Below are 141,732 nucleotides of genomic sequence, written 5' to 3' on the forward strand. Positions count from 1 at the left end.
TTCTTAATGGAAATAACACTTATAATAATATTATATATATAATAATAATAATAATAATAATAATAATAATAATAATTACTAACAGCCTACTGAGTGTTTGGACCTGCGCTTACTTTTGATATAGTTTTTATTCCAGTCCACAAAACCAACTTGATTGTTACAGATCAATCAATTATCTTAAACACTCATTGTGATTATAAGAGCACTGAAACAGTGACGTTGAGTATGAGAATATGTTTTTCATAACATATGAAACACATGGGAGGATAAGACAATTTCTTTAGCTTAATAGATCTTTATTTGACTTTATATCTTCTGCATTCTCATCCAAAAGGCATGAAGATAGAAAAGGGGAAAGGAAAATGGGCCATGATTATAAATATACAAAGAGAGGCAAAGTCTTTACAATCAGTAACATTACAGAGAGGCTAAAGCCATATGAACATGGGGCACAGCACTTTGGATAACTAAATTCATTAACTTTCACCAAAAGCTGCATTAGACAAAGGCTACATGGTAGTTAACACTCAACTTCATGCAACTGCCCAACATTCAAGCTTTGTCTATAACTTTTAGTTCATACAGGCGGATTGATGTGCATATCTTCCCTCTTCGTTTGGCAATGCTGAGTATGCAAAACTCAGCCCAGAGTGTTTCCAAAAGCAGAGGTAACTGCAAAATATACACTGTGTAAACCATGTCTATACAGTCACCACAGTTCAATACAAGACGAGTACCATGCCACGGGTCAAACTAATCTGACTGGTCCATTAAAAAGAGAAGCACAGTAGTACAGTCAAGTACAAGATGACAGATTAGGCCACATCGGTCAGAACTGAAACCGGTCGACTTCAGCTACTTCAAGTATCAAATCACATTCCAAACCCCATCTAAAAACCGACAGCTTTATATACCCACATTCATAAATAATAATACAAATCATCGAGAGATTGGCACAAGCTCATAATGAGTATTTACTGAACGTGCAGGCAAACAAGAGTCTCTAAGTGCACACAAGTCATGATGCTAGAGCGATGGAATAATAACATAAAATAAAATATAAACATTGGCTTTGAAATCAAATAAATAAGGCATAAAACAACTAATACAAGGAAAATACAGTTCTTAAGGAAACAAGACGCTAAAGCAAACTAAAATGTCCAACATCCAACAATCAGCAGAAACAAAAGCCACAATCTTTTAATCATGAGATCAGCAAAGGCACACACACAAACTTGTGCATGCACACACAAACCATGTACCAGCCAATACAAGCACATGCTCAGGCACACACAATTAGTATGGGATCTGGTTTTGGTAATACTGGAGCATGTCATAGGTTTTACTCCTGTAAGACAAAATAAAGACACGTGTTAGAAATGTTTTTGTAGGGACAAATCTACACAAGAAGATGGTTTGAGGTTTCATTCTGACCTGTTGCTGAGGAAGCAGTTCTGAATGACTTTGATGATGAAGGAAGCTGCATCTTTCTCGCTCAAACCAGGATTAAATCGTTGCCTAGGTGTAATGGAAAGACATCATGAAGTACCTGCCATTCAACCTGCTTATGATCATTGAGTTGAGCACAAACACACAGACACATTCTGACATCTTACTCACTTGAGCAGTTTGATGGTCTGTCCTCTGAAACAGGGGAGCCCAGTGTCCAGCATGAGTGTAACTAAAGAAACCACTCCGTCCATGTAGGGCCTGATTTAAAAACAAACAAAAAAAGACAACTCATCTTTATATCACATGTTGGCCATCTTTAGGTGTAGAAAACATTTGCTTTAGGATTTCTGCACTCTCACCTGACAGCCAGGTATCCCCTCACACACATCTCCATGAACCATTTGAAGGGAGTCGCCTCCATCTTCCCGCCCATGATCATCACCATCTCATCAGTTAGCTTGATGTCCGGCTCCCAGCCGAGGTTCCCACCAGGAGAACTTTCAAACATGAACCCGAAGTCTGGAAACACACATATTTTAAGATATGAACTTATCTTGTGAAAGGGTTGAAAAAAACTTTAGAAGGAATGCTGGTGGTTGCAAGGGTTATTAATAACAACATGGTCTCAAAAATGGACTGAAATGCTTTTATATCTTGTTTTTTTCCATGATCGTTGATCCAAAACATTAATAAAACTATCTGTCTGTCTTCAAACTTATAAGAGAATGCAGATGAAATTGATGAGTTAAAAAATGTATCAAGAAACTTTTTAAGCCTCGGGTCTAGTGCAGCTCTTAATTACATTTTTTAAATAACTTTAACACCCGATACACACCGATGTGGATGAGGTGGCCCTGGCTGTCCAGCATGATGTTGCCGTTGTGTCGGTCTTTAATCTGCAGCAAGAAGAGCAGCAAGCTGTAGGCAGCCATGCTGCGGATGAAGTTGTACCGCGCCTGAAAAGAGAAGTGTTAGAACAAGTTTCAGATTAAACTACAAGTGATTACAATACTTAAGCACTGAGAAGATTTATTCACATTTACAGCTGTAAATGAATCAGTGTTGCTTGTATTTTGCGTTTACCTTCTGGAAAGCTAGTGTGGATTCATCTCCGTACTGGTTTCTGAAATAGTCGTACATGCCAAAGTCTGTCTGTCGGCCCAGCTGGTCACGAGACTTGCAGTCTGGGATGCACTCGATCACTCCACACTTTTAGTGCAACATCAGAAACGAGGAGATTGACAAGTGTTTTGATTACAGGATAAGTTCATCATACAGTTTAGAACATCGTGGTGGAAATATAAGTTTTATTTTTTGCACGTACTCCAGGAGCTGTGGCTACCACCCTGTAAGGAAACACGTAGAGATCCAGACCCACAAGCTGGAAGATGTTCTTAAACAGGCTGATGATCTGAAGAGCCAGCATGTCCTGTGAACACAAAGAAAAGGCGAGGGAGTTTAGGTATATATATATATATTATATTACATAAGATATTATTGAATGAATTGGTTAAGCAGTCTAGTTAGGGAAAGGTGAGGAGTTTTGAACATAGACCTGTCGACAGTCATCTCCCACTTTGAAGATGGCCGCCTGCCAGCAGATTCTCTTTGCCTCCTCTTCACTTTTCTCTTCATCTACAGAATCTGAGCGACACTGCATACCTGAGAAGATATGAAAGACACACGGTTTGCCTGTGCATATATTTGAGTAGAAAAATATCTATGTTAGGTTTATTTAACGTGCGCTGTACCTTCTTTTTCCAGCTCACTGACTCCACACCTCCTGACTTTAAACTTGGCCAGGTAAGGAGCCTTGGCAGCGCTGCAAAAGACATCGTTTGATGTGGTAAAATGTCACATTTCTTTATAGTATGTTTGATTACTGTTACAAGCATTACAAAAGATTGTTTTTAGGCCCACCTCTGCATGGGGGTCCCAGACTTGTAGTCTATATCCAGAACTATGGCCTCTGGGTTACTGGGCAGATAACAGCCGGGTTGGACTTTGATCTGTGACATGGTTTCCAGGCAGGCCCTCTTCCTCTCCTCCCCTTTGGGAAAAGGTCTGATAAAGACAAACATTAATCAGCTTGAGCTCAGAGTTTCCACATTTTCAAGAATCAGTGTGTGTTTGTAAATATTTTTATTGTGTTTTTTTTTCTTATTCTAGCTGTTATTGTATTGCTGCAAAGCGACCTCGGTCCCTTCTATATTAAAGAATATATAAATTGTGAAGCATGCATGGGTATCTCACTGAATGACTTCAGACCACAGGTGACAGTCGGGCTCTGCTGTTATTCACAGAGGGGAGTCACTGGGGTAACAGAGAGTCAAACCAGGGGATGGAGAAGTTTCCCCCCTGGACAGTTGTAATTATCATTGTAATGAGGGCTGAGGGGATCTTTGCCTGCCTCCTGTGGACTAACAGAACACTCTTGATAAGAGGCAGCATTAATGGGACCTGTCAGAAAGATGCTCCTCAGCTTCAGAGCGTTTACACTGAGAGACAAGTGATCTGTGGAGGAATACACAACACAGGACAGCATCTTCCAGAACAACAACATGAAACGAACAACAAAAGGGATTTGGAGAGTAGCTCACAAAACATGGAACAAAACATGGAAGCTTAGGGGAAAATTAGTTTACATTTCAAAAGCAGCTGACAGATAACCTAGAGGGTTCTGTTTCACAGTAATGTTAAAGTTTGGGTCAACTTTGAGGCCTCCGGCAAAGATAAGTTCAAAACTATTACTCATGGTGAGAGGTGTGTGTGGGGAGTGAGGGGTTGAAAATATTTTCTGCCAAAGGGGGGACCCAACAAAAAAAATGTTTGGGAACCACTGACTTGAAAAACAGTAGCAAATATAAATCAATTGTATTCAATCAATCAATGGTAATGTTGGGAAAGGTGCAGCAGGAATGTAAAAAATGTTTAAAAAAAAGACCCTCCTGTTATCAAAAGAGTCAGATGAAATGGCAGTGCTCATACTTGATTATGGCTGACACGTTGATGATCTTGTTGAAGAATTCAAACTCCCTCTGATAGAAATCTTTGGCCGGGCCGGACAGAGAGCCAGTGATCTCCTCCACCATCTGCTCCAGCAGCTCACCTATGTCAGCTGCACCGAGAGAAGAACACAGTATTATGCACTTCAGTGCCAAAGTCTTGTGGAGTGAATGAGTCCAAAAGAGAGGGTGAAAAATTAATCTCACGGTCTTTCTGATTTCCTTCCTCGTCCAGGAATATGTTGGTCTTCATGTTCCAGATAAACTGGTGAGCCAGAAGCTGAGACTTCTGAGCAGCCCACAGGATGTACTCCCTCACATAACCCATCTATACCGAGATCAACACAACACATCATTTAACCATCTGACGACCTGTGGGCTTTCAACGCACTGACTGACTCATAAAACCTGATATTTACCTTATCGTAACGAAGGGCTTGGACAATTTGTGGAATGTAAAACAAAATGGCATCCTGAAAACAATGGAAAAAATATTAGAATTAATATATTATGGTGAAATCATATACAGCGGTTTCTCACAAATAAAGAGGGCAGTCCCTGACTCATCAGTGATGAGGTCCATCAGCGCCCTATTTCAGCGAGCAGACTCAACAAATTGTGAGAATCTCAATCTCCAGTTTGATTGAGCCTGAGCGGCGAAATTCTGAGTTTCTGGTTCTAGAGCCGACGATTTGAGTTTGTTCAATCCACTCTGAGAAGGTTCAGTCAAAGTTCAAGAAGAAAAGCTTCTTTCGACGAGATAAGGTTGACAGACTCAGTTACCATAGTAACTGACTCAGAGCTAAAGTTGCCTCTCTGTCTGGATTGGGCTTGAGTTATCCCTCATTCTCGGGTTTGAGTTACAACTCAGGCTTAACAAATTCATACTTTTCATTAATCCACCTTTAGGAAAAATCCATTAGGCACATTAGAGTGAATTATATCATTTAACAAACTCAGATGTGACGGTGTCTAATACTGTATGCTACTTAACAGCTCATCATGTACATTGTGCTGTATGTGAGAACTTACAGGAGGAAAGGACCTGAGCACTTTGACTCCGTACTGAGCTGTGAGGGGGTGAGGAGGGTACAGGGAGGAGAAGTAGGATAGTCCAGTTGGGGGATCCGCTGGGGCCCAGCACAGGATGTGACTCAGCTCCGGAGAGTCAGCATCGATTGTGTGCCATGTTACCAGGAACTGAGGAGACGCAAAGAGAGAGAGAGAGAGAGAGAGAGAGAGAGAGAAGAGAACGACATATTTGTAACATCATGTAAGAAAGTCAACATCAGAACTGGGTTATGATCTTTTCTGAGTGCAACATGCAACACAAGATTAATGATTCCATATCCAAACGTGACAGAAATCTGATGCAGGGTTCTGACCCCGAGCCTGCTAGTGTGCTAACTAGCCCCCAGAGGATGGTGTGTTTATTAATCGTTAATGTGACAGGAATAAACAACTATGAAATCTCAAGGAGGATCATTTGCTAAATTATGAAGCTTCATGGGAAGGCCATGCTCTGCCTCCCCTGCTTCTTCTTCAGACAGATAGGAGGCTCATTAAGAGTTCAGTCAGGTGGAACTAAACAGAGAGGAGTGGAGGAGGCTGGAGGGAAAGAGATGACTTCAATAACACACCAACAAGTGATGAAACATACAGCCTCATGACAGCACAGCACTGAGAGACAAACAGTTTGTTTCTGTTTATCTCGTGTCCTGACAAAACAAACCACTTAAAAGTTTTAATGAGAACATCTTGCACACTTAGAATCAAAGAAAGTCAAAAGAGATTCATGACCCCACACATTATCTGGCCCATGTGGATGACTGTATTTATATATATGTTGGCATGAAGATTGTAATAGCCGTATATAAAGGTAAGTCAACTGCAAAATGAAGTCCTGAAAAAGTTCCAACAGGTGTTATATTACATATAAAAACATAGAAGGCAGAAAAAATGCAAAGAAAAGAAAAGATTAAAGAGTCCAGTGGGAAGACAGTGAAGCAGCTTAGGAAGTAGCTAAACTATCGGCTATGGAGTTTAAGACACATGGAATTAAAGGGGTCTTTTTGGGTTGCATTACGGAAGGTCCTATATCATGTCAAGCTGCTTTGACGTCCACTCAAAACCAAACGAGTGATCCTAAACTTACTTACCTAAAGTTTGTCCCTCTCCCCCTGATTTTATAATAATCTACAATCAATACATAAGAATAAAACCCCCACAAATGACTCCAAAATAACAGCGGTCTGTTTGTGTTGGCAGAGGGACGGCCTCACCTTCACTGCTTCTGGAACATCACATACAGAAGCCGGGTCCATTCTCACAAGGCGGGTCACCTCAGACACAATAGCCTCTGTGTTTTTAAATCTGAAAAAGAAATACAAAAGTGGATATGTAATGCCCAATGAATGACTTTATCTGTTCAGAGTAACTGTTATTGTCTCGACATGAACTTGCATATATGTTCTTAAAGATAATTTTATGTCCTTAAAGCCCACATGCCATTTTCTTTTTTTTTTTGGGGGGGGGGGGGGGGGGGATTATGACTTGTGTTTCAGCAAAGAAAAAAAAGCCATTATTTGTGTATAGAAGATTTGCGCTGTAAATTGTAATGTGAGAAAGATTAAAGGGTATTCATAGCTTTCACGTGACGTCACACTCTTATAGAACCGCGCACCTGGAGGGCAAGAAAGGCTCTCTACCACTGTACGCTACTGAGAAGTTACTGGTCTCAGTTGCCCCCTACGTGTTTTTTTTTATCTGTTTAATTTTTATTTTTTTCAAATTAAATACAGGTGTTGTTTAATATGATACACTAACCGACAAGGAGACGAGCCCGAGTTTTGCTTCTACAAAATTTAATCCGAGAAAAAAAAACAGAAAGGAGGACGTTTGTGGATTAATGCTGACCCTCCGCGTCCCCTGTGAGCTGGGACATCGGACTTCTCCTCATCCTGACATTAATTATAGTGTTGACTAATTCCAAATGCCCTAATTAGCACTCACCGATGCTTGAATGATGAGGAATGTCTTGCCCTTCACTTTTCAAACAGCAGCATTATCGACCCAGACCGATCAATAACACATAAAGCTGCCAGTATGTTTGTAGACTTTTCATCCTACAGCGATGTAAGGAGAGGGATTCTCCTCTAAATATCAGCAAGATCACTGAAGTTACGTTCTGGTGTTACGGTTAAAAGAGTGACCATGTTAACTGATGACTTTCAGACAAGCGCGACTGAAAGTGTTTTAGCAAATGCCTCTTTGTTCAGTTTTTGTATTATCATAATGTCAAAATTACTTATGAGATATGTTTTTATGAAAGCCAAACAAATAGGCTTTCGTTAGGACACGTAACGTGCGACAACCAGACTCACTCGGCTGACAGTCACCAGTTAACATGGTAACTCTTTTAACCGTAACACCGGCACGGACTTTGCCGTTTCTAGCGATATAAATAGTGTTCGGTGTACTGTTATAGTATCGCAAGTGCCCCAAACTCAAAGTTTATCTTATTATCTTAGTTTTGCTATGGTTTCCAGGTGATGTAAACATGTGACATTTAAAAATTCACTTACCTGATTTTTTTTGGGACACTATCATAGGTTTTTTTTTTTAAATGTCACATTGTTTCAGGAAAACTGTCACACTTTCAGCAGAAAATGATGAATACTGGGGTGTAGTACTTTATGTCTCTCTGTGTACCTGGCAGGCAGCTGCAGAGCAAGGTAAGGTGCGATGCTCCAGGCCAGGTTGACATTGTCCTTCCACTGTTTTTCTGTGAGACTGATGTATTTGGACCTCCAATTAGCTATACTGGTCTCCACTGATTGTTCAGTAGAAATGACGAGCTCTTGAGCGGACAGCGGGTTGTACCAGATGGTCAGACGTTCAATCTCACTGGCCTGGTGAGATGAAGGGAATAGAACTCATCAGAACAGAACAACATGTGGAAATAAAAAAAAAAAAGATGTGAGGTTCATTTTTCATATTTATTAATGTTCATGTTTTTACCAGTAAAGCCAGTAATAGAGTTCGGCGTTTCATGTAGTACTTGTGCAGCTGAGAGCCTCTGTTGCTTTTTTTAGAGAGTCCTGAAACAGAAACAACAGATCACTGCTACATATGACAGGAAAATACTGAAGATCCATTACATCTATGAATAAGGAGCAGAGTAAAGCTATAATTAAGTGTAAGCATTGAGAACATTTTACCTGATTTCTTGGATATGGTGGACATCCCAGAGGACAGAGGGTATGTGTTAATCCATCCCTGAGCCACCTGCTGCCTTTGGCCCACTGCCGCATCGAGACTGCTCCGACTATCTGTCACTGCCATTACAGACAGGCTGTTCACAGACATGTCCTGAGGATCTACACAAAAACACACCTGTAATCTGTCCTATTGATAAATACAATTCAAATGTAAACTCCTAAAACAGATCGTTAGAGAATATTTGTGAACTACTCCTAGTTGGTTGCCAGAGTCTTTCACGCAAACACAAAAGCTAGGTGGTATAACTGCTACACTTTCCTCAGGTAGGTCATGTTGAAACGTGTAAACACAATCTTGCAAACTTTACATTATTTAGCAACGGTTAATGCATTATTATATTCTAGATTAAAAACTTTCTTCGGTATTGGGATTATTACAGATGTCTTAGTGTATGCCATAAAATAAAGAAAACCATCTAAAGATCTAGAGGATGGAAACTCTGCTATAGGACACTTAGAAATAGAAAAAAACAATATTTCTAATTGATACAAAAAGTGTGAGGTGCCAGGCTGTGTGGTATTGCTACTTGTCATCATTACTGATACTTTACTACACAGCTCTCTCAGTCCTGTACCTGGAGGAACCAGCTGGCTTGCAGCCAGATACTTCTTGTCCGACTGCAGGCTGGCATAAAACTTGATCATGATGCTGATGTCTTCTCTGAGCCTCTTATCTGTCTGAGTGGGAAATTTGGGAGCAACACTACACAAAAAAGAGATGGCAAACGAGTGAGTTGACAGATAGAAAATTATAAAATCATACCCAAGTCGAGTTTTAATATTAGCAATGGAAGCAGATTAGAAATGTTGTACCTGAAGTAGTCAAAGGCTGTGGAATAGATCTTCTCTCGAAGCACATTTCTGATGGTGGCATTTGTCACAACATCAGCATGCAGAAGAGTGAGACCCAGAGTCAGCAGCCTGAAATAAAGAGTAGTGATTAAAAAAACAGTGTTATCAGGTTTGGGTTTCATTAGTTCTCACAGCTGATTATCATAGCATATAGTGTTCAGTGATGATACGGGATGAAGTACCTGAATCTTGGTCCAATAGCAGCAACATGTCGGTTGAGACTGCTTTTGGGTCCTCCGACACTCAGAGACAGAGATCTTTGCAAAATGGTGGCAAAAATCTCCACCTGGTCAGCGCTGCTGTACTTGGCTATCTCAAACCTCTGCACCAGAAACTGAGGGGGGGGGGGGGGGGGGGGGGGGGGGCAGAAAAGAGGTGTAAGTAATTTCAACCCTTAAGGAAGTTTAGAGTTAAAAGACAGCTTGAGTTACAAAAGTAAAGAAAATCACATTCTTTTAATATTTAGCTGATATAATAATTTATAACAACTTAATACTCAGTATAAGTGGGCAAAAGAGAAGACAAAAAATTGGTATTTGTCACTGACTGACCTCTATCCAGAGAAAGTGAGGGATGACGTCAGGAGCACAAGGTGCACATTGACTCTCCTCTGAGACAGCCAGAGGTCCGGCCTCAACCTTAGTCTCTGAAAACAAACCCATCTTCTTCTCTACTGTCATCTGCCAAGCTCCTGCCATCTCACGCATAAACTAGGCAGATGGAAAAAGAACATGAGAGTTAATTTATTACTATTTAAAAGAAATGCGCATTGATTTACATAATTCACATGATATTAAGAAAAGTGATAGATAAACACACAGGCACTTCCACCCCGTTGTGTGCAGCCAGGAGCCACTCCCAGCAGGCGATCGCAGTTTCCATTCCGTGTTCTGTAAACATCTTCAGAGGAGACCAACACAGATGGTGGAGGAGCAGAGGATCACAGTCTGAACGAAGAAAAAATAGAAAATGATCAGAACTAAACTTTTACATGATTGGCCATCATTTCTGTATCCAAATGAAATGAGGAATCCTGCTCACTTTTGGTAGTAATTAGCAGGGCAGCCATCTTGAACATGGACTGGGTGAAGGCCTCCGGGTTTTTCTTGTCCAGAGCGCTGGTCATCTGAAGGATTATCAGTTTGTTGAGGTCTGACTGGCTGTGAGTTGCCTCTGAGAACTGGATCATGCCTGCCACCTGAGCAGCACATAAACAGACAGGTATGAATTACTCTTCTCGATGCAGAAAGTCTGGCGAGCTCCATCACTGTCAGGAAATGTCTTCACCTCTCCGGTGTAGCGGTTACGCAGGTTGAGTGACGCCATGAAGTTGGAGTAGTCCTTCTTCACACATTCTGGTCTCTCTGTCAACTGGGTGGTCTGATGAAAAACAGAGTGTAGGGGCAACTTAGGGCCACACAGTCGCTGGCTGGGAAGGTTACATAGCTGTTCTGTAACAGTTCTGGTTATACTTAAGGCCTCATGCCTGAGCACCTGTCTCACTGTATAAAGTGTTCAGACCAACCTGAGGGTAAGCAGCCTATGGTTGGCCACATGGTGGAGGACAGCCCCAGCATAACCCGTTAGCCAAATGGGCAACCAGCCAACAAACCCACCAATCCATTGCAGGTAAGTAACCAGGTAACCAGCAAATCCGCAAACCAGCCAAGCAACCAGGTAGGTAGTTCGGTGCAGTTTAATAAAGACAAAATACAACAAATGAAGCAAATGAAAAGACAGATAAAGCAGAATGCAAGCCAAGGAACACACAAGAATATGTAGAGCAAGCAAAAAAATATCACAAAGACTATTAAGCAAGCACATATAGACGTACAGAACTGTTAACAACTTAACAGCTACACCCAGACGCTCAGAGTTTATAAAGCTACAGAATACACACAGAATTAAGCACAACAAATAGTCATGACTATCAGTGTTAACAAAATTGCAAAAGCTTTAAAAAAATAAATCTAATGGCCATATTTAAAAACTGAAAAACTCTTTATTGTTCGACACAATTTTAATAAGCACAAATCAAAAGGCCTCAGCGACCAGTAGTGTAAAATTGATTTTGGATGAAAAGTTTGAGGACAGTCACTGATGTTACAAAGCGCTGTTTCTTCTTCTTTATCCTTAAAAAGTGACAGGGCATCACCTCCATTATTCAGGATCCTCAAAGCCTCTGAAGAGTTTAGAGCTACCCTTTAAATAAATCTTTGTTATACTGTGAAAATGACACTGAAGCCTTTTGTTGTGTCAACTACATATTCATACCAACAATAAAATATTCTTAGGGACATGAACTGAAAATCTGCCAAAAGGTTCGGTGTGCAAACTCCGAGGGATATCAACATGTTTGTTGGACTCACGCCTAGTGTAGTACTCTGTCTGTTGTAGCCTGCAAAGTGCAGTATGCTCTCTGTAGCCATGGCCAGGCCTGTGTGCTGAGACAGTCCTGACACCCAGTTCTGATGCTTGTTTAAGTATTCCTGAACAAGAAAGAAGAGAGAAGAGAGGAAATATGAGTCAGTAATGGTACACCAATTATAAATATACTCTGAAGCCAAATGATCAAATGGTAAGTTGTTATTTATGAGTAATTTTAGTCAAAGAATTGTTTCTTAACTCTATAAACACAACCAGACTGTAATATACTTTTTACAACTTACTTTATTGATAGCTGTATTGTCTCTTTAAATTAAAAAGGAAGCAGTCAATATTTGAAAAACTAACTTTAATGCTTTATCTGAGTTTGTGTTGTTTGTGTGTCTGCAGCTCCGTATTTCTGTTAATCTATCTGATGCTGAAGAAGAGTTTCCTGCTCCCAGGAAACAATAAGATAAAGAGTTGTACCTGTAGGTGGGACTTTGTGACTGAAGGGGCCCATTTCATTGCCTCTTTCAGGATCTCACCACAGCGAGCAGCAAAGTCCTTCACTATGCTCTACAAGAGGATGAAGAAACAGTTTGATTACTTATGTGATACCATTTATCAAATACAAAAGGGCTTGTAAACGATCAATTTAAATCAAAATTAAAACACAAACTGCTGGGACAAAGTAGACCTCCTCTTACATATCCCTCTGATACAATTTAAGTTTAGTTTGTTAAACAAATGGTGTGATAAAAACCTCCCATTAACTTCCATCACACAGGATTCATTACTTAATGAACAGAATAAACAATCCTAAAAGGACAACTGAACAAGAAATAGCTTCTTGATGTCTTTCAAACCAGTGTTATGCTGCTCTCTAGTGGTCAAAAGTGTAACACAATCCAACTCACCTCTCGGGCCTCATATGTGTCAGGTACTGTGATCCTGTACGGGGTGTCTGGAATATCATAGTAAGGCTGATCCTTATGGATGTCCTAAATATAAAGGAACAACATCTGTTGAAACTGAAGCTCACAGTCACACCCATGTTATAACCGGTTAGCCTTTTGTAACAACCCAAACAAGTAAAAATAATTGAACTTAGCTTTAATTCCACACCTAACACTTTTTTTATTTGATGTTGAATTTAAGCTGCCGTATTTCATTTCACACCTCTTGATGTTATTTATAGGGATATAAACCGTTAACCTGGTGCTGTGCTCTTCACACCAGCTCTCGTACTTACAGCACTTAGTGAGAGTGAGAGTGTCTGCAAGATGTCTAACATTGTCTTCAACACACGGCCGCTCCAAAGCAGATGGGGAAATCTGTTAAAAGGTAAAAACCCATGAGGAAAATAAATATATATATATATCTATATGATAATTATGTAAAAACCTGTAGGCAGGCAAGGCTCTTAAACCATTACTACTCACGTCTCAGCCAAACCAGAAAGGTATTTATCCGCCACTCTGCGGATCCTCTTGTGTGTGTGGTTAAAGTTGATCAGTAAGAACTGGGCATGTCGCTCCAGTTCTTCCTCATGCTCTTTGGTCTTGGGCTGAAAAACATGAGAAACATGCTGTCACTGTCAGTGATGAATGACATATACTGCCATCAATACATTCAGGCCTCTGTAATTGTGTATCATTTCCATAGAAACCAAAGTACCTACCTTTTCTGCCATCATCTGGAGGAAGACATCAAACACCTTATCACCAACACATATGATGCACTGCATCATGCCTGCAAAGATAAGAACAGGAATTTGACAAAAGTAAATACATAGCAGGGGGGAAATACTGAATGCAACAATGAAATAAATAAATTCCTTACCGGACTTGTCTTTCTGGATGGCTTTGTCTTCAAAGTACCTAAACATGACCTGGAATCTGTCAGGATCATTGGATCGTAGCATCCTGAAAGTGTGCAACATCAGAGAGAGATTACAAATCCTCATAGTCTGACATCACATTATGTAAGAAGTATCCAGACTCATCAGTGAAATGGAGCTGACCTCATGTATTCTAGTCTGTAGACTGAGAGCAGGTATGTGGACATGGCGAAGTCAAGCTTGTTAATGAGGGCAGATCCTTCAGGAGTAGGGTCCAGGAGGTTGCTGATGGTTAGCCGGAGCTCACTCAACTCAGCCTGGAGGACACGTAGGGACAGTTTAAAAGTAAATTTAAAAACATTTTTGTTTTATCATATAATGTAACCACCTCACTTCAAGAAATAAAATCCATATGAGCTCTGTACCGGTGTGACCGTATCATTTTTCAAAGCTGAGTTGTACTGTAGCTCAGAGCGCAGAGGTTCTCCGCTGGGGAAGGTGAGTAGAGGAGACGTGGTGGCGATCTCACAAACTCCTTCATACCACTCCTCTGGCCAAAGCCCTGAATGGACAAAATATATATTCAGATATTCAGATAGCCACAGGACTACGAATGATACCTGTTGGGATGCTAAAATCTCTAATTTGGATCAAGTTTGAAGACCTTTGAAAAAAACTGTTGTCATGTTTGTGGTTAAACTTGATACTGATAAAAGCTAACCCAACCATCTATCATGTTTAATTATTACAAAAATACAATGTATTCCTCATTGGGTAGGAATTGAATCTTCCTAATCAGTTAAAAGTACATTCACCACCTTCTAACAGCAACTTAATGACACTTCTCTCTTTTGATAGCTTAAGGAAACATGGCTGAGAAAATGGGACGCATGCCCTTCAAATGAAGTTAGAGGTCATTCTGATGTTTTAACATTTTTCTTTTTTGGAAAGTTATTGGCTATTTATTATTTTCTTTTTTTTTTTACAAAACCTACATTTAAATATCAGCTCCAACGTTTACTATGACTGAATGACTGAAAACCTTTATTGCCACTAGGGGGGTTTGCCTTGCACAGTGAGCAAACACAATACAAACAGACATATACAGGACAGCACATAAAAACAAAACCATTCAACAATTTAACAAATTAAAACACATCATTGGTATACATGCAATTTACTGACATCAGTTTTTAGTTTGCTCACCTGATCCTTCCACAGCAAAACCCATGACCACAGAGTACAACCAGAAATCCCTGAACAGCTTCTGGAGACGCGGTTTGGCCTCCTTGATTGGTGGAAGCCTTCTGGTCAACTGGGAGTTACAAAAATGGACAAATAAAGTGGATTAAAGACAGAGATAATGCAAATTATCACATTCTATTTAAAAGGGATCTCAAAGGAGATTGAGACATTTTGGAGAGATATTTTTATGCTGAAAGTTTAAATGTTATCTGAGTTGTTCCGACACACAATACAATAAATACATGATAAAAACAACCAGCTGCAGAATATCTCTCAGACCTGTTTAAGTTCATGAAATCTGAGTCTTCTTAACAAACAAGTTGAATTGTGAGGAGTTAAAAGGTTTTAGTCAGGCACAGCACCTTTTGCTCTGTTTGATCTGGTCTATTTGTTCAGGAAGAGCCCACATCAAAGTTCACTTTTGCATTCAATTCTTTGCTCTTCTGTCCTATAAACAGCAGCAGCACAGCACTTCCCACCAGCACACAGTTCAGGTAAGACATTTTACTGACAGGGACTGCCATAAAGGACATTTATATCCAAAACTTTTCTATGTTTAGACAGTGAAGACATGGATTTATGACATGGATTTATTGGAATGTAATTTTTTCTAATCTACTTTAGTATCGATCTGATTTTTAATTATATACTAATATGAATTTGCTCTGCCTAAGCCTTCAGTATGTGGGTCATCGCTGTCATCTCTTTGGCCTGTCTGCTGGTCAGTCCGTCTCTAGCCGGGATCAAAGACCTCGAGTCTCACTTCACTGACCCTCAGCCGGACCCCAGAGGCTTTGAAGGGGGGGCCGTGGATATAGAGGCCATCCCGTTGGAGTTCCACAAAGAAAACACGGTCACTAAAGATCTGGTTTTTGACGGTTTTGATGATGACGATTATCTTGATTTCGATAAGATCCTGGCTGCTGGCAATGATGACTACATGTGAGTGTTAAAGTTTGTTCTCCTTCTGTTGGATTATATGAAAAATAAAAGATTGTGAGAAGAAGCTGAGGTGTAAAGTCAGAAAAGATAAATGACTTGTTTATAGTTGGTCTAACAGAGGTTACTCTCATCATAAACTTAGAGTTTCCCTAATAGCTAGAAATACTTAAATGTAAAAAAAAACTGTATTTAAGCACTGATCTTAAAATGTGCAAAAATAAACAGTTATTTTTTATTTAGCAAATCACCAAAAAAAATGTTAATTTCTCCTTTAACTTGCTGGATAATGAGTTTATGATTTTTTTCCAGTGAGGGGGATGAGATAGATGACATCCCCACACCAGCTCCAGACATCGACATTTTTGCCGAACCCTCCGACCCAAAGATTCGTCGGGCCAGACTCTTAAGGCTGTTCCATGGTCGTTCTCGCCTCCAGCGTCTCAATGTCGTTAACGCCCATTTTGGTTTCAACCTCTATCGAAGTCTTCGCAACGACGTCAACCAGACTGATAACATCCTGCTGGCACCTGCTGGGATCTCTATCGCCATGGGGATGATGTCTTTAGGAGCCGCATCAGGAACCCACGATCAGATCTACCAAGCTCTGGGATTCGCTGAGTTTGTCAATGCGAGCCATCACTATGACAACACCACAGTGCACAAGCTGTTCAGGAAGACAATACACAGGCTCTTCAGGAGGAATTTTGGCTACACACTGCGCTCTGTGAATGATGTCTACGTTAAGAAGAATGTCACAGTGAAGGATACTTTCCGTGCAGAGACAAAAAAGTTTTATTACGCAGAGCCGCAGTCAGTGGACTTCAGGGACCCTGCTTTCCTGAACAAAGCCAACCGTCGCATCCTGAAGCTCACCAAAGGGTTAATCAAGGAACCACTGAAGAGTGTAGACCCTAATATGGTGCTGATGCTGCTCAACTACCTGTACTTCAAAGGTAAGTGAAAACACTGACCGCCACCTACTGTCAAATCATTCAAAGATAGCAATCAAAAAGTGAACATACAACTCCTATCTGAGTCTGAACCTTATTTGTTTGTATTTTCAGGAACATGGGAACAAAAGTTCCCCAAAGAAATGACTCACTATCGCAACTTCAGAGTTAATGAAAAGACAACTGTCCGTGTGCCAATGATGACCAATAAGGGGAACTATCTAACTGCGGCGGACCATGAACTGGAGTGTGACATCCTACAGGTGGGCGGCCAACACTGATTTAAAACTTAACCTGCAGAGCGCCACACTTTTTAACATACCCTGGTAAACCTAGCGATAGAATATTAAGCTGAGTTGAATAACAATAATGTTTTGTATTTTCAGCTCCCATACACAGGAAACATCAGCATGCTCATCGCTTTGCCAAGGAAGATGGCTGACATGAGGAACTTGGAACAGGAGATCTCTCCCACTGTTGTCAACAAATGGCTTAAAAATATGACAAACAGGTGCAGACAGTCTTATAACAATATAGTACAGTGAATATTTAAAAAAAAAAAATGCAAATATGCAAATCTGGTATAAATGACAAACAAGAAACAAAACTTTCCTCTGGCTCTCTTTAGGACTCGAGAGGTGGTGATGCCTCGGTTTAAACTGGAGCAGAACTATGACTTGATTCCGAATTTGAAAGAGATGGGCCTCACTGACCTGTTCGAAGAGACCGGAGATTTCTCTGGAATGACCTCTGAAAAAGTTGCCATGAATTATGTGAGTAATGTTAAATAAATTATAATTTCACTTAGAGAGCTTTAGTGACAAAACCTAAATATTCAGTCACCTGGACACTTGACCACCTGTAAACAATCATCCTTACAAAAATAATAAGCCTTCTGATCTCTCCTGCAGCTGAAGCACCAGGGAACCATCACTGTGAATGAGGAGGGCACAGAGGCTGCAGCTCTGACCCAGATGGGCTTCATGCCCCTCTCCTCCCAGATGCACTTCACTGTGGACCACCCCTTCCTCTTCCTGATCTACGAGCACCGCACAGACTGCCTTGTGTTCATGGGCCGGGTTGCCGATCCTTCACAGAGCTAAACTTTACTAAAAAACCCCTTCTGAACAGCAAAATTATCCTTAACAATCTAATAGTTAGTAGATGTCAATAATGGCCAAAATATTCTGCTAATCAGCTGCAGTGATTGTTTTGATAAAAGCCGGGTACTTCTAGAAGTACAATATGTACGTGTAACATCAAGTAATGAGTCTGTAGGTTTTTGTAGTGTCTTATTCAACATCAAAAATTCTTAGAGAGACAGGAAATATGTGGAGCGAGAGTGGGGGATGACATGAACCAAACAGCGTCATGACCGGGAGTCGAACCTGCGACCAGTGCAACGAGGACTGTTGCCTCTGTACACGAGACGCCTGCTCTACCAAATGAGAAAAAAAACAACGCTCCACTTTGAGCCCTCTAACAACATTCAACAGGAAACCGGTGACACAGATTTTTGTACTGCAGCTAACAATAATTAACTAACAGTATTTGTTGTTAGAGTTCAACACTAACAACTGAGGCACTGGAAATCTCATGTAGATCATTTAACAGTGCTCTAAGTAGGAACTATTACTATACTAAAGATAACACAAATTCTTATTTTAAATGATTGGCAATGTTCTCTGTCTGAGCAGCAGTTTGTGCAGACGTCACATACTCACCACAGCAATCACTGGGATGAGGACTCCAAGATTTCCAGCACTGCTTGATGACTACAGGAGATAAGAAGCCATTACTAATTAAGCCACGCTGTTAAGAATTTCCTGTTTTGTTTAAATGTTGATGCATTAAAGCACATACCTTCAGCGCGGGTCCCTTGTCCGAGGCCCTTTCACTTGCTCGCTTTCCTTCCAGGCCAAGCTGTACAAACAGTTCTAAGAGGTTTACCATCAGTTCGTCCACCAGTTGCTCCCCCTGCAGGTTTGCTGCGATGTTAGCCAGAGCGTTTATCACTGCCAGGGAGCAGTGTCTGGGGGAAACAGTACAGAAAGAGAAAAAGTTAAACACATTTATACCCAATGAAGATAAACGTTTACATGACCCGCAAGATATTTTTTTTACTGTAGATATCAACAGAACACGTTAATCAAATACAAACCAGGTGAACATATATATATATATGTAGTACAAGAATAGTCTACAACTATCAACCACTTAGTAGCAGTGAGAAAAAAGCAACATAAATCAATGCTACATTTCCTGCTTCCACATGACACCCTGGTTCACTGGGTGATTTTGTGCTGCGGGTAAAAGCAGATGCTGACCTGTAGCCATGATCTCTGTAGTCTTTGGTGGCTGAATAGACCACTGAACTGGCCTTCACACTGATCTGCTGGAACAGGTTCCACACCTCTTGATAGATGTATTGCTATCGGACAGCAAACAGTTAGACAAAAATAAAGACAGTCAAACAGAGTTGCGAAGGCATCAAAGACTTACTCATTATAACATTTATAATTTTCTTATTAACATGAATAACATGCACATCTAAAAGATCTCTATGAGAACTGAGGATTTTGTAAGTGATTTGTATCTTCTATAGAAAGTCTGATCCTTTTTCAGTCCTTTGCTAATTGTAACCTTTTGCTTTCTGGGTGTACTGGCTGTCAAAAAACACCCCATTACACTCCAGTGGGTTGTAAACTAGGCTGCTGAAAACCTATTCTTAATGCACTCTGCACTGAGCCAGTGAACACCAGCCAGCAGGTTTCCAATAATTACAGCGTGTCAATCCTTCTGGGTAAGAAAAACAACATAACATTGCAGCTGTTTAAACAACTGTAAAAAAAAAGAAAGTCTTATTTAATACCACACACATCAAAATGTTTCATTACACCAATGGTTAACACTTTTAGATGTTTGCCTGATGATTCTGCGTTCCTATAATAAATACCCATTTACTCGTAAATGTACAATCAGTCAAAACGCTCTTAAAATGTGAACTCACATTTCCTGTAATGACCATGCAGCCAAGCTGGTCGATGATGAGAACGTCCAGCTGTGAAGTTGGCTGGCAGAACTTTTGTTGAAGGATTTGTAGGATGTGCTCCATCACTTTAGGAGTGTCTCTCAGGGCCACCGCGATGTGGCCCAGGGCTCGAATTGTGTGATCTGGGATCAGATGTGCATCTCTGCAAGAGAGACACATTTTAAGAGAAGCTGTTTATCAGTGTCCAGATCTTGAAAATGTTCAAGTTGGACACAAGGCACATCTATTTCATAGTTCAACAATCAATGCTGCTCACTTGTCATTCTCCTGTGAGATGTAGAGACGGTTGGACAGACTGGCAAGAAAGGCTTCCACTATCACATGATCCATGGTCAGACCAGCTTTAAGACATCTGAGGGATGAGAAACACACAGAGATGAACAACTAAAGTTTGTTTAAGCACATTGAAGATGTTCTTTCGTAAACACATGCTGTGACAGATGTTTGAACCTGACCTGCAAATGTTGTCGATGGAAATGTCTCTGAGCTGCTCATACATGGACGGCTGATCTCTCCTGTTTGGCAAGACACTGAAGGTGGACTGAGAGTGCTCATTGGTAACATTTATCCTTATATCTCCTGTGGCTGCAAGCAAAAAGAAAAGAGGGCAAATTAAATAAAAACACAGAGCTTAAAATATATTATATTTGTGAACAAAGGTTTGAATTAAGCAGGAACATAACATAAACAATGTTATCTTCTATAATGTAACAACCTTTGAGCTTACTGCTCTGACTACTACTGCAGTGAGCAGCACAGTAAAATCAGTAACCTCAACTGAATTTCCAATAGCCTGTATGCTCATCCATAAAAACACTGGAAGGATCAATAGAGAATGACAGCCTGTTGATGACAATGACGCACTTAATGATGCGTCTCTGTCAAAGTGTTTTCACCATAACACTGTTGTCCTATTTCCTTTAGCACGCATCGTGATGTACTTGAGATGAGGAGTTTTCTGCTAGATGCATATGATTTTGTTGTTTTTGATTCCATGGTAGACTCAATTTTAATTGATTTTATATAAAATATTCCAAAACTCTAGCTGTCTGCACATTAAATAAGAACAAATGTTTTTTTTCTGAAGTAATCTGAAGAACAACATACTGGACTTACTTGAGCCAGAGTAAAGTAATAAAAATAGTATTAGTATTCTACATTGAATACTATGCTGGAAGCTACTCAGCTTTACTAATACAGGACGTCAGAATATCAGAATGTTTTAAATGCTTTAAACAAGAAACATGAAAACACTTGTTACTGTCATCACATGAATGTGTGTGCATTGTAGTTTGGTTGTGTGATTTATAACTATGTGTAACTTATTATCATGCGTCTCATCTTGTTTGTAATCAGTCCTTGTGTCACTGTTTGAAATGGGACTTACAAAAGAGCGGCATATTAAATCAGACTTTACGATAATGTCTCTGGTACAATACATCAAATAGTGACAATGACTTCTAATATTGTGGATGGCAACAAAATCATAAATAATTATCTGTACCCGTGTTATACTGGCTGTGATACTTGTAGAGTTTTATAAGAACAGGGGAAGGAACCACCAGGAAATCCCTGAGAGAGGTTGTGGCTGAGTGAGCCACTACTGGAAACCTCTCACACAGACGCCCCAGGCCCTGAAAGAGGGGAGAATTCATTAATATCCAATGAATTACCAGGAAATACATTAGTTAATATTAGATTTATTTTGTCTAAATAAAGTGATCTAGTCTCTTTTTACTTTGTAGTTAAATACCTGTAGGCAGCAGATGAGCAGGGGCATGTGAGCAATGATGACTTTACTTGAGGTTTTCGACTGCAACTTCTCGGACAGTTTGGTGCACAGATTCTCTGCTCCTAATAAAAATACAGCAGAAGAGGAAAGTGATGCAACTAGAACAAAATAACACGTTCAAACCGCAGTATGATAATAGCATCTAAACACAGCTCACGCTCTGCTGCAATTGATTACCTTGCTCATCTTTGACGGCCCACACCATGAGGTCCACGCAGGCAGCGTTGGCTTGGCAACGGAGCTTGAGGGGGCTCTGTTCCCCCTGCAACCCCCCCGTATCATGAAGTACCCGCTGCAGCTCTGATTGACTGCTGCTAAACTGTTCCAGTACGAAGTCGTGAACCTCCCGCACAAATCCCTGCTGTAAGGCTGAGAAACATACAGTGATTTAAATTTGTATCATTATATTGGACTATATGTATACAACGATGTGTGGCTTTAATGCAAAAATAAAAAAGACACTTGAGATGCTTTACCTTTCATGTAGAAAAGTGTGTCACGCAGCATTTTGAACACGCACACATAGAGAGGGTCACTGAAGGTTTTGTAATAGAGGTTGATTCCAGGATTAGACTTGAAAGAGAAGAAAAGAAAGACGATAATTTCACTAATATTGGCATATATTAAACTTTAGATTTGCATTTTTTTTTTTTTTGTCACAGATGGTGGTCATATGGTTACCTCGATAACCTCCGTCATTGTGGCGTCCAGGGTTTTCAAAAAGGAGTCTGAAACAAACCTCTTCACCTGTTGAACCACACATAGCCTTTGGTAAAGGTGCAACATACAGTATGGGAGTAAAAAGAGCCAGAATGCAGTTCGATGCTTGGTGTTTTTCTGTACCATGTTAAGGAGCTGTCGTAGCAATTCAAGTGGCACCTCAACCTCATTTCCTCCTACTCCCAAGAACAGAGGAGACAATGAGAAACTGGAGCTGACTGTCGAGAAGTAGTAGTCAGGGTCCACTGTGCTGCTGTCTGGTTGGTAGGCACCTGAAATGTTAATGACAAGAAGAAACAACAAACATTTAAAGCATAGGACAAAATGTCAGTCAGGGTGCTGTGTGTGTGCCAAACGACAGCTGGGATCAGATCCAGGCCCCCCCGCCCCGCCATGACCCTGAACTGGACAAGTGGTGTAGATAATGAATGGATGGATGGATGGATGGATGGATCCTTTTTGATTCTGATACCAAAAACTGATGTAACAGTTTAAGATGTTCTAGGTAGTTGAAATGCTGTTTTTTTTTTTCATTCAAATAAATGACTCACCAAGAGAGGAAAACAGACTAACAATAAACAAATGTATAAATATGAGAAGGAGCACCAGAGTTGTCTTATGCAAGGTATGATCACTGTACAGCAAAAACCTCAAGCAAACAACAAGGCATAACGTTTATTGGACCCGTCTAAAGCGAGAATTCTGACAAATATAAACGGTAAGATATGAGTTACATGGTATATTATGTAATTTGACTGTACTGTTTGTCATTGTATAAAGAAAATTAAAACTTTTCGTCAATAAAACAGAATAATTGCAAACTTTTTGGCAGGAAAACTGTGCCATAATAAAGCTTAAGCGTAAAAAAGACCAGAAGCCATCCACTGTCAATAACTATTAATTTAGGACACAAAGAGCAGGTAAATGCTGCCCGAGGACGTTGATGTTAAATGAAGCTGATTGTTGAAAATGATATGCTTCAATGAGTTGACTGTTAACATTGGCAAATACCAATTATATTAAAGAAAATTGTGTTTTTAAAGTTTTACCTTCAAAGTAATGTTGGCCAGGGGCTGTAGGAGAACAGGGTGAGTGACCTCCTGGATCTGAAAACACCTACGACACGTACAAGTACAAAATATTTCTTTAAGCACTGGGAAAAACATAGAAAGAAGGCAAATTACAAATACACATTCTCCCTGGCTTTTTGTGAAATTAAATCACAAAGAGATTTCAGTCTGCAGACATTTTTAATTGTCCTAAATACACAACCATGCCACCATTTCTAAAAGTTGTATAAAACCTTGTACAGACCGGTACAGAAGCATCCAGGTTGGTGCCTGTGGATCTACGCAGACTGTCACTTTGGCACACTGTGAGCAGTGAGGATGGCAGAATGGAGCGAAAGTCATTGAAGGACCTGCGTCTCACTCCCTCTGTTTCCTCTGTGACGCAGCGAGCTGGGGGAGAATCTTTGGGGAATAACTTGGACAGCAGGGCTTCTTCTGTGTTGCTGTAGCGGCCAAATGCTCGAGTCATGCCCAGCAGAGTGGGCACAATATACCTGCACAGGTAAACTAGAGGCAAGAAAGAATCTGTGAAGCTTTTCGAAAAGTATTAATTTTTTAGTGTTTGCTTGTGTACCTTTGTCATGGTTATCAGGCGTTTGGCACATGTCCTGCAATGCCTGCAAGACCTCCATTAAAGTGTTCAAGATCTGGAGGGGGGAATCAGTGGAAACAATATCTTAGCTATTAAGTTCACTGCGCCCTTATAAAAGATTGATATATCATCACTCCTTTTTAATCTGACCTCTTCTCGTGAGTCTGGGTCCCTCTGAGCAACATCTGCCAGAAGAGTTACTAGACAATAGCTGAAGTTTTCTGCAACTGGGAGAAGATCTGAACAGAAAGAAAACACAAATGCTTACAGTTCAATGTCACTCTAAGTTTGTAGCAAGAAAAAAAAAGTGTAACAGTAAAAATGGCAATCAAACATTGAAAACTGTACAAGAAAACTTTACTCAGAATGAAATTCATAGTCTTTTTGTAATGTCATATCGGGCTTATACATTTGGCTGGCTTATGTTTTTCCTTCCGAGGGGAAACCAACATCTCATGGCATCTTATGGATGTTATCAATTCTTTCTCAAAATGTCAATATTCATATGAATTTGTATTGAAAACCAATAAGAACGGCCACTCACATTATTCAATTCAGTGATTTGAGGGAGTAAACAAAGGCCTCTGTAAAACAAAATGCCACTCTATAAGAGGATTGTTCTTACCCTTTCCTTTCTTGCCTGAGCTCTCTTCGATCCATTGGACCCGTGGTAGCCCTCTCAATAGGCTCAACAAGTAGGAAACAATTGTGTCTTTGTGCTGCCAGGGAAAAGCAAAGCATTACACCACAAACAAGTGCACATGCTGGCACAGAAAACCACTTTTGATTCCATTAAAATAACTTGTAAATCCAACAACAAAATGGTTTTCTATTCATTCTGACGCAGAATAAAATCTAGCTCAATGATAATAAGTCTGACATTTCTTTAATTGTAGGTGTGAAGCTATCATCTCCACATAATTAGATGACCGGGGAGCTTTTCACACGGTGTCTCAAAGTGATGAGGTTAGAGGCTTACATGGTCAGCTGCATGTCTAATCAGCAGCTTAATCAGATTATGAGAATAAGCGTATCATGGTGATATAGCCCTTTGAGAGGCTGGGACTGGGAGCAAAAGCTGACAAATAGTAACATAATAACGCTAATATTGTTTTTATGTAGAGCGCACTAATGTAATAATAATACCCTATTGTGCAGTGTTCCAGTCTAAAATCCACAACATAATCCTGCCTAAAGATTCAAACTTTGTTTCCTCAAAGAGATGGTGAAATGTGACCACCGTGTTGAAAAATCTGAACAGCTCAACTTTTTACTGACCACCACCCACCTGTAGGCCAGATTCCACCAGAAATACAGCCAGTGCAATAACAGCATCTCTGCGACGCACATCCAGAGTAAACACACCTCGGACTTCCACTGGACACATACATTGTAGCTTCTGGACCTGAAAGACCCAAAATCAGCAGTCTGTAGTTACAACTTTAAAAAACACACAACCATTTAATTGCATGTTCCATATTGAGTTTTGATCTTAGCTGGATAACTTCGGGGGAAAATTAAGACATTTTACAACTGGTTATGCACACACACATGACATCTATGCGTGTGCACACATATGCATACGTCTGTGCTCATACACTTTTTATGACTTGTATGTTTTATTAGTTTAGTTTAGATGTTTATAGCCATTTGCACAGGTACAGGACAGTACAGGTACATTGGAATTCTTGTGCGTTTCTCCCTGAGTCAGCTTCTACAAAAAAGTTAAAATTATATATAAAATAGAATAGCATTGTAAGAAAAAAAGAAAGAGTACAAAAAAGTAAAAATCAATAAGTTGTATTAACAGCTAAGCAAAGATATAATACAAAAAAAATAAAAATAACAAGGGGAACACTGTACAATGAAATGAAAATATAAATATGTTTTCTTATTGCACTTATTATCTCTCATAATTATTAATATTAATATTAATATTATAGCTTAACAGTGTCAATACAGGGAAATACAGTCAGCTCCAAATTAACACACACTGATCATGTTAGTAATTTACAGAGGCCTATATGCTTTAAAAAGTATCAATGACAATGTTTTGAAGTTTGTCCTGGTATGCTTTTTATTTGGCTGCTCCAGGTAAATATATATATTTGCCAAACGCAGCTCTTTCCAAACTGACTTATCTACAGATTGGCAAAAAAAAAATGTAATTTAAAAACTTGCAACAGATAAGTGACTGTCTTTTCTTCCTGAATAAAGCACACAGTGAACCCTGCAAACCTGTTCGACTGCAGTGCTGATCAAGCCTGACTACTCTGCCTGTGATGCAGTAAACAGGCACCACACAAGGAGCGATGACACTTTTTCCAGCATTTCCGTCTCTTCTTCTTCTTTAAAAAAAAAATACTCTATACAACATCCAGCAACCGTAATTCACAAATACAAACGTGAAAACACCCCTCAAATATTACCCTTACTGTCAACGTCACTAATCAAAATAAGCCACCGTCTGTGCGGAAGCGGAGCTACACCCTGAACTAAACTGTTGCTGAGCGATTCAAACGAAGCTTATTAATATAAAATTATCTGCCGGAGTCAAACTTCCTCACCTTTTCGACCGTAGCGGGACGGTGTGCAGCAAGAGAGCGGGCCAGTGACAGGACTGTGTTGAAGTAAAACCCTCTGGTACCACCTCCCATAACAGACATGTTTACCCCCCCTACATCAAACAAGCGAAATTCAGCGAGGACGGAGAAGATACAGGCAAACGGCGGCAGCTGGGCTGAGCCGCAGTACGGCAACGCGTAAGGGACAATCCCATCACCTATGGATTGTAGTTATGTTAGTGGAATTTGTTTGACGACACAAGTACTGTTTAAACAATAGTGATTGATTAAAAAAAAAAAAAAAAGGGACCCTCTTCCATCTAATTTCACTTTAAAGTGTTTTCCTCAAAAGTGTTTCATTGCAATGCGCATTTGTTGCGCAGGATTAGCTGTTGGGACATAACGCGGTGACGTCACCAAACGTGTCACGTTGTGTTGCCAATTTTTAGCTGCTAAAGGGAACGTCTTCATCGCCGACGGTCAAAGGTTTGTCCCCTTAAATCGACCAAATATCTGGTCTTTAAAGCTTAACATTAGACCCTCTTTTAAAAAGGAGGCATTTCAGTTTACTAGCGCTTTTCTTAGTTTACTTGAGGGGTTTTGTGGTTTTATTAAACTCTCAGTCTTCGTTTATTAGTGTCAGCTAGCCAACACCCCTTAGCTTACCTTTAAACATTGTGACGCTGTAATGTTGTTTAAATTACTTTCCGACATTATCATTACGAAGTTGTTTCAGTAGGTCAGTCATATGAAACAATTTGACAAAGTTTCACCATCGTTCAGTCTCGTTTGGATGTCTGAAAGTTGTTTTCTACTGTAATCTTTGCTGCATTTCTCTGTTATGTTTCCATCTGTCGTGTCAGCTGATCCTCGAAATGATTCATTATAGAGTTGTTGTTTTTTTTCTAGATGTTTATGTATCTATTGATTGTGTTCCCGTTTAAAAAGTGTCGTAACTCCCATAGTCCCTCCCTTCAGACCATTACACAAACTAATCTGATTGTGAAAGTCAGAAATGGATGCTCTCCTAACATGTGTAAAGCTTTTGAAAGTCCTGTGATTTCTTTGTGTCTAAAAACTGTGTGCACCCCACAGATGGCCTACCCTAAATCCCACAACCCATTTGCGGATGATGACGATGAGGAAGATTTTAAACCCAAAAGTAGGGGTTTCAATGATGATTTCAGCGACAGCGGGTTGAGTGAAGCAGAGAGGAAGCAGCGCTACCTCCAGCAGGAAGTGATGCGAACAGCTCAGTCTGCTGTGGACAGCAGTCATCGTTCTCTTGGTCTCATTTATGAGTCAGAGAAGATGGGCGTAGAAACTGGAGAGGTATGTTGACATGTTCAGCATTATCCTGGCTGGCACACAATTCATTTCCTCGCCTCTAAGAAAATGACAACCAAACCAAAATTTTGTGGTTTCTCATATTCTCCTCTCATTCTCTCTCTCGCTCTCTCTCCTTCTGTCTGTGTGTGTAGGAGCTGATGCGACAGGGTGAGGTCCTGAAAAGGACGGACAAGATGTTGGACAACATGGATCAGGACCTGAAGATCAGCCAGAAGCATATTACCAGCATCAAGAGTGTGTGGGGTGGCCTTGTCAATTACTTCAAGGGCAAGCCAGAGGAAAAGCCGACTCCTGAGGAGCCAAAGGCTTACCAGGGGAATGATAGGTAAGATTGACTCCTTTCACAGATTTGTTGATGGTTTATTTTTATTTAAGGGTATAAGCTTTCAATTGATTGCTAAAATGAAATTCAAATTATTATCTTTTAAATAGCTTTTGCTATTTGTCTGTAGTGGTTACAGTTTATTCAGGCCTCCCAGAAAGTGATGGCATCAAAGGCGTTATGTTTTCTAGTGGTGCGTCTGTCGGTCTGTCTACTCAACTGTTGTAAATGAGATTCCTCTGGAATGCCTGGAGGACATGTCCTCAAATATATTTCAGACTTGGACTTCTAGATGAGATGATTACTTTTTCGTAGTCAAGGGCCGGGTCACTTTTTAATCCTCAACCAAATAATTAATTTGATTTGTTGGTTGTTATACAATGATGAAGTTATGAGTTTTTATTTTTTACCAGAACGATCAGTCAACTTAAGCAAAATGTTGTTTTTCTGACCAGGAGTCCCTTACAATTCTTGTAAGAGTGATAGGTAAGAAATGTCTTCAGGAATTATCTTCAGATTTGGCTTAAACCTCCAATTAGGCTCAATATGAAGTGATGGGTTTCAACAGGCAGACGCGGACTCAACTGCATGTCTCTTTTTTTTCTCTCTCTCTCCCTCGTCCACCTGTTTGTAAACTGAGCACGCTTCATAATAACATAAAGCGTGCATGTGTTGTATTAAGACGTTATGTACAAGAGGTAATCGTGCTTAGGCACGGATAGTCCTGTGTAGTGGGACCGCGGGCCGTGCCGGCCAGCGTGGGAATGGCACAGCGGGGGGGGGGGGGGGGGCAATCGTGCTTGGGTACAGCACGGTACGGATGACCAGTGTGACTGCGCCCTTAATGACTTCAGACCCGTCGCCCTGACCTATGTGGTGATGAAGTCACAGACCCTCTCCTGGACCCCCTGCAGTTCGCCTCCAGAGCCAACATGTTTGTGGATGATGCTGTCAACCTGGCCCTCCACCTCATCCTCAAGCATCTGAACTCAGCAGGAACCTACGCCAGGACCCTGTTTGTGGATTTCAGCTCTGCTTTCAATACAATAGTCCCGACTCTGCTCCAGGACAAGCTCTCCCAGCTGAGTCCACCTGCAGGTGGATCACAGACTTCCTGTCTGACAGGAAACAGCAGGTGAAGCTGGGGAAGAATGTCTCGGACAGCAGGACTGTCAGCACTGGCTCCCCTCTCCTCTGCTCCTCTCCCTGTACACCAACAGCTGTACCTCCAGTCATCAGTCTGTCAAGAGACAACACCACACTCATTGGTGGTGAACTGTTCTATATGTGTTACATTAACGCCCACTGGACTTTAAAAATGTATCTTCCTTACATGCACTCTGTGAGTTGTTACACACATTAAGATTTTTTCTCATAGTCCACTGCACAGCTCCTACATTGCACCTTTTTGTACATTTTGTCTTTTATTTTTAAATTCTATTTTATATATTGTAATAGCTTCTTATACTGTACTATTTAAGTTGTTGCTAGTTCTGCTTTATTTCCTTGTTAATTGTTTAGCACCAATACACCAAGTCAAATTCCTTGTATGTGTAAATGTACTTGGCAATAAACCCCGATTCTGATTCTGATCCCGTGCAAGTGAACACAGAGCCGAGAACAACAAAACCAGGAGTTTGACTGAAATGATGTTTAAAATGTAGCATATTATACCTTTTTTTTTTAAATGTGTGCTTTTGCTGTGTACAGCTTCTTGTCATGAACTCTCCTTCACTCAATTGTTGAACAATGCGTATATGACTTTCTCAGACTACAGAGTGCCTTGTCCAGCAGCAGAGAACAGGAAGATAAGTACCAAGCCAGCCATCCAAACCTGAGGCATTTGAATACTGATGGTAAGATTTGCAGAAGAAACGAACCTCTTCATAACCAAAAGTAATACTGGTTCATTATTCATTACTTTGTGGTTCATTATTCTTTACCTTGTTCCAGGATTTGGGGCTTCTGCATCGATAGATGACAGCTCATCGCGGCAGAATGGATACCCTCAAAATAGACACCTACGGGAAGCACACCAGACCCTCGACAATAACTTAGGTAAAAAAGCTTTACATATGAATCCTCTTGTATTTATAAGGAGAGGAAGTTAATGTTTGGTTATTTTCAAATGAAAAGTGTTGTAATTGTTGGTAAGAAAAAAAAACATTTATCAACCTATAGCCTTGGTTTAAAAAAAAGAAAATATTCATGTTTTTATTTAAATGTATTAGTGTCCTGTATATTCTGACTGAGGTTTAAAATCTTAAGAGAAATTAAAGACCCCCATCAATGATTGTCTTCTGTTCAACAATTGAACACAATCCTTTGTAAATCCTGCAGATGAGATGTGCAGTGGCTTGAGCAGACTGAAGAACCTTGGAATTGGCCTCCAGTCGGAGATTGAAGCTCAGGACGACTCCATTGATGCTCTGCTGAATAAAGTGGACAAGATGGATGTCAAGATTAGCAACACGAACCAACAGATTAAGAACCTCAAATAAAAGCTAGCACTTGGGACTCATTTTACAGTAACTGAACGCTTCAACAGGTCCTTCCCACTTTGCTCTACGTCCTGGCCTTTCTTGAATAAACTTTGTATAAACACGTACCGGTAACTGTCACAGATAAGAAAGTGAACATATTCTGAAACTAATCCTTTTCTTCCAAGATGACTGACACTTTTCATTTCATATCTTTTGAATTTTTTTCCATAAATTCAAGTTTATTTAGAAACTCCTCCAGCCACTTCACTGATATGTTACTTGTGTTTAGAAGGGATGACTCTACACCATGTGTGTAGGGATGTAAGGGATGATTCTGTCACGCTCAAATTAGTGTTTATTTTCCACATCTTGCCTCACTGAACCTCGGTCTGAATGTAGTTAATCACCAAAGATTAACAAGTTAGTTCATCATTCAGGCTAAATAGAGAAATGGCTTTTTAGTCAAGAAATTATAATTAAGTGGATTTATAAGAACACAGAAAATGTCTTAAATTACAATGTTTGGTGTGTATGATTCATGTCAGTGCTAACTGGAACGACTTGACCTGCCTCCACATTATGTACAAACACCTTGTATGTCCAGCTCAGTTCACTTTTTGCCTTACATATTTATATATTCGTGAGCGCTAGAATAGCTTTTAGTCCCGTGCCATGATTCCTTCTCCACTGTTCCATCTCCTCATGAGATGCTTTACTTTGTTTGAAATATTGATTTCTTTGTTTGAAGTACGTTGTGCTGTTTCAGTGCTTTCTATAGTGTTATATCGCTTGTTAATATAGAGAAACGTATGGGATGCTGCAGATTGAAATCAAGTGAATTATTGTACAACACAAAAATGTGAAGAAGCTAGATGTTAACATAAAGTTAATCTGAAGAATATCCCTTTTATTATTTACAATATATCTCCACTAGGATACATGTGTACATGAACCACTTTTAAGACTTTTCAATTCAATTATAGGTTAATCCAATGAAACTGTTAAAAATAGACAAAATGTGGATCATAATGTTTCTGATTTTGCCATTTATCATGCATTCTTATCAAAACCACATACCCAATAAAAGCATCTGTAAGGGTAGTTTAAGTTGTTTGGAAAAATTCTTTGTAGAAGAGAAGCAGGAAGTCTAAAGCACCACAAGGTGACGCCACATCTCAAGGATGGAACACGCATGAGCTCCTGCTGATAATCCTGAATTGGTTTGTGCATATTTACGTGGTTATTTTAATATTTCTATGTTGTAGCAACAAGGTGACACTATAAGATAAAGGCACCAATACATATTACAATTGAAAAACTAGCATGTTTGTCACAACGCTGTTTCCTCGCAGGATTAAATCTGACAAAGATCAGCAGATTTAAGTCGAGCCTCGGCAGAGAGGCACACATTTGAATGCATTTACAATCAAAAGCGTTCAATTGAATTGTCTTGTAATGATACGTGATCCTGAGAAACAAGACATCCCTTTTTGTTTTCAATATGATCATGTGTGTGTGTGTGTCTTTACTGTACGGACTGTGTTGTATTTATACCAGCTGTGTTGCTGTGCAGGTCATGTCCACATGTGGAGTTGTCCATTCATTATCATTCCTAGGTGTTGGACCAGCTGCTCCAGCAGAGGCCCTCATTAGGTAGACTTGCTAATTACAGTACACGCGTCTTAAAACACACACACATCTTACAACACTGGGGGGACACAGAGGGTGGAAATTGGGGTACCAACCAACAAGGGCCTTGTTGGTTGGTACTTTTCTTTATTCTATGATCCAGCCCAGTTAAGTGAAGAAATAACAAACAGGAATACTACTGGTATCAATTTTAGGTATAAGTGAATGCATTAATGAACTGGTAATTTAAAGGTCTTGGTTGTGTTTAAGTTGTTTGTGGGTGGGCACAGACTGTAACGGTGGTAAAAGTGTATGATCTGCTATAGGTCTGAGTTTTGACTCAAATATCTTTGTGTAAAACAATCTGGGGTTGGTGCAGAAGCCCCCTCAGGTGGAGGTAGCTCTACACACCCCTGACACCTCCTATAAACGGAAGTCACCCCTGGGTTCTCTCCTTTAACACCATCCGTGAGGGCCAGGAGGGCTTTGAACAGCTGTCTTGTCAAAAGCAAACAGTGGCCATGCTGTGACAAAGGCCGCCAGTGCTGGAATGCCCCCCTTTTCAGCGGGCATAATCCCAGAACACACTGCTGTCAGAGCCCATCAGGCACTGGGCCAGAGATGGGTCTTCCTGCCCTTTGGAAAGCGGGTTAGCAGCAGAGTCCGAGCAGCCAGGGGGGTAAAGCCTGCTTCAGAGGGGATGGACTGTCAGGCTGACAGCACTCTATTGCCACTGTTGTAGTAAGAGAAAATAAAGAGTTGTGCTGACGGAGGGGAGTTTGGTAGGGAGAGGGGGGAGTGCAGGGAATGGGTGGCTGGAGAGATTAATGGAGGAGGTAAAGATCAAGTGCCGCAGAGATGAAACACAAAAGAAGACAGGAGAATCTTTCCCAAAGGACTATAATCGATGATTTGCCAAATATTTGTTCCTCCTGTTTTCCACAAAGGTCATTTCCATTTTTCCTTAATTTCCTCCCAAGCAGTGATCAGTGTTTGTACTGTGCAGTAAAAAATGTAATTGCAGATGTTCTTCTCGGATGCAGTTTGTTGTCCATGTTCTCGGGCTCTGTGTTTAGCCCATCCACACATCTTCTCTGGCAGTTACAGTTACATAACAAAAGCAGACCCCAAATTGTTGAAGAATGTTACGCCGAAGCACGATTATAGACATTAGTTGTCATTTTTCTTGTCGTCATCTCGTTTACACCGCAGGGAAAACATGCAAAGAATGTAACAGAGGTATGTTGATGGGTACATGTTTGCATTGAGTTATGTATATTCAGCAGTGCTCCCCTGCTTAACTGTGAGGTTCTGCGTGTAAACACTGGTCAGAATGAAGGATGTACTTATCAGGGCTGAGCTCATAGTAGTTATCACAGAGGGGAGAGGTGAGAAATGCTAATGATGGACTGTGTAACACAAACATTTCAATGTTGTGCAAAGATATTCCACATTGGAAAATATGACGAGAGGGATTCAATTACAGTGTAGTTTTTTTATTTTCAATAATGGACAGTGTACAGAGTATGCTGTGCTGCACTAATAAAATCATTACCAGTTTTATAATAAATAAACACAAACACAGACACAGAGAAGGGAAAGAAAGAGAAGGACACGGCTTTCCTGAGAGAAAAGCCTTTCACTGGTACCACGTGTCCTCCTCTGACAGATCGAGAGATGAGGGAAGCTGAACTGAGCCAACTGTTCTCTTTTGAAGTTAAGCAGGTAATGCTGTGGCCAAGCTGTAGTTTCTTTTAAAGACAACACCACAGGACAAGAAGGAAAAGGAGTGAAGATGAAGGAGCCTTGGGGAGTGCTGGGAGGAGATTCTGCTAATAAAATGGGAGGAACGCGGCTGTACATGATAGTTATATTGGATAATAAACTCCCTTGTGAAGGTAATAGGTTTTCTGAGGAGGGCGGGGAGTGAAAACAAGAGTTATTAAGCAATTCTGCCTTGGACACAGAGGACAGAGAGAACCAGTGAGATTCTCTTAAATGGCTCTTTTTCCGCTCCAACAACCTTAGGTTTAAACAAATGGGGCTGATTTCAGATCTGAGTCACTTTAAAGATGACTTTAAAGATCAATAGTTGACATCAGAAGGCGGAAGCTTGATGGGAGACAAAGACACAAATCTCAGGACCTGAGAATTAATACCTGATATCCAACTTGACTTGCTGGTATAAATGTATTTTGTTGAAAGATAAAAAGGACTTAACTCTAAAACACAAAAATATGAACTCAAGGATTGTAGCGATGGACACATTTGGATGAACCAGTTTTCAGAGTCTCCAACCTGCAGGTCATTAAAGACCATTAGGACTGGAGCTTAAACTGGGTGCAGCAACTGCTGTTTGGTGTTTATACTGTTGTATACAAATAACTGTAGTCATATAGTCACATATACATAACACATAAACAATCAAAAGTAGAAAATGTATAAAGCAAAATCATATATTTATATATTTATACATTATGCATAAACAAATGCCATTATATTGATGGAGGTAGATAGCAAAGATTCAGAGGTATAAAAAAAGAAGGCATATATAGATGCTGCTGTGCTTTGGAGGAGAATAAGAACATAATGTGGCTGTAAAATGCAAGAACTTTTGTGTGCTTAGTAAAAGTGTATACAGTACAGAGAATGAGGTGAAAAGAAAAAGTGGCAGGATGCTGCTGATCTCCTTGAGTTACCCATCCAGTAATCTGGATCGGAGCGGTCTGGCTTGGCTGGCATGGTTCTCCACAGTAAGCAGGAGGTGTTGAGGGAAATCTTGTCCCTGCATACACATGTCTGGGGTTAGCGTGTTGACTCACACAAAGAGCACAGAGTAGGGAGGGCACCGGCAGCCCTCAGAAGATGACTCTCGCACCCAGGAGCCATGACACCCTGGGACTGAGGCTGCTGACCAGAACGTTCTGCAAAAAAAAAAAAAAAAAAGCATTTGTCATTATATCCCTGAGTTACAATATAGGAAACGTATTTGTGTGTAATCACAGTCTACTTTGTGGGAAACTTCTATATGATTATAGTATTTCCCATTTGTGCTCATGAGATACAATTTGATGTATAGAAACCATAAGACGGTGCGGGTGATGATTTTGGTCCAACATCCTTCACATTGATGCGTCCTTGTTGTCATAGCAGGAATACGGGGCAAGTTAAAAGGTCACTCCTTTCTTGGAAGGTAATATTTTTCAGGAATATGGTGGTGGCATTGGTGATGGTGTTAGTGTTATTGTCTTTGTTGGTGATGGTGTTTTTGGTTTGTGTTGCTGTTATGGAGTCGGTGAGGACGTGTGCTCCTGTTACTGATGTTGTTGGTGTTTGTTAGGTGATGGTGATGGTGTTGATGATTGTGATGTTGATTGTGATGGCAGTAGTGATTGGTGTTGGCCTTGCTGTGGTATTGTGCTTGTGTTTTCATTGTATGTATGGAAAGTTATTTTACTTCTGTCACAAACAGCTTGCACTTGATCTTGAAGACATACATTCCATTAGCCTAGCTAAGCCTGACATTTAATTTAGTATTTAGTTTAAGTGCCGACCTCAAGGTCTTTTCACTCCGTAGTTGATGGCACGGTAAAATGTTCTTTCTCTGACTCTTCTTTGCTACTGATGTCTACGCTTTGTTAAAAGATGTTCAGGCCCACTAACCTAAACTCAAAAACTCTCAGGAGTGTAATGAACAAAACTCTTCCGTTACGTATTTCAGTGTTTTTGTTTACCTGGTGCTCTCTAGGCCGTCGCCTCCACAGCGGTCTGACTTTGACATGGCATCACTCTGACACTCTGCACAGACCAGTCTCTCTCTCACCAGCTGAGCACTCCACAGTTTGAGTTTACACGCTGCACTGGCCTGTTTTACACGCAGGTACACACAGTAACTGTACGCACAGAGGGAGGAGAAGGAGAGAAAGAAGAGGTGTCAAAAATAATAGGCAAAATTTCACTGATTTATGATACCCAATTTTGGCAACAAAAATAATTTAGAGGGGTCAAAAGAGTTGAATCACACTTATCGTATATCAAAACCTCCATAAATATATGCTACTACAGCATCAGCAAACCACACAGTCTAATGTTACATGTCCAAAATACGCCAGGTGTCAACTCTTCCCTTGAAGTTGTTCCACAGCAAAAAGCCAAGCCAATGTTGCCAATTTTTCACCAACAAAGCAAGCTGTACTTGATCACAACTACCAGACAAATGAAACATTCTGATTCGAGATTAGCTCCATTTGAAGGTGATCCAGCAGTGTCACGGTCACCTGCCGTATCCTAGTATCAACACAGCTCAGTCTGTTCACTGGTAACAATAATACGTTCTTGTTTTTTTGCTCACTGTGTTCTCTGGCAGGATCTTTGAACTTCTGCACTATCTATTTTGTCTCTGATTCAGTCAGCTGTGACAAAACACCATCCCCAGTGGGATGGTATGTCCAAGAAAACATGAAGACATAGTTTTTCTTACAGACACTTTAAGTAATCTGCTAAATCATTGTAAAATGTGACTCATTCAGATAATGTCACATCGACAATCTGAGATCATCATACTGTGTTATTTGAACCCCTCTTTCCTTGGCCATCTTCCATAAAAAAAAAAAACAGGCACCAGATGTCTCTGCAAATTATTCAAACATATCCCTCACATTTATGAGTAATGTTCTTCCAAGTCCCTGATGCTTTGTATTTCAGTCAAAACAAGGGTATCTGATGTGCATTTTAATCAGTGTGAAGAGCTGTGGGCTGCCAGGAAGCCAGCCATGATTTTATCCCCTCGTTACTTGTTTTTCCAGATCTGAGAACATCTGCAAACGGCTCAGATCAAATATGACATCTGAGCAGGTAGAGTGTTCCTCTTACATGGATTATGGTCGTCTTATCAGTGAAGGTCAGCTCATGATGCTGATATTCTATGACAACATTCATGTTACACAGTCAAAGCAATTTCAAGGCGCTGTAGCTTTGGCAACCTTGGCCACGGTCTGTACTCTGTAATCTTTTGGAGCACAAAGTTGATCTTAAATTGACCTTTGAAACTAAGACAAAACCAAGGGAAAAAACATATATGAACCTGGGATAATAAATCCCAGATATATATGTAAAGTTGAAAAGAAGCTTCAGAGCTTGAAACATGAAAGAAAAGATGATGCTGGCAAAAAAAACACACGATATGATATGAGTTATTATTTCTGTATTAGGATAGACGGCCCAGAATCATGGCTGCTTTTGAAAAACACATTTTCCTTTTTTAGGAAAGTTACACTGGTACTTTTTTTGTAGAGGCAGAACTTAAAGTCACTCCACGCGCCACGCATTTCAGCTCTAATTACGCCCCTCTGCATCGACTGCACATGAAAGCCAGTCGACAGACAAAAACAAAGTGGCCACGCTAGGTCAGTTGTGAGCAGTCTTGCATGTTTGTTTGTGGTCTGATAATTAAGGCCTTACCTGGCCTTCTCCTCCTTCATCAGCATGTGTGGTCGCCTCCACGGGTCCTTGAAGTTCCTCTTGAAAGAATCAGGCAGGATCTTTGCCACCTCTGCAGGTCAGGTGGGGTTAAAATGGAGGAAATTAAATGACAACAATCATGTCTAAAAACATGTTTTTATATTTAGTATTTTTTCTTTATACTTTTGGAAATTTTCTTTAAATTACAGAACAGTAAAGGGATAATGAAATGCCACATTTGTTTTCCTTGGAAAAGTGTTTATCTGTGTCCTGGTGGTGTTTAATTTCTAGAAGAAGTGTTTCAACAGTCAAGAGCAGAACGGAGACGTTTGAAACACTGCAGCTGGAGATAAGGCTTCAGACCAGATGTGTGCAAATGTGTTACTTACAGTACAAGTGTGAACAAGTTGTACTCTGGGGACTACTGAAATACCAAATTAATATGTAACAGAGGCCAGGGTGAGAGTACGTGCTTGCATTCATGCATGCATTTCGGGGTCAGTTAAAAGGTCATGTTCTCACCTTTCGCGGTGCTGCATATGGCGTTGTTTCCGAAGCATCCTCGGCGCTGTTTGAGGTCGGGACATGGCGTGCCTCCGTTTCTCGGAGGAACAGACACCAGGCGACTCCTCTCCGTGCTGCCGACACCACATGGTGATGTGCATGGAGACCAGGGACCCCAGGAGCCCACCACACAGTCAATGGCTGCTGGGGAAGCGGGAAAACAGAGAGATCAGTCGAAGGGTTTTGTATCAGAAAGAGAAACGTGTCCAAGTCCAAAGAAAAAAAATGGCTATTCCTTTTTATCAATTCTGCAATTTGAAGTGACCATATTTGGCTAACAGGGCACAAATGCATCATCATAATATGTAAATGGACTTGAGCTTGTTTAGCACTTTTAGCGACTACTCAAAGCGCTTTTTACACCGCAGGTCACACTTACAGATTCATACCACATTGACATACTGATGGCAGATGCTCTCGGGTAAACTGTCCATCAGTATTAATCAATCCATTCATACACATTCACACATCGCTGACGCAGCAGAAGGGGAATAGAACCCTCATCCTTGCAGTTGAGAGACCATCAACTCTACCACAGCCGCTCAGTTGCTCCTTGTCTCTATCCTGGTTGACAGGCAGCCAAAAAGAAGCCACACCCTATTGCACATTCTGCTTTATTATCGATTTCCTCTAAATGTGTCCATAATTCGAATGAACACCATATTACTTGAAGAAAACTTAAAACTAGCAAGTGAGAGCATACAGTTATTGGAAAAATGTTAACTGCAGGTAATAAATCAAGAGAGAGGTTGTGTCGCGTTCCATCTAGTTTCTGAAAGTTGTCCTTTTCCGAACCAGTCGAGTCGTCCCCTGCTGGCCACGAGAAGCACTGCAGTATTAAAATCATTGGCATATCATTCCATTTTTGAAAAAAAAACGGGCGATGTCCACTTCAATTACACAGTCTGTGGTTTAAGCTCCCCCAGATGTGCAAAAACACATGCTCTCCTGAATTGATCTATACCCCTGAGATGGTTTAAACTTTGAAACATTCTTTTAATCTTTGCTGTCATGCCTTACTGCATGGCTGAAAGTGTGAGCTGCAGCACACGCCCAGATTTGCATAATTTGGTACGGGTTATTTATACTCAGGTAGGTTGGTAGCAAACAAGTTACCGGGTCATTACCATCAACTAATATCAGATCCCCCAGACCCAGAACCCCAGACTCAGGAAGTCTGCAACCCAGGTCATATGTGTGCAGCCACTTAAATAAGAAGCTAATTATGCATCCTGTTTGCACACACACACACACACACACACACACACACACACACACACACACATGCACCACATAAACAAAATAGCAGTAGCAATCAGGCTTCCTGTTCAGTAGGCTGATTTAGCCAATTACATCAGGCTAAGAGGAAGCTGTATTCGTACGATGTCTGCTCTGATCAAAGCTGAGAGTCTCCAGCGGTAATCAGGCCTCGTCAAACACAGACTTTTAATAGCGGCAGACATTTAACAGCTTGGTCAAGAGGGGAAGTGCCAACTGCATAAACAAATGAGGCGAGAGAGGTCTTCTCAACTTTCACCGAGATATTGATAAATGGAAACATTTACATCAGAATACTAAATTCAAGAAATCTGATGTTGCAGTGAAGCTTCTGCTTTTGGTGATGTACACAATAAAAGTTGAATACAATGAGAGCAGGTGCACACAGCGTGAAGCTATTAGATGTTCTCGGGGAAATTACAGGGAGCGAGAGGATAAATATACCATAACTGGATCTAATCCGCCCTCGCCGTCTAATCTACCTAATTCTGTCTTTATAATGCACGCTCACCCTGCAGTACAATGGTGCAACTGAGTAAGTGTGTGTGTGTGTGTGTGTGTGTGTGAACAGTAGAAAGAGAGAGAGAGAGAGCTTTCAAGGTGCCGCCTGTTCAGTTCATTCCCATGGTCTTGTTGGGGTTTCAGAGGGTGAGGGGGGGGCTGCAGTCTCAGTGACAGAGGCGATCCACAAAGCCACTGTGGAATCTCTGCATTCCTGCACATTAGTGCTGCCCACCTGACACTCGCCTTTCCCAGATCACACACACACACACACACACACACACACACATCGAAAACAATTTCTGTCAGATTAAAACCCACCCACTTGGGCTTGTTCCACCTTCAGTCATCACCCTAAAACACACAGACACACACATTACACCGTGTACTCCTGTAGAGTGACATGCACTTTGTAAAGAGAATACAGAGGGGTGTAATCGAATCAGACACATATCAGCTTCCTTCTCTAGCCTCCTCCACCTCATGTCCTCGCCTTTCCTTCCTCTTACGTTCTCATGAGCAGCTCTTTTTCTGATGTTTTTCTTCCTTATGGTGTAAAAAAAAAAAAAAAAAAAAAAAAAAAAAAAAGCCGACCAAACAGACCAGTTTAGGTCTTTACTTCTGTGAAACTGATAGGGTCAGCGAGTTCCCGCACATGAGGGGGAAACGGGGTGATTACCCCTCCGAGCAACCAGGACTGAGGGCCTGTCTGGAAGTCTCAGCCCGTTGCCCCTTAGCCACCAGGGGTCAGAAGGCAATTACCAAACTGTGGTGGTCCCCCCGCTCTGTTTCTGGTACCAGCAGTGCGACAGTTCTACCACCCACATGATAACCCTGCAGACAGCCTCAGTCTCTGCGTCCCCTGTCAGCATTGTTGACGGGAGAGTTGGAAAGCCGACCTCCGCCGCCACCTCTGACCTTTAACCCCAATACAGGAAACAAATGGCACTTGTTGTCAGCATGTTCAGCCATTGGGTTCACCATCATGTGATACTTTTACTTTTACTTTTACTTTTTGTGTTTTACCTGCAACTGACTTTAGATCTGTATTTTCTAATGCAGAATTATGTCAATCTGAAGGCCCTAAAACAGGGACAGATCCAGACTTTTTCACCGGGGTGGCCCAGCTGGGGCACTGTCTTTTAGCGGAAGTTTGTGTTCATACACGACACACACACGTAGGGCTCGGCAATTAATCAAGTCTCAATTTCGATTGCGATTTTGGCCTAACACGATCAGGAAAACAGAAGAATAGCATTTAATAACCCTTTCTATGTCCACTAATTATATCTACTTTAACTACTGGCATTAAAGTATCTTACAGATGTTACATTCCTGTGTATTTATTTTTAACGTTAAAAAAAGTATCACATAAGAGTGGCAACATGTAAGTCTTCTTAGCTTACTCTTTTAAGGACTGAAAAAGAAGATGAATGTCTAAAGTTACAGTTAAGTGTATACGAGCTAAGCTAAAGGTGCCCAAACGGATGATTTTAACAATCAAATTTCATGGATCACCAAGGACGCCCTCTGGATCCACTCCTTCCCTGAAACCTTATTTCTAATTTAGCCTCTGACTATAACTTAAAGATTGTACATAAACAAGCCTTTCTGGCAAAATGACAGTTTTAGTCATTTTTGTACTTTAATTTTCCATCAAATTACCATTTTCTGCGTCGGTCGAGGCTAGGATAAAACAAAAGTAAAGTCAACTGTGTGCCAAGAGTTTACTAACAAAATCTGATAACAGCCAGTGGTTTCTTTGTTTGCTGACTGTTAAACACATTAAAACCAGTTGTTTTTGGGCTTTAAAGCAAGATATCTGTAGAGATTGTTCCTGCGTTTGAAACATTTAAATACGCAGCCAGAGTTCGAAAAAGAGAGTTGACAGGGGTCAGAGTTCGTTTGGATCGAGTCATACTGCATTGCCGTTGATTTTCTCGATAGTTGGCAAAGCTTCAGACAAACAAAACTAACTGAACCGAACTCTGAATGCATCCAGCCTCAGCACTTTTATCTCCAGGCTTGTCAGCCAATCTCCTGTCACACTGGCTACAGTGAGATAAAAGTGTACTATCCAGCCTTTCAGAATGGCATTCTTTTGCCCTTTCTTACACTTTCCCTGATTTCTGCTTCCATTTTAGGTTTCTGCAACAAAAGAGTTATCAGACCTGCCCGCCCAATTTTCTTTATCTTCTTCTTCCTTTATCACTTTGTCCCCAATTCTCTCTTGTTCTTTCTCCCCCATCTGTCTCTTCTCTTTTTTGGTCCTCTCTTTACCCTCCCACCCCCTCGATCCACCCCCCACCTCCTCTTTAATGGGACCCAGATGTCCAGCTGCTCTGATGACCATTGCACCCCAAAAACCTCCCCAGCCAACCTCCCACCCATGTAGAGAGCTGGGCCCTGGTCCCATCAGACAAGCCTTATACTGTTCAGACACACAGGGGAGACCCATAAGGCTGTTAATAGAGGTGAGGGACACAAGGGGCTGAGCCCTAATAACAGGTTAACACATGAATGTTTCCTGTAGACACCTTGAAAAGAGGAGCCAAACAAACCAACTCATTAAAAGGGTTCATTATTTTCTGTTCAAACTGCAGGAAGTGCTTGTATTGCATGACCTGCCAACACTATAGCATGAGGGAAACATAAGAAATATCCATTCTGCTACTCTTTAACCAGAGGTGCTGCTTGTCAACAGGCAAGGCGGGAAACTGCTTGGGGCCCAGACCAGTAGGGGGGGCCTGAGGGCTGACAAACTTTAAACCAAAGCAGCCTCCCAAAATGTGCAAATTATTATTATAATTATAATTATTATGACAGTAGGAGACCTCCCTAAGGGGGCCCAATCTGACAACACTCACTCTCATTGCCCTGCTAAACGTTGCATGCATTATTGCTGTGAAAACAAAAGTTTGTCAATGAAGGTCAATAAATAAATGAAGGAGAATTATTCGTTTACAGGAGAGAAAAAAGAAACAGAAAAAAAGGGAAGAGGAGTAAGTGTCGGGACACTGCCAGAAAAAGTGGTGATGAATGCTGGTTGGAGGCCCCAGACTTTAGAATTGCCACTGTCTTTATCTCACTGCACTTAAAATCAATGACACTACCAAAAATGTACAAAAAATAGTTTTCTTTACAGTGAAAAGTTCACCTGTTTACCTTCAAAGACATCATTCAAAGACAAAGTGAACTTTTCCTCAGATTAGTTTAAAAAGCTGAATGCGGAAAAGTCAGAGACAATATGGACATTGTGAAAGCAGTCACCTCTATACTGCCTCAGGTTCAAGACAAGAACAAACTTGAACAACAAGGAAAAATTCAAGGTTCAAAAACAAAAATTCAAGGTTTGTTTTTAATCTAAAGAACAGACTGTTGACTGTAAATATGTCTGAGAAACTGATTCTTAGTGTCCACTTTTCCTCCTTTTGTGGAAGAAAAGAAGATGACTTCTATCCTTAACTAGACGACTGCCTTGAGCCTTAAAGAAAAGTCATTTATATTACTACCTAAAGGCTTAAGAGGATAATATAAATGACTTATCTAATAGTGAGTTGTACTCAACACTTAACGCTTAAAGTTTACAGCTATTATTAGTGATTCAATCATACTAATATGTACAGCAGTTCTTTGAACTAAATTATAATACAAGCATGATATATAATAACCAAAATGAAAGATGAAGCCAATGCAATGTTGAAAAAAGTGCTGTTCCTTGAGTTTCCACTCAAGGCTGGCCAGTCCTGTACACACCCATTCTAAAAAGCCGACAGCAGAAATAAACATGTTTACTGCCTTGCACAAAAAAATAATTTGGTCTGAATATTTTAGGTGTTTATGCACAGACTGTATGAGGGGTAGCAGGGGTGAATTTTTTTGTAATACATCCATTTTGTTTCTATGAAGAATTTATGCATAATTATGGGCATGACTCTCACAGCTGCAGTGCTAGAAGGTTTACGGCTGGCCTTAACCCTCCTCTTTGCCAGTTATTAGGTTGACCAAAAGTTGGTTGAGATGCCATTTTCAAATTGGTGACCGCCATCGATGGGCTTTAGAAACCAAGTGGTGACATCACTGAGACAACGTCCATATTTTAACAGTTACTGTGTAAAACACAAAATGTGTCCATGTTCACAGAATAATGTTCATCACACCAAAACATGCTGTTTGCTTAGACACCAACGCTTATGCTAATCAGGTACATTTAAAAATGTTAATGGATTTTAGCATGTTGTATAGCATGCAACTTTTGCTGTGTACAACAGGAGAAGATACTTAGAGGCTGAACTGATGGTAGACATAAAGGAAACTAAAGAACAGTTACTTTGTTATTAACACTTTTGCTATCTGGCCATAAAGAGTCCAGATGATGGATATCAAATTTGCAACCAGGATTATGTATTGCAGTACGTGTGTACCAGGAGAAACTGTAAGGACAGACTGCGGCAGCTGGGATGTTTCAGCTTCAACATTGTAAAAACATTCATTACTCATTGATGCTAAAGGGAGAACATGTTTAAAGCAATGAAGAAGAGGAGGGGAGTAAACGTAGTTGGGAAAAAGCAAACATGATGGCATGCCAGCACACCATGCCAATAGGAAAAGGAAGAGAAACAGAAGGAGGGGAGGGAGAGATAAGTGATGAGCAAACCTCTGGTGGATCAGAGGCTACAACACGTCCTCCTGCTGTAGTGAGAACTACCAGCTGTACAGGAGGAGAGGAGAAGAGCTGCCCCTGCTCTTCCTCCTTACAGAGTTACAGTAGATCTGACATTGAAATTATGTAACTTTCCATGTGTACTCCTTCAACTGGAGACAACACCCCATATGGATTTCTAATCCTGTTCATTTAGCATCAGTCTTTTCTGAGGTTTCATTCACAATTATTAGAGTCCAATAAAATTCCATAAAAGGGACAGGTAGATTATCGAGTCAGACATCTGTTATTAGAAAGGCAACAACTGAGGCTACAGCGAATTCTGCTACATCTTCCCTGCCGCTCTCATGATGCATTTCTCCTTTTAAATTTCCAAATATGCCCCGTGTTCCAAATCCCATTCTGTTTTTTCACAAGCATAATACAGCTGCTATTAAAAGTATGTACACTGCATGCATGTGTTTTATATCAAGACAACCCTCTTCATTACACCTGTTGCAGTATGTGCAAACAGGTGTAACATAGTGTTGAAAAAGACTATTGTTGTGGGTGTAAAATTGCCACAAATTCAAAAATCATGCTGACTTGCCTTCATAATGTATCAATATATATTAAGCCATACTGTTTTTTGTGTTGACACATAGTTAATATGTGTCAGCCGACGTTTTTTTTTTTTTTTAGTGACTGACCCCAATGGATCAATGGACATTTTTAAAAGTGAAAGATATCTGTAAAAGTTTCAGTCTAAAGTTTCATTAATGTATTTTCTTTAAGTTATCACTCTAGAAAAAGGTTTTCTCAGAATAACCTAAAGATAAAAGCCAGACCAAATCATGGAGAAGGATAAATGATGTTAACTTGCTGTAAATCCACCATCTCAAGAGCCAGCTTAAACTAACCTATGGATCTTAAACTTAGCATGACTGTTTAACTCCATTACTAATACCTAGCATCCAGTTCATTAAGAACCCATTCTGAAGGTTTTTCTGCTTAATTCTCTTGTTTCCAGAACGTATTCCATGTTGCTCTGACAAAAGGCCTATGATCGTACTTGCATAAGTAATGGTAAATGATAAATGGACTTGAGCTTGTTTAGCCCTTTTCCAGTCTTTTGATTACTCAAAGCTCTTTTACACCGCAGGTCACACTTACCCATTTACACACTGATAGCAGAGGCTGCTATCTAAAGTGTCCATCAGTATTAACTAATCCCGTTCATGCACATGGTTATGCTGCCGATGGAGCAGCAAGAGTAACTTGGGGATAAGTGTTTTGCCCAAGGACACATCGGACATGTGGGAGCAGGAGCTGGTGATCAAACCCCTGACCTTCCGGTCGAGAGACGACCGACTCTACCACTGAGCCGTCGCCGCACCAAAAGGAAGGACATCTTTAGTTTAGAGCAAAAAAAGACATTTACATTTTTAAACGATACATTGTGTAAGTGGAACTGTTTCCAGGAATGCAGAATACATGACTTAAAGTTGTTTTACAGTAGACTGTCTGTGAATTATTCCTCCAGTGGTTAACTTATTTTAATCCCTAACAGCACTGAATAGAGACACATAAATATCAAGTGTACATAAAACTCCTCCACACTGTTAAAAAAAACTACACAAGTCCCTGCCAAAACCTTCATTTAAGAAACATCTCTGCAGTAAATCTTATCTCACTCTTCAGCCCTTTGAGTGTTTGTGTGTGAGCGGTGCAAACAGTCTGACTCCTTCTCTGTGTCTCCTCTGATGTCACCCACTTCAGGCTCTTCGCTCGGCTACAGCTGACACACGACTAAATTACAGACTGTGACAGACAGTACACAGACAGACGCCGCCATGCGTTGCAGAGCTGCAGGATCAGGATCAGATAAAGTCAGAGTGTGATGTGGGGGAGAAAAACATCAGGGGGCTTTGATGGGGCTGAGCTGAACTACAGCCGGTGTGCTGTTTTTACAGGAGAGATGATCAGGTTGCACAGGGAGGAAGTCAAGGTGTGTTTCCCAGCATCCCTCAGTGTTCAATCAGCCGTACAGTTTTGTAGAGGTCATGGACGAGTTAATATTATCTTCTAGTTCATCTTAAGTCAGAATATAACTGAAAACAAACCATCTTAAAAGTTAATCTTACAATTAACACCCAGTTTGTCAAATTATTTTAAGTCCCTTTTTCAAACATACTTTATAAGTAAGCCCTTTAATACTTCTATTTTTAACATTATAAAAAAGATTTTGCCTGATTTAATATTTGTTATATTCTAATTTTGGCTGAAACTCTATTGATATCCTTATCTATTATAACTTGATGATTTAATGACCTGCACCCTGTAATTTGTTGTCTTTAATGGGCACTTTGTTACTTGTTTTTGAAAATACATAAATTAAATAAGGTTAGAATCATTGTAAATCCTAGATCATAATCTTGTCCAATAAAATCCAGCAAACATGTCGGTCATTTACACAGTCCTCGCAGATACAAAAGATTTCACCCAACACATGCATCATAAAACTCTTCCAGGACAGATCTTTTGTTTTCCTGTGACACACCACGATCAACCTGTCCGAGCAGCATATGAGGTCCACGGGGAGAGGAAAAAACTATCCTCTGACACGTGAATGAAGTGATGCACATGCAGCCGTGAGCCGACCTCTGAGGGTGCACAGCTGCTGCTGAACACAACAGTGATGACTCAACGCTGACCTGAGGAGCGTCCCTGAGCTTCTTTCTGTGAAGCTTCATCCTGGCAGATCTATGAGATGGATCAAGTAGATGCCTGGACTCGACTCAGCTGTCTGCTTGATGTTAAAAGCTGGCTTTATACCTGCCTCACACACATTGACAACCGATTCTACAATATTGCCAACTATGTGAAGTTGGATTTGTTGTAGGATTAAGATGCCACTATCCACACATCTTGTTGTTTATTCTTTTTTCAATGCACAAAGTATCTAATGTTATCTTAGTGAAGACAGTCTGAAAGTAATCCTGAAGTCAAAAGCAAAAACAAAACTTTTTCTTGCATAAAAAGTTCTAGATTTAAGGTGTGACTTTTCTGCTGCTGTTAGTTAATATATATCTTTTGTATGTTGTTTGGGGGGCTCTGGGCCTTTATTAGATAGCGCAGATAGAGAGATAGGAAAGTACAACATACTGATTGTCTTTACCACTTTACCGAAACACAACAGATTTTTAAATACAACTTGGTACCGTAATGAATATAAACTCAAATGAGTATGAGTCTTCAAATCAGCTGATTTAACTTTGCCCAGCATAAGTACACTAGCATGTTGTTGTTTTTCCAGCACGCTGCAGTGAGACTTTAAAGTTAACAGTGTGGTCTCATAAAATGTGTAACTGCTTCTAAGTTTTTGTTTAACACTGTAAAGTGATTGACTTCAGTCTGAAGGGAGCAGACAGTTCTCATTAGAGCACAGACACAACACTCATATGCTCACTATGTATACACTAGATGTGCCTAAATAGAGGGAACAGAGGAGCATTTAAAGTGCCCTTTGACCTCTAGAAGTGACTGTTAGTGAGCACTTTAGACAAGGGTCACAGTCTAAGTGTATCTACACACTGATAATTACTCTCTGTGAACTTGAGATGTTTCAACATACTGTAAGGTCCCTGAGTGTTTCCACAACTCTTCTGTACTCTGACCATCTTCGGCAGTCTGTTCCCATGGTGTCCAGTCCCTCATTTGTCCATATATAGCAGCAAAGAGGTAACCAGCGCTCACATTTTCTTTGAACAATTACCCTTCATCTCATGATTCACAGCACATATTATCTTTATATGTTGAGTAGAAAACTGCAACCCAAAAGTATTCTCCTTCACGATACACCATCTCCACATAATAGCCCATGAAATGTCAAAAAGTTGCACAAATGATTGTCTATAAAAAGCTCAATACAATTTCTGAGTTTCTTTATTTGCATCTTCAAACTGCTTCTTTCTTCAGTCTAAAACACAAATATACATATACTGTTATAAATGGGGAAATAAATGGAAATCCTTACATTTAAGAAGCTTGAACCCATTAAACATTGGACATTTCTGATTGAAAAATCACTGAATCAATTAATCGATTATCGAATAGTTGACAATTCATGATTTCAACCCATCAATGTTGCAGATGCTGCCTTGCTGATGCTGATTTGTGACTTTACGATAACTCAATAGTACTCTCCTTAAGGACTTCTAAACCAAGATCTGAAACTTCCAATGCCAAGGGTCAACACAACAAGCTTAAAAAGACACAAAACCTGCCATTGGTAAAAACAGCCCTGTACTAATGATCACCCCTGGATGGTCACTTTAAACAAACAGCCTTAATGGGCGCACTGGAGACAGCTACGTGTAGTATGTCTCACTGTCTCCATGTCACCTAAATGCCAGCCATCACCGGTTCAGACTGAGTTTCAGACTGGACAACAACAACATCCTCACGGCAGAGGTGAAAATCTAAAGTTACTTTGAGCATTGATGCGCAAAACGTTTCAACATTGTCTTTGACCAGGATAATTTATGCAACTCACCGGATATTTGGCACACACTCTGGTAGTCCTCGCAACAGTCTCTGGTTTTCTGACAGTAGGTATCACAGTAGCATACCGTTTTCCTCCTGGTGTACTCAAAACATTCATTGTTCCGGCCGGTGCAGCAGTTTGGGCTCTCTCTCTCCCTGCAGCCCGCTTCAGCCTGAGGGAAAATCTCCCCGCAGAAAAACGCAAAATATCCACAAACGACGAACCCGAGACGCGCTGAGCTCCATCCGCGCGCTCCCATGACGGAAACTTTTTCTGGGTCCACTTGTTCCGCTCACTCCGCTGATGTATGCTCTACTTTGGATTCCTGCTTAAAACCTTACTTATGTCGAAATACACAGATAAAATAATTCGGCATTAAAAAAAATCCAGATTGGAGGTATCTTCGGCATTGATGCCTAGACGAACAACTGATGCGTAAAAGTGGAGCCTAAGTGCGCACCAGCTCCCTTCTATCCGCCTGCTGGACACCGCCCCTCAGAGCTACTGCTGGTTATTAAGAAAGACGTGCAGTCTCTCTCTCTCTCTCTCTCTCTCTCTCTCTCTCTCTCTCTCTCTCTCTCTCTCTCTCTCTCTTTCTCGATAAATGTTTGTAGAAAACGTCTTGTTTTTCTGTCAAAGGAAATCGAACCACCTCTGCTTCACGGATTAAAAACACGAATTGTATTTTGGGAGACACTGCCAAAATTGAGTCCTTTTTAGTGACTTACTTGGATGGAAACAAAAAATTGTTTTCAGACATCCAAAAATAAGAAACACATGCTGTAAGTGACATGCTATCTGTTCTCAGTGTAGGTCATTTAAGACTTCAATCAAAAGATCTAATTCAGCACCAAGGACAGCGTCGCACCTACCTTAGACTCAAAATTAATTCATTGATTAAGTTTAAGTTAGCCTGGAAATAAGATCACATGAAAAGCTTCCTCAGAAAGGTTCTTTTCAAGCTTCAGCAACAAATGGATCCCCACTCATCCAATGGGGCTAAGAGGATCCACCCTTGTTAGAGAAAGCTGGAGAACAATAACATTACTTCCCCTCCACTGCTTCTGAGTGAATGGAGGCTCTCTGAGAAACTGAACATTGGGGGATATCGTGTTAGAGAGCATCAGGCAGAAAAAGATAACTGCCTTCACTTTAATTTGTTGTGAAAGCATGTATATCCTTCTGTCAAAAAAGCAACATTTAAGGTCAGTGGGAGAGTAATGGATTCAAAGTATCGTCTCCTAAATATACAGCTTAATGTTGTAAACTAAAATTGAAGGTGGTAAACGTGTATTTGTTGTATTGATCGATTCGAAATAGTCTCCAAGCTCACTGAAGAAAGCTGAATGTTTGTCTAGTAACTTAAACAGCTACTCGACAAAGGGATGGCCACCCTGCTGATTGATGGGTTCTGAGATTGCTAAATGTATGATATAGAAAATTGTGTTAGATTGAAAAAGGAGAGGTGCAAAAATAAAGACTTTATTTGTAGAAAAAAAACATTTATGTGGTAAATAAGAGGGGGGGGGGGGGGGGGGGGAAATAAGTTGGAACCATAAAGCCACTACTGAGCTTCTCTAAAAAATATCATTCATCTCTTCTGTTCAAAGACGACCTCAAAGTCGGAGCGGTGTGTCTATAATGTCTGAGAGGATGATGAGAGATTTTTGGGGCAATTTCGGACCAGTCCTCCATCCAGAAGCAGAGCAGGAGGAGGAGGAGGAGGAGGAGGCGGAGGGAGTGATGATGTTAGGATGAAGGGAGGGTGGTAGGTTCTTTGACCCTTCTCATAAAGCTCTATTGTACAGATATGAGGAGAGAGGAGGCCTCTCTCATCACTGCTGTGCGTGTGCCAGAGTAGTAAAGGTAGAGTATGCTCACTGATGTGTCTCAGGCTCTGGCTACAGCTCCCCCTTCTGTTTAAAGATGGGGCTTTTTGGAATGACATATATTTTAGTCATAATATGAGGTTTTTAGTTCACTACTTAACTACTTTCCCTTGTTACACTGGTACTGAATAACCTATATGAATCAGTGCTGCATGCTATACTCTGAATTATAAATCACTCTGGGGGAAAAGGGAGAGAAAACTCTTTAAGGCACTTTGGCTTTTCATTCTTTGAAACAAACATTTGACTTTTTACTCCACTTCATTAACCTCCAAGCTTCAGTTACCAGTTACTTTGCAGACATGTTCAAAACAGTCCTCCAGCTTTAACACAGATACGTTCATTCTCTGAATTCTGATGATATATTGTTTTTTTCTCAATTAAAGTTGACTTTTACTGAAGCACATATATTTACTCTGTGTAAATTGTATATTTACACTCAAGTAAGAAGTCTGACCACTTCCTCAGACTCAATATTTCAGGAGGATTTTCCACCAGTTCATCATTGATGCCAAAATATCCCCTACATGTTGTCCTCACGCCACTCTTCAGCACAGAGCTGTGAATTCCTTCTCACAACAAACACTGGGGCACCGGGGATATGAAGTTTGTTTCTGTGTGTGTGTGTGTGTGTGTGTGTGTGTGTGTGTGTGTAAGAAAGAGAAAGAGAGACAGAGAGAGAGAGAGAGAGAGAGAGAGAGAGAGAGAGAGAGAGAGAGATGGTTTGTTGAATCACTGGACATGAGCATCAGCCAAAAGTGAAACAATGAGTTCCCTGTTCGATTCCTCCCCTCCTTGCCCCCCATGGTTTGTCCCAACGTGATCTGTTGTGACCGAACAGGCAGAACAAAAGCCCAATGAGAGAGGGCCGATATGAAAAATAAAAACATACAGCCTGAATGCATTCAAGTTTTCAGATGCTTGATTTAATTAGTTATTTTTAGATTCCCCCATCACAAAGGACTTTTTGACATTTAGCACAGACAAAAGGAGGGGACAATGATTATTGCACAAGCAGTATCGTACTGAACTGCATCACACACACACCTACACACGGCCTCAGAATACACCGATTTAATATAACAATACAATGTAATTTTGCCTATGTGGCACACCATGAATCTGTTTAGCCAACAAAAAATTCAAATAGAACATGATTACATTAAAAAATAATCCATTTGAAACTCATTACAGATAATTACTGTTTTTAAGCAGAACACTTCTTGTCATCTTTTTTCATGAACACAATATGCCTACACCACATACATCTCATTTCCTGTGAGTTCATTTTACAGTTTAATAGATTGATAGTAGATGAGGATCTTTCTAGTAGCATTTACCAACAAACACAGAAGTAAAAGGCACATGAGTGAGATTAAAACAAACCTGAATGAAACATGATAGCACCGAACAGAACAGAATGTGAATTTCATTTCACCAGATTGTGATCTCACTGTTTCTGACGGGTGACCCCCAAATCAGTGTTTACCTGCACCCAGAGGTGTTCTTATTCTGATATCCTGTTGGCTTTCAATGTGGCCTTACATCTATAGTACATGAGTAAGTCAGTAAGTAAGTAAGATAAAGTTTCAACAGTTATGGATCTAAAACAATACTGTATTAGTCCCCCCCCCCCCCCCTTACAATCAACAGGTTTTTAGTAAACAGTCACATGTTGGTCTTATCAGAGTAATGTTAGTTACAGCAGAATATGTTAGCAATTCCTTTTTTTTTATATATTTTTTTTCCCACGGCATCAGAGGGTTACAGTGTCACGTCTAGGTATCTGCATCAGTTTTAAGACATTGATATCGATACAGAAACATCTTTCTTCAGTAAGTTATTCAGTGAATGATTTCCTGGAAAAAAAAACATAAATGTGCATTCTCTGCCAATTTTCATCTTTACCTTCCAATTCAATATCTTTCATCCCCTGATATATATTTTTGTCATCCTTTCGCTTGATCCCCACCCAGAGGTTAGGAAGCGTTGGTTTAGGAAGTGAAGGGAAGAATAACAAAAACTGAAAACAACCTCAAATAATAAAAGGTAATAAAAAATAATAATCCAGGAGTAGGAAGCTTTTTTTTTTTTTTTAGGATGAGCTGAAGAAACATGGTGCATTTTCTGAATGGACAAAACGGGGCTCTGAGGTTACTTTGCATGTTTGTCATATAGACTCACAGTGAAATACAACAATAAAATATCTTTCTCTCTTTAAAATACTTTGACACCCAGTCCCAGGTAAAGGAAAAACTTGACTCAATGGCACAAGTTAACAGCAAACGGTCTCTGAAATATTGAGATATTCAACATTCAACTTTCAATAAATACATTTATAAAGTTTGTCATAATTTAAGTCATTATATTTGCTCTTTTCAACGTCTATAATCTTCGTGGTTTCACTCTGAAGACACTTTCATAGTACAACAGGTTTGGCATTTGGCACAGGAATATAATATATATCATACTTTACAATAAAACTATGATGCTGGCAAATAACTAAATAAGAATCTATATAGTATAAAAATAATTGACATTGTATAAATGTCAAATCATTCTGGTAAAGGCCTAGTTATGGATGTTACTGCAGTTTATGTGACTGTAAACTGTTAACAGCTGCAGTCTGGCTCTTCTGGATTTAAAACCACATGAGGCACAAGAAGAGACAGAGAGCAACAAAAAAAACATGAAAACCCAGTATGACACCTACAACCTCGCTGTAAACATCAGAAAAACAGCTTTTAATGATTGGAAATATTACTCTTCACTGAGGGAAGATGTTTGACAAAGCAGGCTTATGAAGAAAGTGAATCAAATAACTTCAAAAAGGCAGAAATTCCTGCAGTAATGTTGCTTAAGCAGTCATCAAACATGGCGTTTAGCTTAGTTTTAAAGTTTTGCTTTACATCTATAGAATCTGATTATGTATTTCTAGGATAAAGGATCTGTTTCCTCAATTATTTGGCTCACTTTATAATCCCACTTTGAGAAGTAAACACTTCTTGGTCTTGACTTGTGGCGTGTTGCTGTGCAGCAAAGCTCTGCATTAACTCCAGCCAACCAGACGTGGGCGACACTGAGCCGTTTGTTCAGGCTTCCTTGTTTCTCTGCAGCCCCCTGCCCCAGTAGCTCAGTCCGTCTTCCAGACCGTGTTCAGGACCTTCACCACCTCCTCATAGATGATGAAGACTATGGCCACGTCTAGACACACCCGGCCCAGCCGAGGAACTGTTCCTTTATAGAAACTACAAAGAGAAACAAAAAAAAGAGAGAGAGATGCTACATGTATATCCAGAAACAATGAGGTAAAAAATAAAAAAAGTATTGGTGCGTATGTAGATCCATAAATAAATCATATTTTAACAATCCTGCAGAATCGTTTAAAATCATTATAAATATAGAATTTTAATTAAACTGTGTTTGAGATTTATTTACACAATTTGATATGCCTGTCTAACACATTGTTTCTTGTTGCTGTTAACAAATGTACTGACAACAGAATTTAAGGCTTGCTGTTTAAAAGCATGATGATAATATGATAAATTACTCAAAAACAGAAAACTATACAAACAAAGCGAGACTAAAGACAGTCAACCTTAAAGAGTCTGGAGGTATACTCACGCTGCCACCCCCTCATTCCTCAAGATCTTTACAGCACAGTCCAATGTGCTTTTATATTTATGTGCTTCCAGGCCCTTAGGAAAGAAAAGAAATGCATTATTATTTCTCATCCTCGTCAGTGGGAACAATTTGAATAGTTAGATAAACCAATAAAAACCTGTGCTTTATAACTTGCACTTATTCTATACCTGCATACGTGTCTTGATGACATCTAGAGGGGTGTTTCCGAAGACACTGGCAGCTCCAGCTATGGCCCCAAAGGCTCCAGTCAACAAGGGGTTCATAGCTTTATTAGGGTTATCACCTAGTGAGAGGACACAACAGAGCAGGAAGTGAATGATGGGATGCAAATTGAGTCATGGTATTGAAACTCTGCAGCTGTTTTGCACATTTTTTTAACCTTAGACAATACGTGTTTCTTCATTATAAACTCCTCATCTTCACAGCACAGTGTGTCCTGATCCACATTGATATCAAATATTTAGAAAATGATATAAATAAAGAACCATTCACATATATATCTTAACTTGTTTTCAGAAGTGTTAGTCCCTTCTCTCACAGTAAAAACAGTACGCTGACCTTTGTACCAGTTCTTCAGAGAGGTCATCACATAGAATCGTATAGCCTGGTTGGATCCTTGTTTAAGGACGGTGGCAGTGAGACCCTGATATGTCCCTCTAATTCCTGGGGAGGCAAGATAGGCAAGAACATTTATTATTTAAATCAAAAATGCTTTCAGCTGCACTACCCTCTGTGCCCAGCAGATGTCAGGTGAGCTACATGTTGGTATTTACCTTGTTCCCTGACGATCTCTCGGACTCCATGATAGAAGCCTTTGTATTTGGGGTTGGCTGATGTCTGGTCATGAATAAATTTAACCTTGGGAGATAAAACAGGAACACCCAAAACAGATAGTTTTGTTTTACTTTACAAGTGGGTGAATAGTGAACCAATGTTTAGTCTGACTCTTTCAAACACACTTTGTGTCACTGTGTTCAGTGAATGTGCATGGACACAATGCGAGGCAATTGTACTGAAAATATGATAAATAAGCTTCATGCTGCATAATTCAACATAAAGTGTCTTGAATATGTTTCAGTGATAACAGTCATAGCTTAAAATGTTTGAAGTCTACAAAAAACCCAATATACTGTCTTAAGTATTAAAACTGTATTAGATCATTAGAAAGTACAAAGACAGATATTTCATGTTAATTCATGCTAGCTGTGCATATAGTGTGTTTGACACTGAAAGTCAAACCTATGACATGAAATCTGACCACAGATCAGTGGGTTTCATACCTTCACAGTTTCCATTGGACAGACCACGAAAACAGCCTCCATCACCCCAGCTCCGAGTCCACACAGCAGACCTTTGGTGCTGTCCAGTCGACCTGACTCATCCTTCGCATGATTACTGAGGAACTCAAACACCCCAAACCTGAGAGCCGGAACAGAGAAAGTAGTTTAAGTTAAAGTTCAGGGTAATAAAAAACTTTACAGTTCTTTTCTGTATTTCTACGAGTGAATAACCTTTTTTTTATTGAACCTTTGTAATTTTGCAGTAAATCTCAATAACACAAGTTCTCATGACTTGTTGTTCAGTTATAATGTAACTGTAACAACAACACCTTACACATGACTCAATAAATGAATTTAAATTTGTAAGTACTTGGGTTGTTATTGGTATTGCCATCTGAGATCCTCTTTTAAATGTTTGTGTTGACTTCAATTTCTGAAGTTGAACAGAATGTGTGTGAAAATGCATGCTATAAAAATACATGGTAACACTTACACAAAGTGAAAAAACACAGTGCCACATTTAAAACCATTAAACACACTTAAATGTAACGTATGCATACTGAAAAACAGAATAATAACAGACACAACAGATTAAAAAAAAAAAAAAGAAGGTATCAGGTTCTTAATGTTGAGTATAACATTGTTTATAATCACTATATAAAGTACTATGTGCAGTATGAAGGTGTCTTTAAATTTGTTTTAGTGATTTAAATATTCAACAGGGACAAACATTTTTTTTTATAAATCCTAAAGTAGTCGACTAAAAAAAGAAAAAATATGACAATACCTCAGTCAGAGTAAATGAGACCACCTGTATTAAAAGATACATTTTGTACCGCCTAAACACTGATAAAGGAACTGTATGGATATACAAGAGGAACCAGCTTTGGATATATAAGGATGCAGATTGACCTTACGAAAGAATGCACTAAAGAAACGGGTACAGACCGGAATGAACTAACTCCTAAACCTGACTCCTTCTGTTTTGATTTAATAATGCAAAAATGTGACTCTTTGACCTTGCCTGTTTTGTTTTTGTTTTGTTTTTCAGCATGCATTCCTGTACTGTTTTTGTTTCTCATGTGTAAGTCTGTGCTTTTTTTCCTTCTTTTTTTTTGTGCTGTATAACACGTAAGAATTCAATAAAAACTGAGTTAAAAAAAATAAAATAAAAGATACATTTTTACACTACAGCATAAGCAAAAAGGCCACAGACATAAAGATGATTATGTTGCTCTTCATCAGTTCGAGAAGACAGACTTTTCCACTCCATGAAACACTGATAACAAACATAGAAACAGATGCACTTGGGACAAATCAAATCCTTCTCAGAGGTTTCAGTGCAGACAAACTGCCCAAAATGCAGAAAGTCATTCAGGAGTTTTTCTTTTTTTATTATCTTGCCTCAGTCCTCATTAGAGATGCACCAATAAAGTGTGGTGTCTCAGTAACCAACGGGTGACCAGCAACAGCTGCCATGGAAGCAAGCCGAGAGCGCGAGAGAGAGCGAGAGAGAGAGATATGAGGAAGGGGAGGAGAATGACGTGTGGTTTATGTATCTCCTCAATCAGAAAATGTTGTGCCAGCGAGTCGGTTACAAGAAAGGTTATTTATAGATTGAAATTGCATTGTGGCGAAGGTAGGACGCTGCCCGCTACATTTAACAGAAGAGGGGCGGGGGAGGACACACACTTGGTCTTGATAAATGCTCTGTTTCTCCTCTCACTCGTTTCGCCGCCTGCTTTAACCGTTTACCTGACGTAGGTAAACACCTTCTCTTTCACTCGGCTCATGCTGTTTTTAGTTTTCCTCTCCATCTGCCTTTCTATCTCAGGATTTTGCTCGGCTCATTAACCTTCCACATCTGTTTGCTTTGAATCAAAGGCTCCACACAGTTAACTGACTCCCTCAATAAAGCAGAAACAAACACAATATAAATATGAATCCATTCGACTCTCTCTAATGCACACCACTTGCTGGCTACAAGCAGCTTTCAAGCTTTGGATGAAATGAAAACGTGTTCTTCCCCACAGCTTTCTGAGACCGAGCTCTTAATAAGTAACCTTGTGAAACAAATGCTATTCATTAAAAGCTGCTGGAGAGAAATACACGGCTGTCACTCCTACTCCTGAGCCAATTTAATCCAAAATCTCCCCTCCTCATATAACGAGTGGAGTAAACTTCACACTCAGAATGTGACACATCGTCTTTTGGCCGACATCCACACTCAGAGATGAGTCACTCCGGACAGTAGAGAGCTGCCCAATCTTCATTAGTGGCTCTTTCAACAAGGTCAGGTGAGCTGATGAAATGGAAAGGAGGAGAATAGGAGAAGAAGGAGAAATTAGACAAGAAAAGCAGAAAAAAAGAGTTATATATATGGAGGAAGGGTTAAGGAGAGAAAAAAGGTCAACGGCTCTCTTCTCTGTCCTTCTCGTCCCCTCACTGACAACCCTCCAGAATGATGGTGCACAGGCAATCAGCTAATGGGATGGGGGAGGACGAGGGTAAGGGAGGGAGAAGATGCGATAGGAAGGGAGTAATAAAGGAGGGGCGGGGAGATAGAGAAAAGATCGAACAAAATGACTCAAAGGAAGAGGTGGTCATTGGATATGTGCCAAGATAGTTTCCATTAATCAGATCGAACTGAGTGGAATGTTTGATTTTTTTCATCCATTTGTTCATTTCTGTTATTTCAGGACAACAACTGTTTTAATTGGAATGCCTATCCAAATAAAGCTTCAAGTTTTAAAGATCAAATATAATACAAAATACACTTTACCATGTTTTATAACACTAGTCTCTGTCCCTAGTCTGTCTACAAACCCCCCAGCTATGAGAATAGTCCATCCTCTCTGTATTTTGCCTGTTCCACAAAGACATTTTCCCTTTGTGACATCACAAAGGGCAGCAACCCCCCTGGGTGACACTCCCACAGCTAGGTGTTTGTTCTGCCCTCTGAGTCTGCCTTCTTACTGTAAACAACAGGACATGGTGCAAGAAAGCCCGAGCCACCCAAGCCCTTCCAGAGAGGGGCGTGGTCAGACACAGCTCATTTGCTTTAAGAGCTATTGACACAGAAGCAGCAATGTCACATTTATTACAGTTTTTGTCTAGAGGAAGTGAGAGGTTTTATTTTGAGTTTCAATGGAATAACAATGTTGGAATTGAGCATCTTGGACTTAAGTCAAACTTTTGTTTTGATGGAGAGATTAAAGTGCCAAAAAATCATCATCTAAATTCCAGGAATCAGTAGCAGTACCAGAACCACGATGGCTCAATTTGAACAGTACAATGTACAGTATTGTACAATGTGAAGAGGGAACCTCTGTACTCCTCTGTGCCATATTTCCACAGAGAAAACTCTCCTCAGAGCAGAAACAAAACCCTTGAAACTCACTCTGACACATTCACACATTATACATAAACATACACACATCCATTGACAGGGTACCAACACAAGTCTTCCTCTCTGCTCCCCTATTGAGACCCTGCCTAAGTTTGAGTGGCATCTTTGCTCCGCCTGGCTGCTCCTGTCTCTCCATCGTACGGACAGGCTCTCCCTCCAGCATAACACACACACCCAGACACACACACCCTGACACCCTGGCACACAAACACACGAATACACAGACACACATTCACAAAAAAAAGCAATGTGCAAGGAGGAGTGAACGACTGAATCAGATAACAAAAAACGGGGATGAAAGCGTCTTGGTTTTGTGCAATACGTCGGCGTATGTGAGTGTGTGCACACATGCACTGCATTGTGTGTGTGTGTGTGTGTGTGTGTGTGTGTAAATGTCATTGCTGAAAAAGAATAATGTAATTATACTGAAGGCTAGTGTGGCATTTATGCCTCGCCTCGTGGGTAATGGGCTACAATAATTGGAGAATGTGAGTAAGTGGTTCCAGGTAAAACATCACACTGGCTTAGCTAAATGTGCTCATTTATTTCCAGCTTTAACTGCAAAATGATACACTGTACCTTTAAGACGTTTACTAAGTAGATTATTTTAAGATCAGATTTCAAATGATGATAAGAATTTAACTGTAATACAAAGACTTTAAAATTGAGAACTGTGTGTCTGCTCTGCTGCTGCTGTTTATTGTAAAGGTTTAAAATGTAATAGCTTTCATAGAATTTATTGGCGCTAAAAGAAATTATACAGAAATGTGCTCATAATTTGCATAAATTATGCAGTCAGTCTTAATTTACTGATGAGACGAATAAGAGTTTAAAAGTTAGAATTCCATCAGACTCTAAATACATTTGATTTTCTATCTTCAAAAAGTAAGAATTTGATGTAAAAGATACCATTCGTACTTAAGTAAATATGTTGTGCTTATTAGTCTTTTTAAACTATTCAGCATTGTTCATTATTTAACTTACCTGACTGCAGATTTAGGTATTGATCCATACAGCAGAGAGCTGAGTCCTCGGTACAGTCCTTTGACCCCATGACCCTGTACCGTCTGTTTCACACAGTCAGCTGCAGGAAGACACACACATGTTATTTTTTTGTTTATACAAGTTAGTATTTGATAGTTTGATTACAAGATGTTTTTTTCTGTGTCTGGTGATCTGGTTTCTGTCTGTTTTCTGTGAAGTATGGTCCACCAGCATTTTAGGGAGCTTTTTCTGTAAACGGGGGGAAAAAAAGGGCCATGGAAATGGCAAAACGTATAGGCAGGGGGCGCAGGGTGCCTAGAGGTATGTTCGGACGCCCAATGTACGGAGGCTACAGTCGTCCAAGCGGGCAGCCTGGGTTTGAATCTGACCTGTGGCTCCTTTGCCCCACTCTCTCTCTCCTTGATTTCCGCCTCTATCCACTGTCCTATCTTTGTAATAAAGGCACAAAAAGCCCAAAAATAAATAATAAAATAAAACTAATAAAAATGTATAGGCAGTAATCTGCTAAATCACAATTTAGCTAGAATTTACATTCGCACACAAGTGCTCCATACATTACCCTCTTTGTTGTGGTATCCCATATTTGCTTCTTTGGTTTCTAGTTGACTCGGAAAAAAAATAGGCAACACAGAAAAGGAATTCTTACCCAGAAGTTTGTTACTATGCAGACTTCACGGTAAAATAGGCAGGTATACTCCATATAACTGTGTATACCCTGCACTACACTCATGCGTGCCATTGTGGCTCATTGCCACAATGGCTGATAGGTCATGAGATTGCACTCTTTGATTTTTCTTTGCCACTTATCCTTCTGGATATCTCACCCAGAGGAGTAGCATGTGTTCTTTTTTTTGTAATAAAATACCAGAAACACCTGTCCATCACTTCTGATTCATAAACATCACAAAAAGTGAAAAGTGGCAGATTGAACCAGATGCCGCTTTCCTTAAAATTGGTTGTTTTTCTGTTCTGTAAACTTGCATGTTTCTCTTGGAAAACTACTCTCCATGATCTGCTGTTTCTTCAAACACACATCTGAGCGGAAAGAGCAACAGCTGTCTGCAGTCCTCATTAGCATGGTTTCCCATCCTCAGAGCTCCAGTAAGTGTGTGTGTGTGTGTGTGTGTGTGTGTGTGTGTGTGTGTGTGTGTGTGTGTGTGTACACACTGGTTTTTCATGGATGATGAGTGTGCATGTGTGCACTGGTCTGTTTTAAGTCATATAAACAAGCACGGTGACAGCCTGCCAGAATCTCTAATGTACCTCGGGAACTGATGGGTAATTAGATAATGAGCTCCTGAGAGAGGAAGACGTCTGCATGAGGAACAGAGTTTAGTGACGGACGGATGGATGGACAGATACAACAGACAGACACACACACACACACACACACACACAGACAGACAGACTAACACATCATCTTGCACACAGCTCCAAATCACCCGAATGACTTGTTAGTGCAATATTTTCTTGCAAGAAAAATGAACCAACAACAAACTTTGGACTACATTTCAAAAGAGCGTGGTTTGCTCTTTGCTCTGTATCCAAACGTTATGCAGCTGGTAGGAGCTTCATATGAATTTGTTAATTTCAAACAATATTTAAAAAAATCGCCATGTCATCTACAAGCTGTTGAGATGTTGGGTCCATTGTTCAGTGTTTTAATGCTGTTTCACTTGGAAGAACAAGTTCTGCTTAGGGGCCAGAAAAACTTTAAGTCAAATTTCTCTGTGCAAAATAAGTTTTATGATTCTTCCTCAACTCCAGTGTGTTTGTTCACTCTTCGGTTTTTCACCTTCAGATCATATCTGTAAACGTTTAGTGAATAATGTCACTGGATAGATGGATGTCTGAACTGACAAATATTTAATTTCAAATGTAATCATGCAATTAGCTCAATATATTGGCCAAAATGAAATCACAGTCTTATAGAGACAACGGTTTAATAAATGTCACACACACATCATACTCACTTATTCCTCTGAATTTGGGTGGGTTGGCCTTTTCATCCAGTTGTAACTGAGTCTTGACGTACTCTGTGGGGAAGGTGATGCAGATCTCTATGCCACCAGCAATCCCACCTAAAAAAAAGAACCAGAAAACCAAAGCAGATGTTTATTAAATGACACAAAGAGTGTGCATAAATCAACCGAGAACAAATCATCTGAGTGCACAAGAAGAGACATTGTTGTTTTCTATGGTTAGGATGCTTTGACCTAATGCCTAAACTTAGCACTTATCATGTGAGCCTAACTGCAGTGTAACTGTGCCTGATTAAGTCCCTAGGCATTCTTATGTATTGCAAGAAGGTGCCATTACGTCATGGATCATTACAGTGACTCCACAAATGGCTTACCCTCCATCAACATTAAATCCAGCGCTGCAAAAGGAGGAAGAGGAGAGAGCTGAGAAAACATAAATCAACTGGTTCGGCTTCGGCTTCACGCAGAGACTGTGCTGTTTCAGGACCGAACAGAAAGTCAACACAAGAGACGAATGTGTGAGGAAACATAGCTGCATCTCATTCTTCATTGTAGAAGAGAAAATATTTGAATTAACAAGAGACAATTTGAATGATTGTGTGAGCGACTGTTGGAGGGTTCGTCCACAGTTGATGGGTGGAGTAGATAAGGACAAGTGACTAAAAGGCTGATACCAACCATGGATGAGTCACGAGAGAGGGAGAGGGGGGGGGGGGGGGGGGGGCTGACATTAATTTAATTATCTGCTCAGCCTGCAGGGAGGGGCTCCATTACTCAGGCCAAGACCCTCCATTAACTCAATGACACAGACACACAATAACACAAGCATACTGAGCAAGCAAGACCCATACATCGTGTGGTTACACAGAAGCCAGAGACTACTAAAGAAGAAAATACCAGATGTATTTCTATTCTTCTTGTTGATAATGAGAAACATTTTCCTGTTCATGATGCATATTTGTGCCAAGTAAGGAACTTGTAGTGATTTAAAAACCACAATTTACTCAATAATGGGAAGTGGGAAAAATGAAATTCCTTTCTCTGGTGGGAAAAGACTCAATTTGTTTAAAAGGTCATGTCTTTTTCTTTTTTTTTTTTATCATGGGGAAAATCAGACGTGAACGGATGTTAATGTTAATTTTCAAAGATTTACTGAAGAGCCACTTGTACTACAGATGCTTAGCTGCAATTGTAAAGATACTTCCTTTGCAAAACCTAGATTGTTGGAAATCTGTATCCTCAATATTCAGTAGGTTGTGGCATAATCTTGACAAGCAGTAAATTAGTGGATTTTTTTAGCCTTTAAATTGTATTTTCCTAATAAACAATAAGGTTATTCTTAAAAGATAGCTATACTAAAAGATAGAAAATTATTCCCTTATGTTAAAATGAAAAATAAGTCTCAGTGGTTTAATACAACTGATGCATTTTATTTTCTCTGTGTATTTTTGCTGTGTAATCCCAGTCCCAGTGTTTCAATTCTAAACATGCAAAAGTGTCATTTTGCTGTGCAGTTTGTCAACTCCCACATGTCCCTACTGATAACACAACCTCTATCACTGCAGCACCTTGTAACAGAGCCTCAACTCAAGATAAAAAATGTATTTCTAACCCAGCCAGGATGTGTTTTTATTACGGCATCTAAGGATGGCATTGCTAAATACACTAAAAGCATTGGACTCATCTTTTTTTATCTTTTACTTCTCGCCTGTGAGTGAGGCTGATTTAATCAAGAAAATCAATTCAGGAACAAGGCTCTTACTTAAGGCTGCACAATTATATTAAATACTTTCTTATCCTTTTCCCATAGATTGAAGTGTGAGAAAAAGTTAATCTATATTTACATTTTGTGCTTCACATGTTTGACTTTTAGACTAATAAGACGAATTTAAAAAGGATAATTTCTACACTTTTTTTTAAAAAGCATTTTATTTTGGTCTACCTAAACATTCAGTGTGATAAGCATGACTTTAATTATTTGTCTTGCGATTTTAAGTATACAGCAGTACTGAAATTACATGTAAATAATTAAGAGTTTATGTGCTGTCATTGATTTTTACCTGCATTTACCTAATCCCTTAGAAAGTGCAACACTAAGCTGAATCATGACATTCATGTGATCCCAACACACACACACACACACACACACACACACACACACACACACACACACACACATACAGGTCAGTAAGCTGTAATTCTTCTTATCCTGGTCGAGTTGTGAGTAAATGAAAGCCTGCTGAGACATAACAGAAATCACATGACGCTTCAGCCGTCCTGAACCGGGATCAGTGGGTCAGTGTGTATCTCAGAGAAGAAGGAACAATAAACCTTATTCTTTATTTTTTAAGTTGAGACAGTGCTCCATGTGAAAGCCAACCAGCAGCCACTCAGGACCAGATACACAGCAAACACAATCAATCCTCATCACACACACACAGCCGGCGGAGGAGAGGCAGTTTGTTTGCCTTCTATTTCATTTTGCAGTCTTCTTCCTAAACACACATTTACAGATGACACCCTAAATGACTGCTGTGCCTCTTCCAAACGTGGGATACATGAACGGCATGGTCATTAATCTTTATCTTCGCAGGCTCGCTGTTCTCTACTGTTGATCATATTTCTCTCAGCATCACCTTCCTCCCTAGCTCATCACAAAACTCTCTGCTACACCGTGTCATAAAATCAATGCCTGCTCATAGATCTTTGTCACTAACTGTAACACGAAAAAAAGGGAAATGGCATTGGAGTGATATTGAGAACCTAAAGGGAGTAAAAGCAGGTGATAGAATTCTGGTTTGACTGGCCAGAGAGTGTGTTTTGTCAATCATTAAAAAGTTCCCGGGCAAAAGTATATGGGCAAACCAAAATGATGCAAACATGTATTTTTAACTCCAATGGTAACATTTCAGCTTGGACCTTTTTTTTTAATTGCCGCTAATTTTTGGAGGAGCAAAATCCAGAAATCCAGAAAAAAAAAGTGAATAAAAATCCACGATTACATCAATGGACAACAGTTTACCTAGTTTATCGCTAAAGCATTATTAACCTCCACAAATCATCCTTCAACATACAAGAGAATAACTAACTCATAACTCATACTACAGCACGCAGCAATAGCCAACCTCTTCTGGAAAAACGTGCCAATAAGTCCAGCTTTGACCTTTTTCTGTTCAGCCATGTGAGTACTGGTGAGGTCCACCACTAATGCCGGGTGATGAGGTCTGGCTCACACTTAACCTCAATCAGTTTGATAGTTTGGAAATTGAGGCTCTAATTAGGTTCTTCCAATACCAAACTACAAAATCCATTGCATTATGGACCTGGCTTTGTGCAAAGTTGACCTGTTTAAATTTGATCACATACGTCATTAAAATATATCCTCCGCGGATTATGAATGTCTGAACAAAATGTCCCTGCAATAAACAGGTTCAACATCTAAAGGGCTGTTGGAATTTTTCAGTCTGGATCAAAGTTATGAAAGTTCACTTGCGCCCTGCCTAGTGATTTTATGATGACATTTATTCCTATAATAGTTGATTTCGAAACAAACCCACCCTTTAATAATAGTGCAAAATATATTGTTGGAAAAAGCACTGATTGCGGACGATTGCTAAGTTTCACTAACCTTACACTCTCTGTGAATAATCATTACTGTGTGCCACTATGGGATATCGTATGGGGATTCTCCACACCTATTGTTTATTTATTGACTTAAATAAACACATCCTTACAGCTCCACAGCATCATTACATAAAAGCAAAATCACAGCCGATCTTTTGGCGCTCTGAGAGGCACAGAGGAGTCCAAGTGATCAGGAAGACAGCCAGCTGACAGGGAGGAACAGTCTCTGAAATCCTGTCCTGCTTGCTCCAGTGACTCTAATGAGCCTCAAACACATCTGGTACACTAAGAAGCTTCCTTCCTCTGAGGAGGAACTGACAATCCAGCATGGTACCTGAAAGTGGCAACTCCATTTCGTACACAAACAACATTTTTACAAGCAGCAGTCTCTTTAGCCTGCAACTTTATAGAGCTAAGTTTGACTCTTACATTAAAGGGATACTTCACCCATTTGCATTAAGCTTTGTATCATTAGAAACCTGGTAGTATTTTTGAATGGTCGTGCATCCCGCCCTCATTTTCCCCTGAGATGTGAAATCTTTGTATTTCTGAGTCTGAAAAGGAGCTTCCAGTGACGCAAAATGACGATTTTTGCGTCACTGGAAGCTGTTGCGGTTAGCGGGGTGAAACTACAACACTAGTTCCTCATATTTTCGAACACTGAAGCTACAGACCAATCACAGATCAGTGGGTGGGAACTCACTCCCCGAATCGAAACTTAACGTCCGCCATATTGCTTGGAAGCTATGCTAACAGGCAAAAAATATAAATATAGCGGCGAGACGACTGCTGCCAACAGGCCGGTTGGCAGCAGTCCGCCAGGAGCTCAGCCACCGGGAGCTGGCCGCGAATCAGTTGAGGAAACAGCCTCATGTGTTGAAGTAAATATGTCTGTAAATGATTTATTACTATATTTCTACTGCTATACTGTTTATTTCGGAGAAACTGTATCGATCGAATTTCCCTCTGGGATTAATCAAGTATTTCTGATTCTGAACTAGAGGACCTTAGTGGGAGTGGCCTGTGGTGCTGTGCATTCTGGGATTTGGTGTCTTTCATCCACATGAGCCAAAAAGACACTTTCTGCTTTTTGTCGGTCAAGAAGGCACCAACTTCAAAATGTATTTCACATTTCTACTACATATATGACCCAATGTCAATACAGATTCATGTTTCAACAGGTGAAGTATCCCTTTAACACTCTTTAAAAGCCCTCAACAACACGTGTCTTTGTACTTGTATATGTGCAGCAGATTAATAAGCAGCTGTACAGCAGTATCTATCTATTATTCATCCAGATGTTCCTCATTTAGATAATCCTCTCTTACTTTAAATTCTCTTGAGTCTTTGGGAAAGATGTCATTAGGTCCATACTGTATATTCAGTTCAAATTAAGAACACAGCCAGAGGACTGATCACTTCAAACATTTGTTGTCTTATTAATAGCGTTGTAATATTCCTGTTTGCCAAACGCAAAACATGAAAAGAATTATGCAGCTGACGTCTGGCCTTTTACGCTTCCTCTGTCCTGAACAACACTCCCTGGAGCCGCACTGATGCTTAATTACAGAAGGGATGTTGATTAATTTTACATGGAAACTGGTTTAACTGCTGAAAACCCTGCAGCAAGCACATTGTTCAGTGATTCACCTGAAGAGGACAATTAGGGGGTGTTTGACAGTGCAGGAATGAACTGCTACAAGTCTCTTTCCAGTTGTAGGACAAGATGCAGGTTCCTGTGTTTCTAATTCACAAAGAATATATCTGATTGGTTGCTCACCTTGGTTGATCACAAGTCAGCTATAGGTTCACGTTTATTTTACTGGAGAGATGTGAAAAGCAGCTTATAACAAATCAGTGTTTATTCAATCCACTTTTTCAGTTGCATGTTACTTTACTTGCTGTTCATGTAAATTTGGAGGACTTCAAAACTCATCTTTGTTTGGTGCATTCAAGGAAACTCTGCACATAGGCTACATTCATTCCTGTTTAAATATACTTGATTTACAAACCACATTTTCCAAATGTGAGCCCTATCACCAGACTCAGCTTTACAGAGCGATTCAATCAATCAATCAAACTTCATTTATATAGCACCTTTCAGACAAATTAAATTGCAGTTCAAAGTGCTTAACAAGAGTGCAGAAAAGTTATTGACGAAAAGTAGTTTATAAAATCATTGATAAAATCATTGAGAGACCAATGCACACCAATAAGAATTAAAAATAAAATATATGTATAAAAATAAAATACAATAAAAAACGACACATAAAAGCAACAAGATATTAAAATAAATACATAAGAGGGAAATATTTAAAATTGTAGTAGGGTAAAAAGACAATACAGTAATGTTAAGATTTTAATTGATATAAAACACTATATAAAAGCCAGACTGAATAAATGAGTTTTAAGACTGCGTTTAAAAATCTCTATATTCTGGGCTCCTCTCAGACCCTCAGGAAGGTTGTTCCACAGTCTCGGAGCGTAACAGCTGAAAGCAGCATCGCCAAAGGTTTTTGTCCTGCTCTGTGGAACAACTAAGAGAGAGGAACTGGAGGATCTGAGGGGGCCGTACTGGTTTATAAGCTAAAATCATATCTGATAGGTAGTCTGGTGCAAGGCCATGTAATGCTTTATAAACTAATAAAATAATTTTAAAATCAACACGAAAACTAACAGGCAGCCAGTGTAAAGATTTTAAAACAGGTGTGATGTGTGCTCTCCTTCTGGTCTTTGTCAGTACTCGTGCGGCAGAGTTTTGTAGTAGCTGAAGCCGATTTGTTGTGTTTTTTGGAAGACCAGAAAGGAGAGCGTTACAATAGTCCAGCCTGCTAGTAATAAAAGCGTGCATTAGTCTCTCTGTTTGGCTCAGAGAGAGAAATGGCCTCACTTTGGCGATGTTTTTCAGGTGGTAAAATGCTGTTTTTGTGACACCCTTTACGTGGGCCTTAAAATTAAAATCTGAGTCAAAGATCACCCCAAGATTCCGTGCTTCTTGACTTGGGTCGGTTTCTCTCTCTGAGCCTTTGAACCGATGATTAAAACCTCTGTTTTGTCCTGGTTGAGCTGCAAAAAATTCTGTGACATCCAGGCTTTTATATCTAAAATACAATTAAAAAGTGAGTCAATTTGTCTGGTGTCATCAGGAGACACAGCCACATAGAGCTGAGTGTCATCAGCTCTATTCTGGTTCAGTTTCACTATTCTGGTTCAGTTTCTCTATTCTAGTTCAGTTTCACTGTTCTGGTTCAGTTTCACTGTTCTGGTTCAGTTTCTCTGTTCTGGTTCAGTTTCTCTGTTCTGGTTCAGTTTCTCTATTCTGGTTCAGTTTCACTATTCTGGTTCAGTTTCTCTGTTCTAGTTCAGTTTCACTGTTCTGGTTCAGTTTCACTATTCTGGTTCAGTTTCACTGTTCTGGTTCAGTTTCTCTATTCTGGTTCAGTTTCACTGTTCTGGTTCAGTTTCTCTGTTCTGGTTCAGTTTCTCTGTTCTGGTTCAGTTTCACTGATCTGGTTTAGTTTCTCTATTCTGGTTCAGTTTCACTATTCTGGTTCAGTTTCTCTGTTCTGGTTCAGTTTCTATATTCTGGTTCAGTTTCACTGATCTGGTTCAGTTTCACTATTCTGGTTCAGTTTCTCTGTTCTGGTTCAGTTTCACTATTCTGGTTCAGTTTCTCTGTTCTGGTTCAGTTTCACTGATCTGGTTTAGTTTCTCTATTCTGGTTCAGTTTCACTGTTCTGGTTTAGTTTCTCTATTCTGGTTCAGTTTCACTATTCTGGTTCAGTTTCTCTATTCTGGTTCAGTTTCTCTATTCTGGTTCAGTTTCACTGTTCTGGTTCAGTTTCTCTATTCTGGTTCAGTTTCTCTGTTCTGGTTCAGTTTCTCTATTCTGGTTCAGTTTCTCTATTCTGGTTCAGTTTCACTGTTCTGGTTCAGTTTCTCTATTCTGGTTCAGTTTCTCTGTTCTGGTTCAGTTTCACTGCTTGTTTCCAGATGTTTCCAGACACTGAAGCAGCTGTTTATAGTGAAAAAGCTCTAAATAAGCAACAAGACAGAAAGAAATAGCTTCTACCAGGTAAATATATTGGAACATTTAGAAACTACATAGCAAGATATTTTCTCATTAACAAAGCACAACCCGTATGAAGCTATCTGAGAAAAGGGTTGTCAAAACCTTTGACAGATTGCTGGTGGGCAACCATCCTTCAAGTCCGACACATCGGAGTGTTTTTTTAACCCACCGAGATAATTACTCTAAAATGAATTACCCAGTTCAAATTATATAACTTGGAAATAAATGTAAAGTCACTTCTTGTTTCAAGTCTCTGTCAATTAATTTCTACTTAATAAGGCAAAGAATTAAACATGAGGCTGACAAAATAAAAAATACAGAAATCCTAAAATATCCGCCATGCCAATGATATATGTGGGCAAAATGTTCTAAATGTAACATATCTATAATACCAAATTAAACATGTACACAGACCATGAACACAATGAATCTCCAAGACAATAGAAATGCAAGGAGGAGACTGAAAAAGTCATATTTGTAGTTTTAAACGACAACCACAAAGGCTTACTCTCTTTTAAATGAATGCTCTAATTTCTGTCTGTGTGTCCATGTTGGTTATGCCGGGCTGCCAAGCTGTAACAACCAGGCTGTTGGGAGTGCACTGTGATTTACTATGTCGCCTCTTAGCACTCAGGTTCTATGAGCAGCAGAACAGTTGAAGGGAGGCGACTGTGAGTGCGTCACCTGTGACGCGAGGAAACAGGGAGTAAGCGCACAGTTTGACGAGCCCTCTGAGCCTGAGAGGAGACAAGCACTCAGAAAAGCTAACCGGCTGCCCTCAGGCTTCAGAGGGAGCGAGGAGGGAGGAAAAGAGAGCTGGAGAAGTGACATAAAACAAGCCTGTCTTAGAGGAAAATCCAATTCATCATAAAAGAAAAGGGGATTTTCTCTCTAAGGCCATTTCTTTGCTTCTCAGACTGCTCAGAAAAAATGAAAGCAAAAACTGAGTATGAATGATCAACAACCTGAAAATCAAGAACAGAGAGCCATTTAGGACGCTATCTTCCCCTCAGGCCTCACACACATGAAATGCTCCCTCCTTCTGCGTCTCAACTCGAGTCATCACCCATGGCTGTTGGGAGAAGACTTTTGAACTAACCAATGGGAGCAGAAAGAGCTCACAGACCTCTTAAAAGCTTCAGAGACCCCTCCTCAAAAACAACCCCGGTCTAAGTGGGCTCTCTAATCCATTAAGCTTTGACCTTCTACTTCTTGCTTTGTCCAAGAACAGCCCTTTGGCATGAACACGTGGCACATATTCTCCACATAGTGCTAACAAAAAAAATGATAAATCTAGAGCAGCATTAGCATTTCGAGCTAACAGTTTAGTGACTGACCATGTTACGTCATGTATGTGACCGTTGTGATTTTTGATAGACGACATCTCGGGTCATATTTAAAGTAACAGTTATCCATCACTTATTCATCCCAACGATCTATACTTTTATCAAGCTACACACTCTTTTATTTCCAAAAACTTTTCAAAGATAATGATAGATCAACAGTTTCCTCATAGTTGAGTTGGAAGGCGTCACAGGGTGAGACAGAGAGAATGCAATCATGCTGCTGTTGCAAAACTGGACAGACAGCCTAAGACGAGCTGAACGACACAGAGGGGAGGAGGAAGAGGGAGCAACCCTGGGACATATCCAGTCAATCAGGCTGCACGGGACTGAGGGGGGAGGGGGAAGGTCTCACCAAAGAGCCACATCTCCATTTCTCAGAGGGTGGCAGGACGACACGAGTCAGGAGAGGAGATTTGTATTCCTCCTTTGCTCACTCCTCTTTGGCTCTAAAATCAAACATCTCAGCAGTTGTTTTGAAATGTAGATATCCTATTTGAATCATTTTTAATGCACTGTTTCATTATAGATTATAATAGTTGATAATTTCATGTAGAAATGCAAAAAGCAATATAAACATATATACATGTAAAAATAATACAGGCTACTTGCAACTTCCAAGTATCACATTTTGTTTTAAGTTAATAACACAAAATGTAATCTGCCAAATCTAATTTGTAAATTAGAATTATTTTGAAGATTTTATTTTTGATTAAATTATTGATATTGAAATTCATTCCTGCTGGATGCAAAAAAAAGAAAATCACATCACAGGAGCAGTTCAATTGTATAAACCGTGTTTGTCAGCAACAGGAGCGGACATCAGATTCAGAGCATGCAAAGACTCAGATAAGTCCATGTAGTACATCATGTGTGGAACCAGTTTGGAGAGGAAACAATTAATCAACATGAATTATGAATAACTTTATCAATTTCCAAGTAAAAACAAGTGATCTGAAGGTTGGATGTTTTCCCTTTGTGTTAATATGACAGTAAACTGAATATTATGGGGGGTTGTGAACAGGTTAAACAAGCTACTTGAAGCTATCCCGTTGGGCTCTCGAAGCTTATGATGGGCATGTTTATCCTTTTATCTTTTTATTCTAGCATAGGCCTATATTACTTGTTAAATTGAAGGAAAAAAATCAGCAAACTCATTTAAATAATCATTAGTTGAAGCCCTTAAACAGCTACTTTTTAATCCTCAATCAAAAGGAATTCATCAAAATCAATTAAATATTCAGCATGTAAGTGTTGCCAGAGAACAAGACTGAAATCAACAGAGAGCTGCCAAACACCAGCATGGAGCCTTAATTCAGCCTCTCTGAGAGGTCCTTCGTCATCAGGAGCTGCTGCACCCTCATCATCATCACACGAGGGGGTCCCTGGGGTTTAGAGGGGGGGCAGAGCAGCAGGAGAGGACTGGAGGTTCTGAACCTCAGCGGGAATAAACAAGCATCAATGAAGTCTGCACTGACCTGTCAATCAATCGATCTGTCAATATGTTGATGTTTGATTAACAGTTTTATAAACCTGTCAGGCAGACTGAACAAACCTGTGTTTGCTTTAATGCTTTTGTGTTTCAGGGATTTTTTTATGTGATGGATCAGAACATTATTTTATCTCTGGTTAATTGTGGCAAATATGTAGGCAATAAATATTTCTTAACCCATTAAAATTAATCGAATCAGTATTTGTTTCAATAATATAAAAAGTACAAGACAGCTTGGTAAAATGAACATTGTAAATTTGAATAGTAAATGATTTTTTTGTACTGAATGTTTCCTATTATCTTATCATGCAGTCACCACATACTCGGGTGTTCCTGGGACATTGTACAAAACAGCTGCTCGAGCATGCATCCATAAACTTAACAGCTTTATGTGAAGTGCACTAAAGGGTTATCTTTGGATTAAATGGATATAATCACATACTGTGCAGCAGGTAAGATCTGACGTGAAAGGACAGCACTGAATTTCAGGAAAAAATATATATATACTTCTGTCTTCTTGAATGAATAATCTCCAAAGACTATTTGTCCATTTGCTTAAAGAGGTCATGCATAGTCTGACCTTTGTGGAGGGAACATCTGCTGAAATAACCCGTTTGACCAGCTAAGCTTTCATGTTTAGAAGCAGTGTCAGCCCCCATACACACTCTCAATGAGGCTCCATTGATTTTAAGCGTTCAGCTCCCAAAGCATTCAAAGTAGACGTGTCATTTAAGAGAGAAACGCCTTGTTCATAAGCATTGCAACGACGATTAAAAACAACAACAACAAAAACAAAAAAGTGCAAAATAAGGAGATTACTTCTGTATGATGACGTGGTAATAAGTTTGCAGTAGGCTAGTTAGGCGACATTATTTTTTTTGTTAAGCTACTGGATGTTTTTACTCTTAATGTGTGACAAAAGGCAATTTTTCTTCTTTGCTGTTTTGAGAACTATCTTTTCAGTAGCGTGTTTATTAACCTACACTGGTAAACCATTCTTCGCTGCGTCTTAGAAGCAAGTCCCTGTTCCTGAAATGAATGCCAAAGTGTCTGCTTTTTCTTTGGTGTCATTTCAAAGTAAACTCGTATGCGCGAAATGTTTACAACTCTTTATCTTTTCCGCGTGACAAACAAGCTCTGAACTTACCTGCCAGGATCGCCTTCCCCGGGTGAGTTAGTTTGGCTTTCCCCGCCGGCGCCGCTGCAGCAGCCAGACACCTCGGTCTGAGAAAGGGGCTGATAAATGCGCCTTTATCCTGCATAACTACAGAGGAAACAAACAGCCCAAACCTACAAAAGGAGCTTCTATTCTAACTGTTTCTTTCTTTAAGTGTGCAGCTTTCCTATTTTTCTTGGACGTAAACCTGAAACGCGCAACACATTGGACGGCTGAGTCTGTGTCGTGCGCTCTCCAGGTTGCAGGTGAGCTCACAGACGCGCCCGGAGACTTCCAGCGGGTCTCCGTGTTGACAGTGGGCGGACACTGGGACTGCCGAGGAAGTTGGGACGTACTATGTCGACTATATGTTGTTTCGTAACCATGGTAACGCCTGTTTCACGAAGGTAGCGGGGCCCTACGTAAGCGAGCAAAAGCAACCCGGAAGCGACGGAGAGACAGCCGTCTGTGTGTGTATCCTGCTGCCGCGTGGAACAGGGTGAAAACGTACAGTGGTTCAACTTTGACAACCGCTGAGGCTGTTTTAACGCACATGAGTGAGCATGTGTCCCTCTGGGTGCTTTTTTATTTTATTTTTATTTTTTAATTATAGGGTGAGAGGAGACCGGCCACTCCTGTTTGAGAGCAGAAATGGGGCGGGGCGCAGTCACTGTTTTTCCATTTCTGTGTGGCTCCGCGAGAATTAAAAATCACATTCCCTTGTTATTATACGTTTTACACCATAAAGTTTTCACATTTCCCAAACAGCGGACAGGAAATGATAGCCAACAGCCCCAGCCACACCCTCTCCAAACAAAGAAGCTGCAGACTGAAACCATCAATCAGGTCTTGAATCGCTTGGTTACCAGTCTAGGATGGTAATAAGGGTGCAACAGATAGCCTACACCCACTCATAAAACATGTCCACAGCTGGGAAAACAAAAGCAGATCTGGAGATGAGTGCAAACCTCTCTCCTGATGTGAATAACTTGTGAAAATGATGCACAACAGTGTGTGTAAACTTTATTCCTCTTTCTGTTTGCGCGACTTGTGCAGATAAAGGGATCGCTTCGTGTGCAGCTCAGGTTGTTGTTGTTGTTGTTGCTCTCCTCTTCCAAAGCTTGGACATAGTTCAGAGTATCACACAGAGACTGTAGGACAGCACAAGAAGTAAACAATCGACTGAATCATGAGCACTTTCAGCAGCCTTGCTTCAAGACTCGGCCATTTATTCACCCTGCTGTTTTTGCATTTTGTCATTTTTCTTACAAAAATCATTATGCTTCTTTTTAGACTACAACAACACACTATAGATAATACATACGGTATTTCATAATATTTGACTTCTTCGATTAGTTAGGTATTTCAATATATTTTAAATTATACAGTTTTCAGTACAATAATGATTTTATCCTCTTCAACCACCAGGATATGAGCTAATGTTCCCCTGCTTTTTTATCTCCTCTAGTCTGCTGGAGTTTTTCTGTTAGTCGGATGACAAAGTTTCATCGAACATCACTTCATTTTTGACACAACATTAGTAATACTTGATATACTTGAGTGTAACATGAAAATTGTGCTCCTGGTTGCAGGTTTATAGTTTGGCAGCACATGCACAGACTACAGCATATAGCTTCTTCTTTTTTTCTTTTCTTTTTTTTTTTTTTTTACATTTCACCTCCTTTCTTTCTTTCTTTCTTTTGTGATTGTGTCACAAACATCCGGAAGTCCTGTATCAGAGTCAGAGTTTTGCAACTGCAATGGAGTGGACAATTCGTTGAGTGTCTTTTTGTTCGGCGACAAATTCCCTCAAAAGGCGGCTTCAGAGGCTACACCCACACACAGACACACTCACACACACATAGTACACAGACAGTATCGTAACCTCATAAAACAAGTGTTCTTAGTCCGTATACAGCAAACACTTTGTACCTGTAGTGAGAGGACAAACAGAACTATTGCACTGTACCTGTTCCTCTAATCAGAGTGAGACAGATGTAAAGTAATATGAACTAATGAGCCTGTTTTTTTTGTTTTTTTAACCCCCTCATCAAAGTGTGTCAGGCTGTAGCAGTGCTTCAGAAGTGAGGGGGAGATGCACACATGCCCCTCAACTCCTCAGTATCAAAGTCTCTTCCTAATCAGTGCTGAATCTTTATGAAAAAAATGTAAAGAAAAAAAAAGGCTGCTCTAAGTTAATATAGTCTACATAGAACAGGTAGAACAGGACAAGGTGGTTTGGTGTCACTATTGTTATCTTCATTTTGCTAATTCCTCTAGAAGCTGAGAGGCGACTTCATGCTGTGTAGTGATGCAGTTATAACGTCCAAGAGGAAAAGAGAGGAGAGGAGGGAGGGTCCAACAGCATGGATTCTGTCCTGAAGTGTGTATTTTGGAGGGGGGAAAAACAGAGATGGAGAGTTTCTATTGCAGTTTCAGGGATCTTGGGTGGAGTCTTGTGGGGAACAAGATCTCAGTAACCATCAGCTGGCGAACTGAGACAGCAGCAGAGTTCAGTGTGGATCAGGTTTAAGTGTGTGACTGTGTGTGGGAGAAACAGGGAAGAGGGGTGGGGAAGGCTGGGTTCAGGTCTCTACATGTTAAAGCCGTATGCAGCGGGCTGAGCAGGGAAGCCTGCGGCAGCAACAGGCTGAGCGGGGTAACCTACAGGGGCAGCGGCAGGCTGAGCAGGGTAACCTACAGGGGCAGCGGCAGGCTGAGCGGGGTAACCTGCAGCTCCTGCTGCTGGGTATCCGTAACCCGGGTACGCTGGCTGTGGAGCCACTGGAGCTGCAGAGGCCGTCAACATCAGCTGCTGGCCTGATAACACAAAAACACATGCACAAAATGTTACACAAAAAGTCTCTACGTTTTTTTTTTCAAGAAAATAATCTGTTCTAATAACCACACCTCAGTTAAACTAATCATGAAATGAAAATATTTTCAGTAAAATTTATGATTTGGTTTTTATCATACATTTATGAATTAGTTCATAAACACAAATGTTTGTATTAATAACACACTTTAATTATACAACTGAATAACACAATTTAAGTTATTTATATGAACTGTATGATTTTTTTTTAATTTTGTTGTTCTTTGCTTTAGGAGCTTTGGATTACAAAGAACATGTTTGGTTTTTTTGACACAAGAGGAGAATTTGTGATTATTTTTTGCCAAAACTATAACTGTAAGGAAAATGATTAAAGGATTAATAACATTTTCATTCATTTACAACACAAACATGTCTATCCATTCATTTTACTATAACTAGACAGGAGGGCTGCTTCATTTTTATTTATACTAATGTAAAAAAAACAAAGATGCAGTAGTTGTGTGAATTATAACATAAATGATATGCTATTTTCATTTTGCTGGTTTCACAGCAGGAGGCAATTTTCTCCTATTAAGGAGCCACAGTCGGCACGTTCTGCCTCCAAACCTACCAAACACCATCGGCTGAGGCTCCGTCACCTCCTCTTCAGTTTTCCTTTGGCTCTCTGATTCCTCCAGTTTGTCCACCTGAGGGCAACAAAGAAAAGAGGCAATCAGACACAATTCAAGTGGAAAGTCTGATTTCATACATTGTAGGTAACCTGCTGAAACCTCGTTATTCCATTTATAGCTAAAGGCCACTTTCAAAAATAATATCCCGAATGAAAGATTTTTCAAAGGACACCTACAATGTAGTAATCATAGTGATGTACATTTTATTTTATTGAATGCACTACAACAGACTACACACTCTAATGCTTCAAATGTAACAAGACAATTAAGGTTTCATTTCATATGAACTAGTTAACACAGTTGTTTTGAACATACCCTCTTCTGAAAGTTAGATAGTACGTCACAGTGCAGCTAAGGTTACCTCCGAGAAGAGACCATGCAGGTTTAGTGCGACTTTCTAAAACAGCTTCCAGAACAAATGTTAAATCAACAACTAAAAGAGTCAATTCTTACAAATCACCCAAAATAAATTAACAAAAATAATAACCCCTTGACCTCTGTGGTATCTAACAATGCAGATGGTGACAGCTGAGACTGCTTCTATTACTCCAGAGAATGAAAACACACCACATGTATTTATTGAAGGTTTAGAAATTAACTTTCAATCCACGGGAGAAAAACTCAGCTTAGTACAGAAAAGACCGGTGCGTAAGAGAGCAATGTGTCCATTGGTGCTACACCTTCAGTGTTGCCAATACATGTTTGTTTGCAAGTAAGACAGTGTGTAGGAGTTTACCTTTAAGAAAAAACTCAGCTAACACCAAACCTTCATTATGGCTAGTTACCACGGAGGATTTTTTTTTTTCTATGGTTTGTCCAAACTGACCCTTTAAAAGTAGAACAATAGTGTGAATCAAGGTTACAGTAATATTATTTGTTGTTTTTAGTAAAGGAGAAGCGCTACATGCCTGTATGCTAATGCTACATCTCCAGCCATTCACAGTAAAACGTCTATTAGTATTAATAAATGACCATCACAGCGTCCACATGCATCGTGTTCATGGCTGCAAGTGTTCATCGAGTGTGTTTCATTCTGCTGGACTTCAATCAGGCTGGGTGTTAAAAGCTCACAGGCTATACTCATCCTCACCAGCCATACAGTTTATGCACAGTAAGGTGCTCAGGCAGTCATTCATTCAGTAGCTAAGTGCAAAACAAAAAATCAGCCATTGTTTTTAATACTGCAGACAAGTGGAGATACGTGTAAAATGGTTTAGTTCATTTGAACTGAAGAAAAAAAATATACTGAATTTCTTTTGATTCATTTTATCAAGACATTATGAAAAATGTTTACACCAAAGTAAGAAGAAGATGAAAGTCCATTTAAAGAACTTTATGTCCTCTAAAATAAAATAATGACAGATCATTCATAACAACTGAATGAGTGTATCTTTTTGAAATGGATGTGATTTTAGTGAGTATCGATCCAAGTCCAAAATCTTGTTGCTGCTACTTTTAATGCTTGAAAGTAAACAGGAGTTAGTGTCTCTCTTCCTGAGTAGCTTCACTGACAGGCTGCTACTAGTTTGACCAGTGATTTATTGAAGAACACTTGTTGAAAGCCCTTTTCACACATGCACTCCTGAAATTTCAGACAGCCTTCCCCTAGGTACTTCCTGAGTTGCCCTTTTACACACGTCCCTTACAGCGGGTGATTTTCCTGTTGGATGGTGAGGGGTGGACTCAGGAGCTAGAACATGACTCAAAAGCACTGTGAAATGTTTACGATATAAGCAAGATGGCGGACAAAGTATCAATGCCGTAGAGTCCAACACTATGTTGACAGTTTCTGCCTTGATATTAATATTCCTTTTCATTGTGCAATTCCGCAACAGCGCCCCAAACGAAGCTCCTCTGTCATTACACCTTAAGACATTCATATTGATTCAACAACGCTGTCATATTGGTGTCCCAGTCTGTAAATTCCCATTGCGATCTGGTGTTGGGGGAGCGCGTGAAAGCACACACACACCCACACACCACACCCACACCCACACCCACACCCACACCCACACACACACACACAGTGTGGTTCTCCCTTCTCGCCCCTGTGACGCCTGTGTTACTACCTCTAAAGCCGGCACAGAGGAGGGATCACATCACACAAAACAGCAGTCTGATTAGGGCTAATGCTGCTAATGTAGCCCACCCCCCAAAAAATGTTCCTGAATTCTGTGCATGTGTAAAAAGAGCTGGAGATAAACTGTCTGATTGGCTTAATAAAACAAGGAGAATGTCCTCAGAGGCAGAGAACAGGGACACCCTAAAACCTAGAACGTTTTAGTGTCTGTACTCATCCAACAGCTATCCTGTACATTTCATCTACAACATGTTAACCTGGAATTAGAAGCCTGGGGATGCATCTAACAAGTCTGGAGTGGCTCGATCTCCCATGCCGTCATTTCTGGACTTTACAGAGCATTAGCCAAGGGAATAGATTGCTTTGATTCATGTATTGTATGAAACAATAACATGTTTGACTGAAATTGTTTTGAGATTTTAAATCACACCACTGAACACTAGATGCAGCCCCAAAAGAGAGATGTTAGAAGGTGAGAGGTATCTGTTAGGCCAGAAAAACTGATCCTGGTCCTGAAGAACAAGATTGTGCACAGGCTTTGGCTCCAGCTTAAATTAAGTAACTCTTTATTTAAGTGTGGGACTGCCACACATTTTGAGACCACATGGATGTGGATCCAGCGAGAGGCTGTTCAACCACTGCTCATTAAATGCAGCCTATAGAAAATGCATTATAATATTCTTAACTAGGGGACATATTTCCATTGCTAACAGGAAGACACCATATTCTTAAACCCTTAAGACTGACATACATATAACCTGTCAGAGCAAAATCTGAAGAAGAGCTACTTTAGAGGAAAAAAAGTGTTTTCCTTGTTTTGCTCTTTCGTGTTTGTGCTAAAAACCAATTAGACAGCCATGTTTAAGGACCTTTGCCATTTCATATTCAAACACAGAATTTGTCTTGCTTCCCCGCTTTAAGCCTTGTTATGATAAAACACTAAGAGCACAGAGACATGACTTCCCTAGGAGGATAATTTAGAAATAGCTTTGAGGGACTTAATTCAAAATGTAGTTAAATCATTTTGTACTGATGCTGAAGAGGAACAAAAGCCTGCACACACACACACACACACACTCAGCAGCTCTCCAGGACCAGAGCTAGTTAGGCTGTACTCAGTCTACAGTCCATGCTAGGTTCCTACATCAGAAACCTAAGAGATAAGTTACAACAAAAACAGACAGAACACAGAAGATGAATAAGAAAGAGGGCCAGAGACCGTCACCTTCGCTGCAAACCCATCAACCTGGAAAAGAATTCAAAGACATGACCCTGAGTGACCTCACATGCCTCACAGAGGGCAATATTTAAGGACAACAGAGATGACCAGAGGGTGTTCACACTTTACGAACATCACTACAGAAAGTCTACTTCTCCACATTCTTTTCTAAACATGTCTTTGTGGCCTGTTTTACAATACCTGCAGAGATATCACAGACTACTTTCCCCCTCTGTCCTGTAAGAACAAACGTCTACAGGAGAATAATCTCATCAAAATTATCAGTTTAAGTACGCTGTTAAAATTGCAGAACTTTAAATCATCCCACTGAAATAAACAAATGTAAACATTATTCTGTCCTGAAGCAGAAATCTAAAAAAAAAAATCATAATGAAGCAATTGATCTGTATATTCCGCTTCATGTGATTACTAACCTTTGTGAGGTACTCTCTCATGACCTGGATGAAGTATGGCATTGCAAAGTCCATAATGTTGTGCCTCCAGGCCAGCTCCAGCACCACATCAGGGTGCAGCAGGTCATAGGAGGCAAAGAGGCAGGCCGCGAAGCACTCCTTCCTGCCCTCCTCAAGGAACCACTGGAGCAGAGTCTCTGCAAGCTCTGCATCCTTAGACTCTGCAGCATACAGCATGGCATCCTGGGAAAAATGCATTGTATTTTAATCCAAATATTGAAAGAAATATGAAAGTCTGAGAAGCTGTCTAAACAATAGTTTCTGGGAACAGTTCTAGAAGTATCTCAACATGCTGTATATCTATCTAAAGAATACACAAACAGTGCCCTCTATAGGAGTAGAGGTATAAGTAAGAGCTCCTATCTATTTCAAATATGGTCCCTCAAGGATTTTTTTTCTTACTTTGTAGAGTTTGTCCTTCTTGCAGAGCTCCACACTCTGTCTCCAGCGGTTGTTACCTTTGTACAGGTAAGCAGCGATACGTCTGAACTCGATCAGTTCATGTTTCTCTAACCTCTGCGCCAGGCCAATGGTGTCGAAGTTATCATAGGCATCAATGGAAGCTCTCAAGCCCTGTGTGGATAACATAAAGAAATAAAAAAAAACAACAACTTTGGATTACAGTCTAAAAAGAGGGGCAAACACTGCTTGACCCAGGTGGGGTCCTCTAACTGGTCCTCAGCAGTGCCTCCTAGTGGCTACAGAAGCTCTGTACATTTCCATTCTGTTATAATTGGCTAACAGAAAGATGGCATTCAAATGCAGAAACTAACTAGTTATTGTCAAAAGATATAATTTGATATAAAAATGTAACTTGCTGAAATAAAATTCCAACTATCTGTACACACAAATCTTTGTCATATAGTTCTCAAATCAAACACGACTTAAATATTGTGTAACATCAAAGACAATAAGTTCCTGGGAAGGTTTAAGTGTTGGTATAGTTTTGGCAACTTTCTGTTATAAATATCAACAACATAATGCCTCATAGACCTGGTAGTCTTCCTCCTCTGTCAGCAGGTTGTTGAGAGCCTCATTGACAGACTTGTTGTTGTGACTCTGGACAGACCTCAGGTAAGGCTTGACCAACTTCAGCTGGTTCACCTGAAAAGGAAATCAAACCCAAATCGTGTCATGTGAGCTACAGTACGTTGGATGAAGATTAAGAGCTTTGGTTATCAGAGACAAAGAGGTTAACCTTGCTGAAAAAGTTGACAGCTCGGCTGTGGTCCAGACGTGGAGACAGAATGGTCAGCAGGTCGTTCATGAGGAGAGGATTGAATTCCAGGTAGAAGGAAAGAGATTTATAGTAGAGCTCCACGTTAGCGACCTGAGGAGGAAAAATAAAGCATATTAATAAACACACAAAGTCAAGATGTAAAAGGAATAAACAGTCCAGTCAGTGATGTTTCTCCTTGCCTTAGCAATGATGTCTTTGAACAGCCCTTCTTTCCACGCATCTGTTGCATGAGACATCATTGTGAGGACGGCATTGTCGTACTCCTCGTATTTATCATAAAGGAACACCAGCTCAGCCCATAAATGAGACTGCTCTGCTGCACGGAGGACCTGCAAAACACAGCAAACAGAGAACAATGACAAAGTTTAGCTATTTAACATTTTTCTCTCTTCCGTGACTGGATGTTGCTGCTGTCGATCTCTGACATGGTGCTTTGCATTGTGGGAAACAGCACAGGAAGCAGGCTGGTCTGATGTATACCGTGAATTTTCCGAAATCAGTACGACATCCAGGTATTTTTGGCATACTGCAGATCTCTCATTGTTTGCATACTTCATATGCAAATCAGTACTATACTAGTGTAATAGGTGGTTTCAAAAACAGCCTGCTGAGAATACATAACAGGTAGTAAAGCCATGTCAGCTAGAGGAATTGTGAAAGTAAGTACTTTATAGAGATGTACATTTAAAGGCAACAATTATTGGAAAATCCTGTCTGTAAGATTTAATGACTTTGGGAACTCAAATTATTAAAAACAAACAAAAGAAAAAGCAAACCGTGCTTTCCACAACAGCTATTTACTGGATTTGAAGTAATAACATGTCTAATCATCACATAACCAAACAGAAATGTATCAGCACAGGGTCAGCTACAAAAAGAAGAACAAAGACTCAAGGGATCCTCGATGCAAAGTAATACTTTCTTTCTAGGGTGCTGACGAGAAGCGAAAGTCTTTGCAGAGTAATTAATCAAAGGAGTTCACAGTGCACAAGCAGCCTTCTTGTGTGATACATTGATTTATTACAACAGACCAGACTACTTTGAAACAAAAGGAAAGAGATAGATGTTCTACCTTTGGGATGTTGACTCTGGACCAGAAGAGCTCCAGGTGCTCCTTCATCTTCTGGGGTTTGAACTTCGAATAGAGGATGGCGAGCTCGGTGAACATCCCCATGTGAGCGCGCTCCAGTCCCAGGGCGGCCTCCAGCAGAGCGATGAGCTCCTCAAAGTACCCGCGGTCCTGATAGTAGCTGATCAGGTCCTCCAGCTCGTCAGCGTGGATCACTATGTGAAGACCACAGATCTGTGCCAGCCGAAACTCCTCTCCATCCACACATGCAAAGCACACCTGATTTTGAGAGAAAATGGTTACCATGAGGGAAATAAACTATAAAAGGGAATCTCGTCTAAAGATGCTTTCTTTATACATTTTTAACAATGGGATCAAAAGAGTGAAGGGATGGCACCAGACTTATGTTAGCCTCTGTCCTACCTACTCTTGTGGCTCAAAGAAAATGTTGCCGAGCACCTTTTAGATGTGCATCTCTTCAAGATGAAGTGAATGCAAGTTTACCCTTTAAAGTTGGATCTAAAGGTCACATATTTTGCAAAACGTACTTAACAATTTTTCTCTAACACTAATATGTTTCCCTAGTCCGTCTACAAACGCCCCAATCAAGACACTCACTGTAAACAATAAGGCGTGGTGCAAGAAAGGCCAAGCCAACCAAGCCCTTCCAGAGAGGGGGCGTGGTCAGACACAGCTCATTTACATTTAAAGCTACAGACACAGAAACCGCCTGTTCTGTGTTCTGCCTATAAACCCCTCTATTTCCAGGGCTGAAAAAGAGGGGTTTATAGGCATGCTAAAATACAGGAACAGAGTTGACATTATTGGTATTTTACAACTTAATAAACTGGTATCTTACAATTACATATTGTTGCAGAATAACTGAATAATTGCTCCGTTTTTTTTTGTTTGTTTTATGTTCAGATGCTCAGCTTTGCAGAGGCAATCAATTCAGTTTTATACATTACATTTTCAAAGAACATGTAGTGTTTAGATTGAGCCTTCTCGACAGTCTGATCAATATGATAAAAACCCGAAAAAGGACTCCCTTTGATCTGTTTTCAGGTCAAACAGAGGCTGAACTTGTTTGTGTGCCAGTTTACCTCCTTCCATGTCCGTGTGCTGTTTGCTTTCCTGGCGCTGTCCACAGCTGCCTGGTACTCTCCCAGGTGGACGAGTGTTGATGCAAGACGAGCAAAGTTGGACACGTTGTTGTACAAGAGCTTGGCTGCTTCATACATTCCTTCCTCATAACATCTATCCCCCACCTGGAGGAACACAGAGAGGAGTATGCAAAGTGATAAATACAGGTACTGGTAAGTATGCAAATTCTGCAACAGCAACAATATCCTGCTGCACGTTACCTGCTGTATGTGAGCATTGTTGGGCCCACTGACAAACTCTTCCAGCTCAGCCAAACGGTTTGTTTTAGCTAAAGCAAAGATCAGCTCAGTCTCCACGTACGACTCTCTCGCTTTCTTCCGAGCCATCTGCAGAAATTTCACCAAGTCTTCCCAGTTATCTGCAAAATGGAAAAAAACATCCTCAATATCTACTCAGTCAATCACACAAGAACGGAAAAATTCAAGTGATACAGGAAAAGTGAGAAGGCTTACTGTTCTTGCTGGCTGCGTTGACCACCTCCATGTATGCTGAAGGGTCAACAGCTTTAATATACGAGTCGATGGCCTCCTTCACCAGGTCTCTCTGCAGCTGAGCTCTGGCTAACTGGCTCCACACCGCAGGTTCATTACAGCGCTCTGCAAACTCATAGGCACGATCCAAGTTCCCTATGTGCTCAATCAATACCTGGGGAAATGAAGAAAGGAGGTTTACATTATATCAACTGACATACAGATACTAAATTTACAGTTTTCTTCCAGCATCAATACTGAAAATTAATGAACTTTGGGTTTATAAGAAGTGAGGTCTATTAGAGGGTGCTTACAGAAACGGCAAGAATGCAGCTTGCTGTCACAGTAGCGAATGTCAAATAAATAATGACTGTGACCAGAACTGATCTTTAACCAGTACACTTTCAAAAAAAACTGGAAATTCATTCCTAATATAATGTTATTTGTGCAGCTTGAGTAGCTATACATATATTTGACCTGTATGGCTGAGGTGTTGACATCAAACTTTTTGAAAATGGCGAAAGCTTCTTCAAAGAGCTCATTGCTGATGGCGATATTTGCGATGTCTGGAGCGTCGTAGTTATCCAGTCTGTTGATGTACTCCATCACACGAGTGCGGTCTGCCTTGATGGCCGTCAAAATCAGCAGATTCTGCAGGTTTCTGGAAGAAAAAAAAAAGAGCAGAGGCATTATAGAAAAGGATGATAGAAAAAGACTTGTGGGTTAATTGCAATGATGGGCAGACCATTTGCATGCTTATTTATTTGACCTGTGTTCACTGAAGACGGAGTTATCAAGAACGATCTTCTCCAGCAGTTCGATCAGCTCATTGGGCAGGTCCGCCGTCATGAAGGCCTTCACCGAGACCGACACCTCTTCTGGATCCTGAGTCTCTGACAGAGCCGTCTGCACCACCTGAGATGAGCGCGAATAAGACAAAGAAAGGAATGATCATACTTTAAACAAATAATCCTCAACACTGTGGATGATGATTTGGATTACGCCAAACCTGGTCAATAAGTTGTCTTCTGAAGGGGTTGTTTTCTTCCAACACATTCGCCCAAAGCTCTGGATCTTTCCGCCGTACCAGATATCTAGCCTCACTCTTAAATAACGAGTTATCATTGCAAACCTGAAAAGAGAAGATACAAAGCTATTTAAGATGTACATATACGACGTCAATGCTGATTTCAATTCTATACAAAGTGGTGTACAAACTTTGATGAGCTCCAGGTCACACTGTCCTCTCTCATAAGCCACACAGGCCAGGTGAGGGTCTCTCTTCTCACAGTATTTTCCCACCACAGCGCTGTCATAGAACGGGTTCTCCTTCAGGAAGCGCTCAGGTGTGTTGTTGCTGTCGATGTAGATCTTGGCCAGTGCATTGTGGGTAGCGGGCTCCTCGCAGCCTTCATGGATTCGGGACTCGAGCCACGGCAAAAGAAGTTTTAACCTGAAAAATAAAATTAAAAAAACACACACTGCCATTAAATATCAGGTTCAGTTAATCACATTTAAAAGAAGCTCTCCACTCTCATGAATTCTATAGAGCAGGTTTAGTTTATCAGTAGTGCAATGCACAGCCACAACACTAGATGGCAGTGTGCCATGGTATTCTGCAGCTCCAATCAAACATCAGTTTGACACCGGAGTGTGAATCAGATGTTGCATCTAGTGACACATTCAAGAGAAGCTAAGGAGGATGGGAAAAAAACAATTAGCTTTCTGTTTTACCTGTTCCTCTTCTCTACCTCTTCCACCAGCTCGTCAGTGGAAAACTGCCCTCTGACCACCATGATGAGGTTCTTAATGACGTCCTCAGAGCAGTCTACATCCAACAGACCTCCTATCACCACAGGTAAACGACTGGGATTCACCTAGAAACAAGGACAAGATGGAAAAATGTCAACAGAGATTCTAAAAAAAGTCATAGATTAGTGAGGTACAAGGTATGTGCAGTAGTTTTTATCTTACTTTTTGTACGTAGATTTCAATGTATTTCTGTAGATTGTTGCGGTAGAGGTAGAGCACCAGGTCGTGGACAAAGTCAAAGCGATCACAAACAATGATGAGAGGAAGCTGGTCTGTAAGCTTAGCCTCCTACAAAGTCAAAAAACAAGGTTCAATTGTGATTGTATTATATGAAATATAAAATATATATAGTATTATTTAAGTATTACATTGAATCGCTTTCTGAATAAACACTTTTTAATTTACCTTGAGGAAGTTTTTGACCCTCTCCGGGTCATAACAGTTGCTCTCTCTGCAGATTCTCTCCACCTCTTTGATTTGACCCGTTTTACAGGCCGCCTGGATGTACTTAAAGTGGACGTCAGGCTCCTGACTGAAGTTCACAATCGACCCGAGGAAGTAAAACAAACCTGAGATAGAGAAGGCAGGGGAGAAACAAGAAAACGATAAGTTCAGTGTATGATGACTTACAGGCTTCACAAAATAGTTGAATTCTCATTTCACACATTTCTTTGTTGTGTGACACCTACCCTCATAACTCTTGAAGGACTCAAAAAGCTCCACTAATGACTGAGTCCCCAGCTGCTCGTGATACTTAGACGCTACCTGGACACACAGCTGCAGGTTCTGCCTGATGTTAGCCGACAACATGGCCCTCAAACACTCCAACGAGTCCTCTACTGATAAAGAACCGAAGAAGTTCACCAACCACTGAAAGAAGGATCAGAAATAGAAGCGATGCAGGGAGGGTGAGACAGAGGGGGAGTGACGTTAAAGAAACAAAGGGTTAAAAGGTGCTTGGTCCCATGAGGGGAACATTTACAAGCGTCACCGATCAGACACAGACGTACCTCAGGGTTGAGCAGATGTGTGTGCACTACGGCCCGTTTGATGTCATACAGATCTGTGTAGTGTTCAAGAGCTCTCTGCAGCAGCCCTGCTTTCTCACACAGCTGAGCAACGTGGGGACGGTCATAGTGTGTGAACATCTGGTTCCCCAGGATTGCATCTGCTACCTTAAAAGTTCACACACATAAAAACACACACAAACAGTGCGAAATATTAATAAATATGAGGAAGATTTTTGGCAACAGGAAAGTGAGATAAGTGTAAATGTTCACCTGGGGGGCGTGTATGAGGTTCATCTCGAGCAGACGTGTCTGTAGGTGCCCTTCAGCTGGACGATTGTTCTTTAGAGCATCTAACAGGAAGGATGTGCACTGCTGGATCAGGCTGCCTTCCATGAAAACATCTACTATCTACCAAGAGGAAAGATAACCGAAAAAGAGAATTGAAAAGAAAAAAACAAAGAAATGTTTTGTGATTTGATAATTCCTACCATCTTTACACAACATCTTGAGTTAGCATGCGAGGTAGGATTAGAGTCACACACCATGAGAGAAGCAGAGGCTCTGTAGCCAGATGTTCCTGCTTTTCATTTTCAATGACATGTGTGAAGTCTACAACTGCAAATGAGAGTGATGATGTGGCTCTAAAAGGAGGAGGGGGGTCACTGACTCAGGGGATTCCTGGCATTGTTGCCACATCTGGAATAACATTGATGGAAGCTTCTACACTGGGCACTTTGTGTGTTTGTGTGCATGTCTGATGTTTTTTTTTACAAGGAGTGCGTGTGCGGGAAAAAAAAAAACTGTGAGTCTCTAGGGTGGAAAGTGGTGGTGTTGGAGCGTGTGTTACCTGGTTGATGTTGGCCAGCGGCTCCTCGTCCTGCACCAGCATCTGAGCAAACTGGAGTCCCTGGTCTGGGTTGACCCGCATCACATTTCTCAGCAAAAACACCCAGTCTGGGGTGTAGCCCACCTACCAAAAGTACAGTACTCAATTCAGTTAAAATGAATTCATAGAAATACATCAAAAACTGCAACAACATGGGTAAGATTCAAGAACAAACAGTCCCAGTTTTTGGTTCTTCCTGCCTTCAATGATATGCATTCTATGCTCTCTATAAATAGTAGAGGGTGGCATTTTCTAGGGCTCGGGAAAACAGCACAATATAATGATATTCTGTGCGGCAATATTGTATTGATTCACCGACACTAACTATAAATCTCTAATTCTAGAAATTATAATAAATAATAGCAATATAGCAAATAAAAGTTGTTTTTTTTTGTCCAAAGAATAATACAACCATTTGATTGGCTAGTAAGGTCTGCAGGGATTGGTTGGAAGTTTGTTAAAGTAAAGATTAAGATATCATTTAGCTACCAGACCAACTTCCACCTCCGGTTTCCAACCCAAGTCCCTACAGACTGGGCTACTGCCGCCCCAATAAGGGAAACAAGGGAATGGAAAAGATGAGTTGATTACCTTTTTAGCATACAGCACTATCTTCTGGAACTGTCCGGTCTCAGCGAAGCACTGGATCACCTTGTTGGGGACGTTTGCTCTGAGGTACACGCTAAGGGCGAGGGTCGGATCTGAGGACTTCACAAGGTCTCCCAGCTCCTCTGAGCACTCCAACTACACCAAAAACAAACAATCACAGCAAACAGTTTATGAGCTGAAAAAGCTTCATCAGCTTAAAAATATCCTTTTGAGGTTCCACTTCATGTCTGCAGACTGGCATTGACTTATCAAAGCAAACTTCTTCAAAGTCTTCTGGTCCTACCTTGTCCTCCTTCAGCCATTTCTCCAGAAGCTGCTTTCGTCCCTGCTGCAGGACCGGCCTGCACAGCTCCAGAGACTCAAACTTGTTGAGCTGGCCCTGGTCCAGTAGAATACCAAAGTACTGCAACAGAGGAGAGGCCTGACCTGGCTGAGCCGGGACACTCTGAAACTTACGGATGGTGTCTGCCGTCCTCAGAATACCCTGAGGGGAGGAAAGATGGAGAAGCATGTAGGGGTGTAAAGGACAACAACAAGAGAGCAGGAGAGCGGGAGAAGAGAAGAAGTAGATCCATTTTTTTATCTAACATCTTTTGGTCTTTTTTTTTTTTTTTTTTTTAAACTAGCACATTTCTTAAACCATCAGCAGAAGAAAACTCCACAAATGTCTCTTTACCAGAATTATTTCTGACTCCATGTCGATAAACCTGGCGCATATGAGGATGTGCAAACAGCACCATGCTGTAGGAAGTAAGGCGTACCTTTGGTGCTGATGCAGCAACCTTCGCAGCTTCTGAATAACTTCCCTGGGAAAACAGCGTGTTGAACTTTCTGGCAAAAATCTCCTCAGCCCCGGCCAGGTTTGACCGCACGGCCATCCTCAAGGCTAGATCAGGGTTCTGCAGGACGTTGGTGGCATAATTGACAATATTTTCTTCTTCAACACACACTGACAGGACCTGGAAAGAAAGAAAAGATTAAGTGAGGTAAAGCAGCCATGAACACATCTTTTGAAAATTGTTTTGTGCCTCTGTAAACACAAGTAAACCTGTTCTCAAGCAAACCTGCTATTGACGTAGTAAAAAATGTTTGAAATTAAATCATTTACAACTAGTCTCTTACCTGTCCCTTCTTGTTGACGCCGATGATTCCTGATGTGGCTTCATGAGGTGCTGTCACAAAGATGGTCTCTGCACTGATTCTGTTCATGTAGATACACACTCCAGACTCCAGGTCATACAGGTGAATGTAACCGTACTTTGTGATCAGGTAGATTACACCGTGCTTATTACCAATCTGAGGACAAAGTCAGAAAAGGAATATAAAGGAATATTAACTCTCAATAGTCACTTGTTGTTTAGCCAAAATTCATAAATGAGTAGCAGGGTTCCTTTCTTACCTGCATAGCTACAGGAAAGTCTGTCTGCGCCTCAGGGGGGAAGAACACATCCACTGCTTTCTTTGTGAATGGCTGGTTTCCTGCAGCTGGCTGGCCAACTTCAATGATGTGCAACTGGGAGAGGAAGGACACGTGACCGTGAGCAAAGCAAACAAATGTGAGACATGAATTCACTCAAGCTCTTTGATGAGCCCTGACTTTCTTGACGTCAACATTTTTGGTGACCAACAGCATGAAGCGTAAAGCTGCTTTCTTCTTTTTGAGTAACTCAGAGCTCTGCGTCCATAGATGAGACTAATTACACTGTGATAGCATCATGAGCCAAATCCCTTTTATTACGATCCCTCACCTTTCCTCCCGCCTGTGAGCGAACAGCAAAGCAGAAGAGAGTGGAGGCTTTGGCATTTCCCTCCACTTTGAAGTCCCCGAAGGCGGCAGCGTGGCCCTCGATGGGCTGGGACACTTTCCTGTCAACAGAGTACAGCTGCATCGCCCCAACCACCCGATTTTGCTGCAGGACAAAGAGATGAAAACACAATCAAAAGAAATTACTGGTGTGTTTTATAGTCTATGAAAGTATTCATCAAAGGCTTGGCGATCAAAGATGGCTCGGTGTTCTGGGCTACAAACAGGCATGATCAAAAATATTAATTTGGTTTAAACATAGCCGGTACAGAGCAGGATAAAACAGTGTTACGTTTGTGGATATGCACGTTTGTTATATAATCAGGTCATGTTTTGAATGAGCATACATTTGTATTTTTGTGGTTAAAAAAAAACTATTTCAGGAAAAAAATGATTTACTTTGTGACAAGAGTTTGACAAGAAGCTATTTTAACCCTGACTCTCTGATGATTGCTTTCAAACTTATTCACATTAACATGTCAAACCCTTTTTTATTAGCATAATGTTTAACATGTCATCTAGCAAACATGAGGAGTTTGTAGTTATATTTTGTTAAACTCAGAGATAAGCGAACGATTTCCCGAACAATTTTTTTAATTTTTATGCTACAGTAAGAAAAATGCGTCCAGTTACTTATCTGCCATCTTGAATTTCCCTCGGGGTCAATAAAGTATCTATCTATCTATCTATCTATCTAGAAACAGAAGACTGGTATCAATGATCCCAGCTTATGTTTGAACAAATAAATTCAATCTTGGACAATTCCTTTAGGAAAATGAATGTAAGAAATGGAGGCTAAACTGAAGCTTAAACCTTTCTGTAGACGTAGTTATGTGTCTGTGATGTACACAGACTTGTTGTAACATAAACTGGGTTTTTAGCCCATTTTTTAAAAAGTGTTCCTCACAAAGAAAACAAAAGCTGCACATCTACCGCTTCCATCTCTTACATCAATCAATTTATACAATCATCATCAACTATGTAGCAATTTGCTCTTGGCTTTTAAAGCTCCAAGTTGAATAGTTAGTCCTAACCGATATGTTTTTATTTGTATTACTTAAATAAAAATGCTCTCACAGAATAAACATTGATTTACATGTGCTGGGTGAACCTGAGGAAGCTACAGGTGAAGCGCATTGTTAGCTCACAATCAAAGACAGTAAAGTTATTCTCAGTGTGTCACTATTGATTTATTTTTTATGTTATGTTCCTGCTACCGTGCGCATCTGAGAACGTATAGGCTGTGCACGGGGTACCCTGTTAGTTAGATATACATGTGTTGTGTGGTTGGCAAAATTGACAGACAGTCAATGTTGGAGCTGAAATTTAGAAGTGAAGAACTAAAAGCGAGGCTCTCATTTCTGTATTCCACACTCTGCAGATTGTGTTTTACATCTGAGGGCTGAGACTGAACAGAGAGCCATAATCAAGAAACAAAATAGACTTAGTGGCGACTCTTTGCCCCACAAAGCTGACTTTCAAACATATTTCTTCCTCCACAGGTGAACACACTCGTGTGTCTTCATACCTGTGCAGAAATCCCTATCAGCAGCAGCCACTTCTGTTGTTCGTCCGTTCTGTAGTTGATAATCTGACATCCGGCCAGACTGGCGTGCCGATCGAATACTTTGGCGGGCTGGGAATCCCCCTCCATGCTCCAGTGATAAACCGCTGTGTCTGTCACCAAGGCAACAGTGTTTACCGATATCCACTTCCAGAACATGATCTCCTCTGTCATGGTGTGAGCCTTCATCTTACTCTTCATCTCAATGTTGAAGATCTGCAGCGTCTTGGCCGCTGAGGGGAAGAAGAGGAGAGAGAACAGTGAGAGCATTAAGGTGGGAACTGAGCTATACTTCAAGTTACATTAGAGCTGGGTGATTTAACATCTCATTCAAATCAGAATAATTGCATATTTCACTGAACCTCTTTAACACTATGTTTAATAAATATTACTTTATTTACCGCCTTAATGCCAATTTTATAACACCTATAGAATTAAAGTCAATATTTAGCAGCAGCTTGCTATTTGTTCTGGACATTTTTTATTTAAAAAAAAACCTTTTTCTCTTGCTTTAATGTATAACAAATAATGTAGGTATAAATAACGACATGCAACAAGAACAAACACAAAACATTTGAACAGAGTCAGTGACATGTAAATGAATTGAGGGATGTTTGAGATAAAGGCTGGTTTGGTTTGATGCACCCTCACAGGCCACACACACATCTTGATGAATGAGGACAGCACACACAGCTGCACAAAGTGACAGACGACGTACAGAGTAAAACAGATCTCCATCTATTATTACTTTCCTTAAATGTGTTATTTGTTTGTTATCTGTATATTAACATTTACATGAAAAAACACACCTTCATCTTGTCCCATCTCGCCAAACACACAGTGCAGATCTGCTTTTGTTTGTATAGGAGACCAATATCTGTCTATGACATTCCTGCAGCCATTTCAATACGCTGGACACTAGGTGAAAGGGATTCTCTCTCTGCAGCTCACAGCTTTTAAAAAAAAGTTATTTTAAAAGAAACATGTAGAAGCAACAGCTACACTGAATAGACCCGGTTTGAATGGAAATACTTTGGTACTAGTCTGAAACTTAACATGACTATTTTTATTTACAATATTTACCAAGAGGAGCAAAGTGCTGACAACATGTTCTGTGGATTATTCAGAGCAATAGAGACACTGTTTCTTTAAAAGTGGTGACGGTGTTGAAATTGGAAATGTGATAGTACTATAAAAAAAAAAAATACAAATCACCTCCACTGCAGTGGGAAAGCAGTGAAAATCTCAGACACAAATACCTCACAACCTGCGCAAATAAAAAGCTGCATACCAGCAGAGGACAGAGAGAGCCTCATTCTGTACACAGTTATCTGCAGACGCTTCCTGAGTGCAGCTGAACTCTGACTACAGAGAGCACACAGAAGCTTTAAGAAGGTCTTAATGACTAACTGAGTTTAACTATGGATACACCTGAGGGATAACAGCATTCCTGTGCTAGAAAATAATGTGTCTAGTCCTACCTATGACCTAACATTTTCCTACAGATAAACTTTCTGATGGGTCAGCATATTTTGAGATAAATGTGCAACGTGGGATAGTTTAGGTTTCATGTTGCGATGATGACATGAACTGTGATGAACAAAAATGTTCGAGCGCATATTAGCTTGAACTCAGAGTTTATATCTATATGATGTTCTTCATGTTTTACACAATACCTGTGTTTGCAACACGTCCCTCCTGAATCCAAAATAAAATCAAAAAGTGTTTCTTTCTTCATCAATAAGTTGGCATCAATTAATCTGATGGCGTGAAAGCATTGACCATTATACCCAGAACACCATCCAACGGGTTAAATGTAGGCAAGCCGAGTGAGAAGTCAGTGCTTGTTCATATTAAATAGTTTTTTTTCAACAGAGGGAAAATAAACACAATCTAACAGGAATAGAGAGAGCCGATGCAAAACTCACAACAAAGGGGGGTCAAAACTTTCAGCATGTTTAAAAAAATCTTCAAAAGGTGTTTTCATATTCACTGGTGTTATTCTAAAGGCTTCGGCCACAGCTTCATTAGAATAGTATTTTTTACTTCATGCTCCACCATCCTTCAAACAGAGATTGGTTATAAACTGAATCTTTACAGAGCGTATGCTGTCATTGCTCGTTGTTTTGTTTTCATATCAAGTTATTTTGGGGAGTTTTAATGTTTGAAATGAATAAATAAGTGGATAAATGAAATACATTCAAACAGGGGAAAATGCATGATAAGGGAAATACTGAAGCTGCTGTGAACATTCTTGTGAGTGATAAGGAAAGACTTGAATGTTGATATGTCTGTTGGCACACGCTCACACGGAGCGGGGGCCCTTCTCTCTTTAAAGTCAAATATCCGATGATGCATACCAAACATACGCACACTCTACCAGCATACAGCAGGTCGTGCTAACACACGTATAGTTCCCATTAAAGCAGGATATGTGCCAGCAGGATAGAAGCGTGGGAGTGTTTGGATATGTAGTGTCAGCCAGGTGTCTGTCTTTGGATCGATCAGGGGTCAAAATAGCTCCGCCTACTTGAGATGGGAATGTTGGGGCGCTTTTATGAGACAGACATGGCTACTGTGTCATCACAAAAAGATCGTCAGACGGGTAGACGGACAGAAAGCAACTCACCGTCTGAAAAAAGGCAGAAAGCAAAAGGGAGAAAAAGCAAAGTGTCAATCAGGTGAGAACGAGAAGACAAACAGTTAGACCACAGGGAGGGGGCAAACGGGGGCAAACAATCCTCAGCGGGGAGGAGGGAGAGAGAGAAGCATTATAAGCAAATCATCCTAAACAGCGCTTGTGTTTGTGCTCTAAGGGCTAGAATCAGTAGCATAAAATCAATGTGCACAGCCAATTAAGTACAACTAGGCAATAGAACTGAGTGCACTCTGCATATTTATAGCACTGACACAAACATTAGTCATTGCAAGACCGTGGCATTCCCACAGCACATTTAAAGACGGCTAAATCTGTTCAAACTAAAGACAAATAAACAGTTTGTGCGGTGTTCTTTTCTGGGAATTAAACCAACAATAATGACCTCACGGCTGGTTTGAAGCCATTAATAACAGCAGTGAGCTGCTGTTTTCTCACAGTAACACAGTATTATTCATCTAACAGATAATGTTTTGGCGTGGCTGCCTGGATTTGTTGATGTACGTCTGAGCATTCGTACTCTTTACCTTTCAGGGCGATGACCTTGCTAGCGGGGTTCATGATGGCGCTGTCAGCTGAGATCGGCCTCCTGATCGGGTTGGTGGGGTCCGACAAGTCCACAATCACCACCTGGTTCTGCTCGCCCACTTTCTCTCTGATGCAGATGAACTTGTCCGACTCCATGGTGAGATAGCTGAAGCCAATGTTGGCCGGGTTCACCCCCATGTTCTGCAACTGGAATTAAAAAAAAAAAAACACATTATAGCCCTTAGAGGCAGTGTTAGAGATAATGTTTCTACAGGCTCTAGTGTGTATGCAAGAGGATTGTTGGTGAGTTAGGCAACATTTGTAACTATCGTCTCTTTGTGAATGGTTGACAACCGCATAAAATAGCTTTTATCTTTACACCACTTTGGTATTTACATCGTTTTTATTTTGATATATAAGACTACTGATAACTCCTCCGTGTCTTTTTCGTAAACCCTAAGCAACAGTTAGCAGCTGGTTAGCTTAGCAAAAAGACTAAAAAGCAGGATTGAAGAGTCACAAAATCCTCCTACCAGCACCTCTAAAGCTCACTCATGCGTTTGTAGTTCTCGTTCTTTCATTTCGTATGGGGGAAAATTCAAACGTTTTTTACCCTCTTTAGCAGGGCGACTATGTGCTAACAGAGGAGTAACTTCCTGGACCGTCTCCTGGTTGCCTAGCATCTGCTCCTACGCAAACACTCACCTATCGAATAACATCTTCTAATTTTTACTCATCATTTTTAAAAGATTAAAATGGTTTATATAAAATCAGATAACTGATAAGGTTAGCGCTGCTGGTAGGCAGATATTTGACTTTATTTCAGATGAACAAAATGTACAGTGTGTTAGAAATCATTTACAGATTTTTGTCATTCAGAGTTTTGCTTGAAAGCGACTCTGCAGGAAAGTTGTTCATGACTCATGTTTCATTTTTTAACCTTCAAACTAATAGTTCACGACAGTGCAAGCGAGCAATCCTTGGGAAGTTGAAGCACCTCATATTTGACTCACAGTTTGAAAGACGGTTGGACCAAATCATGTTGAATCTAAAAAATCATGGAAATGTACTGGTGTAAGAGTTTCCTACATGTGGACTAATTCAAACTCAGATAAAGGTGAAATGATCCCATTTAAGAGACCAATGGAGGAGTCAAACCTCCATCTACATAACAAAATATATATATATATATATATATACATATATATATATACAGTTACGTTCATGGCCGCAGCTGACATTTGCCCTGCACAGGGGAAAAGCAGAAAGAAGTGGAGCAAAAAGGTGTTTGGATTTAAGTGGCAGTGAGTATACTAACATTTTCCAGTGATGTTCTTAAAGACTGGTTTCCATACAGGAGGTCTGGTGGTTCATGACGCCAGTGAACACAGGACGTCTGCAGAGCTTTATTTGCACCCGACATTTAACATTTTTTTCATGACATTTGTTTACTGTGACTGCCATTCATATAACATTTAACGCCTCGATGATAATGAAAAGTCTGTGATTAAACCATGACACACTGCTCATTGAATTAAGCAGCCTGCTGTGAAAATGTTTCATTACCACTGACTTATTCTAGATAAGAACAACACAATTTCAGTCCTTAAAAGCAGTACAACAAATAATTATAACGTGTTTTTTTTCTCCTTTCGTTCTCAAAGCAAATACAAGTCTCAACAGAGATCAAGCAAAACTTAGAATGTGAAATCTTTAGTAAAGCACCATCAGCAAGTTTCATTCATTATTCAGCAGATTTACTTTTCTAATGAGAAGAAGTCCCAAGACGAAATGACAACAACAACAACAACAACAACATCGAGAGCAAGCTGTCAATCGCTGCAATGTCGAAATCTAAGCAGAACTAACAAACACGAAACACGAAACACGACGGCAAGGTCAGCGGCGGCTGAACAGAGGAATTACTGTGCACATTGTCAAACTGACTGTGAAGTGAGCAGACGGACCAGAACACACACTTTCCCTCTGATGACTGAACTGAGTGCATTATGCAGTCTGAGGCAAGCGGAAAGGAATCCTTACGCTCATCACAAGGACTGCACTATCTCTCTGCTGGCTGGAAAAGCAGGACAACAAATCCCACCGCTGAGCCTTTTAAATCATGTCGTCTACAAAACAGGAAGGATGTCACATCAGTCGGGGGGGGGGGGGGTCGGGGGGTCAGAGGGGGGGGGGGGGGTTCAATGAGAGAAGCTGTTTTCTTGCAAGTGAAGTATTTTAACTGATTATTTTGCAGAAATTGCATGCCTAAGTTTTCATTACACTACATGGGGCTGGGTGATCATTTAAAGCTGCATGTGCCTTAAATGAATATATTTCATGTGAAGAGAAAATTGTGAGTGACAAACCCACAGAGAATGATCACCCTCTGCAGTTCCTCTAAGATTTATGAAGCTTTTTTTTTTTACCCCTTTTAGCTCTTTGTTTAGATTTCATGGTCCACAAACTCTGCCCTCAGCTCAACCTTGTGATGAGGAGCCATCAACAGCTGGACGTTTTCACTGAGAGTGTTGTCATGATATTAGTCCAAAATAAATGAGAAATGGAAACAGCTCAGCAATAACTACTACTACTAAAAAAAAATGACCAAATTCTTTCAAACGAGGACACCAAACATTCTCGTCTTTAAAGCTTCTTTGATGAGTTTTCTGCTTGTTATGAAACTGACTAAAATATATACTTGTGTTATGTATCTTTATGACCTACAAATGCAAACAAGACCATCAGACTCTAGACTGATTTCCAAAAGGATTTATATCATTTTATTGTTGGTTTAATGTCAGACAAGGTGATTGGTTGAACAGCCTTCATTTTTAAAGTACGATACATTTGTCTGTTGAAAGAAAGCAGGATGAGGCTACTCTTCAGGGAACACCCCTTACACATACAGGACAACCTCAGCAATGAGATAATAGAGTTAGCACTTTGTCCACAGGGGGCGCCAGAATCAACACAAACCTTAAGTTCTTATTTTTAGCTTAAAGAAGAACATTTTAGGAGCTTAAAACTCCTAAAATGTGTAGATCTGCTACCAACATAAATGGACAAATACTAATCCAACAACCAGTTATTTCTGACTTTTTTGATGAGCAAATAATTGATCCTGAAAATAATATGCAGATTAATCAATACTGAAAACTATAGTTAGCTGCAGCCCTGGACCATTTTTGTTCTTCTATGTATCATTTTGCAAAGGTTATATGTATAATTATACAATATACTTCAAATGATTGTAACAATGTAAAAGTGGTTTCTATGTAGTAAAAAGGAGTGAAAGCTAGAGGCATCTTTAAAAGGCCGGACATGACCTGGGGAGGGACTGAAGCCATATGCTGCATCTTCTCAAGACTGCCAAAACTGTCAGTGGGAGGAGAGGGGAGGGAAACCACAATAAAGACCGAGAGGGAGAAGATAAGGAAGGAGTGAAAGGAGGAGCCAAAGACACATACCAGCATCCTCCTTCAAGCAAAGGGAGGGCGTAAGAGGAGACAACCAGTGTGAAGAAGAGGCCAGTCGGATAAATGCACCTTTTATGAGAGAGGAAGAAGAGGAGCTGCAGAGCAGTTCCAGGAACACAGGCTGGTGGTAATTTACAGTTCAGGGTGGGGCAACTGACTCACCGGAAGAACCCCCCCCCCCCCCCCCCCCCCCCCCCCCCCCCCCCACACACACACACACATATACACACCCTTGTTCTTAGTGGAACATTCCAGACTAAATGTCACACTTCAGCTACAACCTCTAGTAACACATCTCCAGACCCAAACAGACTCCTGGAAGCTGAGATGAACAGTCCCAGAAACAGCATTAAGCATGACAATAACACAGGCAGTAGGACTCCAGTGATGATACAGCACTGACGGTATTTGGTGAGTCATAGCCTGGGTGGATGCAATGCTGAGGCATGACACGTCGGCTCAGGCGCTAAGGGTTTTAGGTTTGTTAGGAGATTTACAAAATCAAAAATAAACCCGGAAGAATGCAGCAAAACACATCTAGGTGTTTCTACTTCACACTTTGTGAAGTATAATGTATAAATGTATAATGGTCTAAACATTTGCTGACACTAGTCATATTTAAAACCTACAGTTTTTAAACTTGACTTGTATATAGACATATCGTTATAGTCAACCAGGCTCCAATGTGTATTTAACCTACATAAACTGTAAATCAATCAATCTAAGCATCTGATCTTTCACATACATGTGTCATGTACATTTTCACCTTTATTTTGATCTGCTTTTTTGCTATGTCTATATCTGCTTGGGTATATGGAAAGAAAAAAGGATTGAGTCTAATTTGATGAATGAATTTGTACACACCAATAACACAGATCCTGAGTCTGAAAAGAGGGAGGGAGATGTTGGTTATGTAAAGACTTACAGGTTATTAAGCCTGAGCTATACTGTCACAAGCTCTGTAGTTCCCCTCAGCTCGACCAGAGATTCGGGGTATCTCAGCTCCTATTTTATTTACCGTTTTGTCTTCAGTTGAGAGTGAAAACTGTAAGCTGATTAACTAATCAGTCAGGCACCAATTTTTTTCAGCAACTTTTCTGAAAATAAAACAAACAAAAAAACTCTGAGCAATCTGCCAAACATTCACTGGGTTAAGCTTCTCCAAAAGTTAGAAAGTTTTCTTTTCCATGAATGGATTTACAAATGCTGGTCAGAAAAAAAACAAATTGTTTTAAAGATTTCACCTTGGGCTCTGTTAAAAAAAAAAAAAGTAATTTCATATATTTTAAAGGATGACCCTGATGAAAGGCCACGAGCCCGAAACGCGTCGGTCTAAATTGTTAATAAAGTTGATCTTCTTACTACAAGTGTTGCTGGAGCATTTTGACCTCTTCTATATATTTTAAAGGAAAATACAAGTTGATAAAATGAAAGAATAAAGTGTGATGTAATCCTCAAAGAGACGAACTGTAAGTTATGGCCCAGTTAGGGTCTGTCAGTTATTGCAGCATTTGTAACGGTTTTAGTTTGTGAGTCATTGAACATTTCAGAGGAACACAATGTGGGTATTGTATGTGTGAATGACTGCTCCTCAGTGCATTCACGATTAAGTTTTGGTGACTGAACACAGACACTCATCTCTCATCACTACCAGCCACTGCCTGCTGTCACAGATGTTACACTGAGTTATACTGTTTTGTCATCCCGCTTCCTGTACTGATGTGATTTGCTGGACTAAAACAGGGCCTGCTTACCTCCTCTGTCTATCACTTCCGTTGGTTGGGCATCAATTCATCAACAAAGATACAGCAGCACATCGGGGTTGCTGTAAACAGCCGCAGAGCTGCAGGTCGGACTCTTCTAACTCAACTCGACAGGACAATGATCAGACGCTTTGAGCTGCAGGACATTTTTGCACTTACACAAGCTGCTACAATACGTAGGCCGCTGCAATGACAGCCTGCAGCAGAGCCACAGAAGAGGCAAATGACTATCACTTTAGCACTTTCATTATTCAAACACACCAGGCTCTGTCCTCGCCTTCCTTCATCCTGCAACCGACAATAAACCACACAACTTAAAACACAGTTTGGAGCCACACAAATGAAATCCTTCATTCAGCTCCACACTGATCCAATCGGTCAATTAATGGCACACTTTGACATTCTCATACACAGCCTGGACCTTGATGTCATGAATCATCCTACAGTAAACAAGAAAGGGAGGCAAAGATGAATAATGAATAAAGACACAGATTAGCATTAACAGCAGTGTAAAGTATGGCTGGTGTGAACCTCAAGAAATGTTTACTTCTAAATCAGGTAAAGCAAAAGCTCGGAGATCCAAATTCCAATTTAAACTTTGATATCAAATGTTGAGTTGTTCAGATATAGCAGTGGAAGAAGTGCTTCTTACACTGACTTACAGGTATCTGCAACAATCAGCGTGACTTTGGGTACAACAATAAGTTAAATACTTGTTTTCTTCTTCTTTAAAACATAATGGGCCGCTGGTTTAGCCCTGGTAGAGTTAGCACCCCATGTACGGAGGCTACAGTCCCTGTCCCACTCGTTGAAGGTTCGACTCCCGACTCTGATGCTACTCAGTGCACGTGATCTCCAACTCTCTCTCCCTACATGTTCTATCTTCAGCTGTCCCATTTAAGAAAGGCCAAAAGCCCAAAATGTCATCTTAATAATGTGTTTTTTTAAACATTAGTGGCCATAACTTTTATCATTACACAGCAGTTATAAAAGCTATAGATGCCACGAGCGACCACTGTTTAAGAGCGGCAACGACGACTGCGCTGCGAGCGGAGAGTGTAACGTTAGCTGCCAAAATGTCAGAAATTTGTGTTTCGTTATCGCACTTTTTAAGGCTTTGATTTTTTTAACTTGAAGTTAAGATAATTAAACAGTTAAAAGGAAAAAAAAAAAAAAGGACATCCATGTAAAAAATTAAGTCTTTGTTTCCCTGACACTCTGCTGGATGTCAGGAGAGGCCGCTAGCAGAGCTGCGGTTAACGTTAGCTTAACTTGAAATCTAGGTGCGTAGCCTGTTTTCAAGCCAGGATTCCTTCAATGTACTGAGACATGTCACACAACTATGATAACCATCAAATCATATCAGTACAGGGTTACAAATAAAAGCCTAAAGCTTTTAAATATTAGCATTAGCAACACATTTATATTTATGAATGCACCGGTACAGGTAGCGTACTCTATATAGGCAAACGGGCAGGAAGGGAAAATGATTAGAATCTCTCTTATTTTGAGTGGAATAACTGAGATATTTGGATATTTATCATGTTAACAAGTTCACAGGCTGGTATCTCATCACTAAGCTGGAGTCGAAGTTTCCCCCCTGACCCCCTGGACCAGACTGCAGACACTGAGCTGTAAATACCAGGCCAAGAAGAGAAGAGAAAAAAAAAAAAAAAAAGCTAAACAACTTGAGGCCCAAAGTCCTGGGTTTGCAAATTCCAAGCATTTTTCACTCTGCTGGAGCCACCTAGATTCACTGAGGGATATGAGCGGGCAGAGCTGGGATTTCACGGTGGAGGTGGAACGCAAAAGCGCTCCGCCGCTTATCACTGTCTCAAGGGGAAGATTTTCTTGGGAGACGTAAAAGAGGAAGACATGCTCTGCTGAGAGATGTTTGAACTTATAACCCAGATGTTATCGAGTACTGCGCTGCCCGCCATCATAGAGCAACTGTGTACCAGTGGTGTCCAGGAGAAGAGTCTGTTGGCCTACAAGCTCCCTTGGCTAGCAGAGTTTTTTTTTGGTGAATAAAGGATCTTTGGCTGGTGAAAGTGGGGCTACTGGCCAGAGGAAGAGAGGGGGGGTGGGGGTCTGTGCTTTAGTGAAAGGCCATTTCACTGCCTGCTGTTACCATAACAACAAGCCACAGAGGAGGGGAGGTTGAGGGGTGCGTCACAGAAGTTTCTCTTTTGGCTACAAGACACTCGGAACTGGCGCTGCTATGGGACAACCATTATCAAAGTCCAAAGCAGAGGGGCAAAAAAAAGGGGGTCATAGTGGGAATAATTCCTCCACAGACGCCCAAATAACTAGCTGTTTGTTTTCTTTTTTTTCACAGGCTATAAAAGGGCATTTTGTGCTGTTGTTTTTTTTTTTTTTCTCCACCAAGACACTGCCAACCAAAGACTACACGGCCTTTGCTACACGGTCATGTTGAAGCTGCACAGATGCTCCTCTGCTATGGGAATAACACAAGTAGACCGGGGACAACACATCCAATCAATAAAAATACTGGTGCTATCATATTAGACTGAACTCCATGTGGGATTTTGGATGCTGCAATAGGCTTACTAATCTTAAACTATATGGTTTTCTGGCTTCTTTTCAATGTAGACTATTCATTTTCTTTTTTTCTCTGTTGAAAGTAAATGGGTGTTAAAGGGTTCTACTGTTTCACACTTATTCCAAAAGTGGGCCTATACATTTTAAATCACCCCATCCCATAAAATCATTCATTATCAAAACCTTATATTAAGGTGATTTTGACCAACTTTCCTCAGAAATTCGACACTAATAGTGTTTATTTGTTGAAGGTTAGAGAGTGGGAATATGTTGCTGCAGGACATGACAACAACATGGTAGCCACAAAAGCCTGAGTGCAAGTGCCAGTCAGGTCTCAGTTACAATGTAGGCAGGCACCAACAGCTGAGCTCAGTCGCCTGCAACACAAAGTGTCCAAACACCGCAGTTTGAATAAGCGTGGATTGAAAATGACAGCAGCGTCTTTACACTTGAAGGGAAGAAAACTGCGGCGTATCCAACACACACACACACACACACACATACACAAACACACACCGGTCCGCATTGGAGCTGCTGTATACGATCTGACTGGTCAATTTTTTACAAGTCATCATCTGCCCGGCTGGAGAAAACTAGGCCTGTGGCTATATCGAGCACCACCCTGCAGCCGTATTTCAGATTCCCTTTAAATGCGACGTGTGTCGTGTGTGTGCCGACATACACGGCCGAGGAGCTGCGCAAAAACAAATAAGGTGGGATCTATTTTAGGGCTTTTCTGTGTCTCCTTACCTGCAGATGTTCCTGAAATCGTATCGGTAGTATCTGAGCCATGTCTGCAGGATTTCTCTCCCTGAAGAATCCGCGAAGAAGGAAAGGGGAAGGGGACAGCAGGAGAAATAGAGGTGATCTTGTTCTGCTTTTCTCTAAACGTCCCCAAAAGTCAGATATGATGGGCAGTAGTAGGATGTCTGTGTGGCTTGCGTTGGTATCACACGAATCCAGTGACTGCTCCCATTCAGTAGCCCCCTTACGCTAGTCCTGAATCAGAAGCTCCGCACCTCCGCCAAGAAAACTAGTCCCCGTCAACTACTACAGAGCCCTGTGTGTTGAACAGTCTCTTTGTGAGCTGTTTATGAATACGGGGCTTTCCTAAATATCTGCACTGAAATATAAAGTGATGACTTTGCTTAGGTGACCCATTGCAAGGTCTTTTTATTTTTTTATTTTTTTTAAATCAGAGCTGTCAATAAACGGTCGAATATGCGGTTTGTACCCCTCCGCCGCAGCCCCTTCCCCCTTCCTTTCCACCAACTTCGAAATCAGGGCTCGTGACGAGCGCCCCACCTTTGCATGATTTCTGCAAATCACATAGGCTCATCATATTAAAAAAAGTGTGTTTTTATGACGCACAGTTCTGTACCACAGGAAAAATGTTTGCATCGAAAACGTAATCCCGAAGAGCTACCTCGTTTCCATTTTCACGGGATCTAATTTATACCACTCTCATTCTCTCATCACCATGACAGTCATCTGTCTCACTATGCATGGTGAGCGCCAGGTTGTGCCCAATTGAAAAAGTTTATTTCTACTAGATAAACCACCTGGTCTCGTGCAATGATAAATGATAAATAGAAAAAAGAAGGAAAATATTATTTAAAAATCAGCGTTTGGCACATTTGGAAGTCATAATTTAGACCATAGCCTATATGTTTAGGGGTTGTCTGTAAAGTGCTTCATTTAAAAATCAATGAGAACCAATACAGTAGGCCTACTAATGGGAGTCAGGATTGCATACAGACAATATTGGAAAACCAAGCTGTTCCAAAAGAAATACAAATCCTGGTGCTGAATAGAAATGTATGATTGTCTAAAAAAAAAAATACACGGTGATCAAGTCAAAAAACAAAACACTGAAACCTCATGTTCACAAAAAAAAGATGCAAAATTGCCTTCTTTGAAGCTTCCATGATAGGACATGGAATCAAGGTGGCTCTTTGCCACCCACCTGCAGACGAGACAAAGTGCAGACTTCCAGCTGAGTGTCATATTCGCCTTCTGTTGTTCCCTCTTAAAGGATTCTGCAGTACCTGCTACAGAATTTTGGGCCAGGGGGCCTTGCCTATACTGGTGTCGCTGTACCACGGACATCCTGTGTCTGCTAATGCCGTCTACCATCTCTCTCTTCTCATTTCCTGTCTACTGCTCTACCTTAGAGACAAAAATCCCCCAAAACAATGTATCAGTGAACTATGACGAGCTGACATATTGTATATTCTCTCATTCTGCAGCAGAGCAACAAGATGTCATACACCGTCCTGCTAAATGACACTGGCACCAGGCAGTTATTCAGCACTCGTTTACATATCAAGCCCATGCAAATACAACAGTTATAGCTGACCGAGCCTCTGCAAGTCAGTCTCTATTTCATGACTTTCAGGAAACTAACAGCCATAACTAGAAGTTCCCTTTTTTTTAATTAAAGATTCAATTAACTTCAATTTACAGTTACAAAATCCACATCATTATCAAAATCTTAGCTCTGGAAAAAGAGCTGTTTTAAAATTTATTTGTACACCCTTGGAGAAAAATAATATAAAAGGTTTCTGCCATAGTTTGCAGACAGGCCAGGATTAATGGTTTGGCCACAGAGGAGGTGGTTCACTGTGGCAGGAAGCAGGTGTAACCATCAGCATCTGGTCAGTGGCCAGAGTAGGGCCAAAAACACACACACACACACACACACACACACACACACACACACACACACACACACACACACACACACACACACACACACACACACAAACATAGCTCCTGGTGTCCTCCTTAAAGCCACAAACCCTTCGCTAACCACACTGACCCTCACTGACGAGGATCCATCACAAGTAGAGGTTAGACTACAGGACTCTGACACCGCATCCTTGACATGTAAACAAACACACACACACACACACACACATAGATACGCACAAATGACCTTGCCTCAGGTCAACTGATCCTCAACAACAGTAATTAAAGGGACACTGCAGTAATGGAATGAAATATAAACAGAAAAGGCAGATTTTTTTTTTTTAGATTGGGTTTTGTATTGTACAGTATCTACAAAATCACACAGAAAAGACATTAGTTACAAGCAGTTTATTTTAATATTAAAGACAGCAAGCTTAAATAAACAACTAAAAAGATACACACCAAAACTGTAGTGGTGCCTCAACTTAGAGTCTGATGGAGACATTAATCTCAGCGGTTAATTAGACATGCCAATAATAACAGAAATGAGCAAGAAGCAAAAAGTGAGAGAGATCAGTTTCGGCTGCACATTGGAAGGCTTTTGTGACATAGTTTAATATTTAAAAAACATTCATGTGTAGGCCTACAGTGACTGTCAACAAAGCCCAGATCCACAGATCTTGTCATTATATAGCCTGGAGCAACTGTTTGTCACATTTAATTCCCAAGCTGTACAGCTGATTTCATATTGTTTTTTTGTGACCCACAGTAGATTGATAGTATTTCCAAGTGCAAAACGTTCCAATTGTGGATTCTAACCTCATTCGTCTGATAGAAATAAAACATGATAAAACATGTGGTAGTGTTACATGTGGTGGTGGAGATTTATGGGCGTGCAGGGTGGGTTAAGTACGTTGTGTGCTTGGCCTGGCTCTTGCTGTCTATCAGGAGCAGCTGGTTATTCTTGTGGTGGGAAATCATCTCCTCGAGGGTGACGAAAATCTGAGAGAGAAGAAAAGATTAAGGAAAAGCCAGAAGCCGTCTTATGAAGCTGCAACTCGTCCAAGATCCCGCTCTTTTCTTATTCCTCTCTCTCCACCCGGCTCCTCTCTAAACTAAATCTAAATCTCAAACTCCCTCACCTCTTCGTTCTTCTTGCCCTCTTTTCCAAGGGCAAAACCTTGTGTCTCCCCCAGGAAGCGGATGGGGATGTTGTACACCTTCTGCTGGTATAGGACAGCCAGGGTGTATGGCTGCCGGGCGCTCTGGGCTGAGCTGTGTCGGATGAGAAAGACGCCGTCCTGCATCGAGGAAAAAGAGAGGGAAAAAGTGTAAAACAGAGAAAGGATTATGTCTGACCATATTACACAGAGAATAGGACATTCAAAGCAGCGGAAAAGGAAGGTCTTGTGAGCTTTGAAAAAAGTCTGAAGCAGCAGGGAAGTACACGTCAAATTGGAGGATTGAGTACGGTTTAAGGGAATATAAGAAGGCTATTATTCAGAGAGAGTGTTGGAAAGGGAAACCCTGAAGGTGTCTGACTCAGATTTGGCTTTTACCCGTGAATGAGTGCCAGCGGAAACATGAACATAAACAATCAAAATGCAACTCCCTTGCCTCAAGCCTTTGTCATGTTTCCTTGGTTGAAAAGGAAACTCAACCACTGATGGTGGTATAAAAATACCACCTGCAAGAAGCGGAGTAGTTTAATACCATGAAATAAATATAGTTTGGTTTACCTTGTTAACTTTTTTTAAGAAGTCCTCAGCTTTCTTTCTGTTGCAGTCTCCAGCAAACCATTCTTTGGCCTTCAACGCAACAATATATTTGGACAACAGTTAGCAGATCCTCAATAACTTGTGACAATTTTCTGTGAAGATCAATACCGTACCTCATTCCCAGACTGTTTTGCTGCCCTTGCTGCGCCAAAGGAGACTGAAAACAAAGAGATGATGAGTGACTTGTTCAGTGATGGTTTAAGGAAATCTGTATCCTCCAATTGTTGGCTTGAATTCAACAAAGACTCCATCTATGCTCCAATTGATCACAGTTTTTCTTTTCAACAAACGTGAGCTTACCTACAGGCTTAATGTCAGCCATAGGAGGAGTTGGAGGGCTAAAGTGAAATCAGGAAAGGTAATGTTATGAACTGAATTTAGTAGTGATGCATGTATGTGCAGACAGGGTCAACTACAAAGACTGGCTGGAAATGAGATTAAATAGCTGCTGTACCATTTTTAATAGTCATTTCGTCAGTCTAACACACATCCTCCACCCTTTCTGTATTCTCCTCCTCTTACCTTGGTTTCACTTCCTTGAGGTTAGCAGGGAGAGGGGGCTTAACGCTGGGAGAAGGTGGAGGGAGTTTGGTGGGAAATGTGGCTCTCCTCGCCTCAACTGAAGAAGCTGCAGAGACAGGATATTTTCACTTCATCATCAAGGATAAAGTTGTGACTTGTAATGTGCTTTGTGATGAGATTTGATCAGTTTTTTTTAATGAGAAAAGAAGATGGGATTGTTACCTGTTTTTACCTCATTAAGGGAAGGCAATAATGAACTCTGAAACAGAGGAGGTTTAAATTACTGTGGTGTCATACTGACATGGTGAGATTCATTTTCTGTGTAGGAAATAGAATTAAAAAGTAAGTATGAATACATCTATTTCTAATCCAGTCCAAATCTTCCTTTAATAAAAGAGGACAGACATTAGCATAAGAAACTGATAAGCACCGAGCTGAATAGACTCACTCACAGACTGAGCTCTGGGAACTGGAGGCTTCATCCTGCAGACAGAATGCAGGTTTATTACCAGTTATTTAATGTGCACTGTCACACGCTATGCTCTCATATTTGCATTTGCGTGCAGAAAAGCAGATGTACAAAGCCACAGGTTAGTTCAGGTTAGTGAACATCACTGTGCTACTGTGTGCGCTTAAACACAGGTTTAGGTGCACTTACATAGGTATAGGAGAAGGAACAAGTGCTGTCTTTGGAGTCTGGGGCATCCTCATGGGTGCACGAGGGGCAGGAGAGCAAGCTGAAAGAAAGGAAATCACCTGGAGATGTAATATGGCTGCCTTTTACAAAACGTTAAAAGCTTACTTTAAGTACAAAAACTAATTATAAGAGCTTGTTCTTCGTGTGAAGTGTGATGCAACCCACCAGCTGTAGGCTCTAAATACACGTCATCATTATCCTCCTGAAATACAAAGTCATGAATATTATCAAACCATGGTAAATGCAATTATTATTATAGATATACCGTGCGAGACTGAAAGAATGGTTTTGTAGCAAAGCCACGTCATTGAGCTTCACATTGACGGCACTAGCACAGCTCCTCATGTTTCAAGCTATTCATATTTTTGTTGTTTATGTTTATGTGTGCTTTGTGTAGGACAATTGTGTTTTCTGCTGCTGCTGCTGCGATTTTGGCCAATATAAATGTATGACAGTCATAAATGATCAATTAGTCAAAATGTATTTTATCAGTCGAACTTTAAAGGGTTTATTTTATTTTTAGCAATCTGACAGCTGAAACTGTTTTGTAATGCTGACATGACCCAGCTGAAACTGCTTTGAAACAGTCAGATTGAAACCAGGAGTTAAAATAAATAAATAAAGAATGAAAACACAACCCTTTTAACTATGAGTTATTTCTAACAGAAATGTTTGCAGTCGCTTCAAACAGACACTCTTGGCCTGTGCCTCGTCGCTCCATCAAGTAGTTAATCTGTGGCTGGCAGTTTTGGATTGAAAGGCAGTTCTAATTAAAAGTCACGGCCTGTTCAGTATTCAAGCCACCATGATTATTATTTTTTTTTTTTATCTTATGCCACCTGTCTTGAATAACCCATAATTGGCCAGCGCTCTGGCATCAGTAACTCTTCCACCAATAAATCATAGCCTGTGAACCTGTTTAACAGAAGGGGAGAAAAGTGCAGTAAGCGAGCACGAGTTAAACTTGCCTGTTCTTCATTAGGATCCAGATACACGTCTGAAATGAAGACAGAAAATACTTGTGGTGATCTGTGTTGTTGTGGAGTCATATGGGTGTTTGGTGGTGAATGACACCAGAAAGTTTTACGTTAGTAGTTCAGTATGAGAAAGAGACATCAGGACATACAGAGAGCAACTCATGTGGTAACAGCTTGTAGTTCAGAGGCACCACACTGGGTGGCACTCTTTGTTTAAGTCATGCTGGTGTTTTGAAAGTCCATCTAAAGATGCGTATTGTAAATGAGCATATGATAAAAATGCTGTTATATGTGGCATCAGTTTACTTATACTTCAAACTTTACCCTACAATGAATCACTAGATAATCAAATAGCTGCATCTCCATTCAACTTCCCCTTACTACTCAGCTCTGCTTGTATTAATTGAGTCCAAACAAACTGCTGGGATGCTGGGAACAACAAATATTTTTGAACAGTGCACAAAGGGGTGGGGGGGGGGGGGGGGGGTGATTAAGATCTTCTGTGTTTTATCAATCACACCAGCTGTGCCATATCATCAAATTAAGACTTTTAGCTTCTTCTCTGTCAACAGTTCTTAAATTTTCATAATTCGTTTTTGGTTGAGGTAAACGCTGCACCTTCCTCGGTGTTGGATGCAGGGACAGGAGCAGGTGATGGGCGGACAGGTGGAGGAGGCATCATCTTCTTCCTCCCAGGCTTCTCAGTTCTGTCTATCTCCGGTGCTTGGAGACAGAATGATGGGAGAGTTATCAGATGAAAAACTTGTATTTAAATATATGAAGAGATCTGGGTTATAGAATACATGAACAATGTGGTGTTATTTTTTTTTTACAAATCAATACAGATGTAGTAAAGACTCACGTTTCTTGATTTTGGGATCAAAGTTGAACTGCTCAATACGCTGTTGAGGTTTCTGCATGGCAGAGAAGATGTCATTTAACTCAAATTCATCCTTTAACAGGTTATATTGTTGACAACAGACATCACAGAAACAGACTTTCAGGTGACTGAGCTGTTGTTACCAAAGGTTTTCCTGGTCTCGGTGGAGGAGCAGCCTGCCTCTGTGGGGCAGTAGGGTTGGACGTCGTGTCTGCAAAAATTTACATCAAGTTGCAGAGTTTTAGGGTAAGGGTTGGTTTTGAATTCCATCAGGTTTCTATGCTGACAAGTGCATTACAATAATGATAGGCAGGGGTGCCGCCTTGAGAAAAAAATGTTGTTAATGTAGGCCTAATGTAATGTTCAAATATTTTAGGGCCCCTGACGGTCATTGACCCTTAGAATTATAACCTTTCTCCCCCATACAGTGCCCTTGTTTTTTGGTAACCCTATCATCAGAAACGGATTCAGAGCTGGTACCTAGATATACGTCTTCTTCCACTGGTGTCTGTGGGACTTTGGCCTGGGGACGCTCACAGGGAGGCGCTTCATACATGTCACTTTCCTCCTCATCTTCCTGCCGTTAGAAAACAGAAAGTGAAATGACATTTACAGTTTTATCCATTAAACAAGCATTAAAGTTGAGCTTTCGTATGGAAGATTTTGTTAAATGAAACCAAAGCTAACAAGTCTATAGCCTCACAACAAACCTGAGATAGAAAAATAATTTAATTAATAATTTAATAATTTAATTTAATAATTTAATTTAATAATTTGGAGGCGCCTTACCCGCCTCCAATTCCCTTCAAAAACATATTCTTGCAAATACATTAAACAGGGATTAGTCAGACATAATCCTTTCAGTTATAAACTATATCTTAAATGTGGTTTCTTTTAAACCAAGATTCTCCATCTCTGTAAACCATAGCTGTAAACCCGCCACTTCATTAAATGGTATCAAAGGCTGTCATTTTGTTGAGGCTGCAGCACAGCGCCCCTTACTGGACATGTATAGATGGGCATAACAATAGACACCGTATTAGGACCCCTGTAGGTTCCTTCCTGTGGTAATTCCTTGCCGAACCAGCTCCTATTATAAGTGTTACTCACTGTAATTCAAGTATTTATTTAATGATTAATGAGAGTTTTTCTTAGTTTTATTTACCGGAGTTGTTTTTTGCTGTCAGCCTAACCTTCACGTGCCAAGTTAATCAGTCTTCCTAGGCAGGGTCACGTGGTTCAAATCTTTAAGTTCTCAGTTCATTTGAGATATTTTCTTAATTATTTCAATTTATCAATATTTGAAGCCCCTCTTAACTGAGTAGTATATGATTTTTATTGAATAATTAATAGATTGTTTTAAATATTCTGTAGCCTATTGTTTGAAAAAAAAAACGTTTTAACTTTTTTTTTAACTTTAAGGTCATTTTGCTCAACCGTGTATGTGTAACTGTTGAACGATTTCTGAAAAGTTTTCAGCCTTGTTTGTCCACCACTGTTACTGTAAAACTGGGAATTCAAGAACTTAATTTCACTGAATAAGGAAAAGACTTGAGCTGCACAAAAAGGTTTCCTGCACAAAAACAAGCAACAGAGCTTCTGGGAAAGGTGGCAAGAATATTGATTTAATGAGTCAGATACTATATCTCATTAGCACCTTTAATAGCCTAATTTAGCAGCAAAACTTTTAGAGGTAGCCTACAAATAAAGGAGCATGTGACTTACAAACTCATCCGGTGGCCACCCTGCATTGTCATCTGAAAAAAAAAAACACACACATCAAAAAAAGGTAAGGATAACCTGTTATTTGTTACTGTGATAAAGACAGGAGGGATCCAAATAGTTTTCCCTTTTTCCACAGTTTGATCAAGTCTCACCTGTCCTTCTGGGAGGAGCAGGAGGCCCGCTGTGTTTTGCAGAGAGAACAGAGGTAAGAACACATCACAAACACATCAAAAAGGAAAAGTGAGGCGCTTTTCGGAATGGCACAATACTCACTGGTTTTTAAATTTTCCGAAGAAGCTCTGAAAAACAAAAAAAAAGTTTTTGGAAAACTATTAAGAAATGTAACATCCATAGGATAAACTCAACTGCTTGCAGAGTAAGTAATGATTTATTTCGGTTATGCTTTAGCTTTGTCGTTACACTGAGTCATTAACTGTTTTGGGGCAAGGTCAACAGGATGCACAAGTAGGGCTTTTATTTCATACAAAAGATCATTTAGGACAGGAAAAGAAGTGCCTACGTTTTTTCTGCTACTTCTATAGCTAGTCATTTCTCTGATTAAAGCTCCCATGTTACCTTTAAAAGCAGTGTATTAACACAACAAATGCTATACAACATTATGAGTTGTGTGTGTTTACTTCTTTCACTTAGTATTTTTGGTAGTATTGCTTCTTCCGTCCCTGATTATTTGTTCACATACTCTTCTCTTTTAAGTTTAAAGAGAATTTCTCTTAAGTTAAGTGCAGAGTACACATTTTAACTTTGTAGTCATTATAATTGTATCATCCTGACTTTCATCTCTATAACTTTGGTTGCTGAAACTGTGCTTTGCACTCAAATCTGCTTTAAAGCGGAAATTAATCTGTACAATAGGGCAGCTTTGTGTTTGAGGTTGCCATGAGATAGAGGCTGAATGTCGATATCCTCCCTAAGCCCTGAGCCCTTACTGACTTTACTGACGTCACCTGGAAAGTGACTGAGTGCATGAGGCTGCGAGGGCTCCAATGGTTAAATACAAATGGGACAGCACTTTGCAACTTATCTGTAACCATGACTGCATGATTTCATGTAGCAAAAGCTTATTGTACGTTTTTTCACTTTACTCACTCACAGCCATGGCGCTTATAAAAAAAAAAGTTCTAGGCTACTCAAAATAGGCCTATAGGCTATATAACCTAGGCCTAAATGTCTTAGTTGTGGGAAAAAATAAAGGTTAATCTTATCTTATAAATATAACGGGACTAATATGCTCTCTGTCTCTCTTGTTTTTGTTTATAGACTTGCAAAGGAGTTCTGAATTAGCTGTAGTTCCCAAAGAAACTTTTTAGTAGACTGTAAATAGAGCGTTTCACCTTCCTGTTTTTTTTTCCGTCGCTACCTTTTTTCTGTTATCGTTGTTGTTATTGTTATGGGCTTCCCTGGGAAATCATATGTTTCACGTCACAGTGCTATATGCCCACTTACGGACAGGGTGCGTAAAGGACTCGTGAAGTCAGCGAGAGATCCCTCAAACACTTTTTTTAGATTTCGCGGTGGGACGGCACTACGCCCTCACACACTTTTACCGGGAATCGCTCACCAAAGTCAGTGAGTGTGCGAGGGTTGGACATCGAGATTGGGGCCCGTGATAAACACAAGCGTCAAGTGAAATCAGGAAGTTGAGCTTACAGTATCTCATGCAATCCCCACAGTGCCTAGCAACCGTAGAGGACGTGTTGATGTAAAGTGAATGATTACAGGATGGGGGGGTCAACCAGAGTGCTGAACTTCTACCTGCTGTGACTTCTCTCTGTTGGGGAAGTTTAGAAACAGCTGTACAGGAACTTTATTTGCTTATTATCATTTATCAAACTTAAACAGCCAAAATGAAAGTGATTGTTAATGCTGCAATTTCACATAAAATACCTTTCAGTGTATTCTGCCCTTATTATTTTTTATTATTTGTTTTCAAGTTAGACATACGGTATGGAGAACTTTATCTGCATAACATTGTTGTTCGGTGCTAGACAAAGTGAAGTTCAACATCTGTCACGTCAGGCCAGAGCAAAAAAAGAATCTGCCACAAGAGACAAAAACTTCATCAGAGAATATTATTTTCGCCAGACAAAAAGTAAATAAAGATATATGTGCGTGCTGTGGTATGAATGTTAACAGGAAGGGTAGAAAGAGGAAACTGTGCAAGCAGACATTTGGTAAATTCAGACATATTCTCACGGTGAAATCTCTGCGAGGACCTTTGAGAATTTAAGAACATTTGCAGTAGACGACAAAATTAAAACTGTTCATAAAGCAGCATTAAAAGTTAATGTAAAATGAGATGCTCTTCAAAAATTAGAGACACATGCTGTCCTATGAGGTAATTCTTTCCTCCCAAAATTTTCAGACTGACTTCAAAATCAGTCGCTGAGAGAATCATAGCACTTCCCAAAACTGCTGGATGGGCATGTTTACTGAAACTACACCGAAATGTAAAATAAGAACCTTGTTGAAATCCCACAAACTAAAAGTCAGTTTTTGCTGGCACATCATTTCATATCTAGAGAATATAAATCCTTAACATTTCAGATAATAAAAGCATATTCTAGTTCATCTTAATTAACACACGAGAAACTTCTGAAATCTTCAAAAATGTACAAAGAATAAAGTCCACACCTGGAATATCACCTACAGGAACTGTGGTCCAGTTTTTTTTTTTAAATCCTGCATGTTTGATTAAAGTCAAACATGTTTGTCTTCAGTCAGCTAATTCACACGTTTCAAGTTTAATTATTTTCCAAAAACAATAAATAAAAGAAAGTGTTTGACCTTTCAGAAAACGTTATTCTAGATAAGTGCACATTACTGATGCCTATCGGTGTATTGACTTTAGATTATGTGCACACACACGTTATCTGTTTTTTTTTTCCTGTTTGTCGTCACACTCCCACACAGTCACAACTCTGTAGCTGATGTCATGTCTTTCATCCCATTCTGAAGAAATAGAACCGAAAACAGGTTTACAAAGGATTCAGTAATTACAGCAGTAAAACTCTGCCGTCAACAGCACCAGCTCGCTTCCTTCTCACTCACACACAGCTTGAAACCCAAAATCAGACTCAAATGAAACAGCACCTTACCATTGTCATGGTTCCAGGTCAAGTCTAGCAGCCCAAGTCATGAGGACATGTATCTGTTTCGGTTCTTGGATGCAAATGCCTGGTTTGAAGATTGAATGTGAGCAATACAAAGAGAGTGTGAAGAGCAGCTCTAACTGATCTCATTTGCATTTCCTGTCTATGTCAGTCAGACAGCCTCACCTACTATTTGTGTACCTGCCTTTAAGTGAGCCGCTGCAGACACTGCCCATTTCAGACATGGCTCCAAATGTCCCCACTGCTGGCTGCCTATGGACGTTAAACCAAATGAATTTAATTCATTTGGTTTCAACCAGTCAATAAAGCATTTTTGTATTCTATCTGCAATCTAAATGGAAATTAATTATTAACTTTTCATGCACAAATATCCCTTCCATACGTTGCCTATGTTAAAAAATATTTTAAAAGGGCACCAGGCACATGCCCAAAGTATCCGTATGATTGCTTTTAGAAGCCCCTAGAGAGGACTTTGTTACTTTGTTGAATCCCCTCCGATGAGGGTTTCTGTAGGACACCTGAGGAGTTGTCGCCCCTGAAAAAGCATCTCACATTGTTCTTTTTAAAGTTTCTCCGCTTTAGTGTCTTGGTGGATATTTTTACTCTAATAAAAGGTCAATTTAAAAGGCAAGTTATTGCATTTTCTTCCCAGGAGGGTCCCAATAGAGGGGGCTGTGTCACATTTTCTCCACGAGAGAGGCTCACAGAGGGCAACTTATCACACTTTGTATTAAGATCTCATAAAGGACGCTTTGTCAAATAGTTGATCAAAATTGCACCCTACAGGGCAGTGAGGGTACTGTATCGTTTCTTTTCCACAAAAAGGACACATTATAGGTCAAATTATTGCATTTTTGCTGAAAGGGGACCTTATTAAGGGCTGATGATTTTATCCATTAAAAGGGCAAACTATCACACATATAATCACAAATAACCTTGTAGAAATAATCTATCTTCTTCTTGATGGTCTGGTTTTGATTTTGTTGCTCGTATCTATCATTTTATTTATCTTTATTTAACCCGGTTGGTCCCATTGAAATTAAGAACCTAAGGGAGGCCGGGCCAAGACAGTCAGCAGGAAAAATAAATAAAGTTACAGACAAAGAGACAAAGTACACAATGAGATAACATGAGCCTTATTATCCTTTGGCTTTGTTAGTGTAATATTTGTATAAGTATAAATAACATGACAAGGTTAAAAAGCTTGACACATAAAATATTTATTTATAGTATTATTTATTGACAGAGAAGTTTTTTGCAATATCCGGTTACAATGACAATAAATTATTTAACTACAGTACAAACAGTACAAAAGTATTTCCTATAAAACAGCCTAAAAAAACATAAATAAAAAAGTGAAACATCTTCAACTCAGTCATAGAAAAATTAGTTAAGTAGATCAGCTTTGCAGTCAATTAGCAGTTTATTGTTCAACAGAGAAGATTAAACTCCCCTCAGTCATTTTTAATATATAATTATTATACAGGTATGTACATGATGGGCTCAACCCAGGAGTTTGTTGTAGACATGCTTTTGAAGTTTGGTTTAAAAATAGTGAGAACAAGTAAAGAGTTTGCATCTTCTTCCATATTGAAGCTTGAAGAACCGGTCACAGGTTTGTTGAATGGAGTGAGTATCTGAAGTTTCTTGCTTCCACCTTCTTCCTGTCTACAAGAAACTAAGTAAGCTAAATGAGTTAAAACTTCTCAATTAAGCAGAATCTGAACCAGCAGATTAGTCGTTTTTTGGGGGGGGGGGGGGTTCTGATCCCATCAACCCACTAAAGAAGGCTAACTTTTTGTGTTAAACTGGTTACACCAAATAAGCCTTTAATCTCGAAGACAAAGATTTTAAAATGTGCCTACATTCCTATGTGATGTACTCTACTGTGCAAAGTAATTGCTTACGTTGGATTAAAAGTGCTACTGACCTGAAGTCTACCTCTGTGATTTCTTCGTGTAAACCAGCATAGAGCTAGACATAAGGGCTGAATAATAATGCTTTCTCATTGTCCTCAATAACTTCCTATGATGTGTAACTGAGAAAACACATCAACTCTTTTTATACACCAAAAGAAATCAACGATTATGATAAAGATCAAGAGCTTGTCCTGTGTTTCTGTCAATGTGCTATCACTTTTAGGAGAGTAAAGAACAGAAAACAAGAAACAACACTGAGCCTGAAAACTCAGGTTTGAGGTCTGCATTTCTGTAGGAGTCATCCGGCGCCATTAAAAACCTCCATCACTTTGGATTTAGCTCTGAACACAGAGTCCTACGGTTCTATCTGCTTATCATCCGGATGATAAACATATCAACATTTACTCTTTAACCCACTGGGGTTGTGGGTATGGTCATCTAACACGGTCTTCTTTGCGGTCTCTCTGACTTTAGACAGGGTTTGCTTTCATCTTCTTGTTGATCCAGTCGATGAAATTGGTGACACGGGTATAGACCCCTGGCTTGTCCCTCTGCCCGCATCCATCACCCCAGCTGATCACACCCATCAGAGTCATCTTGTTATTGTTACGACACACGAGTGGGCCACCAGAGTCCCCCTGTGATTTAGGTTCAAGAAGCAAAATGGACAGAGACAGGAAAAAAAAAAAAGTTCAAATTAGAGTAATGTCATGAGCATAGATTTAAGGAGGAATTTTGTGAAATATTTCTCACCTTGCAGGCATCGTCCCTGTTTCGGGTGTCACCTGCACACAGCATGTTGGAGGTAATTGTTCGTCCAGACAGAACCTCCGGGATGCAGCGCTCCTTGGGCCACAGACGAACGTAACCTCTCTTCACACGCTCCGAGTACTCTGCTGAAACTGTGGAGAGAGTGGATTCAGGATCTCATGATCAAATAGATATCAATTGAAGGTTTATGGAAAAGCTAACACTGCCCTCTGCTGGTCATTCAAGTAACACCAGTTTACTTGATAGAGACACAAATCCAAAAAGGCAGTCATGAGAACGCACACAGTACTACGACTAGGCGGCATGTTTTTCTTACATTCAGAGTCTTTTCCGTATCCGGAGATCTCACACTCGGTCCAGTCGGGCAGCACCAGCCCACGTTCAGGCAAACATGCAGGAAGAACCTCCGGAGAATTCATAGCACAGATGCCAATGTCCGTCTGAAGCTTCAAAAGAGCTGCAAGTGGAAAGTGACCAGTGGAAAGTCAGGGTAATGTGGGTGAAGACAGAGAGGTTTTGGGTTTTAACAAGCCTTTGCTGCCCTCTTAATGTTCCATATCATCACCCCTGGGGGATAAGTGGCTGTTTGAAGAGTCTCATTTAACTTTGGGTTAGTGTGCCAAAACAATTGCCGCCAGTTTGCCAAAACCATTTATCCAAATAGTGATGGTCCTAGTTTTCTGAAAATGTCACATTTGATTATTTTTCTCTCGAGATGTCTACTCACCAATGTCGTTGTCAAATGTTTCATGGTCAAATTTCTCATGGATCCAGTACTTCTCCACCTTGAAAATCTGCTCGCCACTGGAATTCTGTTTCCGGAACGTTCTTCCCAAAATCACTTCCAGTTTGTCTGCTTTGACACTGAACAAAGAGAAGGGGATATTTGCATGTTGCGCTCCAAACAGGTAAAAAAATGATGTAAGTTGTGTGTGCTTATGTGAAGAATTCCTACCTGTCCTCAAAGCAGTGTGCAGCAGACAGCACCCAACAGGAGTCAATGAGGACTCCTCCACATCGGTGGAAGTGTTTTTTGAGACGGGGCTGGTAGGCGTTAATGGCCGCTTGCCACGGCTGCTCTGTGATGTCGCTAGCTCTGCCACCGAACATACGGAACGCCGGGTGATTGAGGCTGTTGTCCAAACGCTGACCACAAGTTGCTGCAGAGAGGACAGTTAAATATGAGTACAATGACAACGCACAACATTCATTATGAGAAATGGACCATGGATGATTTTGGTGGATATGAAGATGTCACACCTCCGTTATTGTTAGTTGTCGGGGCACGAGGACCAACAGTGGTGGCGACTGATGGACGTGTCACTGGAAAACAGAGGTTGAAGGTTTTAGTTCCTTGAACTGGGAAAATCTCACTTCTTTGATTCCCCATTGCTGCTTAATTAAACCATCATAATGAGGGACTCACAGCACTTCGGTATGTCACACAGCTCCCAGGTCAGCTGCATATTCTTGTAGGTATGACACCATGGAACTACATCACCATCTGGATTCCTGTTGGTTAAAAGAAAGAATGAGATATTGTAGATCTTTTTTTGTACGTAAGTGTATTTAATTAATAATCTTGTGTTGGCTGGCATCTCTACCTGCAGAAGTTGTGGCTGCCCAGCCCCTGCTTCAGTGCCTCAGATTTCCAAGCATTGTTAAGTTTGCGCTTTAAAGCAGGAGAGTCCCACGGCAGACAGCGAGAGCCGCTCTTAGTGACAGATGTCGTTCCTCTGTATGACTGACCGGAGCCCTGCGCGCATTCTCGGTTCTTTTCTGCTCCCAAACACAAAGAGAAGCCAAGTGTTAAAGAAAATGTTTCGTTTGCGCCCTGGTATTTCAGATTATTGGCATTTGTCAAGAGCTGTACCTTCAGGACATTTGGGCAAAGAACAGGCCTCCCAGGTGATCTGAGTGCCTTTATAGATGTAACACCAAGGAGTGTTGTCCGTGTCAGGATTCCTGTAAAGCGGGGGGGGAGAAAGGAATCTGAGTCATCATATTTGTGCTAAAAAAAAAAAGAGCAATAAACAAAATATTTTGTCATCGTTCAACTCTCATCTCTCAGTCCACCTGTACCTATAGGGCCTACTTTCTCTCAATATTATCTTGATCAAATATTTGCCTATTTGGTATTGGTGGCCTGTTTCAGTTCCTTAACCAGTAGCTGACCTCAGCCTCTATGATACAGTATGGTTTACCTGCCTTGTCTGTATGTTGTGCTTTTGATAATCTGAGCCCTTTCATATAAGTTGAATAGTTAGTGAATAGTTATTATAATTTGACCAGTATTTCCCTGGTTAAAGATGACTATTAGCAGTTCATTCCTTCAAAAGCAGTATGCCTTGGTCACCCACCTGCAGAAGTTGTGATTACCCAGTCCCAGACTGGCGGCATCATTTTTCCTCGCCGTGAACCTCCTTCCTCTCAGAGCAGTGGAGTTCCAGTTAATGCACTCTGATCTTGAACGGCTGCTACTCCATGTGCCGCGGTAGCCTTCACCCTTTCCCGCGATGCACTTCTCATTGGTGTCTGTTGGAAAAAGGGACAAAGTTGAACTGAATATAGAGCCGCTCATTTATATAAGGCTGACATCACTCCAATAACTGGCCTAATTTATTTATTGTGACACAATTAAACTTATTTATTGGTTCTGGAAAATCTTAAGCCACTCAAATGTTTGGACGAAAATGAAAACATTGTTATTTCTTATATAAGTCATTAAACTTACAACTTGTGTTCTAATGGCATTTTTAGTATTTTCTCCAGTTAGCAGTGTTAAATAATGATCGTGAACACAATCAGATTTATTGAGTCTGGCAATGTGAACTCATTACTCTGTCACTGAAATCAGTTAAATGTGACCGCTGGTGTTTGTATTATTATCCCACTGAGAGGGCGGAGTGTCCCTAAAGCCTCAAAAAGTCACCCGCAGAAACAAAAACATTTATGTCCCAGAATGTCTTTCCATGGTTTATGATCGTTCTCTTCTCTCCAAACCGCAGGGCCCATGACCATGACACCTTCTGTTTGAGTCACACAGTCAGACTGTGAATTTATCTGGAGTCATTAACAGTTTCACAGAACGATTTAATCAGTATTGTGTCACCGACCATGGTGATTTGGACTCAATTAAACTGGGTTTTTTTGTTGCTTTTAAAGTAAAAAAAATAATAAAAATAATAGTCAATACAGAAGGATGACAAAAGGTCTCTCGAGGCAGCACAGAAAAACAGAATTACAGTTTAAAGTTGAGCTAGAAGTCACTTCATTGATCAGTTGATGAACCAAGAATAAATGATCAACCATTCCTACATTTAATCAGTCAATCCCTTCTTAGTTATATACTGTATCGCCTAATCATAAAACATCTCAGATCACTTAACAGAGGGAAGCTTTAGAATCTTTTTTCACATTTTGCTATTTTATGACATTTTACGGCCTTGATTAAAAGTAAGTCTTTGTCGAGTACTTACTGATCTCACACTGAGCCCCACTGAAGCCTGGAGGACACTGGCAGATGTAGTCTGACGTGTAAACGGCTTCTTTACAGGTTCCTCCGTTATAGCACTGGGACACGTAGCAGTCTGGAGGGGAGGACAGGGAGCCTGTTAGTCAGTCATGCATCATACAGTTTCTCGGTAAATCAACCATTTCAACGATCCAAACACGATTGATTAGACATCTTGCGCACACAGCCAATTACACTGTGGGTTTGGTCTAGTGTGTCATATATGACATACTAGAAACATGAGAAGTATACAAATGTCAGTGTCCATGGCTCATCCTGACTCTTTTCTTACACGCCGAGGCTTTCTGTCTACAGCAGAACTGGTTTTCTTCCATCTCCAGTGTGGTTTCTCATTTATTATTTCAACATTTCCTAAAGGCTAGCGTTAAGAACAACAGCAGCCAGCTCGCTCCCGGTGCTCTGAGCTCACAGGCGGCGCAGTTTAGCAGACCGAAAATGTGGTTGCAATTTGTCAGAGGGAGGGGCAAGTCATGTCTCACAGAATCCGTCAGTGGGGGTGAAGTGCGCACGACGGCTGCCCTGGCATGAGTATTTCAAACAATCTCAGACTAAACTACGCCCACTTAGAAACACAGAAAACCCAGCAGCTCTTCATTTGGATGCACTGAAATAACAGGGATTTGGACACATGACTGAGGTAAGCCCACAAAGAAAATAATCATGAGGTTGCAGCAGTACGTTAGAGGTCAAATAAAGACAGAGAGGTCAGTAAGGGCACACGACGACTGACACAGAAATTAACAAACAGAAGATTACAGTCTGTTAATTGCAGGCAAAATAAGTATACAGCCAATTCACATATGTGTGTGTGTGTGTGTGTGTGTGTGTGTGTTTGTGTTTGCATCCATGTCACACTCACTGATAACGGGCACAATATGACAATGCTCTCGCCCTCTCAATGCACAACGACAATACTCCACACGCTGTCCACTCCATCGCAGCCAAGTGTCCCCAGAATTACGCACAGCGGACGTCTCACTATCAACACATTGTGCTGAAAAACACACACGCAAACAAGACACAAAAACACACACAAACAGTAAGTACACAGCCAAGGCGCACAGAAAAACGTGATCACCGTGACATGTAAAAGAGGTTACAAACGTGAAGGTGCAAAGAGGGGACACGAACATGCGAATGACGACAGTGAATTTACAGACTGTGATGAAGATGGTGGAGGTGGTGGTGAGGGTGAGGGTGGTGTTATTGTGAAAAAACAAACAGGAGTGTGATGGAGCTCACAGGAGGTGTCAGGGGAAGATGAAGACTTCAGGACATGAATAATCAAAAGCGTCCGTCTAGCAGGCTGCCTGTCAGGCTCACCTCTGTAAAAACGAGTCCCTCTCTTAGTGCGGAGCAGCTCCACCTGAAACAGAAAACATACGATTAAAACACAGAGCAGTGGTGCATGGGGACTGGCTGCATGGCTGTGGTTTCCAACTCAGGCAGACAAGAGCGATCATTTAATTCCTTCAAGATACTGTGAAAGTAAACTGGGAGAAAGTCGTTATGCAGTGACTTATATATCACTTATATAAAGTCAAGTTCAGTCACTGTTCAGCAGCTGACTCTCGAGGCTCTGACATTGAAGTTTAAAGGTGCACTATGTAGATTTGGTAGTGAAATTTGAAAGTTGGAGAACTGAAACAATTCGATGCTATATTTTTCTGAACTAAATAAAAAAAATTTATTCAAAGGAAAAAATGGGTTTGGAGCTAAAAAAAGCTACCAGGAGAGTTACGCTTTCACTGATGTGGTCCCAACACCATAACATCTCGCGAAGCATTTCATCTTCAAACAGTGTTCCAGGGACCACATTTTTCCTCTGAGGACAGTTTGTGTATAGAGTTATGAACACATACCACAGAATCTGTACATTTCTCCAACTTTCACATGTCTCTACCAAAACTCCATAGTGCACCTTTAAGGCATTACCGAGGAGGTATTTTCAAAGCAGACTGCACCTAAATCCTTTAAATTTCCATTATAAAAAACAGAAATGCATTAATATGACTCCGTGTTTGCTCAGAGAGATTATAGACCCCAAGAGAATTTTTGTGTGTAAAGATAAGCCTTTGTCAAGTGTGCTTTGGATTTGTAGTTAATGGGCTCTACTGCCAAGAAACATGTAGTACTCACATTGTTTGCTAGGCTGCAGCAGAGAGTAGACAGGAACATTAATAGTACCAGTGTTGTTGCCATGGTTACTCAAGTGGTTTTCAACTCAAGTGGTCTTTAAGTTTTCTGGAATACAAAGAGAATAAAAATACATATTAGCAACCCTTTAGCATTTAGACCATTTAACAAGCTAACACAGTACAGATGAACTTATTTCAGAAGTGAATATCTGGGGTTAACTGGGCAGGGCTTTCTTTGTTGTACGTCTTCATGTGTCAATATTTTTCTTGAATTTGTCAAAAATACAGAGAAAACAATCGCAGGAACATTTTCAACCCAATTCACATTTCCCTGTCTCCAGTGCGTCTATGTCCAGCTTCCTTCCTGCATCTACAGTATGCTGCTGAGGAAGACCCCCAGAGAGGAAAGGCTGGGTAAGGTGGGGTGTATGTCGGAAACTGGAGTTCATTTCTAGTTCCTTGAAGTTCAGTTGACTTCTTGACTCAGACAGGAAGTTATATCAGCCTGTGCAGGACACTCTGATAGGATGCGCAGTTTATTCCTTGTTTGCTGTATTTAAATTAATTTCCTCTTTATCATAAATCATCTACAACTTCCCGAAAGGGAACAAACAGGAAGCAGATTAGCTTCACTTTCTGCTCAAAATGAGACTTGAACTGTCTTATCAAACGGCTCAGTCAGGGCAATCCTGGAGGGATAAAAAAGCAGCATATACAGCAGAAAGTTTCTGCACCGGCATTCCTTCTCTAACAGAGCAGAGCAGCAGCTGTGGAAGGATGAAGTGACTCGGGACTTGAAAGGGAAGGAGAAGGGAAAGCCCGTAGTGAGACAAAAAAACAAAAAAAACAAAGTTGTATTTCCCTTTTATACTTCAGGAAAAGATTTTTGATATGTTCCTCTTCTCTGTTTTCAAGTAGTCACACGATGAAGAACAGAACTGTAAAGAAGAGCTGCTCTCCAGTGAAATGTGAGCTAACGTGAGTCATAGAGAAGGAGGGGTGATTGAAAGATGAAGTGGTGAGGAATTTGAAAAATAAGGTCCAACACGACAAAAACATGACCCAATTATGAGAAACAGATTGTGTTAAAAAATAACTTTGGGGAACTTCTTCAGACACGCTAAGACCCAGACATAAAGCAGGAACCGTGTGCATACATGCCTGCACGTTCTTTTAGATCCACTGACTCACCTTCTGTGGCTGACTGAGCTAATAGGAGACAGCACCCTGATTTTATATATCAGTGAAAACACAGCCACCCACATACATACTCTCACACACACACACAAAGTGCTCAGGAACGTGGAGCTAATAAACACCCCATACATACAAAGATTTACTGTTCTTTCTGCTCATTGTTCAGCAGAACAAAGAGTCCCCCTCAGGATCTGACTTTTCAAACACACATGCATTCACACACTCACCATGAGAAGGACGACAGGTCTCATGAAAACTTTCCTTGTGTCTCGGACAAATAAAATACTCCGTTGACCTGCGCTTTTACCCCCCCCCGAGCTGAGCCTCTCTGGCAGAGCGACAACAACACACCAGTTTTCTTTTTGTTTCCTTTGTGCAGCTGTTCAGCTCTGTTCAGTCACCCCACTCTCCACCGTGTCAGCTGAAAACATGTGTTTCCTGCTATAGTACAGCCAGCATGCATTGCGGAAACGTGAGTTCATATCAACACAGACGAGCGTGCAAGCTAACAGGGACATGTACACACCAGATATGAAAAATATGTGTATCCCACCCTTTTTAAAGTCTGCAGAGGAGAGGCCCTGCGTGGGCGACTTCAACAGTATTCCTTCAGTGTTACCAGAGTTTTAGCTGATTTTGTGTTTCTGTGTTACAACAGTTTTTGCATCTGAAAAGTGTTTTTTAAAGGTTACAGTTTAAAAAAAAGTTTTTTAGTTCCTTTAGTTTTATGTGCTGCATAAGTAAACTCCTGGAAGTTATTGAATCTTGAAATCTCAAGCCCAAAACTGCTTTTTATTTTACTTCCATTTATTCAACTCTCTGCATCGCTTGGGCAACCAATGTGTCACCTGTCTTTTCTCAAGATTAGTCATTTGAGAATTCAGTAACATTTGATCCAAATTCAAATCGGCCCTGACCATTTCTCCAACAAAATGTATGCAAAAAAAGATGGAGGAGACAAATACAGTATAACTATAACAGCTCATTTGTAGCACGATTAAGCAAACACATCCAAAATCTGTAGGTTTTATGTGTAACTCTCAACATTTCTGAACATTATGAACTGAAAACCGGTAAATGAAAAAAGGCAATTTTAAGGAAAAAAATGCAACAACAAAAATGAAACACTAAAATGTTTGAATTCTTCTGAAGTCAAACCTTGTTATGATCCTCTCTAACTGGGGTCAAAACTTTGAATTTCAGTTGTTCACAGGAGAATTATGACCTTTTAACGTTTGCCCTAATGTTACCGTGATCACCGTAACAACCCATTAGGAATAGTAACAATCAAAAAGTATATCCATCTTTGCGCATATGGACAAAATCCATGAATATGTTGAGTAAAAGCTATACACAATAAGCGGCTCATGTTCAAGCCTCTCTCCGGGTACTGACAGGGTTAAGGCATTTGTCTGTTCCACCCACATCACTTTATACATGAAACATGTACGACCATGTTTGCAGCCCGAGGAGTGTGTGGTTCCCCTAGTAGGTCAAATATGAATGGAAGAAATGAAAACCTCTCCGAGCAGCAGCAGCAGCAGCACCAGACTGTGAGTCAGCAGCAGCTTCGGATGCACCACTTTGGTAAAACTAACATGCAACAGATGATAAAGCAGACAAACATAAATAATCACGCAAGATTCTCACTTCCTATTCCGGCACATTTGCAGCATGTATAAAAGGAAGTGCCGGTCTATAGCCTTGACCACAGTCTTTGTCACAGGGCCATTAGCAGACTTGTGTAATGATGACAGCGTGCTGAGGTTGTAATGTTCGGAGGTGAGACATTTTTATCTTTCAGTTACAAGGCCCAAATTTCAAAGTCTTAAACGTGAGAGAGGTTCAACTGTGTGCAGGGAGCATAGTTGCATCCAGCTGTGAGGTTCAAACTTTGCACGGCTTAACTCTCCTCTGTTCAAAAGTCAGAAATGATTTAGAGTGTGGACTCCTTACTCTAGCAGCAGGAGGAAGTGTCAGAGGAAACATCTCCGCAGCAGGCACTGCAGCGCTTTTAGAGTTTAATTTTACTGGCACTGATTTCAGTTTCCCAACAATATTTCTTAGAGAGCTCAACATTAGTGGGATGGATTGTAATCACTTTTCTTAGTCTTGTCATGACAGGCTGGCAGCTTTAAGGATTCCTGTAAATCTGATTTTTTTTAAACTTTTTTAAACCTGCACTAAACCTTTACAATAGCTGCACTTGAGGCGTTGTTCTTACAGTTAAGAGATTTGCACGTGTGCATGGTATGTTTGCTGATGATGCTTTTTGGCATGCAATGTCATGTCGGTAAGCTTCTTAGCAGGCATTATTCATTCGGGGAGTTTTCAGTCCAGCTTCAGTAAACCAGCTGTGATCCATCCCTGTAAAGTCCCCAAAGAACAGTGAGCGCCTTTGTTGCATTATTTCTCCCCTGCTTTGTGCACAACATGAGGCCTTGAACTCCTTATCAGGAAGAAACATGAACCCAGAGCAGCAAACGGGCAGGTGTTGACATTAGACATGAGCATAAACTGGAGCATGTAACAGCTACGTGGAAGGCGATGAAGGGACGGGGAGAACAGAGAGAAAGAGGGGGGGGGAAAGACGGAGAGATGAAATAAAATCCCAGCGGTCAGCAGAAAGAGAGTGAGTAGTCCTGAGTCATCCCGGCTTCCAGCCCCGGACTGCACGGGACAGAAGAAGGCTTTCATGGGACTTGAACCCGCTATCAATGCCTTTTAATGAAGATATAGCTCTGAAATGTAGTCAGAGAGGAAGCAGGTTTTTTTTGTCCAGATTCTAGTGTTAGATTATTGTCTCTTCATCCTCCTCTGTGTTTCCCACAAAGCGATCCAGCCCTATCCTCTGTCTGACCTACTCTTAATTTACAGCTTTGCGGTCTCATGAGTCACAAACATAAGTCTGAGGCACAAACGCAGCTGACCGTACTGCCAGTAATGCAGATAATGGGCCTTAACTACTTTCTCCCAACATGAACTGCACAGAGTATCAGTGTGATGGAGAATACAGTATCGGCGCTGACGAATGCCAAAGAGGGAATTCAGCAGAAGCAAAAATCCAGCTCATTAGCGTGATAAGAGTCTGTATATGCTGTAGAGGATTCTGTGTAGTATCATAGATAAGAAACACACATGAAGCCCAGCAGCGGAGCACAATATCTTCACGTTCTTGAAACATTCATAACATTAAGTGACCTTGACAGCACAAGTTAATGATTCACTTCATGAAAAATGTTGGATATGTGATGCTGTAAAGGAAAGTTATACAGTATTCTCGTGGATTCAAATTTTGGATGTGGAGGAAAACGGGTAAAGAAGAAGTTGCTTGAATAGAAGTCAGCGTGGAAAAGTGTTTAAGAGGCAAATGTATGAACAAGCAGAGGGTTATATTAAGTTTCATCCTCCAAACAGTTCACACAAAACCAGAATGAACCTTATCAACCATGTCAAGCGTAATGTTGGATCCCCAATAAAGTACTGTTTCGCAGGCTACTCTAGCTTTAAGCTTACATTAGTATTTTTTGTAATTAAATATGAATACGATTAAAGTTGTTTTATTTAATTTAAGGTCAAATAAGACATTGAAACTGTCAGATTAAAATAAAATATCATTCTACTGTAGGATTTCATATTATATTGACTATTAATCCACCATACAAATAGTTGTCATCAGTTGTCAAAATTGTCATCTTAAAAACAGTTGCAGATAAAGAAAAAGTTTAAATCATGTGCAAATGAGAAATAAAAAAATGTTTTTCGATGAAACATTAAATGATAACAATGCAAAATGTTTAAAACTTCATCCACAACTTTACATCACCTGATAACGAAGTTAAAATGGCACGATTCAAAAAGACTATCATCAGTACTGAAGTTGTAAGTTTAGCACAAAACAACTTGATGCATTTCGAATGTGTAAATATCGCGAGAGCTTCTAAGCAGAGAAACACTTACCAGGCTTAATCTCTTTTGGGTCGCTTACTTCTCAGTGTCTTTGTAGAAGAAGTTTGAGTAGAGGATTTTCTCTCTTGCTTGGACTGAGCTGGATGTCTCCCTGCTTCCAGCTTTTATCGCAGCGCTCCGGTCCTGCCGGTGTGTGAGGAGAGGGGGAGGGCCGCCGCTGCTGTGACCTCAGCGGGAGAGCGAGGCTGTCCGGCCGGATGATGATGCAGCCTGCGGGGCGGGGCGGGGTCGACACACGGAGGAAAATCACGCACTCCCTTCATCAGAAAAGATGCAACCTCGATAGTATTATTAGGAAATTTCTCAATCATTTCCTCCTTTTTAATCTTTTTTGAAAAGTGAAAAAAATAACATTGTTGCCAGTTATTTACAATTCTGATTTTTAAAGTTTATTAAAAGTTTATTCAACTCTTTTGAAATGTTCTGTCTTATCGGAACATAAATCACTCCACTAAACAAACTTAATGAAACATTCTCATTTTGTGTTTAAATAGATTTTTTTTGTGTATTGAGCCTTTACTTTATACACCTTTGTGAAAAGTTTTTTCAAAGTGTTTATTACACAATTCAATTTGTGTAACGCATGCTGTTATATTATAAGATGAGCAGTATTGATCCACAACAACAAAATATAGGCCTATATAATAATCAAGCACCAAAAAGAAATTCTAAACTGATGCATGCTGTGGTTGGGAAAAGTAACCTCTTAATTATATAATTTATGTGCTAGAAGAAGCAAAATAAATGACAACAATAGTGTAGTGAGGTACATGTGGCCTACTTTTTAAGTAAAATAATACCTGCAAAATGAGTATTTAACTTTGTAATGTTGTGTGATGTTTGCACTTTCAAACCACTTAAAACACTGGAGCTTTCAAGCAGACTTTGGTATATTTTCAGTGACATAGAAAGTGGCCAGCCATCGATTTTTCACACTGGTAGAGACCTCTGTCTGTCTGTGATGGGCTGCGGGTGACATTTTATCTGTGTCGTGAACCAGCTGGCACCAGGAGTCGTTTGTTCAAACCACTATTCCCTGAGTTCAACCCATCCCTTCCACAGGAAATCACAGTCACTTAGACTCAGGAATGGCTCCATCTTTTCTTAGCCCAACAGTGGTTTTATTTACATTAGATAATTCATGTTCATTCTTTTTATTGTCTGTAAACATCATATTAAACAGCTACGAACATGGCACTCGAGGCTGGAATGGGCGGTGTTGGTTAGTTTGACGTCTGTTCCATTTGTTTGCATCTGTGTCAGATTAGAGCACACTCCCACTTCTTGCTGAAATAAATCTCTCTCACACACACACACACACACACACACACACACACACACTGAAAAACACTTTTTATTGGGCTGTGATGGTTATTTTAAGAATGTTATCTATTAACGAGGGCTCAAGTCAAAACCATTAAAGCCACTCCAACAAAGAACTCACATCGCTTTATTCTTAGCCAAAGACTATCATAATAAGTATACACGGCTTATCATTGACTACACTCCTTTTTCCTTGTATTGTGTGATTATAAAAGTATTTCAATTCTTAACCGCCTGATTTTTAAATTATACAGTGGCTGGCATCAGAGATACTCACTGAGTCAAGAACTGTTTTAGGTAGACTACATATTGTTTTCCTTTCTTATCCGTGGCTGGCTGTTTTCATGATTCCTAGACTCAGACTGTCAAAACTCAAAAGGCCCAGTGATACAATAGACAGCAGTTGACCATTAAACCAACAAAAAATTAAAGCATTTGCTCAAATAAATCATCCTTGGTATGAGCTAAATGGGTAGAATGATAGACTAATACTCAGCAAAATCCAGCAGCCAAATTGACCATATTAGGCAAAATCTGACATAACAGGGGCGTAAATATCCCACTAGTATGAACTCGCCGATATTCTGGTGTGCCATGCATGAAACAGCTGTCTGTAAAAATAAAACAAAAACACAAATTGACCATCAAACACCTGTTTTGTTTTTTGTTACAGATAATACATACAGTTAAAAATGTGGAAATGGGGGCGTAGGTGGCCCAGTGGTAAGTTTACATGCCTCATGCACAGAGGCTGTATTCCTCGAAGAAGGCAACATGGTTTCAAAACTGATCCCTGGCTACTTTCCCGCATGTCATGCCCCACTGTCTCTCTATAGGTATTAAAAAAGCACAAAAATAAATCTTTAAAACGAATGTCCGAATCATTTTTTAATCCAATTCTCACAGTCCACAGAAAAGATAACACGCTTATTTGAATATAGGCAATAAAGAAATACATCTTCCAACAGCCAGGGAATTTAATTATTATCATTTGGTGAGAGTGCTGATGGTGACTATGATGGTCTTTTTTGGAACTTGAAATAGAAGCAGTTGCTACTAGCAACAGTCTGAAACTATGTCTAACTGCAGGTGACAGAACTGAAGAAGGCTGTTATGAAATGGATGAATGCTGACGGGGAAAATAAACACTTGTGCAATTATATGTATTCAAGGACAATGGATAAATCATTTCCACAGGCTAGGTTTAGATGACTAAACAAAGCAAAACAAGATACAAAGTCTTTCATTCCTATGAATCCCTTTTATTTTGACTTGACGAAGCCATCTCGGTTACTATTCTGACTCGAAAAGGTCAGAAAAAAGTCTGCTTTTCAGGTGTGAACAGGAAAGTCTATTTCTCTTAAAATGTCTCATTCATTCATTCAAGTGTGTGTTGCACAACCACAGATTACGTCAAAGCAACGCCTGATAGTTAAATGTATTACTAAATAAAGATTACGGTTGTTTATTGTACTGGAGTGAGTTGCCAGTTTTCTATCAAGGATCAGCAGTCGATGAAATAAAAAACGTAATTTCTCTACGCCGGAAACTTTCAAGTGCAAATAACATTTGGCAAAGTCAGAGAATGTTAAGCTGTTTAATGAACCGTACATTTCTAGAGAAAGCCCGTAGAGGATCGAGGGTCTCATAGAGTCTTTGTTTGTGCATCGATTGCAGGGAATAAACGTCAACACCCCTACCACTCGCTCAGGGTTTTACATTATTCTAATAAAATCTTGCTGCGTTCTCCCATCAGCATCAAAAATCCTCAGGGGTTGGCAAGAGAAACTTGGATAAAGTCTGAATGAAAAATTCAGCTGTTTGTGTTCACACATGCACCTCACCCTGTAAACTTCTGGAGTTTTTCTGAAGTTTTGAGAAAGTGTGAAAGCACTACTGTAAAGTTTATTCATTGAAGACACTTTGAGCAGTTCACAAAGCAAAAAAAACTCTTTTCAATGTTCAATCTTTAAAGACTGACTTTAAAATCTTTCGTTATTGCTTTTATTCAAACCGTTTTTAAACATTGCTCACCATAAAACGTAATGTTTGAGAATCAAAGACAATACTGAACCCGTTACTAAAGGTATGATTAAGTGGTGCAAAACATGACCAAGTGAGTAAAATAATTGTCTTGACAAAAAGAAAAGGACACCGATGAGTCGTTTGTAAATTGGTTTTGTCCACGGTAAAAGTGTTTTGTAATTTTGTTTTATAAAATGTAAAAATGTTTTTCAAAATGTAAACAAACTTGTCTCAAGCTTTGTAGAAGTGTTTCACACTTTGTTGCTTTGTTTTGCACTTCCAAGCCACCATACTATTCATTCTGCCGTATCATTGCCTTCAATATGAACGTAATGGGGATGCCCCCCTTTGTGCTGCCTTCCTATGAAGTGACAGAATCTTTACAAGAGTGAGACAAGATGTGCGAGATGGGATTGACAAAACGGGATCTGCAAAATGGGCCAGCGGGGAAAACAACTCTTTGTGTGTGTATGCCTGGATGTGTGTATGTGGAGCTCCCACGGTGCGGTTCTCTCTTGTTTTTCCGCAACACTGAAACGCAATGTGAATTCACAGACTGGGACGCCAATATCAAGCCCTTGCAGAATCAATATGATCAATATAAATGTCTTTAAGCATAGTAATGACACAGGTTCGTTACAGAGCTGTTGAGGAAGTTCATATATGAAAAGGAATAGTAAGATGAGTCGTCAGTTCAGGGAGCAGATAGGGGTTTCTTCATCCAGCCTTTAAGGAGTAGTTGTACTACGGTGTTAAGTCTGCATTGTCAATTCCCAAAATAGTGGCAGTCATAGGATAAATATAAACATACCGGTAAGTAAACTCAGTCATTGTGCTTTTTTAAACTTCTGCCCTTTCTATGAAGAAACAGGATACTCCATTATATCAAAGATGTCATAGTTATACTACTACTCATCAGCAGATGAGGAGATGACTTTAAAATAATAATTTTAAAACTCCCTTTCCCCGTACAAACAATCTATCAATGCCTTACTGATGCCAAAAAAAATAGAACCCTAAGAGGCCCCAGGGCATCAGGTCACATGGATAAAGCAACACAGGGATAAACGTATTCTACTCCTACTACTTATTTAACATGGCACAATGAATACATGTTGTTGTTGTTTTTGTTAGCACATTAAGTAATACCAAAAATTACTCCAATTTTCGTCCGAGTTTCATGTGTAAATGCAAACCGCCCACTTTTTCTGCCTTGTCTGGAATTTGTCCTGCTATTTTCCCTGAACCATCTCCACTCGATGTTTTGGTTGGGCCGATATGTGAACAAAGCAGGAATTACACAGGAAAGTCGCCAGCGATTGGGTGGGCGTAATGATGTTTATCACCCAATATTTGTTCACATAATGAATCTAATTCATACTTTTAACAGCTCACCTGTTCTTTCCCATCTGTCACATATATAAGTCAAGTCACACGCAGCATTGACTGACACTGTCATTAAAGTGTCTCTGTGGCCTCCCCAACCCCCCACCCCTCTTTGTGAGGGACCATTTGCTAATAAGCAACTCAGGAAGAATTTTCTGAGATTTGTTATGGAAGTAGGCTTTGTGTGAAAACAGCTCAAGTCAATCAAAATCCGAGTTCAAGAGGCCATGATATTTTTGTTATATGTATTAAAAAATAAATAAAAAAAGTCAAAACTACTAGGCCTACTTATTATTGAAACGATCTGTTAAGAAATCGATATTCCACAATCCACATGGGTTCCATGTGCTCCATTTCAAGTGGGGTTGTGTCAATTGAAACGCAGGTTACAGGAGTGAGAAATAGAAAATCATCATGACAGAAGCAGCGATGGACCAGAGTCGAGCTCCTCTCAGACGACTCTGCCTCTTTGTGGGCGGGGTCTCTTCAGGTTTACAGGAAGCATGAGAATCAGGAAGTAGAAAGTTTTTTTGGAGATTTTGTTGTGTTCGCCAAAATAACTACACCACAGTGTTTAATATGTAACCCCGTTTAACACTGGATTAATAACGTGATCAGAGGAAACAGAGCACGCGAAGAGCGAGACCACAAACCTCCAAGTTGTAAAGGTAGGTTACATGAGAGATACTGCTGATAGTGGTTGAATCGATGGTCTGCACGAAAATAAAAACTACGTGGTGAGACACTGTAATAATAAAAGTGATTTGTGTTTGATTTAGTGCAGAATGTTGTTATAATAAGTCTATATAGAGCACAGCATGGGGTCTGAAACAGAAGCAGCCTGAGCATTGAAATGCCTTGTTGAGATGTTTACAGTAACTACATTACTACACATTTATAAACAGTGAGTGCTGGTTGAACTGGATCACACCTACATAGATCCTGTGATGTTTCTTTGACCACTATGATGTTAAAAAGCAACATTAAATCTTCTTTTTTTTTCTTTTGCCAAAAGGCCTACTGACATTAATATTAACAACATGGGCTTTGTCGGCCCATACTTTCATCATCATCATCATCATCATCAACTTTTATTTTTAGACTCAAGGTCCATTTTAAAAGACATACAATACAAAAAAACATATACACACATATACATTAGAATAAAAACATTCCCGCCTCTTATAAAAGGCACTTATACCAATGTCTCCAAAGGTATGACTGGTAGCGTACTGCACTATAACTCGGGTTCGACAGCAGCATTATAATTACATCCTTTGAGTCATTCAAGCGACTGATAAATCTGTACATAAGGTTCCTCAATAAAGCTTGTAAGGTGTTAACTCCTGCATTCACAAATAGCTCACTTGCACTACTCCACCTTTGGCTTTTTAAGTAAGATCCTAAAACAATCATTGTAAGCAACCTGAAGTCTGTGCATACTTGATTCTTTAAGATCGTTTTTTTATTATTATTATTATTATCATTACAGGAATACAACAAAGAGAACGATTGGATTAGGTTTTTTTAAATTTGGCGTAAAAGAGTATAACTGTTTTAGGATGTTGGACATGAAATTTAGACTTGAAACATATCTTTGTTTTGTTTGTTTCTCCACTTCAACAGGCCTTTCTGCAGAATCACCTAAACCTGTCTTAGTAGACAAAGCACAGGCAATACTTACAAACTATAGCCGTGTTTTAATCAAGTGTCCCAGTATGTCAGGATGCACAACACCCCAAGGACCCCTCAAAACTGACGTACACTTTGCAGGGTTTTTCGTTTGGTGTGTCTGAGTTCCCCTACTATCCTTCAGGTGATTCTTGTTTTTGTTCTATTGGTTGTAGCTGAGGACTATCAGCTGAGGCCATGAGTCGAGTCCCTCTACAGCAGCCGCAGAGCTGTGGGCCGTGGGAGCGGAAGGAGCGTCTGGGGACTGGAGGCTTTGGGAATGTCACAAAATGGCAAAATAAGGTACATAGGTACACTTTATGATTCTTTGTTTGTGACTATGACCTCATAGTAGACTGCATAAAGAGAAATTGAACTGTCAGGATTATATTAGTTAATATTAAAAAAACGATTAAACTTTTTTTTAGCAGATGAAATTCTTTACTAGTACGTCATGTTGATATTTCCTGTATCAACATCTATATCACCATCAGTGTTATTAAATACAAAAAATTGCAACAAAAAATAGCACAAACGAAAAATCCATTAAACTAGTTCACGTCAGGAATATTTCAGTGCTTCCCTCATTGCTAATTCTTTGGTTAATGGATGACCTGCTCCTCCTCTTGGAATCAGTAAGTCTGCTTTGATTTCATTCATTTAAAGCCCATTTAACCTAAAAATGTTCGTATTTTCAGAATTGGCCTGTTAAATAGCGACTGCGCGTGAATACTGAGGAAAACTGGAGTAAGAAGGATTGTTTTTTTCTGATGATTTCTAAGAGGCAGTTTATTATGATGGATGAGATAATGTTATCCTTATATTAGAAGATGTAAGTCATGCTGAATATAAGAATGTGTGTATCATATCTCTTTGTTCAGATGTGACTGAGTTTTTAAGTCGGAGGCGAGGAAATCATTTTGCAGCAAATTTTTCAGTTTTAAAAACCGCTGCTTCACAAAATAGAATTAAAGGAAAAAAGGAAAGTGTGCAAATTAGTTGATGTTTTAATGTAAAGAAAAAAATATGTTTACATATAAAATACAAATATATAAAAATACATAAATACATATACAGTACATGTAAAAATCCCTGTGATTTAAAAGAGCATCTGCTTTGGATTTGAGATCGGGTAGTGTGTAAAAAGGATTACAATATGAACAGACCAGGAAGCTGTCTGCTTTACTCACCTAGTCCTAATATACTATTGTAATGTTTCTATTGTAATGATATCACTGTAAGTCACAGGATGAGAGAACTGTATAGGTTCATCATTTACAACAAGGACACTTTGGGAATACAAACACGCCTGCTCCTTCCTCTTCCTCTCTTTGAACCTCAGTTGAGTTACTCATTGACTGATGGAGCAGCCTTAGAGCTGGCCTGGAGCCAGGCAGCTTCATCATGTGAACCAATATAAACTAGTGATGAAGAGTCAGGAACTTGTGGAAATGATCTCTCTGAAATACATTTTAAAGAAGCAGCATTAAGATTCATAGACTTGTTTCATTTGATTCAGTTCTGTGTACAGTTATCAAGAAAGCATCCTTCAAGAGTGAATGATGTATGTTCAACAGTTAATTAGTAATCATCAGTACCACCAGGGTTAAAGAGGCCATGGGAAAAGCAGGCGGAAGTGATTTAACTGAAGAGGGCGCTGCTGGGGCTGCTGTTCTGATGACTACACTTCCTCTATGGGAAATTTCCTTGAAGAACGACAATATTGTGGACTATTCTTAGTTCACTGATGAAATGCTCCTGAAGAAGGGTGGCTGCCTTTTCCTTGATGATGCCATGAGAAACTGGAAGTGAGATGCACCGGTCGGTGTTGGTCATCGTTTCGGGCAGCTGTGTGCGTTTGGGGCGAGAATGGCAGGATTAGTCATGATATGATACGCGTTGCATGGCCCACAATAACGATAATATCACGATGATCGATGAATTGATTTATTGCAAGTTGGTCATATAATGATTCATCAGGATATCTGATTAACTGAAGAATAGAAATGTCCCTAAAAAGTGCAGAATTCATGTCTTTATGTATAAAAGAAGAATTCTTCCAGTAGTTTGAGGACCTCGATGGGATTTGGCTTATATGTTGTTCTTGTATTATAGAGCAGCTGTAACGAGTCCATTAGTTAGTTATTCATAGACTGAATATTTTGCTACAGTTTTAATAATCAAATAATCATTTAGTTATTTTTTTAAGCAAGACCGTAACACATTGAGTGATTCCAGGTTAAGGTTGGGACATTTATGTTGTTTTGTTAAGTTTTCTCGACCAACCGGTTCTGAATATACTAAGTTGGAGAAATGTCACATCAATTCCTACGTATGAGGAGTACTTTGTTGTGTTGAATCATTATTGGGAATCTATTTCACATAATTAATGCTGCCTGGAGGGTTTTTTTGTGGTAATTAACTATCAGTATTAACATTAACAAACCGTTTTTGTAGAGAACTCTAACAAATTCCTGCATTTATGTGTGTGTGTGTGTGTGTGTGTGTGTGTGTGTGTGTGTGTGTGTGTGTGTGTGTGTGTGTGTGTGTGTGTGTGTGTGTGTGTGTGTGTTTTTCAGGACACAGAGGAGCAGATCGCTGTAAAGCAGTGCCGTCAGGAGATGAGCGAGAGAAACAAAGAAAGATGGTGTCTGGAGATCCAGATCATGAAGAAGTGAGTTTCCCTCTTTAATGTTTTCTTTACTTGATGTGTTTTTTTTTTTTTTAATTATTATGACATAAAATAACTCCATCTGAAGTATCCTTATAATATCTGGGTTTTTTTGTTCATCTTTTGTGAGCTTGTGTAACTTTGGCACCATGACAGTAACCCCTCGCATTGAGAGGGTGGAAGTTACCCTGGGGGAGCTGGAACACAAAAAGGAGTCACTTTTGGCCCGATCACCCGTCCCCTGAAGCAAACCATTGTACTTTATCTGGCAGCTGGCCTTTGTTAAAAAAAAAATCATGTTGAACATAAAGAGAAAAAAACATAGAAGTGAGAGGGGGGATGACTTCTAACAAAGGTTGTAAGGCGGAAAAAAAAATTTACGCTATGATTGAAAAATCGACAAAAACTTAAAATGGCACATGAATGAAAGTTGAACAGATCACACTGTGAGGATGGGCAGCATTTAAAGACTGCTGAATGAAAGGGAAAGTGCCAACAGACTGTGACAAGGACGAGGCAGAAAAACTCTCTCAGGTACTTCAATGACTTATGCAAAACCGGTCACATTGTGTTAAATAACTATAAGTGGAAACGTTCTGTTAATGTGAGTAATAATTAAGTCACTTCATCTTAAAAAGGCCATACTTAAAAGATTACTACGCTACGGACAAAGCTCTAAATGCTGATTCATTCTCATAATTTATTAACAGAAAAAATAAATCCTGTGTCAATTATGGATTCCTTAAGCAATTAACCATGTAATACGCAGGACATTGTATGTTTAATTTGCTATACATTATCGTTTACAGCAAAAAGTAAAACACATGCTTTATCATGTCAATCACAGTTTTGCTCAGTGGCATACAGATGGATGTTCGAAAAGTGTTTCAAACATAGACTGTAACTGTTAAGGTTTCAATCTGTTTGGTTTGGTTTATTTAGCCTGAGCTCATATCGCTGCCTTCAGGAGTCAGGGTCTGTTTCTCATGCACCTCAGGGAGTGACACTGCAGATTCTTTACACTTGGCAAAATATGCAGGTGATTTCCCCCTTGTTTCTCTTTGCCTTGTTCCTTTAAGATGTTCTTGGTTTTAGAGTAAAGTTTTGGTTTGACTCGTTGTGACTCACCACGGTACATTCCATTACGAGCTGCGTGCTCATGAGTTTGACGTGGGTCGTTTATTTATCCGTCTGTTTCACAAGTTTTCTACGTCTAAAAATGAATATTCCGAATCTTTAAATAGTGTAAAAGAAGTGACACAAGCCATTAAATAATTAGAGAACTCTGGAAGTTTGGGTTATTTTGGTGTGTTGGTGGTTTTGTGACAGGATGATGTGCCGCCTCCTCATTTTGTTCCGCTTTTAAGTGTGTTTCATTTCCACAAACATCTGTTTTCTCTATTTAAAGCTTTAGTTTGTGTGTTGGGTCAACTAAGTTCTTTCTATATTGTTTTAAGTTGATATATGTTTGTTGAAAAGTATCTCTTTAACTGTGTCTATCTGTAAGGCCAGGACAATGTTGAACAGGCAATTTTCATCCATTGAGAGGTCACTGTCTGTTGGTGTGTGTGTGTGTGTGTGTGTGTGTGTGTGTGTGTGTGTGTGTGTGTGTGTGTGTGTGTGTGTGTGTGTGTGTGTGTGTGTGTGTGTGTGTGTGTGTGTGTGTGTGTGTGTGTGTGTGTGTGTGTGTGTGTGCGTGTGTGTGTGCGTGTCCTGTGTTTTGTTATTTGCTGGTGCAAACATGAAAACCATTTTTTTTCCTAATCCCAGTTTAACAAGTGTGTTGTTTTCAGACAGCCACAACCCTCCGTGCACCCACGCTAACTCGTGGAGAAACCACAAGGGCAGGCGGCGCATATGCCTACATGGCAGCCTACAATTATATTATTAGAGCTACTTAACACAGATGTACAAATGCATGTGTACTGAAAAACACATCACTTTACATTTACATTTATGATCACTTATTGGAGCTCCTGCATTGTTTTGCATGTTTATAAACGTTTCCCACATTACATAATTATTGTCATAAGTATTTGATGTCTGACTCTTCTTCTGGTCAAATTGGTCAAAAGTGAGGTAGAACAAAGAAAGATCCCTGTAATACCAAACACTGACTTTAATTCCCCAGATTATGTTAGTTTGCTTGAACACTAAAGGTTTATTTAAAAAAAAGAGACACGTTAGTGACTGATCATTCTTGTGATGACTATTATCTGTCTCATGCTGTTGTAGCTGTAACAATACACTGACTTCATGTTGGACAATGTTTTGGTTACAGTGTAATTCACCTTCCTGGCCAAACTGGTTTCAACTTGAGTTTGTTATCTTACAATTTCCTCCTTTTGTTTTTTGGAGATGTTCCTGATCCTGTGATAATCAGAGACTGATTGTTTCAGTCGAAACCACAAAGAATGAGAGTCGGAGAAAGTAACC

At 40.2% G+C, this 141,732-nt stretch overlaps 9 protein-coding genes across 14 annotated transcripts in view; 3 read left to right on the forward strand and 6 right to left on the reverse strand.

Annotated features, from left to right (window-relative positions):
- Window positions 1-275: 275 nt before the first annotated feature.
- On the reverse strand, window positions 276-26,869 carry pi4kab (phosphatidylinositol 4-kinase, catalytic, alpha b). Of its 2 annotated transcripts, XM_061038572.1 has the most exons (55): window positions 26,727-26,869; window positions 25,448-25,564; window positions 24,785-24,878; window positions 24,310-24,398; window positions 24,142-24,214; window positions 23,812-24,074; window positions 23,547-23,613; window positions 22,621-22,769; window positions 22,459-22,524; window positions 22,254-22,350; window positions 21,955-22,146; window positions 21,739-21,839; window positions 21,490-21,619; window positions 20,441-20,570; window positions 20,242-20,337; window positions 19,944-20,127; window positions 19,261-19,364; window positions 18,797-18,965; window positions 18,658-18,708; window positions 15,003-15,111; window positions 14,222-14,358; window positions 13,980-14,113; window positions 13,799-13,881; window positions 13,638-13,708; window positions 13,399-13,523; window positions 13,209-13,290; window positions 12,874-12,957; window positions 12,443-12,532; window positions 11,959-12,078; window positions 11,115-11,129; window positions 10,877-10,969; window positions 10,631-10,787; window positions 10,409-10,536; window positions 10,141-10,299; window positions 9,772-9,923; window positions 9,551-9,658; window positions 9,313-9,440; window positions 8,678-8,836; window positions 8,478-8,557; window positions 8,169-8,368; window positions 6,740-6,830; window positions 5,490-5,657; window positions 4,877-4,930; window positions 4,665-4,785; window positions 4,441-4,570; window positions 3,373-3,516; window positions 3,204-3,274; window positions 3,008-3,114; window positions 2,777-2,881; window positions 2,536-2,661; window positions 2,288-2,408; window positions 1,812-1,971; window positions 1,621-1,710; window positions 1,435-1,518; window positions 276-1,348 (listed from the first exon to the last, which is right to left on the reverse strand). In XM_061038572.1, exons 1-55 carry the CDS (start codon window positions 26,823-26,825, stop codon window positions 1,297-1,299), a joined length of 6,309 nt encoding a protein of 2,102 aa, XP_060894555.1. In that variant the 5' UTR covers window positions 26,826-26,869; the 3' UTR covers window positions 276-1,296. The 2 variants fall into 2 exon arrangements, with proteins under 2 accessions (XP_060894555.1, XP_060894556.1); XM_061038573.1 differs by lacking the exon at window positions 11,115-11,129.
- On the forward strand, window positions 15,449-18,807 carry serpind1 (serpin peptidase inhibitor, clade D (heparin cofactor), member 1). The gene is made up of 7 exons (XM_061038574.1): window positions 15,449-15,535; window positions 15,716-15,983; window positions 16,293-16,936; window positions 17,048-17,196; window positions 17,320-17,444; window positions 17,562-17,706; window positions 17,845-18,807. Exons 2-7 carry the CDS (start codon window positions 15,724-15,726, stop codon window positions 18,034-18,036), a joined length of 1,515 nt encoding a protein of 504 aa, XP_060894557.1. The 5' UTR covers window positions 15,449-15,535; window positions 15,716-15,723; the 3' UTR covers window positions 18,037-18,807.
- A 273-nt stretch (window positions 26,870-27,142) lies between the features above and the next one.
- snap29 (synaptosome associated protein 29) lies at window positions 27,143-31,977 on the forward strand. The gene is made up of 6 exons (XM_061038575.1): window positions 27,143-27,209; window positions 27,819-28,055; window positions 28,205-28,398; window positions 30,166-30,251; window positions 30,349-30,453; window positions 30,736-31,977. Exons 2-6 carry the CDS (start codon window positions 27,819-27,821, stop codon window positions 30,894-30,896), a joined length of 783 nt encoding a protein of 260 aa, XP_060894558.1. The 5' UTR covers window positions 27,143-27,209; the 3' UTR covers window positions 30,897-31,977.
- Window positions 31,978-33,987: 2,010 nt separating this feature from the next.
- si:dkey-178e17.3 (somatomedin-B and thrombospondin type-1 domain-containing protein) lies at window positions 33,988-50,003 on the reverse strand. 2 transcript variants are annotated; one of them, XM_061038578.1, is made up of 5 exons: window positions 49,508-50,003; window positions 38,490-38,672; window positions 37,968-38,058; window positions 36,242-36,400; window positions 33,988-35,431 (listed from the first exon to the last, which is right to left on the reverse strand). In XM_061038578.1, the coding sequence occupies exons 1-5, from the start codon at window positions 49,755-49,757 to the stop codon at window positions 35,326-35,328; spliced, it is 789 nt and encodes a 262-aa protein (XP_060894561.1). In that variant the 5' UTR covers window positions 49,758-50,003; the 3' UTR covers window positions 33,988-35,325. The 2 variants fall into 2 exon arrangements, with proteins under 2 accessions (XP_060894561.1, XP_060894560.1); XM_061038577.1 differs by having other exon boundaries at window positions 38,490-38,675; window positions 49,508-50,001.
- A 2,288-nt stretch (window positions 50,004-52,291) lies between these two features.
- Window positions 52,292-74,664, reverse strand: si:dkey-178e17.1 (tricarboxylate transport protein B, mitochondrial). Its single transcript, XM_061038579.1, has 9 exons — window positions 74,387-74,664; window positions 62,700-62,807; window positions 60,706-60,805; window positions 56,313-56,451; window positions 55,806-55,890; window positions 55,591-55,695; window positions 55,200-55,315; window positions 55,012-55,085; window positions 52,292-54,635 (listed from the first exon to the last, which is right to left on the reverse strand). Exons 1-9 carry the CDS (start codon window positions 74,499-74,501, stop codon window positions 54,521-54,523), a joined length of 957 nt encoding a protein of 318 aa, XP_060894562.1. The 5' UTR covers window positions 74,502-74,664; the 3' UTR covers window positions 52,292-54,520.
- Window positions 74,665-75,405: 741 nt separating this feature from the next.
- cltcl1 (clathrin, heavy chain-like 1) lies at window positions 75,406-105,279 on the reverse strand. 2 transcript variants are annotated; one of them, XM_061038580.1, is made up of 32 exons: window positions 105,041-105,279; window positions 96,486-96,693; window positions 93,267-93,535; window positions 91,683-91,844; window positions 91,334-91,447; window positions 91,057-91,230; window positions 90,696-90,893; window positions 90,218-90,418; window positions 89,917-90,069; window positions 89,287-89,409; window positions 88,710-88,847; window positions 88,440-88,604; window positions 88,119-88,299; window positions 87,835-87,998; window positions 87,592-87,717; window positions 87,352-87,494; window positions 86,836-87,070; window positions 86,627-86,749; window positions 86,387-86,532; window positions 86,095-86,278; window positions 85,600-85,792; window positions 85,348-85,505; window positions 85,087-85,251; window positions 83,987-84,262; window positions 83,094-83,243; window positions 82,873-83,004; window positions 82,668-82,778; window positions 82,077-82,247; window positions 81,636-81,857; window positions 81,202-81,228; window positions 77,842-77,917; window positions 75,406-77,215 (listed from the first exon to the last, which is right to left on the reverse strand). In XM_061038580.1, exons 1-32 carry the CDS (start codon window positions 105,080-105,082, stop codon window positions 76,989-76,991), a joined length of 5,157 nt encoding a protein of 1,718 aa, XP_060894563.1. In that variant the 5' UTR covers window positions 105,083-105,279; the 3' UTR covers window positions 75,406-76,988. The 2 variants fall into 2 exon arrangements, with proteins under 2 accessions (XP_060894563.1, XP_060894564.1); XM_061038581.1 differs by lacking the exon at window positions 81,202-81,228.
- A 2,095-nt stretch (window positions 105,280-107,374) lies between these two features.
- Window positions 107,375-116,850, reverse strand: si:dkeyp-117b11.1 (B-cell linker protein). Its single transcript, XM_061038582.1, has 19 exons — window positions 116,677-116,850; window positions 113,834-113,859; window positions 113,713-113,741; window positions 113,561-113,592; window positions 112,316-112,412; window positions 111,979-112,046; window positions 111,818-111,869; window positions 111,574-111,678; window positions 110,947-110,975; window positions 110,144-110,180; window positions 109,940-110,018; window positions 109,734-109,764; window positions 109,504-109,540; window positions 109,282-109,387; window positions 109,060-109,097; window positions 108,873-108,916; window positions 108,721-108,789; window positions 108,124-108,282; window positions 107,375-107,983 (listed from the first exon to the last, which is right to left on the reverse strand). Exons 1-19 carry the CDS (start codon window positions 116,683-116,685, stop codon window positions 107,867-107,869), a joined length of 1,164 nt encoding a protein of 387 aa, XP_060894565.1. The 5' UTR covers window positions 116,686-116,850; the 3' UTR covers window positions 107,375-107,866.
- Window positions 116,851-118,444: 1,594 nt separating this feature from the next.
- plat (plasminogen activator, tissue) lies at window positions 118,445-130,362 on the reverse strand. Of its 3 annotated transcripts, none has more exons than XM_061038584.1 (15): window positions 130,212-130,362; window positions 125,056-125,160; window positions 124,240-124,282; window positions 123,776-123,910; window positions 122,861-122,971; window positions 121,742-121,916; window positions 121,255-121,346; window positions 120,986-121,160; window positions 120,808-120,893; window positions 120,642-120,704; window positions 120,337-120,541; window positions 120,109-120,245; window positions 119,698-119,838; window positions 119,364-119,512; window positions 118,445-119,248 (listed from the first exon to the last, which is right to left on the reverse strand). In XM_061038584.1, exons 2-15 carry the CDS (start codon window positions 125,116-125,118, stop codon window positions 119,081-119,083), a joined length of 1,743 nt encoding a protein of 580 aa, XP_060894567.1. In that variant the 5' UTR covers window positions 125,119-125,160; window positions 130,212-130,362; the 3' UTR covers window positions 118,445-119,080. The 3 variants fall into 3 exon arrangements, with proteins under 3 accessions (XP_060894567.1, XP_060894566.1, XP_060894569.1); XM_061038583.1 differs by having other exon boundaries at window positions 124,159-124,282; XM_061038586.1 differs by lacking the exon at window positions 123,776-123,910.
- Window positions 130,363-135,469: 5,107 nt separating this feature from the next.
- The window catches only part of ikbkb (inhibitor of nuclear factor kappa B kinase subunit beta), a 21,282-nt gene continuing 15,019 nt past the window's right edge, over window positions 135,470-141,732 (forward strand). The window contains exons 1-3 of the mRNA XM_061038587.1: window positions 135,470-135,622; window positions 136,802-136,928; window positions 139,205-139,299. Of these exons, the coding sequence (XP_060894570.1) occupies window positions 136,824-136,928; window positions 139,205-139,299 (200 nt within the window). The 5' untranslated portion in view covers window positions 135,470-135,622; window positions 136,802-136,823. The remainder of the gene's footprint in view (window positions 135,623-136,801; window positions 136,929-139,204; window positions 139,300-141,732) is intronic.

Source organism: Labrus mixtus, chromosome 5 (genome assembly GCF_963584025.1).
Source record: "Labrus mixtus chromosome 5, fLabMix1.1, whole genome shotgun sequence".
Lineage (NCBI taxonomy): Eukaryota > Metazoa > Chordata > Actinopteri > Labriformes > Labridae > Labrus > Labrus mixtus.

Coding starts and splice junctions, on each gene's coding strand:
- serpind1 (XM_061038574.1), top strand. CDS start 15,724: ATGTGGGTCATCGCTGTCATCTCTTTGGCCTGTCTGCTGGTCAGTCCG. Junction 15,984..16,292: donor GCTGGCAATGATGACTACAT/GTGAGTGTTAAA, acceptor ATTTTTTTCCAG/TGAGGGGGATGAGATAGATG. Junction 17,197..17,319: donor TGGAGTGTGACATCCTACAG/GTGGGCGGCCAA, acceptor TTGTATTTTCAG/CTCCCATACACAGGAAACAT.
- si:dkeyp-117b11.1 (XM_061038582.1), bottom strand. Junction 113,742..113,833: donor TTCGGAAAATTTAAAAACCA/GTGAGTATTGTG, acceptor TGCAAAACACAG/CGGGCCTCCTGCTCCTCCCA. Junction 109,388..109,503: donor CCTTAATGAGGTAAAAACAG/GTAACAATCCCA, acceptor CTGTCTCTGCAG/CTTCTTCAGTTGAGGCGAGG.
- si:dkey-178e17.1 (XM_061038579.1), bottom strand. CDS start 74,501: ATGCAGGATAAAGGCGCATTTATCAGCCCCTTTCTCAGACCGAGGTGT. Junction 55,891..56,312: donor GTCCAATGGAAACTGTGAAG/GTATGAAACCCA, acceptor TTATCTCCCAAG/GTTAAATTTATTCATGACCA. Junction 55,316..55,590: donor TCTGAAGAACTGGTACAAAG/GTCAGCGTACTG, acceptor TCCTCTCACTAG/GTGATAACCCTAATAAAGCT.
- plat (XM_061038583.1), bottom strand. CDS start 125,118: ATGGCAACAACACTGGTACTATTAATGTTCCTGTCTACTCTCTGCTGC. Junction 120,705..120,807: donor GTGTGACATACCGAAGTGCT/GTGAGTCCCTCA, acceptor TCTGTTTTCCAG/TGACACGTCCATCAGTCGCC. Junction 120,542..120,641: donor GACAACTAACAATAACGGAG/GTGTGACATCTT, acceptor TCCTCTCTGCAG/CAACTTGTGGTCAGCGTTTG.
- pi4kab (XM_061038572.1), bottom strand. CDS start 26,825: ATGTCTGTTATGGGAGGTGGTACCAGAGGGTTTTACTTCAACACAGTC. Junction 12,533..12,873: donor ACACATATGAGGCCCGAGAG/GTGAGTTGGATT, acceptor ATCCTCTTGTAG/AGCATAGTGAAGGACTTTGC. Junction 4,571..4,664: donor GGAAGGAAATCAGAAAGACC/GTGAGATTAATT, acceptor CTCTCGGTGCAG/CTGACATAGGTGAGCTGCTG.
- snap29 (XM_061038575.1), top strand. CDS start 27,819: ATGGCCTACCCTAAATCCCACAACCCATTTGCGGATGATGACGATGAG. Junction 28,399..30,165: donor GCTTACCAGGGGAATGATAG/GTAAGATTGACT, acceptor TGACTTTCTCAG/ACTACAGAGTGCCTTGTCCA. Junction 30,252..30,348: donor GAGGCATTTGAATACTGATG/GTAAGATTTGCA, acceptor ACCTTGTTCCAG/GATTTGGGGCTTCTGCATCG.
- si:dkey-178e17.3 (XM_061038577.1), bottom strand. CDS start 49,757: ATGGGAGCGCGCGGATGGAGCTCAGCGCGTCTCGGGTTCGTCGTTTGT. Junction 38,059..38,489: donor CATATGCAGCACCGCGAAAG/GTGAGAACATGA, acceptor CCTGACCTGCAG/AGGTGGCAAAGATCCTGCCT. Junction 36,401..37,967: donor ATGAAGGAGGAGAAGGCCAG/GTAAGGCCTTAA, acceptor CTGTGCGTACAG/TTACTGTGTGTACCTGCGTG.
- cltcl1 (XM_061038580.1), bottom strand. CDS start 105,082: ATGGCTCAGATACTACCGATACGATTTCAGGAACATCTGCAG. Junction 91,231..91,333: donor ACTTTCCTGTAGCTATGCAG/GTAAGAAAGGAA, acceptor CTTTGTCCTCAG/ATTGGTAATAAGCACGGTGT. Junction 90,894..91,056: donor GCGTCAACAAGAAGGGACAG/GTAAGAGACTAG, acceptor CTTTCTTTCCAG/GTCCTGTCAGTGTGTGTTGA.